This window comes from Pituophis catenifer, unplaced genomic scaffold (genome assembly GCF_029215685.1).
Source record: "Pituophis catenifer annectens isolate HBS135680 unplaced genomic scaffold, rPitCat1.0.hap2 SCAF_4, whole genome shotgun sequence".
Lineage (NCBI taxonomy): Eukaryota > Metazoa > Chordata > Lepidosauria > Squamata > Colubridae > Pituophis > Pituophis catenifer.
Window position 1 is genome coordinate 111,537,752 of NW_027256884.1, and position 144,179 is coordinate 111,681,930.

The 144,179-nt window shown below is 37.9% G+C and overlaps 3 protein-coding genes across 6 annotated transcripts; 1 reads left to right on the forward strand and 2 right to left on the reverse strand.

Annotated features, from left to right (window-relative positions):
• Positions 1-11,831: 11,831 nt before the first annotated feature.
• On the reverse strand, positions 11,832-21,232 carry FDX1 (ferredoxin 1). The gene is made up of 4 exons (XM_070943926.1): positions 20,983-21,232; positions 15,535-15,659; positions 13,161-13,290; positions 11,832-11,996 (listed from the first exon to the last, which is right to left on the reverse strand). Exons 1-4 carry the CDS (start codon positions 21,132-21,134, stop codon positions 11,882-11,884), a joined length of 522 nt encoding a protein of 173 aa, XP_070800027.1. The 5' UTR covers positions 21,135-21,232; the 3' UTR covers positions 11,832-11,881.
• A 9,377-nt stretch (positions 21,233-30,609) lies between these two features.
• On the forward strand, positions 30,610-70,777 carry RDX (radixin). 4 transcript variants are annotated; one of them, XM_070942854.1, is made up of 15 exons: positions 30,610-30,873; positions 37,183-37,250; positions 44,211-44,294; positions 48,204-48,299; positions 49,969-50,243; positions 51,708-51,791; positions 52,217-52,363; positions 52,665-52,761; positions 55,972-56,135; positions 58,552-58,682; positions 59,985-60,145; positions 60,961-61,053; positions 61,571-61,813; positions 63,413-63,573; positions 69,407-70,777. In XM_070942854.1, exons 2-15 carry the CDS (start codon positions 37,239-37,241, stop codon positions 69,471-69,473), a joined length of 1,815 nt encoding a protein of 604 aa, XP_070798955.1. In that variant the 5' UTR covers positions 30,610-30,873; positions 37,183-37,238; the 3' UTR covers positions 69,474-70,777. The 4 variants fall into 4 exon arrangements, with proteins under 4 accessions (XP_070798955.1, XP_070798954.1, XP_070798956.1 ...); XM_070942853.1 differs by having other exon boundaries at positions 37,186-37,250; XM_070942855.1 differs by lacking the exon at positions 69,407-70,777 and adding an exon at positions 66,810-66,858 and having other exon boundaries at positions 37,186-37,250.
• Positions 70,778-77,340: 6,563 nt separating this feature from the next.
• Positions 77,341-97,508, reverse strand: ZC3H12C (zinc finger CCCH-type containing 12C). The gene is made up of 5 exons (XM_070943927.1): positions 96,765-97,508; positions 84,047-84,186; positions 80,630-80,864; positions 80,088-80,194; positions 77,341-79,536 (listed from the first exon to the last, which is right to left on the reverse strand). Exons 1-5 carry the CDS (start codon positions 97,448-97,450, stop codon positions 78,146-78,148), a joined length of 2,559 nt encoding a protein of 852 aa, XP_070800028.1. The 5' UTR covers positions 97,451-97,508; the 3' UTR covers positions 77,341-78,145.
• Positions 97,509-144,179: the final 46,671 nt, after the last annotated feature.

Sequence of the window (144,179 nt, forward strand, 5' to 3'; positions counted from 1 at the left end):
GCAATTGGAAAAACCTGATGTGATGGAATGTAGTCTGGATTCCCAAGAGGAAGGGAGTGCATTTCAGAACAGCAAGAGACAATTCAGTTCAGATAGTTTGTGTGAGAGAAAAAGGCTGAAGACAAGCCGTCTTCCTAATACTTCCCACAGTATACATTATGGTTTATTGGGGGTGATAGTTCGCTATAGTTTGGCAAGATTTTGTCTATGGCTGAGGAACAATAAAGAAATCTGTTTGGAAGAATCACAATGTGTTTTTCTTGGTTTTTGAAGACTGACACCCGAAGAGCTACATATGCATGATGGTGGGTACTTCAATCTTTCAATGGAAATACACTGCTCAAAAAAATAAAGGGAACACAAGCAGAAGACATCCAAGATCTGAATGAATGAAATAGCCTTAATAGATACTTTGTTCATTACATACAGTAGTTTTGTGTTCCCTTTAGTTGTTTGAGCAGTGTATAAACTATGTAAAGAACAAAGTATTTAATAAGGCTATTTCATTCATTCAGATCTCGGATGTCTTCTGCTTGTGTTCCCTTTATTTTTTTGAGCAGTATAGAAAACAAGAGTCAAGATTCTCAAGAAAATTCTTAGGAAAGAAAATGTAGCAATTCATAGGCACAAGTAACCAGAATGAACTGGAAAGCTGAAAAAGTCATTAAAAAAATTGGAACGGATAGCAAAAATGAAACTTCCTGCCTTAAATGCCAACAAATAGAAGAACTTTATTACAGATTCTTCACAAACAAAGTATTGGAAACCATTTCATTATCAACACCTGATAAAATAGAACAGCTTGATATATTCTGCTGCTTATGTTATCACCCAAAGACCGAGGATATGAAATTAAGAAACAAAAGCAAATTAGGGAAGGTAATTGGAAAATGGAATGGAAAACTAATTTAGAATTGACAGTAAACAATCTGCAGGCAAACTTTAGAATTTTGAAAAATGTAAAACTTAGAAAAATTGAAAGAGGAACAAGTGAAGCTACAGCTATAAAAAACCCACAATATAAGATTGGAATCAAGGATCCAGAAGAATTGAAACAGAAGATTTGAGTCCCTTCTAGATAACTGGATTACAAAAAGTTTGGAAATGCTTGGTATCAGTCAAAATATCTAAGGGTTTATAGAAACAATAATAAAAGCATGGAAGACAAAATAAATACTTAATAATGATGGATTATGTCTACTAAGAATAAAAAGGAGAATGTTTCAATTTGGCAATGATGCTATTGACAGGCGTGCTAAGTAACGCAAAGCATGGCCATCAGTTTTGCACCCGTTTAAAAATAATCTTCCATTTTAAAACATAGGATGATTTAAAATTATACACTAAATCAAAAGCCATGTGGAAATCATTAGTAAACACTGTTCAGACACTTAGTAGTGATATTGCAATGCCAATTGGAGTTGATAAATGTGTGATAATTGAAGTACAGAAGGAGAAGGGCACTAACTACCAAGAAGATATTCAACTCATGAATTCCTAAGCAGAACAACCATCCAAAGTCTAGCACCTGAGTAAGTTTATAGATATTTGGGATATTTATCTTTTGTAGAGCCAGGTAAAAAGAAAAACATTGCAAGTAGTTAAGGAAAATCCTAGTCTAAATGATGGGAAAATAGGGCCAATCAACTCATGGGCAAACAGTGAGAAGGGAAAAAATAATAGGGCTTTAGTGATTATATAAACTCTTTTTTTACATTCCTGTAATCCTTTAATTCAGGTCAAGATGAAAAAGCAAAACAAAACTAAAAACTAAAAACAAAACTTTGGAAGAATCTCAGAAGGAAGAGTTATTTGGAGAAATGGAATCAAAACATGATGGATGGACAATAAAAAATGGAGATAAACATGAAATATGTGGATGCTGAGATAAATTAAGTGAATTTCTTTTTTTTTATATGAAAATAACCTCAAAATAGTGATATTTTGAAGAGAGGAGGGAGCACAAAAAGATACAAACTGATCAATATACTGTCTGTAATTGTATGGAATGATGAAGTTTTTATGTTTTATTTTTGTTTAAAAATAAAAAATTATTGGAAAAAAAACCTAAAAACAAAACTTTGGAAGAATCTCAGAAGGAAGAGTTATTTGGAGAAATGGAATCAAAACATGACTATAAAAAGCAATGGCTTGAAAGGAGTTTAGAAAATTGAAAAACCAAAAGAAAGAAAAATTGTTTAACAGCAGAACATGGCAGTAGCCAGCGAATGGTACATTAAAAGGAAATAAAAGGAATGTTTTTTTTATTGACCAAGAACAAAAGTATCAAAGGAAAACTAAGGGACTAGTTTGGATAATAAATGTCAATTGTGCTGAGTTAAGGTTGAAATAGCTGACCGTTATACTGTAACTAGAAGCAGGAAAATTACCCACACATAATGCAAAAAAAAAAAAAAGCAGGATTGAGTTGGGAAGACTGGAATTTACATAAAACATATGGATTCACAGTCAACAAGAATTACTGGAATTATGACATCACAAAGTCATTGAACATTTTATGGGAGTTTAAAATACAGATTGAACACACCAGGCATTATTCTCATTGAAAAACATCATACCAATAAAGGAGAATATTTGTTGCTCGGGGTTGAAGGGTCCTTAGTGCTCTCTGAGCTCGCTTGTTTTCTTGCAGACCTTACATTACACAAACTAGGTAATTCATCATCAGTGCTAGAAAAGAATCATGTTTGGTTTATTGATGCACCCATTCATTTCAAGAGGAACTGATGTTGAAAGAATTTAAAAAGATTACAAAATACTGCGATTTGGAAATAAGAGATTGCAAAACTTTGGAAGTACTATTAGAAGAGAATATATGTACTTCAGGGTTGAATTGTGGAGTTCTTGGTGCTCTCTGAGCTTGGTTGCTTGCTTGCAGACATTTTGTTATCAGTCTGATTAGCATCTTCAGTGCACCTTCAGCATCCTTAGTGAAAGTTTTATCTGGCCTGGTAATGAAGCGACCGTAAGCAGACAACCAAGCTCAGAGGGCACCAAGGATTCTAGTTTGGAAATAGTTGACATGAGTGTCAATTGCAGTTGGGGCACTGGGCACGATACCTCAAGGACTTAGAAATTGGATTGTTTCAATTTGGCACAACTAATGATTGCCCAGCTATAAACAGCAGCAGAGTTGGGCGACTCATATATAATTAGACATTAACTTCCCAATTCCTAAGCCCTTCGGCAGAGTTGGAATCATGAAGAGGTCATGGGCTGTGATGTACAATTAGTGGAAGTGGAATTAAATACAACCTTGAGATGTCAGCATGATGACACAAGAGAACATGAATTATGTTGTTGTATTATTTAGCTATTGCCTATCGATGGATAAGAGATTGCATTTCTGCAAAATGTGCCGAACGGTTGTGTTTCTCTTCTCTGCTTTGCTGAGAAATTGAAACTAGATTACTCTCCTCCTCCAGCTCCTTCTCTTAAATCAAATTTGGCAACTGTTGCAAGCGAATCTAACCCCCATCCCGTCAATCTTTTGTCAATCATCGACAAAAGAGCCATAGTGAACAAGAGATAGCAAGCAAGCAGGAACCACACAGAAAATGACAACAGAGAGCGTTTTGAATATTAACTGGATATGCAAATGAGCCAGGCTGTATGCTGTATGAAAAAAAATGTCTCTGTGATCACACAGCTTTCCATTGTTCCTACTTTCAGATTCTTTGTAATAAAAAATGAGATGAATTTTTAAGTCAGTATTAATAATAAAAATTGATTCGTGGCATTTTTTTTTCTTAGATGGAAGCTTTTGCAAAGAATGGGAGCCCTGCATGTCCCACAACTTTACTTTACTTTTATTTAATTTGTATACCGCCCTTCTCCCGAAGGACTCAGGGTGGTGAACAGCCAACAATAAAATACATACATACAAAATTTAAAAAACAAAACTAAAATCAAATTAAATAATTTGGCCCAGACAGATTAAAACCCCAATCAATTTAAAACAGATTTAAACTTTGAAAATTAAAAAATATTGAAAATATTAAAATATTAAAATTGTTTAAAAAGAGGGAGAAAGTTAGGCCAGGCCCGCCTGGTGAAATGAAAAGATCTTTAGAGCGCGGCGGAAGGTGCGCAGATCCGGGATCCTCCGTATCTCAGAGTTTAAAAAATCTTTAGGCTGGGATCCTAATTGTACCTATGAATGAGGTATGTAGGATCTTTGTAAAGCAGGATTGCACCCTCATGATAGCCTCTGGATCTATTGATCTGTGACTCACCTTATTCTCTTGCCATTTGCCATCATAGAAGCAACTGGTCCCCAGTGAGGATTGCTATGCTTTTTTTCTTACCTGGAAGGGAGAGACTGAAAGCGGTTGACTCCTTAGTGTTATGTGGGGATGAGGATAATAAACAGTTGGCTGACTAGATGGTTGGTGATGAGGAAAGAGAAAAAAGTAGAAATCCTTCTGCTCTAGAGGAAAAAAAAAAGTTTGCAAGAAAACTTCAAGATGCGGTTCCTTGTGCTAAAGTAAAAATTCCATTATTTTAGAGGCAGTATTTGCAGATAGGACCGCCGTCTGAAGCTCACCAACAAGGTTTAACAATGTCTTTTCTGAGGAATTCGTTTTAAACATTATTTTTCCCGATAGGGTCTGAAACGAAATTCCCTAGTTGGGAAATCTGATTCAATCCCAGTGTATTTTGGTGTGACTTTAGTTGATTTGTAATTCCCCAATGAGTAGTTCATCACACTTCCTAAATGTTATATACTGTTGACAGTTTTCCATATGGAGGTCTCCTCCTATTAGCATTTAAGTTGTTTAACCTCCTCCTGCTTTTGTTTATAATTTTTTGAATAAATAATGTTAAATAGCTGAAGATTCTAGAGTCTAAATGAAGGAGACGGTTAACTATGTAAATATTTTCCTGGTTTTCACTGATGTTATAAATAAAACTAAAACAAGTTGTAAGCTGCCTAGAGTTATTTGAGTAGGTGGCCTACAAATAAATGTAATACATAAATAACGAATTGCTCCCTATTCAGGTGAGAAAAGGGAGTACTGTAGGGACACTGCAGTAAAGGTGACAAGTTGGAAACAATCTTCCCTTAGTTTCAAACTTAAGCTCTGAACTTCAAAACTAAAAAGCAAGTGCCAGTAAAACTGAACCAGGAAGGAATTTCAGATTCAAAAGAACTGTTGCTTGGGTAGAAAGAGTTATAAATGTCTGCACAAGATTATACCATGGTTACTCTTTATTTTTTGTGCTGCTTCTACAATGATCTATTTCTCTTTGTAGCAATTGTGATAAAAGTTCATTGTATTTGCGCAGCTCAATGATTTGAAATTGTTACACTTTGGGCTCTTTATACAGTTGATTCCCCACCACCACCAGATATACTCCAAGTACATATTTTTCTATCCAGCAGATTTTTATGGAAGATTCCTTTAGAATGCTGGTTGCAATTTTATCAGCATTGTGTTCCTTATTTCAAAATCTTGCTTTTGCACGTAACTGCCCAGAGTTAAAATGACAGCTTATGTATTTTTAATTTTTTAAAAAATAAAGTGTATTTTATATCCTGTATTATTGATCTAACTTCCCAAAGGAAAGAGGGGTGGGGAAGTTAATTTCCCTAGTTACGTGCCTTAAACCTACAAAGTTCAAGAAGCAGTTTAACATTTCAGTTTTAGTATTCCCCTCACTCCATGTTTTGATTACAAATCAGGTCTTAGGCTGTGGAGATCTCTTGCAACAGGTTTAAGGGCGGAGGGACATGTCAGGTACCTCCAAAACAGATAAGTGGTGGCAATAAAAACAATCAAGCATCTACCCCCGTGTTTTTCAAATTTAGAAACCTAAGATGTGTGGAGTTCAACTCTCAGAATTGTGGCTTTATATTTTAAAAGTTGCTGAGGCTGAGAAACACTGAACTTACACTGAGGACAGAAGATGGTGTTAAGATGCGAAAAAAAAATCTTTAGGAATGAAAGGTTGAAAGCTCCCACTTTTTAATTCTTCTCATCTTCACAACTGTCACCAGAAATCTGGGTCAACTAATGGCCTATTTTTAGATATGTTTATCTCACTAGGTACAGTACCTCACTCTTCCATAAGGATTAGTAGCATATTCTGACTAACTTGATTTTGTCTCTTTTGGAGAGCTTTTCCAGGAGGAGTTTACTTATTTAGAAAAAAAGATTTCAAAGGAGGGGTTCTTACCTTTTGGGGAAACTGATCCCCTTTCACAATCTAATGGAACCCATGGACACCTTCTCAGAACAAATTATTCAAATGCATAAAATGCATAAATTGTGTAACAAAAGAAACTTATTATGTTCAAATGCAATTATCAAAATATTACTGGCATGTATGGATATTTAGAGAGGGATGCAGTGGCTCAGTGGCTAGGACACTGAGCTTGTCAATCGAAAGGTCGGTAGTTCAGCGGTTCGAATCCCTAGTGCCACATAACGGGGTAAGCTCCCGTTACTTGTCCCAGCTTCTGCCAACCTAGCAGTTCGAAAGCACGTAAAAAATGCAAGTAGAAAAACAGGGACCACCTTTGCTGGGAAGGCAACAGTGTTCCATGCACCTTTGGCATTTAGTCATGCCAGCCACATGACCATGGAGACGTCTTCAGACAGTGCTGGTTCTTCCGCTTTGAAACGGAGATGAGCACCACTCCCTAGAGTCAGGAACGACTAGCACATATGTGCGAGGGGAACCTTTACCTTTACCTTTTTTATGGATATTTAGGCACAAAAGAACCTTTGAACTAAAACTTGTATTGATCATTATTACTTGCATAGTTTTGGAGAAAAGGGTAGTGTACACAATAAAATGTATTCTGTTCCTACTTTTTAAGGGTATAATACTTTTACATAGTATTGAAATTAAACCCTATTTTTGCAGGCTGGAGGCCATAAATTACTTTGTTGCCTATGTTATTATTGAATGAAAATCTAAATTACAGCTAAATTTCAGTTAACAGTTAGTGAAAATAAAGTTGTAATTTTATATACCATCCAAGTTCACGGACACCCTGAAAATTATCCACAAACCCTCAGGTTAAAGACCCCCTGCACTAGCCGAAGTATAAAAAGCTGCAGAAGTCACTTCCATGACCCAGTGCAGGAAACCTCCCAATAATCCCTTTATTTTTATCTAGAAATCTGGCTTTATTAATTTTAGAAGGGAAATTTTCATTAAAACTTCCCCAAACTGCAGAGTTCCATAGTTTTGAGTTTCAGGACAGGCCGAACAGTTTCTGTATTTGGGGTTTTAGGCAGAAAGATTAAAAGTATCTTTTTATTTTCCTAGAATTGGGCTGAAGGGATATATTCTGGGTAAGAGGGTTAAGAACTTTTCAACTGGACAGACCAGAATGTCAGGAATCATAACTACCATTTCCTGGGGAACTCTTGCAAAAAGGGATAGGCCAGAAGGTATTTATGTTATCACCCCTTCCATTTCACAGTACTGTACATATAAAAAGAAATATTGGTGATACATATTAATATATTTTATTTTGCAGGAACAGCCCAGGATTTTGGAGACATTTTAAACACAAGAGAACTGTACTCCACCTGGAACTGAAGGCAGCTGGAAAGAAAAAAAAATTCTACTCCCTTTTGGAGGATTTATGCCCAATATGCCCCCCCCCAAAAAAAAGGCAGAAGAAAGGAAAATTGACAAAAGAGTATCTCAGTACTAAGTATAACAATTTTCCCCAGTCTAATATGCTGTATGTATTTTAGCCATTATTGTCTTCATTCCCTGCGGGATAATAAGAATTGTAGCCAGAAGCATTTAAAATGAAAGTTTAGATTATTTCAGTGTTTTGGTAGACTGTGGCAAAGTTCAACAGATTCTATAGCATGGAGCTATTGCTAAGAAATTGTTCTAGCAGTTATATACTTTTATTAATAATCTTGCCATTCTTGGTACACAACCCCATTTGATCTGACGAAGTTTCATTAGCAATACCCGTAGGTTTCAAGTGAACACCAAGATAGTTAGTTTCATGCAGTCCTTTCAAACAGAAATTCCCAGATGAGCTTTCCCTTTGCAAGAGATAAGCCAGCCAGAAACAAAATGAAAATCCCTGCATTCTGAGAACAGAAAGTAACTTTTTCTCTTTCCCAGCACACGATAATCTTCAAGATCTGAAATTCCTGGGATGAAAAAAATCTTGTTTTTTAAAAAACATGCTTTACAAACAAGAGATACATTTGATTCTTCTTTTAAAAAAGAAACTTCCCTTCTAAAGCAAGTTTTCCCCCTTGGTTGTAATTCGTGGAAATTGCAGCAAAATATTGCAGTTTGTGGAATGCTCTTCAGTGTGCCAACTAGCAAGGTACTAGAATAGGTTCATTGATAATGACTATGTTTGCACAATCCAATCAACCAACTGTATTTAACCAAGTGTTGTTGTTAACCTAATGGGATCACAGAACTGTTCTCAAAAGATCAAATTTATTACAGCCTATCCAGTTGTTAAGGTCTACAGAAGATGCCCTTTTGAATTGGATCCCATTGTCAAAGATTAATTTTTTAATTAATTAATTAATTAATTAATTAATTAATTAATTAATTAATTAAATTTGTATGCCGCCCCTCTCTGAAGTCTCAGGGCGGCTTTTCTGGCATACAAGAGAGGACCATCTCCTCTGCTGTTTCAGTATAAGCATTCCCTTTGGAGACACATTTGGTAAATCTCACTAATCTTTTCTTAGATGCTTTTAATATTTAACTGTAATCGTATTTTATTCATATATTAACTTCCGTTGACTGTTTTCAGTATACACCAAAGCAGAAGATAATCCTTAAATCTTTCTAATAAAAGAAGTCATATAATCCCTGCAAAATTGACCAAGAGTAATGTCCTGAATTTGTTTCTCAGCCAGATTTAACAGCTGATACACATTTTGGCATTTAAACCTGCTCAAGCTAATACTTTGTTTTTCCAAAATGAATCTGTGATCCTTCAAATTATGCACGTATTACAAACTACCAATTCAAAAGACAATCGTCAAAACAGGAAGCATCATTAATTTAAAAACACGAGAATCCCCCAAAACAGATATATAAAATGTGGTGCAGATTTAGCTGATAGAATAATTTTTTTAATCAGAAACAATATTTTTAAACACTAGATTTTAAAACAAACGTTTCTTCTGATTATTCAAATGGCATTTCTCCAAAGGATAGTGTATCCAGATATGGTCTCCCACTGTTCCCAGAATTAGATGCAATGGTCTTTGGCAATAGCCAGTGTCTAAAAAATTAATGAGTAACTCTTTAGGATCTAAACTATTGTCACAATACACAGAGCAAGCAGGTATTAGAATTGAAATGTTAATCATTTCTATCTCCCATCTCATGCAAGTAAAGTTATCAGTAATGGAAAAATGTTCTAAGTTGTCCTATGGACTCTTGAATCTTTGAGTGAATTTTTCTTCCACTTTAAATCTACAGTTGATAAAAGAAACATAAAACATGGCCAACAGTCCAGGAATGCAGCTTTGGCTTTTCTATTAAAGCCAGATGTACTAAGCTGTAGTAGAAGACACAATGGTGCTCTCAAATCTATTTTGCAAAAACTTCACAATTGAAAAATCAAAGCACATTCACAGAAAAAGTTAATGAGTGATGGCTTTCCTTTGCCAGTTAGACTCAGTACAGAAACTTTTTTGCTACGCCAATGTAATAAGGACGAACATAATATAACTTTGTGTAGGAAAGGATCATTGTATTTATATTTTATTGTTCAAATGTTATGCACCAAAATACATTTATTTCAAATATAGGAGACTAAGACTAGGGCTGGACCAGCTGTTAGCCCTGAAAGCTCTCCAGGTGATTCTGGACCAACCATTCTTTTGCAACCCAACCTATCTCCCATGAATATTATTATGGGGGAAAATAAAAGCCTGAAGGCTAAGAAGATATCCGTTGCTTTAACCATTTATATTTGTTTCAAGAAAACTCTTTCTTCTAGTCAAAGATGATTTCCTGACAATTGTTAATATTCAGAAAATGAAAGACATCTGCTCACAAAGAAGGAGCTTAGAAAACTAGATACAAAGTTTATTTTCAGATTCTGAAAAATGCTAAGTACTGCATCAGCAGTTTAAATAATCAATATTTATAAGATAGGTACAAAATTAATATTAAATGTTGACTCTACCTAGTTTTTCATACCAGCTATTTCAAGAAACATTTTTTAAAGAAAGCACAGATCACCTTGACAGTGAAGTTTGTTTACACTTGTCATTTCATAGCACTGTTGTTTTCAATGGTCGATGAAGATGAATCAAAATATCCAGTGTCCATGAAGATTTTTTTTCAACAAAATGTAAGACATTTACATAATATTAATTTCTTCCCTACTTTCCAAATGCATTTAAAGAACAGAGGACTGAAATCATACCTTCCTTCCTTCTTTCCTCCCCCGCTTTCTTCTGTTTCCAAAGGACTCATTGTAATCCATATGACTATTTAGCTCTTATAGACTGACAGAGGTCAGAGGTCCTTAGCTCATTTAATTTTCAATGGCTTGGTGCATACTGGAAATAACTTAATCATATTCTTTTATATAACATGCCATACGCTACAAATTAATATCCTATGTAGTCTGAAGGCCCATGGTTCAGCATATATGAAAAACTTCAAAAGATGGAAGACTCAAAAGATCTATGTAAGAAATACCATGGCTTTGATATTTCTATGTAAGAAATTTCCTACATGACTTTGGACCAGGGTATCCAAAGGAATGCCTTTGCATCTCCCAGTTGTCTACATTCTGAAATAATCTGAGCCCCTCATTCAGGTGTCTGAGCTGACAGATATGAGATGGGCAGTAACTGAGAAAAGCCCCTTCTCAGTTTCTGATGTTCTCGCACCAGAGAAGCTCACCTGAATGTTGCTATTTGTACCAGAACAGGGGTCTCCAACCTTGGCAACTTTAAGCCTGGCGGACAGCTGGGGAATTCTGGGAGTTGAAGTCCGCCAGGCTTAAAGTTGCCAAGGTTGGAGACCCCTGTACTAAAGGGCATTTTTATTTTAAAATTTTAATTGTGCTGTCTACTTTGTTGCCAGTTTTAATCTGTGGATAGAAGAGGAAGTGGGTTAGAAGTTGAACATTTTATTTAAAGCCCCATCACAATGGAATATAAGGCTCCTTCTTTTTTCTATTTTCTATTAGGGAGAATATTTCTATCATTTTGGGAATAAGACATCTGTTCATGAAATGAAGCGTACCACAAAACCAGAAATGCATATTTGTCCATGCAACTTCCTTAAAATATTATCGTATTTATGCAGGATTTCCAATTAAAAAAAACCTTTGGAAATGCTTCTGACATGTTGATCACAACATGGCATACAACTATGAATATGCAACTCCTATGAGATTCAATAGAATTTTGTACAATTACAAAATCTTATAATTAATTTGTGCCAAAACTGATCAGCTAATAGTGACTAATATCACTAGTGATATACTTTCTGCTAAATGTATTTTCTGTACTTCAGTATGAAAAATACAATTTAAAAGGTGACTTTTATTCTCAGCTACCGCAAACCAAGCATGTAATTACTTTGGGAAAACATGAATGCAGCAGCAGTAATGATGCATTATTAAATGAAAATAAAAGAAGCAATTTCCTTAAAAGGAAACCACCTGCTCTTTAACTGTATTTTATTATGTTTCTATCACTCCACGGGTCTCTTCTAAATATCTTCTTGTTTTATCCTCTCAAAATAAGGCTAACTGTAATTTTGTAAAAATCATACTTTAACATAGATAATCAAAGGATGAGTATTTCAATTTCTTTAAAAATTAGAAATAAGTAGTAAAATATTTTTAATATCATGAAGCATACCCTACAGCATTATTTTATGGGTTCTTGCTCATATCTATACACTGTCGGGCATCAGCAACAGCTTCAGGCACTCGGACAGTCATATTGTTCATATATTTCTTCAAGCAAATTTGACAGCCCAAACGTGATCTATAGAAGGGAAAAAGCATATTGTATGAATGACAATATTATAACATTCTACTACTGTAATATTACAATTATAGGTAATCCTCAACTTCAAACCATGCGCTTAGTGACTGTTCGAAGTTTCAATGGCACTGTAAAAATATATTGGTAGAGGATAAGAAGCTAAAATCTACTCAGTGTTATATGCAAGGACAAAAAACTGAAAAGACTATAGAGTATATATTTAGCTTTAAGCCAATCTTTCCCAACTTGGCACCCTCCAAGTGTACAGGTTTAAAGACCCAAAATTCTAAACAGTAATCACAATGGCTGGGAGCTGAAGCACCTGTATCTGGAAAGAGCCTTGACCGGAGAAGACTAATTTAGATAATTCAGTTTGTTTTACAGATTCACTTCTTTGCATATTTTTAGCTAGGAGAGAAAAGGTAAACTTTAAATTCCCTACATCCAATCTTTTTAACATATATTGTAATTAACTCTTTATTCTTTTAACTTTTTGATGCAAAAATGTTCAATCCTCTCCTGACTTGATAACTGATAATACTTTACAGATAAAAAGTAGATAGTAACATCAGCAAGGATAACAAACACACTAGCTACTGGGCACATTTGAAAATTTGAATTTTGAAAGTGGTAGAAAATATTCTACCGAAATGTCCATTAATGACAGGTACAGTGAGTATGTTCAATCACAAAGTGTTAATGAAGTTATGGTAATTCATACCGCATTTTACAGCACTCCCCCCTCCGCTCCCTATTATCCGAGGGCATCTTCGTTTTCTAAACAGGGAGCACATTTAAACAGAACTCTGGACTGCAGCCGTATACCATTCTCTACGAATGCTCATAAGCCTATATGCAGTGCAGGAATATTTTAATAAATAAAACAATACCGAATTTATGATTTTTATATTTTTAATTGTATACCACCCAGAATCACTTTGTCACTGAGATGGGTGGTCTCCAAATCTGATGTATAAATAAATAAATCTCTTTTAAAATCTAAAAAAAATATTAAAGAACAGATGGAAAAGGGAGCATGATATCTGTCAAGAGGAATTTCCATGGGCAGATAGATACTGCTTGTCCTTGATCTAAGCAGGACGTGATCAATTGAATAAAAACAGTGAAGATATTCTCAACAAATTAATGTTGATTTCATCTTACCTTTCTGTCAAGCCATAGGCAAGGTCCAGCATATCCATTTCTTCATCTGTAATTGCATCTAATTTTTCAAATACATGGTCTTCAAAGATTAAGTGACATGTAGAGCAGGCAAGTGTTCCTTCACATGCACCTAAAGTTAAATTAGGTACACATTTAATTCATTACCTTTCAACATCATTTTGTGTTCATCATTCAACATCAACAACATGATCCCATACATTAATGTGAGACAATCACCTCTGTACCAGAAACCTGGCAGTATATAAAGTGGGGAGAGTGAATGGAAGGACTGATGCTATCGCTTCCTGACAATTAACATTTCACAGCCATTATGGCAAACAATAAGTTTAAAGTGCTATGAAAGTTGCAACACAAATCAGGACAATTTTAATTCAACACATCTGAGGACATAAGGTTGAAGAAGGTAGTTACAATATTTGTACCATATAATTTAAAGATATAGTATGAAGCATCATAGGCATCATCAATTAGTAATGACAGAACAGGTTAATGTAGGCAGGAGATATATCTATGCCTATAATACAGATAACTACAGCTATAAAGTCAAAATAAAAAAGATACAACATGAGCAATAGTGTTGTAACAGCAATAGCATCTTTTAATTGAACAAGAATTATGCTAAAAATCAGAAGGATTTCATCAAGCAGGCAAATATTTAAAGCCTTAAATGTCAACGTATTATTTGTGTGCCTGCTATGCCCCCTAGTGATACAAAAAAGCTGAAACAGACCACATTTGCTTTTCTGGGCATTATCAATGTAATTGATCATTTGTTAAACAGGACTGAGAATTTTAAATGTGGATAATACTAAACTTTTCTATTTTACTTTCTGTATCTGGAATTTTAAAAAGTATGAGGTCTGTTTTAAGATGCCATATCATTGTTAACATATGTGTGTTAACATATGCAAATTAGTCTTTGAACTAATTTTTTGCTTTCTGGGAAATACCAAATTGGCTATCCCTCAATCCTGACATGTTTAGTTCTGTTAATCACAATTTATCTACCTTTTAAAATGTTTGCTGTTGTACTGCCTAAATGTTGCAAACTTCCATAACTCTCTGAAAAAGGCTGTATTAAAATATTTTTGAATAAACACATTTCAGAAAGTGATACTAGACTCAGTGCAATCCATTAGAGAATTCTTGGGCTTCAAAGAAACCAAAACCAGAAGCATCACATGTCTGAGGCCAAAGAAGGTGGCAGGTTAAATGGTATAGCAAAGATAGCAATATAAAGAGAAAAATCACTACATGTGAGTCACATATTTTATTTAAGTCATAATACAGTCTGTTTGCTTTTGGCTTAGGGTTACTTGTGGAATCCTTATGATTACATCTATAAATGTTTGCTGATGTGCTACAATTATTTTAAAATTTGCTCCCATGTCCTGTCCAAAAGTTATGATAAGAATATGGTTTAACACAATGTATAAATCCAGCTCAATGATCATTCAACGACCGTTCAAAATTATGATGATGCTGAACAAAGAGACTAAGAACAAATGCCCGAAGTTACTGCTATTGCAGCACCCCTGCAGTCATGTGACTTGCAATAATGACCTTTTAGCAGTCCATTTGCAACTATGACAGTTTGGCAAGCTTCCATGATCATCATTTGAAATCTTTTCTGTCAGTTTTTCCAGAAAGTCAATGGAAAAATGTCTGTTTTAGGGATGGAACTTTTTCAACCCTCTATTTGGGAGCAAAAGGGCTACCTGCCAGATTGATTTTATCCCACGTGGGGCAGAGTCCCTCCCCACTAAGCATTTTGGTTGCTCTCAAAGATGCTGGCTGAAAAAGTCCTTGGTGAGAGCCAAGTGGGATTTTGGCACACAGTGCTTACAGTATGGGTATTTGGAGCCAGCCTGTCAGACTGATTTTGCCTCACGTGAGTAAAATCCATCTGGCCACATGCAGCAGTTCTGTGCACAGAGGGGAGCTGCCTGCCCACCTTTGGCAGGGAGCTCTTTCACTCCATCCACTTAATTACCACAAAGGGGAGAGCCGGTATTATGATTGTTGAGCAAGTGGGCATCTTGCTTAAAGACTGCAACGACTTAAAACCAATATTGCAGACTCAGTTGTGGTTGTAAATCAAAGAGTACATGTAGAAGAATAAACTACAATTCACTAATAGTGACTGATGCCAGAACAAACACATAGCTGTGGAAGAGTTACGCAAACCAACAACATTATTCTTTTTTCCTAATTTTAGCAAAAAATAAAAAAACTTATACTAGTGCTTTTGTTTAGAAGTGGTTAACTTTGAATCACAAGTCACAGTTTCAAATCTTTTTTTTTTTTTAAATCAACTTAAATTTCTTATAGGAAAGGAAATATATTTACTTACCAAATCCATCTATGTCTAGATTATTATCTATCACAACATCTAGAAGTGAATCTCCAACCTTTCCTTTGGCTGTTAATTTATCACCGTCACGATTTATAAAGTGCACTGTAACTTTCTCTTCCGAGCTGAAAAAAAAATTCAGTACCTTATTGTTTTCTTTTAATCCAACTTTTTACAAAATTGTTTTTCAATACAGTAAATATTGGTTTACGGAGACTAAATATATTTATTTAGAAAACGTATATGGCTTCCTGTCTTATACACGATAATCCTAGATGACTCTCAATGACATTCAACAGAAACAAAATAAAATCTCCAAACAAATGCTATAATGGAACTGTCCTCAGTCTTAAACACCAATAACAATAAAGCCAACTCCAAAACCCAACTCAATTCAAATCTCATATAAGAGGAATTAGGGCGGGAGGAGAAAGAGGGAGGAGGGGAAATGAAGACAGCATCATACAATCAGGGAAAGGCTTTCAGAAACAACTTTGACTTCAACTACTTTCAAAACATCATCTTGATGAAGACGAAATTGTTTCAGAGAACCTTCCCCTGATTTTAGGATGCTATCCTTATTTCTTGTTGTCCCTGCCCCCACTATAATGTTTTTGTCTGGTACTGTTTGCTGTTGTTGCTGTCGTTTGTTAACTTCTTATGGGGTTTTATATGCTACTTTGAATGTTTGAATTCTTCTATTAAATTCTCTGTAAGCTGCTGAGAGTCTTTTTGATTATGGTTTAAAGGACCAATTTAAGGTGCTGGTTTTTAATCTTAAAGTCCTGTAAAGACTTGGTGTCTGTGTACTTGCAGGACCATTTTCCCAATCAAAATTAGCCTGCCTTGTATATTCATTCTTAAGAGAGGATGCTGTGGAACATTGATTAAAGACAAAATCACATTTATTCCTTATTATTCCTATGCAGTGTGTGTGTGTGTGTGTGTGTGTGTGTGTGTGTGTGTGTGTGTGTGTGTGTATGTAGAGCACTTAGCAATAGCACTTAGATTTATACACCGCTTCATAGTGCTTTAAAGCACTAAGCAGTTTACAGAGTCAGCATATTGCCCCAAACAATCTGACTTCTCGTTTTACCAACCTCAGAAGGATGGAAGGATGATTAACCTTGAGCCACTAAGGATCGAACTCCTGGCAGTGGTCAGAGTCAACCTGCAATATTGCATTCTAACCACTTCACACCGCGGCTGCTATACAATCTATGTCTATATAGATTCCTTGCTTGTGTAACTAAGATGGCAATCATAATTGCCAAGATGTCACTTCATAAGTCATCTCATCACAATAACAAGTATAATTTATGTTAGATACAGATTGGTACGCACTATGACCATTTAGAGTGGCAAAGAAATGCCAAGATTAATAAATCTGTATTTATTGTATAGGTGGATTAAGTTGAAGAAACAATAAGGCAAAATAACTAAAATGAAAGTATCACAACTTTGAACTTTGAACAGTTGAATTATTTCAATTCTGCTTCAATTCCTCTATCAGAAAAACCACTCAGCTCAGAAGTTAGAGACTGAGTATTTCCAAAGCACCTATAATCATGTATTTTTCATATTCATACCTTATAGCAATCAAAGGCCTTCAGTAGTTTATATAATATAAAAACCATTTAAAACATCCTTGGTACAAACTATTAAAAATAAAAACAGCATAAACCAGGCATAATACAAACAATACAAAACAGAAATTAGAGATGGGGGGGGGCTCTTTGAAACTTTTAATAATTTCTAGAACATCCATAAGGTTTTTTTTAGTAATTTTCAGAACATCAGTAAGGAGGGGGCTATAGCATGATCATTCCTGGGGGGGCTGTTCCACAGTATCTCTGGTGCCACTGAAAAGCTGCATGTTCTTCCTTCAGTTCTTTAAATCTCCTGAAAATGATCTCTAATCTCTAAGAAAAATGATCGCCTGTGGAATCATTTCTCTTCGTTTGAACCAACTTTGACCAGTACTGGTTGGATTTTCTTTCTGGATATGCTGGATTCAGGCTATTGAATGCCTGTTTAGGCAATTTTTTATTTATTTATTTTTTTGCTCATAGAATGTAGGAGAATAACTGACCACAATGACTCATCTTGAAAACGGTAACAAAGCTTGAAATTGAATGCTATTTGAATGAGAAATCTCAGGAATGAAGATTAAACCAGAAAATAAAAAAAGTTTAGGCGGCAATAGTGTTGTTCCCAAGAGTGCACAGGTACACCTACACTGTTAACTAGACTCAAGTTTTAATTTGAAGGATACTTTATTTTACTTAGCTTTCTGATCTCAAATATATTTAAGTGCATACAAATGCATATGCTGATAATGTTTAATTTATTATTTCAACGTATATATATATAGCCATCTCAAATTCATGACTCGGGACTGATAATCTCCCATCATCTTTCCAGTCATTATTAGTGGCAGAGGAGTAGCAGTCACTGGTTGATTGTCAAATTGTGTGAATAGTGTATCCCAGCAAAATGCCAGCAGTTGATTAAATAACTACCTAAGGGAACTAAAGCCCTCTGAGATGTCAGCCTTTGACTTTGTTTTCCTGTTTTGGTGCTTTAAATAATCAAATTATTTAATCAAAGAACTGCAGAAAAAACAATTGCTACCAACTTGCTTTCCATTGAGGACCTGTATACTGCACGAGTCAAAAAGGGGGCTAGACATAAACTGTTTCAACTCCTAGCCTCAAAACGACCCTATAGAGCACTGCACACCAGAAGAACTAGACCCAAGAACAGTTTTTTCCCAAATGCCATCACTCTGCTAAACAAATAATTCCCTCAACACTGTCAAACTATTTACTAAGTCTGCACTATTAATCTTCTCATCCTTCCCACTGTAGGAAGTTAACACCCACCCCTTTCCTGGAAGAGTGAAATATTTTAGGAAATATGAAAAAGGCAGAATATTATATTTCCCTGGATGAGAAATGGAGAAGCATATTTTACAGACAAAGCAGCTCCCACCTTCCTGCCCCCCACCCTTTGTCAATGGGCCATTAAGACCTGGGCCAGTCTATTCTACATAACAAAGGTCTACCTCCTTCAGGCAGAGCCAAAGTAGGAATTGCCAAAGATCCAACAAAGATAGGATTAGCCCTCTACACAATAGCAGCAGAAACTCACCACATGTGACCTGGGAAGCACATGTGACCATCAGCCAGCAAGGCTAGCTAAACCCCCCACCCCCTGGGAGTCTGACAACCAATCAGGATACTCTTTTGGGGCCCCAAGAAATGCAGAGCCAGAGAGAGCATAAAAACCCGAGGATTTACTGTATCTGCCCCTTTTCTGTTCAGTTCAGGAACTCAAGCCATGTGATCCTGTCCACCATTAAACCATCTTTCCAAGCAGTCTCCATGTTTCCAGTGTCTGTTTCCCCACTTGGAGCAGAACCTAGAAGGAGATTTCTTCCAACACCACCTCCCATCTCCTTTCACTTATGATTGTAATTTTGTTGCTTGTATCCTTATGATTTATATTGATATTGTTTCCTGATTGCTTATTTGTACCCTATGACTATCATTAAGTGTTGTACCTTATGATTCTTGATGAACATATATTTTCTTTTATGTACACTGAGAGCATATGCACCGACAAATTCCTTGGGTGTCCAATCACACTTGGCCAATAAAAAATTCTATTCTATTCTATTCTATTCTATTCTATTCTATTCTATTCTATTCTATTCTATTCTATTCTATTCTATTCTATTCTATTCTATTCCTATTCCTATTCCTATTCCTATTCCTATTCCTATTCCTAAACAACTATAACAGCAATAGAACCTAGACTTATATATCACTTGATAGTACTTTATAACCCTCTCTAAGCAGTTAAGAGTCAGCATTTTGCCCCCAACAATCTTGGGTCCTCATTTTACCAACCTCAGAAGAATGGAAGGCTGAGTCAACCTTGAGCCGGTCAGAATCGAACTAGTAATGAGCAGTTAGTTAGCCCGCAATACTGCATTCTAACTACTATGGCTCTTTTTAAGTCCAAGTAACCTGAATGAAGCAGAAATCTTGCACAAATACAAAATATGCACTACTGTATCAACATGGGTGGGATCCAATCTGCAGAACTTGTATTCTTTTCATGTGTATAGGACTGGAAGATATTCCAGAGCAGATCTGGAATGCTTAGAGAATGTTTTTCTCTACTTTGCAAAAAGAAAGTGCAACTGCCAGGGAGTGATTACACAACCATAGGAGTAATCTTGCAATACTGTAGTGGCAAGTTTTCACTTGATCTTCTCTTCCCTCATTTGAAGTCCAATTTCAGCAATCCAGTTTAAAAAAACAAGATGGATCTTGTGGCCACGTGAGCACAAGACTTCTAGGCTTGCTTCACATCGTGTGTGGGATTCATATTTGTTGATTGAATTGTGTTTACATTGAAAAACCATAATTACTAATAAAGGAGAATATTTGTAGCTCAGGGTTGACATGAGGGGTCCTTGGTGCTCTCGGAGCTTGCCTGTTTTCTTGCAGTAGCAGATACTAGATGATGTTACCTAGTTTGGGTAATGAAACATCTGCAAGAAAGCAAGCAAGCTCAGAGAGCACCAAGGCCCCATCAAACTATAGTTTGCTTTGCTTCACCTTTAACTCTCGAAAAATAAAGGCTAGCAGTGTTGCACAAGCAATTATTTTGTTTACATCATCCAACTTTCACATATGGAACAAGTAGGCATTTCCTAAGATGAAACTCTACACCTATGAAACTTTAGGCCATGTCACAGTTCATTGCAGCTTACTGACGAACAGAGTTAGTAGGTTTTCATATTATATGCTTATACACTTTGCTAAAGCCAAAGTCACAAACAGGCAGATCCTCTTCCAGATTAGACAAATTCAAATTCAAATCTTTATTGTCAGTGCACAACATAAGTACAATGAGATTGGTTGAGCTCCCTCAGTGCTCCCCCCCCAACACAATACAACTCACAGTGAAGACAGAAAATCCCTAACCCGATAAATCATATTAACAAAACACCCAGTCCTATTACACCAGTGTGAACATGTTACACTTTGCGCCGGCCCTTGTATGGTTAACAGAACCACGGTTTATCTGGCTCGAACAATGTATAAATTGACCTCAGGGGCCGCACTCGCACAACCCCGGGGTCACATTACACAAAGCCGTTGTCGCAGCCCAGGTACAACAATATTGCGTGGGTGACCGTGTCCAAAGTCACGGTCGGCATTTTCTGTGACCTCCGAGCTGGCCTAACCTAGCCCAGGTACTGCTTTACGCTTTTCTTCCACCAGCCAATCCCGGGATTTCCCCCTCATTTGGAGCTGTTAACCCCCTAGGAACGAGAGGAGAGGAGAGCGACCCCTGAGAGACACCCGTCGCCCCACTTCCAGCTCCGGTCGGGAAGGTTGACTTGGCGAAGAGAAAGGACGGAGCTCCTACCTGAGCCCCGTCGCCGCGTGGAAGGACCGGCAAGAGCCAAGGCGGGCTGCGTTATTCCAGTTACTGCCGTTCCGGAAAGGAGCCTCCAGGAGCCGCCAGCAAGAAGTCGGCGTGGCTCGAAAGAGAAGACGGAAACTGCCTGAGGTGGCCATGCTGTAACGGCAGGCGACGGCGAATCCCCAAAGCCAGCGGAAAAGGCAAGCGCGAGCGACTTCCGCTTATTACTTGCCGAAATCCAAAGGTCGGTCCGTTCATCCAACCGGAATGCACGGCTGCTATTCTCATAGGTGTTTACGCTGCCGACGTCAGAGGGGCCGCGAAATGCGCAAGATTCCCTCGCTTTGGGAGTCGGATTACGCGAATTACGGAAATGAAGCTTTCTGGGGCACCCATGCTAGGAAGAACGCGGGCAGAGCGAGCGCTTGGCTGGGAATCGCGCATGCTCTGCTTACCCGGCTGATCCTCGGCTCCCTTTTAGTTTAGTTAGGGATTTGGGGAATGTGTAACAGCGCAACAATGATTTGTTTTTATTAAGTATATTTAAACAAATGTCTAAAGTTGTAACTTAGGTACTAAATGGATTTTATATGTTTTTTTTTCTATTTCTAAAAGTGGTCTAAGTGTCATGATTAACAGATTTGTATTTCCGTTCGAGATCCATTACTTTGTAGTTTTGGATATTTGGACAACCTATCAATGCAGGGATTTTTTTTATTTTGTAATTTCAATTAAATTAGCATATGCAATTTTACACCAGTAGAGGGCAGAGCAAATCAAGGAAGGGAGCAACATAATGTGGGTTGTTAATGTGTAAGTAGATGCATAGTACTTAATGTCAAATGCTCCTGCTTCAACGTTTGTCATAAAAAGATACCTTTCCAACATTGCCCCAACAATCCCTTCTCCGTCAGTGAATTCACTATCACATGTCAGCATAAAATTACCTTATTTACTACCCTGATGTCTCCAAAAATGAAAGAGAGAAGATAGCAAGTTTAATCCTAGAGACCATATGAAAAGAAAAATTATCATGCAGAACATATATGTAAAAAGCTAAATTACAGTTACTAAGTGTGGACAGAGAAAGAATATTAGATTTGCACTTACCCAGGAACTTGTGTTAGTTATGGAAAAATAAATTCCATAACTAACACAAGTTCCTGGCTGTTTGTTTATATTCCGCCTTTATTATTTTTATAAATAACTCAAAGCGGCGAACATATCTGACACGGCACCCCTTTCTCCTCCTATTTTCCCCACAACAACCCTGCGAGGCAAGTTGCGCTGAGAGAGAGTCACCCAGCTGGCTTTCATGGCTAAGGCAGTAAGGTAGTCCTTGACTTTCGAGTCAATTGAGCCCAAAATTTATGTTGTTAAATGAGACATTTGTTAAGTGAGTTTTGCCTTATTTTACAATCTTTCTTGCCACAGTTAAGTGAAAGAGCCGCTTGGCTCTTTTGACGAATGCAGAAGGGGCTGAAAGGGAAGAAGCCGTCTGTTCTTCCTCGGATTGATTTCAGAAGCCACTACCATTGCCGGCTCCAAGGACCGGCTGCTGGGGGTGGTGGTGCCCGAGCTGCTGCTGGGGGTTGGTGGTGCCCGAGCTGGGCTGCTCTTCAGCCAGGCCAACGGGCTGTGGCAGGAGAGGCTCCCTGCACTGTCCATGCTGCTGCTGCTGCACAACCTGCTGCTATCCTGCTGCTGCTCTTGTGGCGCCTGCTGGCCAAGCTCTCACTGTGCCCTGGCCCCCACATGCCCTGCCTGCTGGCCCTGCTGCTGCTGGCACACTTCTCGTTTGTGGTGGACGCTGTACTGGCCACAGAGCGGCTGCCCATACTGCTGCTGGCTTCACGGGAGCTTTGCCCTCCTGGCCGGGCGGCTCCTGCCTGTCACGGGGTGAATCAGCCCAGACAGACTTTAGGAGAATAAGACTAGCCTGTACCACCCAATCGTGTGTGCGGGGGTGCATGTGTGTGACTGGTATCAGAAAAGAAGCTCCAAGTGTCGTCCTCCTTTCATCCCGAGTTGGAAGAATCACAGTGAGGGACTGCTGCCTCAGCTTTCACAGACAACCATCCACCAGAGCTGGAGTGCCATTGGGGTTGGAAGTTCGATCGCGTCCCGCAAGGGAACCTCCAGCCTTGGTAGATGGTTGTCTGCGAAAGCTGAGACGGAGCAGCCAGAGGAGGGAAGGAGAAAGCATGGACCTTCCTCGGCACAAAGCTTCACAATAGACAAAGCGCAAAAGAGCAGCACACGCATGTCAATGTGAGTGAGTTTGACACCCATGTTCTAAACACATGCAAATGACCAGCTGTTTGCAAGGAAAATAAATCCTTCCATTCCCCACCATCCAGTCAGAGCTGAAGAAGCTTTGTGGATGATAAATGAAACATCTTCAAAGAAAAACAAGAAAGTCCAGTTGCCTCTTGAAAAAGCAGCTTTGGGACAGGGATCACCAACCTTTCGGATCTCAGGGACCACTAAATTCATAATTTTAAATCCTGTGGACCACTAATATGATCTGCCTAATGACCGGCTGGGTGGGTGTGGCTAGGTCATGTGACTGGGTGGGCATGGCCAACTCAATGTCACTCATGTTGAGGGGCGCCTTGCCAGCCTCTACTCGCCCCTCCCCTCCCAGCCCCTCCTCCCCTGCCTGCCCGGGCTACTTAGGGCCCCAACAGGAAGCAGTTGTTGGAGCTAAGCAGCCACCAGAGAAAGAGCTGGCAAAATAGCTGGCTCAGTTCAAATTGGATCTAACTGAGGAGGAGACTCAGCAGAAGCACCTCATTGAGGACTACGAGCATAGGCTTTCCAAGCAGAGGGAAGACCTGCGGGAGTGCAAGGCCAAGTATTAGTGCCTGGAGGCTCAGCGGGCTGAGATGGCCAGCCAGTTCCAGGCCATGATGCAGTCCCACTGGAACAAGGTCCTCCGGCTCTTCGCCACCAGCGATACTTCCCTCCAGCCTTTGCCCAAAGCCCCGCACCAGGAGGCCGAAGCAGACCCCAAGTTGGAATTTCTGCCCCCTCTGACCCGCACAAAAAGACCCCGAAGGAGGAGACTCTCTGCAGTAACACAAATGTTCATTGCATGTACCCACCCAGGGGCCGTAGTTTGAGGACCCCTGATTTAGTGCAATATAAAAAGTGCAAATAATTTTTCTGTGGACCACCAAAATTTTCTCATGGACCACCAGTGGTCCACGGACCATCAGTTGGTGACCGCTGATCTGGATGACTGAGAATCACCATAGACATCCTTACATTGTTGATGAATGATTATGTTCTGCTTAATTGAGTTACTGTTACTAGCAGCACGTGTTCAAAAAGCAATTTGGTCCAAATCTGTTCCAAAGACAAAGAGTACTTGCTCATTCAAATTTGGAAAACAAACAGAACAGGTTATCTGGAAACAATCTTTTCCATTCTGATGCAAGCAAGTATTGTATTTAATTACATGAACATTTAGCAACAACTCCAGATGCTGTGCTGCAATGCCTATTATCCCTCACAATAAATCATGCTATCTAGGCTACTTAGAGGTGGAGTTCAGTAAAATTCATTACTGAATTATGGAAAGAATTTCCAATTTGCATCTATATACACAATTTATATGCAAGTTGTCTTTTACTTTGGAAGTGTATTATCCTTCCATTCTTTTCTAAATTAGTAGCTATTGTGACTACTACTATTATCATTCAAAGTGTAAGACCTCAGCCCAGAAGCAAAAAAACTTCTTTTCAAATAGAGATATCCAGAGAGATTGCTTGGCCATTCCAATGCATTTGTCATAATCAATGCAATTTAGGGCGAGCCTACAGACTAGATTAAAGAAATTGTGTGTCCCTTGCTTCTATCTGCAGTTTTCCTATTGACTTGGTGTAATAAAATCCTTGATACATATTCAAATAATAAAAGTAAAGAACTAATGAGTAGTAGGCTGGTATGTTTAGCTAACATATCTTAACTTTATTTGTGCAAGGAAGGTCCATTTATCAGTTCATTATTTTGCAACAATCTCTATTATGTATAGCATGATTACAAAAGCCTTTTCTCTGGCTATCTGACAGAACCATTGCATTTTGCTATGCAGATTTGGAATCAAGTTATGGCTTGGCTAAGCAAAGCTTTTAGTGCCACATTTCATACAATTTTACTCAGCAACTGCATAGGACAATTGTGGGGCATGCAGATCATGTTTAAGATGAACATCAATATGCCTAAGACACCTTCATGGGCAACTACTGAATAATACTTTATTTTTAGACTCTTTTAGATTGCATCTTGTTTACTCTGTCTTCCACAGACAAAGATAGACTGGGATGATAATATCTCAGAAGGCTAATAAGGGGATACATAAGAAACAGTCAAAAATATTTTGTGACTGACTATACTCCAACTGGCATTTACTTGGAAGCTGGAGCTCAGGTAAAAGTTAAGCACTAAAATATTAAATATATCCCCCAGTTCAAGAAATTCATATCTGAGAAATATCTTGTTCAATCTGTCAAAAATATCAATTTAAGGCAGTTTACTTCACAATTAACTGCCAAAGGAAAACCCACAAACATAAAACAAGGCCACCATTCTTCAACAACTACTATTTGGAGCTACAGGTAGTGTTCTTTATTGTCTGTAAAGCACTTCCTGTTGTTGTAAAACATTGCACTCACCCACCCATCCTTTCACATAATTGTGATATGGATACTTGACAACTGCACTTATGACCAGTTGCCAAGTGCCCACCATTTGCAATCTTCTCAAATGTTATTGTTAGCTAATGAACACCTCATTTTTCTTCTGTCCACTGCTGAGAGGAAGTAAACTACATTTTACTGAAGAATGCCTAACTCCAGACAAATGTGGGCATCCTCAACCAAGATATTTAAGCAGGCAAACAAATGAAGAAAGGCAAGGGAAAGTGAAAATAGATCAATCTAATTATTGATGTAGGTGGAGCCAAAATTGGCTGTGAGTTATCCATGTAACAGAACAATACAAATAAAATCGAAACAGAAACCAATAATACAAAGTAACTTGTCTTAAAACTGATGGCTTTGTGTGCGTATATATCCATATATTGCATTAAGCCAACAGTAGCAACAATTAAAAAATTGGGTAAGCCAGTCTTTCCCAATCTTGCCCTCACTAAATACAGTATATTAGCACTAGCAGTTGTACAATTCTCCAGCTTGTTAAGCCTAGTGGAAAAATTGTGTTAAGCCATAATGCAGACTTTTGGTTTGCACTTAGTGTAACATTTGATCTTAACCAGAGTGATTTGTAAGCCAGATAATTCCATGACTGAGTAAAAGCCAAGATTCATAAAAACTGTTATTTAGGTTAACACCTGAATCCAGCTCCTGACCTGCAAAGGCCTCATTAGGTTAATTTCTTCTCAACACAGCTGCAGGGCACCATGGCCTTGGCTTCCTATAAAGAATTTTATTTTAACTACATATCTTCTTCCCTCTATGCAATCCCCCCTCCCAATTTCCCACAGTAGGATTTTTGTGGCAGGCCTGAAGGCACAAAGGTAGAAAGATGGCTTCCAGGTCTGACATTAGAAATGGAAAGTGTTGTTTGGGTGCCCACTATACAATTCTTTTAATCAGGTAAAATGAATGTTTCATCCAGAAGCATCCATTGAAAGTCAAGACATATTGGCCTAAGGGCAGATGAAATCTCTCTCCCCCCCCCCCCCGCCCATCAACACTAATAAATTGGCATCTTTTTGTCAATTCTCACCCCTCCTCTTCAGAATTCCCCTAATTAGAAATCCCTATACCCAATGAGAGAAATCACGAAAGATTTTTTCGGAAGAAAGTAATTGATTAGAAACTAGAAATGATGTTTGCCAGAAACTCAGCATTATGAGCTAGAAAATATTGACCACTCTATTTCAGAAACAGAATGAGCTGTTCTGACATATCTACAGAAACTAATCCTCTGCTTATTTTTGTGTATATTTTGAGGAATACAGAAATCAAGGAAGGATTGTTCGATGCTCATAACAAGCTATTAAAATCATCTATTTTACAGAGAAAGGGACAAAACTGTGTTCTCTTTTGCATCAGTCATCCTATCTGCACATCTTAGCTTTACAAAATGTTCTACATTTCATAGCCAATGTTAGTTCATATAGTGAATGAAATTGTTGCTGCAGTTGTGCCACTTATTTCCTTATCTGCTACATTTCGAAAGCATTTATTGACTTTAGATTATTATGTTTATATGGTTGTAATTTTAAAGCCTTATGAAACAAGCAGTGCACGGTGTGTAGACATACAAGACAATTTATATTATCTACTATATCCACAATTGTAAATCTGTTATATTGATTTAAGAGATTTGTTTAGCCTGAGAGTAGATAAATATTATTTTAAATAGCAGGCTAGCCAAAGTTATATGACAAATGAATGGTACTTTTTGATACGTTGCATTACCTTGTAAACCTGTCTAGAAAATGATGATCTATAATAAACAAAAGACAAAATGTTCTTATTATTTTAAACTGAACAGGAGAATTACACCTATGCTTAAAAGTCCATATTGATTTAAGAGAAATTGAGAATAAACAGAAATCTGGGAACATTTACCAGATCAGTGATTTGAAAATATTGTAGTATCATTCCATTCCAAAAGAGTATATATTGTCAGGCGCAAAGAATCAGGACCATTCATAAAGTTGCAGCACAGATTCATTCAAGCCTATGTACAAGAATCTGGCCAACTAAAGTTCAGCAATAAATTGGTGCCAGAGGAGGGTCAACGGAATTCAGGAGGGATTGGACTTGGACTGTTTGTAGGAATGTAAAGTCTCTAAGCTGATGATACACTTAACTCTGCCCACAAGCAATGCCTGCTCTTCTACCTATATATAGTGAAATGAGGACTGCAAATATTTTTTTAAAAAAACCTTGTCTTCCTTGTATGTGGAAGAGACACTCACTAGTTTCCTTTTTTCTTTTTCTTTTAAAGATATCAGCCTGTCCCCAGGTGATAGATCAGAGATGAGATCTGTGTAGACAAGTCCTATTTGTTTATGGAATTCATAGCAGGAATATTATATATATAGTAAAAATACATTTGCTAATCTTAACTATCATTCAGAATATACACATATCATTGTCTTCCAATGCAAGCATAATTACTACTTTTATGTTTTTTTACCATCTTATTAATCAAATAAGATCAAAAGCCCAGAGGTGAGCAGAGTGCTTTTTCCTTTTCCTCCCTGCTTTCTGCAAAACACTAGCCCATAAATAAATAAATACAAATATCCCATTCTTAACTATTGAATCTCCCAATTTATTGTACAATTAGCCTCTAGAAATGTTTCTGTGGAGAAGTTAGAAATATATTGTCTGCATAGATTTAATTTACAGTTTGCTTAATCACATCATGGTCAAAAAGCCACAATGAGGTGGGTTTATATGCCAAGGTGAACTATGGTTTACAAATCATAATAGTACGATTCAAATAACATGCAATGCAACATTTTGCTTAATTGTAGTTTACTGAGCAATCCACAAGTGGCTGGATTTATGCAACATGATATCCACAAACCACAGCTAACAAGGGACAGTGGCTTAGATTTACAAAGCAAGTCAAAAATCAAACTAAGTGTATTTTAAAAAGACTCAGAGACCATATGCTATGTTTTTGGAAAGTATTAATGGATTATCAATGGGAGGCTATTGTAAAAATAATAAATCCGTTAAAAAGCTTTTGTCAAATTATTTCTGCCTAAACCCTCTAAATTCATTAAAACTCCCCCCATGGGGGTTAAAGGTAAGACAATGACTCAAATGGCAAACTGATGTCCTCCAATTGTTCTGAATGACAGTTCCCACAATTGCTTGCTAGTACAAATTCAAACAAGAGCTGATAGGACTTAAAGCCCCTCTCAAATCTAGAGGCCACTAAATCTCCTCCCGAAGTACAGTATTTAGTGTGCACCAGTAGGCATAAGAAGAAATTTTTAAATTTTTTTAAATGTTTTAAATGTTTTAATTGGTAGTGAGTTTTAATTGGGCCAAATTTATATATCTTTTAATTGTTTTTTAATATTTGTCCTGCATGTTTTTTAATTCTGGCTGTACACCGCCCTGAGTCCTCAGGGAGAAGGGCGGTATAGAAATTCAATAATAAATAAATAAATAAATAATGAAGATGTGACTAAGATTGCATCTTCAAAGAAAGAACACTTAGTCTCTATTCAAGGCCAGAGAAGTTGAGAAAGGAAACCACAGACAGTTTCCATCTTACCTACAATCCCAAAGTTTGAGACAGCAGCATTAGATAATTGTTCTTTAATAATATAGGCAATATTTCTAGATGGTAGAGCTAAATTACCTGATAGATCAAATCAGGGTACATAAAACTTCATCTGAATTTAGAGTGTTGCTGAAAATATCAGCAATATTCTAATAGGAAAAATATAGTCAATAGGACAGACTTGGTGCTAAAGTCTTGTTTCATCTTTCCTCAGGTTTAATACTTAATAGTAGTGAATTTTTAGAATATTTTGCACACAAACTAATATTTATTCAGGACAATAAATTATAAAAAAAAATTGTAAACCTCCAGCATAACACATAGCAGCCAATTTTGCACATATCTAAAAATATTTGTCAGAAAGCATACCTGTCTTTGATTAGCTATTCTGAATGGTACAATTGGGCAATTTGATTTTCATCTTTTGCTGTGTAACAGACTCTTAATTTGTGATAAGAGAAATTAGAAACCCAGGACCTCCCAAAAACAGTTAATGGGGGGGGGGGGGGAAAGACTACTAATAGCATCTAGACTAAATCGAAGAAAGAACAAGATAACCAAAGGAAGATTAGGAGGCAAGGCAACAGCACTGTTAAGGCAAAATATTTTGTTTCTGAAGGAGTGGTAAAAAGCAGTGTGTGTGTGTGTGTGTGTGTGTGTGTGTGTGTGAGAGAGAGAGAGAGAGAGAGAGAGAGAAAGAAAGCCCCAAAGTCATCTATTGAGTTTCCATGAATGAGAAACTAGTCTTTCCTCTCGCTCCATAATTACTGTTGGTTTTCGTACCAATGCAAAAATATTTGTTCCTACTGCAGCGATTTGTTTTGCGAATGGCCATTAACAGGATACAGGCCATTAATTAGAAACTATAATATACATAAAAGAGGTATAAGATTTCGTGCAAAAGCGTAGAAGACAACCAAGTCTCTGTTAAGGGAGACTTTACACTTCTTTTTCTTAAAACTCGCTCTAAAACGAACGGGACCGACGCCTTGGGTTGGCCAGCCATAAAATAAAGTCTCAAAAGGGAGCAAGGACTTTGAACCCATCGCATCCCCTGCTTTTTCAAAAAGGCTAACCAGAGACCGTTTACTGTCACCACCTACCACGTGACCCCGCATTTTATTCTGAAGCCGCTCGCGGCAGCCAAACGACCCCACCGCTTCGTCTCTCTCTCTCTCTCTCTCTCTCTCCCCCCCCCCCCCATCCCAACTTTCCAACTCCCGTTTCCACAGAGATACTTCGGAGGCGCAGCTTCATCCCGCCGAAGCACGCATGCCTCCGTCTCCGTCCGCGCATGCTCCGTAGCAAGACGGAGGCGCCAACCGCTGTGATAGGGAGAAAAAAAAAATCTCAAAGGGTGCCGCCATATTGCGGATCTGTCAGCGGACGCGGCGCTGCCGCAAATCTAGCGAGCCCCCTGAGGGAAACAGCTCGCCGCCGCGGCCCATCGGAGCGTCTCCGCAGCGCTACCGGGCAAGGCTGTGCAAACGACGTCTCCGGCCCGGTTGTCGTTTCCCCACTCAGGTTGACTCCCGTGTCAGTTGTCGAGACCTTCGGGAGCAAAGCATCCGACGAGAGCTGGCCGCCCCCGGCGCCTCAGTTCGGCAGGTGAGAGAGGCGAGTCAGGCGGGGAGAGAAGTTAGGCGCTCGTGTTTATCGTGGCGACCACTAGGCCGCTCTTCGCCTTGTCCCTACCGCCGGTATCCCTAAAACCCTCGCAACCTGGCGCTCTTCAGAAGTGGTGGACTAGGGCTGTCCTCACGCCAGCTTGCTTGAGGGAGGGAGCTGAGGTCCACAATCCGCTCTGGGGCAGGCAGCTTCCCGCCATGCAGGTCGCAGTGGGATGTGTAAAAAAGCGGTGCTCGCTGTCTCCGGTGATTTATGAAGGGCGGCGAGCGTTGCTTTTCCTTTGCCCACCGCGATTTCTCCTCCTCTTTAACCTGACAGCGAAGCATATTCCCAGCGCTCCCTTTCGCCGGATTTCCCTCCTCCCTCCCCCACTTCCCCTTCCCCGCATTTTCCCTTTAGCCCCTCAGGTAAAAAAAAAAGGTGTGTGTGTGGGATTAATATGTTCGCTGCAGATTTTGCATCACTTATCCATAAGGTTAGCTAGAATAAAGTACAGATATTCAAATCGTAGGGTTTCCCTTCGCCGGAGATGCCCGCGAATTTATTTTTTCTTGCGGATAGATGCGGGTGGGGTACCTGAAGTTAGAAGAAATGGGCTAAATATGAATCCTATCAGGCGAGGTTAGGTGGAATAAGTGCTCTGAGACATAGCAGGTTTTGCTCCCAAAAGAAGAGCTTCTGATTCTTAATCGTATATGTGCTTACTTGGGAGTATGTATTCACTATTACATCTAGTAAAGGCAGCAATAACGCTAGATAACTCTATTAGGAAGCAGATTGCATTAAGACTTGCTTCTCAGTAATTACTCAAGGAGTGAAGTTGCAAGATTTCTAGCACTGAAGTTTCTGTACAAGAAAGGGGTTGGGATATACAGTATCTACATCAAGCAATTTTATCTGTGTTTCCAAGGAAGATCTAGATATTGTTTAGATACTCTTTCTTTTTTTCATGCTGCTAGTAAAATCATAAGTGGTTAATGAAAAAGAAAAGGGAGCTAAAATATTTCCCTCATGTACCTTGACTAGTTGTAAATGGGGAGAAGTACATTAACATATTTATTAACAAATGTTGCAGAGTTCAAACATTCCGAGTTTATGATGCTCTCATTTCAAACTTGAAGGAAACATTTTAAAAATCTGAGATAATGCTTTCCATCTTACTAAAAGTGTTGTGACATTTTTTAAAACCAGTCTGAATGTGTTTCTTACCTGAAAGAGCCATGTTTTGCATTCAAAAAAGGACATTTGAACTTAGAACTTTTATGGAATGGTGAGAATGACATCAGTATATTTGGGGCAACCTATTTTGAACTTGAAACACTTGTATGTTTTTGAGTTTGAAATATTTCAGTTAAACTGTGTTGCACCCCTGTGGTCAACTCTGCCAAAGCTGTACTCAGTTTCCTATCATTCACTATATTAAGAGGCAGGGAGAAGTCTAGAAGATTTACTAACAAGAATATTGCAGAGAGAAATGTTTCTCCAGATTCTAATTGACTTCCTTTGCCTTATTTGGTTTTACTGGATTCGGTTATTTCAATCCAGAATTAAAAAGATGAAGAGTTTTGAATTTTAAAATAAAGGTATAGGCTTCCACTGATCAGTTGTGTTCAGCTCTAGGGGACGGTGCTTATCTCCTTTTCCTAGCCGAGGAAGCCAGCATTGTCAAGACACTTCTATGGTCATGTGGCCAGTATGATTATACACACACAGAACACTTACCTTACCACTGAAGTGGTACCTCTTTATCTACTTGCATTTGCATGCTTTCAAACTGTTAGATTGGCAGGAGCTGAGGCAAGAACAGGAACTTACCCTGTCACATGGTGTTTGGTCTCAAACGCCAACCTTCTGGTTGACAAGCCTAGTGTCTTAACTGCTAGGCCACCATGCCCCTAATTTTTATTCCATGGTAAAGTCTTAATTTTACCCCATAATAAAACATCAGGAGTACTACAATAATTAAGTCAGGTGTCCTAATTATATAACAGATACAGTTGTGAAAACTTTTATAGTTTTACAAAATTCTACATATACAAAATGTTAGTTCTTCATTTAGTTTAGCAATGAGCATCCACTTGCGGGTTTATGATAAAACCAGAAAAAATAATTTAATAAAAATTACCTTGTATGAAACTGTTCCAAAGTGATGGCCTGTTGTAGAAAACAAACAGTATTTTATTAATACCTGGTTTTAATATATTCAATTACATAATGAGTATAGACTGCTTGAAAAATTTGGTTGTAATACTCTTGTTCAAGTCCCATTGACCTACGTGTAATATTGGCAACTTTCATATATAATTGTAGTATTTTAAGTCCATAATTCTTTTGTGCTTTAAGAATAGAACAGCACCTGCAATGGATGACAATATAGTCTATGAAATGCATTTTAAAAAATATCTCTCCTGCATTATTTTTTGTAAAATAGTAGAAGGGGGAATTTCAGGTATGAAGACTGGGTTTAAACTTTCTCTTGCGTTCCCTTAACAAAAATCTATATTGCTTCCTATCTGTATTACTATTTTATTTCTTTGAGGGAAAGTGGGCAGGAGTGCAGATAGCAGCTTCAAGAGAGGTTATTTTTGAGGGGTGGACTTTATCACAGGAGGAATTACTTCTTCCCATGGCTGTTACTAAACGTAACATTTAGATAATGTTTAATTCACTAATTTATTCAATATACCTTTTCCTTAGCTCAAGAATCAATTGATTTCAATCAAATGTCTACTTTGGGAAAGTCACAAGGAGAAAATAAAAACAATACCCTTCACATTTGCTTCTGACAGTTTATATTCAAGGCATAGTCTTCCTAAATATGCTGATAGAATGTTTTTCTAGATCAGTTTTAAATCTGTCCTTTGATAATTAGTTTTAAGGTCTCAGCCCAATTCACCTCATAAGGTGGTTGTTACAGAGAAAATAGGTGAAGGAAGGAATATTAGGTATGTTTGCCATCTTGAGTTATTCATAAAAAAAGAATAGAATAAAAAAAAAGTTAATTATACAGTCTGTGAAGAAGTGATTCTTTTATAAATATTCTGAAAATCCTATTTCCTTTTGGGGTGAGATAGCTTTGTATTTTAATATTAATATGAATGAAGGATCTGTTGACTCTTTTATCATATCGATAAAATCTTGATATGTGCGGGTTACTTTCTTCATCTCCGAACCCGGATTTTTAGTATGTTGACTATAAACAATAATATAACAGATACTGTACCTGCCAGCATGTTTGTCTCTCCTAACTTTTCTAATATATATTTAAAATATTTAAAAATGAATATATGAACAATGCTGTAAAGCAAAGTATCAGCCTCCTGATACATGAAGAATGCATCTAAACTATCAGTAATGGCTATAACCCAATGCTTATTTTGGAAGGCTATTTTCCTTTCTAGAAAAAAAATCCAAGGAAAACTAGTGTTTATAGGGAATATCCTGAATGGTAGAAGGCAACTTCACCTCTTCATGTACATGCTTTGTAACTAACTATTCACCATTGCAAGATTTTTGTAACAATCAATATAATATGCTGTAGAAATTGATCTAATGACTCAAAAAAGGTTGTGGATATCTTCCCTGAACTAAAAAGCCTTTGAGCCTAATAATGAAGAAAAACTTTTTTTTATAAAAAATCACTAATACTGTATTAAAGGTAAGACAAACTCAATAGTATTGTAGTAAGGCAAATATGTTTACACAATTCTGTTCAATTTGTTTTAAGGCATGAAATTAAGAATTTTAGTTTATTATTGTAATTTTTTTTCACTGAGTTACACACAAAGATAGCAATTCAGGCCCTTTGTGAACAAAGTAAAATGTTTGAGATGATTTATCCTAAAATTAATCACTTTATATTTTTCATTGGATTTCATTTGTGATACTGAATAGATTATTCATCCAAATTTGTAAATATCTTGTTGATAATCCATGAGATTTTTAACCTGTTTTTTAAAAAATTCAGTTAATTCCCTTCCCCCTCTTCCAGTCACATTATAGATATATGGGCCATAATTTTAACCAGTTTTAGTCTCCCAAGGCCTGTTCTTGTCCCTGATTTTTAGGGATGTATGTTTAGAATCTCAGTTAATTACTATTTAAAAACCCTTATTCTAGCTATAGATTCACACTTTTAAAGTACTGTAAAAAACTGGATAAACAGATTATATATATTTTTAATTGTTTTTTAATATTTGTATTTCATGTTCTTAATTCTGGCTGTACACCGCCCTGAGTCCTCAGGGAGAAGGGCGGTATATAAATTGGAAATAAAATAAATAAATAAATAAATAAATTATTTTGCACAAGCTTTTTTTTCTTTAAAAACGTGACATACTAAATGTAACATTAATAGCATTTTGTGGTGTCTGAGAGAAATGAGTTACTAATTTCTGTTTTATATGGTTTATTATGATGTTGGAAAATGTGTCTCATTTTAGCATCTAAAAGATTGGTGTAGGTGTTATGGAATTTGAAATGTTAAGCTTTGTTTATAATTGACACTGAGGAATCCAAAGCATTTTCTAATTATGGCTTATAAGATACTAGTTTCAAAGAGCATTGGGAATAAAACATAAAGATTAACACATACTGGAAAATAAAATAAGTGCTACTCTGATTACATGAAGATCTACGTCTGGATAATGGCAATATATATTTAAAAATATCTTAATGTTTTCAGTAAATTTCATGTGACAGATAAAAGTACAAATGATGATCAAACAATTCTTTTTCATCTATATCAGGAGTGTCAAACTTGATTTCATTGAGGGCTGCATCAGGGCTGGGGGCCGGGTGGGTGTGGCTGAGGTGGGTGTGGCCAGCTCAACGGCACTTGTGTTGGGGGCACCGCTACCAGGCTCCATTTTCGGCTGCGACGGCCTCCTGCAGTGCTCTGCCAGTGAAAATGCACGGCCCTCCCGAGTTCCGTTTTCACTGGCAGAGGCACTGTGGGCCAGTCCTTCCCTGTTTCCAGGGCGGCCCCATGGGCCAGATCTAAGCACACTATGGGCCAAATGCGGCCCGCGGACCTTGAGTTTGACACCCCTGATCTATATAAATACTGATTTTTAAGAATAAGACATATTGCACTTTAAACTATTTTAATATAAAATCCAAAAGTATAACTAGAAGTTTATGCCATCCAAGTTGTTAAGTATATGAGCCAGCTGATCAACAAGTAGCATAACATATTTTTGACAAAAAATCATTATAATGTACTAGGCTTGAAAATGGTGGTCAAATAATTTTTTTGATTACAGATTAAGAATGTTTAGAGGATCTTCCCAATGGGTCTTAGAAGTTAATTGGGGAAGAATGGAATAGGAATAGGAATAGGAATAGAATAGAATAGAATAGAATAGAATAGAATAGAATAGAATAGAATAGAATAGAATAGAATAGAATAGAATAGAATAGAATAGAATTCTTTATTGGCCAAGTGTGATTGGACACACAAGGAATTTGTCTTTGATACATATGCTCTCCTACATAAAAAGGAAAAAGAAAAAAAAACACATTCATCAAGATTCATAAAATACAACACTTAGTGATAGTCATAGGTTACTAATAAGCAATCAAATCATACTAGGAAACAAACAGAACAATATAAGTCATAAAATTACAAGCAACGTTGTTATAGTCATAAGTGGGAGGAGATAGGTAATAGGAAGGATCTGTGAATTCAGATAAAAACTTGCAAGACAATTGAGGCCAAAATTTCGCAAAGTGAGTAAGTAATTTGCAACTGAGCTTTGTCCCATTTTACGAACTTTCTTGCCACAATTGTTAAGTAAGTCATGTTGATCACATGACCATGGGGATGCTGCAATTGTTGTAAGCGTGAAAAATCATCATAAGTCACTTTTTTCAGTGCTGTTTTAACTTTGAAAATTGGTTGGAGTACAAAGAAGGGGAAAGTTAGAAATTAAATATTTACTTCTATTTTAAGGGTTGGTTATTATAAACAATATAGTAGAGATTTTGTCCACTAATTTTTGTTTTATAGGAAGCTGAGAGAGAGGGGGGGGGGAAGAATATATGATCAAAATTCAATTGTAAGATCCAGCTTTTTATAATTAAAACTTCTAATTCAAAAAGTACTACATTATGAAGTCTGAATACGTTTACAGCTTATTCTTCCATTAAAACATAGGAACTAGATGAAGAATAGTATACATGTATATTCTTTTACTCAGGTGAACTATTGTAGTTTGGAAAATTACTGTATGAATATTTCACAATAGATTAATATAATACAAACTATATATAATTATTTTGTTTTAGCAGAAGAAAAGACAAGACTGAGTAAGAAAAAGAGAAGAAAAGAAAAGAAAAGAAAAATGCCGAAACCAGTAAGTAATCCATATGGAACCTTATTAGCATTTGATAGACTTTTAGTTGTTATAATCCCTAAGTTATCCCTAAGGAATAGAGTTTACAAAGTGAAGGAGTATCTACCTATTCCAGTATACCCAAAGTATCTATTTTCGTTTGATCCCAAATAATAGTGGTAAAGCCGCTAAAACAAAACAGAATAGAGTTTTCCTGTGTGCTTAGTGATTTCCTTTGTCTCATCCTCAAAAAAGCTATTTCTGTGATGGAATGTGCACCTAGAGAGGCAGTAAAGACAATTTGGCAACACAGAGCTTTCCCAGGGAGAAAGGAGTATATTTTAAAGAAAAGCACGAATTAAGAGACTGCAATCCTGAGCTGGATGTGGGAGAGGTAAGAGGTTCAGGATAGCCACACTGTTCTGACTTTCTGAGAAAGCCTAAATCACAATCTTAGTCCAAAAAAAACCCCCCTCTTTTATTGAGATGGCTGTGAATTATGGTCATTCACAGCCTGTGATGATTCACAAGCAGTCTAAGAAGATTCCGACAGATGTCTGCTCGAGTTGACACAGTCTTTCAGGGTAATGTTGATAAGCACTCACCTTTATCTTCCTTGAAATGCTGCCAGAGACCTAAATGTCAATTAGTTTTGCAAGGCCAAACGGAGCACATAGTCAAATGAACTTCTCAGAGCTTGAATTGACTATATGAACCAATTGTTTCCTGCAAAGGCTCACATCCGTTTGCTCCCCTTTTATGTCTTATGGGAGGGGCCAATCATCTCCAAGCCTTACTCCCGAGTCGCCCTTGTTTTTCTTAATTGTTCTTGCCTTCTGGCAGCTCTGCACATGCGCACACTGGGAACAGGCTCACACTGTTCTTCTGCCTTGCTGATGTCAGATTCCGGAGGCAGCACATAACTACTAGATGGCCCGGGTCCCCTCTCTGCCTCTGACGCAGAGCCCTCGTCCGAGCCTTCCCCAGACTTCAGGACTGGCCCATGTTCCTCCCCAACCTCCTCACTGTCCGAATCTGCTGCCCACTCTGTTGGCTGCTGGTGGACCACAACACTACCCTAAACTTTCTCAGAATCTATCTATTAGGGTAGAGAATTATAGCTTACGTTTGGTAAGATTCTGTCCATTAGGTGTAGGGATCGGATTTGATTAAATTTTGCTGTGTTATCTTTGGACTTGGGCCTGACAATTTTCTGAATATTTGTGGGATTTTTCTGAAAGCATTTAATACAGGTATTTTTTTGTAAATGATGGCTCTGCTTAGCAACTGTTCAAATTTGCAACAGTGCTGAAAAAGTAGCTTTGTGACAGTCTTTGAATTTATGACTGTCTCAACGTCGCTGTAATCACATAATTGTCATTTGGGTGCTTTGCAGCAGTCAACAGGCTTTTATGACTGTCACAGCCATTCTGCAGTCATATGATCACCATTTGCAAGCTTCACAGTCAGATTCTGACAATCAAAGTCAATTGAGATACTCGCAGTAAGTTTCTAGTTGTGGTCCAGTGACATCACACTTAACGATTATGGATGATTTGCTTAATGACCACAAGGGACTGAGCCAGTGGTGAAATCTAAAATTTGTTACTACCGGCTCTGTGGGTGTGGCTTGGTGGTGGGGGGTAATGTGACTGGGTGGGCGTGGCCAATTTTTTTATTTTAACTTTTAAAACCATTTTTTCTACAACCTTTTTTTCTTTAAAAAGCCTCTGACAATCAGGTAACTCAGCTTGGATAGTCAGAGGCATTTAAAAGAAAAAAAGCCTCTGCCGATCAGGCAACTCAGCTGGGATCCTCAGAGGCTTTTAAAAGCATTTTTTCTACAACCTCTTCAGAAAAAGCCTTTGAGGATCCCAGCTGAGCCGCGCGATCATCAGAGGCTTTTTTTTTTACTTTTAAAAGCATTTTTTTTGGTCAAAGAGGTGGTAGAAAAAATGCTTTTAAAAGTTAAAAAAAAGCCTCTGATGATTGTGCGGCTCAGCTGGGTATGGGGGGGGGGGCAGGGATTTTTGCTACCAGTTCTCCGAACCACCCGCCTCCATCACTACCGGATCTGGTGATCTGGTCCGAACCGGGAGCATTTCACCCCTGGACTGAGCTAAATCTGCCGTGGTCACTAGATGCTATGTTGCTTAACAACAGTTAGTAGTCCCATTTGTGGTTGATAAGTGAGCTTTACCTATAGTGTTACTATGTTTATGTGGGGGAACAGTAGTAGGCAGAGTTGAAACCTTGCCCTTCCTCGGGTAGTGATTTTGGAGTATGAAACTGTTTGGTTTTACAATCCCCAGCAGTCTTCAACAAGATTAAAAATATGGATTCTTGTTTGAAAATTGATTAATTTATGAAATATGTTGAAGTTTTTCCTATGGAATGGGAATCAAATTTTCCTCAAATAAATTTCAGTTTTCTTTATATGTTTTAAAACTTAATGAAAAACAGAATTCTAACTCTCCCATTTTTAGGATGATTTTTTTTCCTCTGTTGCACTGATTGTGGTAGAATTTGGAGCTTAGTTGAGGGGAGGAGTGAAAAGATTTCTATCTATAGGCGAGTAGCAATAAACATACCACTCTGATAAGTTTTTGTGTCATTTTTGGTTGCTTGCGCCTGACCTTAATTTTGCCAGACTAAAGCATCCACCACACAGCTACTACATATACACTACATATACAAGTTTTAGGGAGGATCTCCTTTCAGTTACTTCCTTCCCATCAGCAACTCAAGGCTAGCCAGCCTTTTTACTTCTTCCCCTCAACAAAACTCCAGATTCCACCACAGATTTGGATTTCTGATTTTTTTTCTTACTTGTATTTATCCTTCCAAATATTATGTCTGTTTTGAAGAACTAATCACTGTCGTGAATTATTCAATTATCTGTAGCTTCATTTTCTGTATTATTAAAAAAAACAATTAAACACTGTTGCTTAGATATATAATTCAATTCAAAATGAAGAAGTTCTGTGGCAGGAAAAAGACAGTTCTGTTTTGTTTATCCTGTTTAAATTCAAATACTGTACAAAAATAATAAACTAGAATATAGACTTGGTAATAAGTAACATAATATATTTTGCTGATAAAATCTAATATTTATGCATGGCTCTATAATGCAGAATTTTGTTTTTTGATTTAAAAATATATGTTAGAGCAAGGTTTTTAGCATTTTAAGAAGGCATTAGAATTTGCATCTTTCATGAGCATGGTGGATATGCAGCTGCATACTTGTCTCATTATTATTATTATTATTATTATTATTATTATTATTATTATTATTATTATTATTATTATTTCAATTTATATACCGCCCTTCTCCTATTGGACTCAGGGCGGTGCACAGCCAAGGATAAAAAACATACCAATACAAAATTTAAAATCAATTAAAAGAATTATACAGCTTTGGCCCACAATTTAAAACAATCCAATTTAAAACCCAATTTACACTTAAAAAGCTAAAAAGAGCTAAAAAAAGGGGGGGGGGTTTCATGCCAGCCCTGTTTGATGGAAAAGAAAAGTTTTTAGGGGATGGCGTAAGGCCCGGAGATCTGGTATCCTTCGTATCTCCGGGGGCAAATCGTTCCAGAGGGCAGGTGCTGCCACAGAGAAGGCCCTCCCCCTGGGGGTCGCCAGCCGACATTGCCTGGCTGACGGCACCCTGAGGAGTCCCTCTCTGTGGGAGTACTGGTCGGTGGGAGACTATCGGTGGCAGAAGGCGGTCTCACAAATACCCAGGTCCGATGCCATGGAGCGCTTTAAAGGTGGTGACCAACACCTTGAAGTGCACCCGGAAGACCACTGGAAGCCAATGCAGCTCGCGCAGGAGAGGCATCACATGGGAGCGCCCTCTTGCTCCCATAATCCCCCGCGCGGCCGCATTCTGCACCAGTTGGAGCCTCCGGGTGCTCCTCAAGGGAGCCCCATGTAGAGAGCATTGCAGTAGTCCAGGCGGGAAGTGACGAGCGCCTGAGTGACTGTGCGTAAGGAGTCCCGATCCAGAAAGGGCCGCAACTGGTGAATCAGGCGAACCTGATGAAAAGCCCCCCTGGCCACGGCCGTCATATGCTCTTCCAAAGACAGCCGTGTATCCAGGACGACGCCCAAGTTGCGAGCCCTGCATATAATGTGTGGTTTGCAGATTCAGAGGGTTAACTTTCATTTTCAGTATAATTTAGCATTAGAGCATTATCATCATTAGCCATTGTATTATACAAATAGTCCTTGACTTAAAACTACAACTGGGACTGTACGTAGTTGTGATTGTAAATCAAGGCACCATGGGACCAGACTCAATTTTTTTATTGTTTTTAATGTCAATTATTAAGTGAATCACATGGATGTAAGTCTGAATTCACTCTCCCAAATGGCCATTTTTTGCCAGAAACCAGCAAAAAACGTCACAAATTGTGGTTGTAAGATGCTGTAACTGGTCATAAATGTGAGCTGGTTGCAAAGTGACTGAGGGGGTTGTCATGACATTCTATGATTGGCAGAAGTGCTTTACAGGCTATAAAGCATCTGAGGCTGTCGTAGGTTTGAATTGTTGTTAAATAACTAGTTGTAATTCAAGGACTACCTGTGATGCATGTAGTTTGAATTAATTTTGCCCTGTACCAGTGCATTAATACATAGGCATTATATATAGAAAAATTAGTGGATTATAGTACAGACTTTAATCTTATGAAAAACTCACAACAGTATTGTCATTTCTCCTTTGATCCACAATTCTAATTTCTTTGGAGACTAGAGACAAAGTCGTGGATCCTGTAATAAATTAATTTAACAAATCTCATGGAAGGAAAATTTCTCATACTGTCTCTCTCACCCCTATAATCAACAATATTGTCTCAGAATGTATCCTTGGAGGTTGAAAAATCCTTCTGAATACTAAACAGTATGGGAATCATGTACAGGCAAATATGAAATATCTTTGTTTTGGAGGGATTATTTTTCCTCAGCAGCCTGTCTTATATTGCTCATGGATGCGACTCAGTATATTTCAAGGTGTGCCATAGTGCCTTGAGGTAGCAGGTGGGAAAATTTCTACAAATTTCCATAAGTTACATTGAGATTCAAGGCAAAGAGTGTTTTGTATTGACTTCCAGGACAGGTGCAATGATTCAACTATTAATTATTCCTAAACTTGGTTATTAGAATGTTATCTTAATTACTGTTTAGAGGCTCTTACAATCTTATTTAAATAACAAATTATAGCAACGTGTACAGAATTATAGGAACTCCAACCACTGGAACAAAAGAATTTCAAAAATACATACATACATACATACATACATACATACATACATACATACATACATGAAAATAATTTGTTTTAAGGAAATTATGTAAATTGTAGTCCAAACTTTCAGTGAAGCGCCTTCATCTTGCAGTGGATTGATTTTTCAATCAATGGACTAATTAGGATTGGTAAAGTTAGCATTTTAAAATTATGTTATAGGTGGTGATTTCAGTTTTATTTGGCATTTATAGAGTTAAGATTTGTTACTATGGTAGTTTTTATAAGAGGATTTCTCACAAGCTTGCTGACAAATACAGCATGTTACAGTTCTGAGTGCAAATGTCAGTCATTAGGAAGAGAATTATTCTGAAAGTAGAATGCTCCAGCTGAGAGTTTTCCATTCAGTATTAGTGTTCAGCCATTTCCTTACTGAATTTATTCAAAAAGATGAGTTATTTCTTTCTGCCCTCTCTCCTCCTAGTAAGGGCTGGGTTGACTTACAAGATGACTTACAAGATGAAAAAGAAAGAGAGAGACTCCATTGCATCCTGCTGGATGTGGATGCCAAGGGAAAAGTAATGATACCAGTAGTAAACTGACTGAATAAACCAACAGTCTTGAACATAATTTATCTGGGACTAAGAGCTCTGTGGAATATGATATGGAATAAACTGTATCGTTTTCCTTGTGCATGCAGCTCAGCTGAAAGCCATTTACCAACATAGACCCTTTTTGCAAATCAGAAGGGAAAAGTACCCCAAGGATTTCACACACACACCACCCCCGACCCTAGTTTCTATCCCATTTTACAATAAATATGCTGAGTAAATAGACATGGCAAGAGCCTATACATACTTAGCTGGTAGTAAGAGTCATTGAGCATAGTGGGACTTTCTGCACATTTTTGTATCTTGCCCCCTCCCCCCCCCCTTTGACCATATATGTATATTTAAGAGATTAGTCTGCGAGTAAGCAAAGTGTGTGTGAGACTGAAGCTGGAAGAATCAAGTAATTGTACACATTGAGTGCCTTATTTTTACAGTGATTTAATTAATTAGGTAAAATTTTTGTGTGTGTATGTACTGCATATTCACACATTGAGCAAACCAGGACTGGTTTCAGTGGCACTGGCAATAATAATTGAGAAAGTAGAGAAGTAAGACTTGCTTATTTATAAGTCTTTAAAAAGATAAAGGTAAAGGTTCCCCTCGCACATATGTGCTAGTCGTTCCCGACTCTAGGGGGTGATGCTCATCTTCATTTCAAAGCTGAAGAGCCAGCGCTGTCCGAAGACGTCTCCGTGGTCATGTGGGCCAGCATGACTAAACGCCAAAGGCGCACGGAACGCTGTTATCTTCCCACCAAAGGTGGTCCCTATTTTTCTACTTGCATTTTTTACATGCTTTCGAACTGCTAGGTTGGCAGAATTATAACCCTTTACTGATGTCTAAATATACTTCTTTTGGAGAAAGGTTAATTAACTTAAATTCAGCATGTTTTTGATAAATGTAATGTTTGTGTGTTTAATCATTGCCCAAAAGTTTTAGTTGCGATGAATAAAATATTACTATATAAGAAAAAATATTCTGATTTTTAATATTCTTTAGGGTTTTTTAGACACAGCAACTTTGCGAGAAGCTGACCATATCAATATCATTTGGGATTATATTAATGTTTAAATTAATATAGTAAAATGTATTTATATTACATATTTTTGTTCTCTGCAGATTAATGTAAGGGTTACCACCATGGATGCAGAGCTAGAGTTTGCCATTCAGCCGAACACAACAGGGAAACAGCTTTTTGATCAGGTATAAATGTTGAGTTTATGTATGTCTTCATCTTTTATTAACATTTTACATTTTGTATAAATGATAACATAGTATGTTTTTTGCAAAATATAATCTGTTAACACATCTTGGATTAATAGTCTGACTATAGAATATGGTTTTTACATTTAAAAAAATAAAGTAAAAAAATAAATTCTAAAAAAATCTGAACAACTACTATGAGATACAAGCAATATTTGTAAGTTCCTCCTTTCTTCTCATAGGTAAAAAAGATAGCATTGGTGCAAAGTTAAGTTGTTTAGGTAGCCCTAGTTAGCATTGGCATTCTATTGCAAAACATGATAACAAAGATAGAAAGATTTGATCTGTAGTTTTTCTTGTATTCATTCCAAAAAAGGCTATAATTGTGTAAAGTTCCCCATAAAAAAGGAACCTGTTCAAAGAATAACTTTATTCTGATTCATATTGTGGGAAGTTTATCAGAATACCTAGTTATGCCAGAAATAGAAGCAACATGCCTAGAATGCCAAAGGCTCGGAAATAATAGCAAGAGGAAGCTTCTATTTTTGTCTTATTTGTGGGTTTCTTATAAATGTACAATTTGTCACTTTGGGAAGCATGAACTGATTTTTTATTTGTTCCATAGAAGTGTGCTGGGGATGGGGGTGGGGGGAGATTAGCATCTCTCTCAATTAAATCAGCTTACCAGTGACCACATGCACAAAATTAGTCTGCAGCACATTATATACTTAACCTCTGTTTTAGCTGCTAGCAGGACACACTTAGATTCTAATAACTCAATAAAATAGTTGTCATTTCATAAAATTATCCCATATGAGAAGATTTTCTATAGTAAATCTGGTGTGTATTTAAACAAAGTCACGGCTGATGTTATTTAAAGGAAAATGGCTTGGCATTTTTTTCAATGACAACTGCATTTGCTCTGTAACTACCTGGCCATCTCAGATAGCCGGATAGCCGGATGTGAGTCCCTTTGTGTGAAGTGGGGCCATGGGGTGCAGATGGGTTTGCTGACCACGTACCTGGCTCCCTGCCACGTGGCAGCGACCCTGCCCGAGCTACTCGACGTCATTGCCGGGGTGGCGGTTGATACCCCCAGACTTATTGTCATGGGGGATTTCAACCTTCCATCCGCGGGTGAGGCGTCAGAGTCGGCTCGGGAGTTCATGGCTTCCATGACGGCCATGGACCTGACCCAGTTAGTTCAAGGCCCCACTCACATAGGGGGACACACTCTGGACTCGATTTTTGTCTCTGGTCAGTGGTTGAATGATCTTGGTAGAGGGGACCTAGATATTAAACCCTTGTCATGGACAGATCATTTGCTCCTCCCATTGGACTTTCCTACCGCCTTCCCCCGCCGCAGGGAGATGGAACCGACCAGATGGTTCCGTCCCAGGCGCCTGATGGACCATGAAAGGTTCCTGACGGAGCTTGGGCCGTTCCCTGAGACTCTAACACACGACTCGACTGAAGAGCTGGTGGCCGCCTGGGAAAGGGCGGCCGCTGGAGCTTTGGACCGCGTCGTGCCTTTGCGGCCTCTGACCCGATGCCGATCTCAATTGGCTCCTTGGTTCTCTGAGGAGCTGAGAGAGATGAAGCGTCGGAAAAGACGCCTAGAGAGCATTTGGAGGACTAGTCAATCCGATTCCGCCCGGACACTGGTGAGGTTTTATATCAAGACCTACCTAGTGGCGATAAAAGCGGCAAAATCTAACCATTTTTCCGCTCTTATCGCATCTGCAGAGAACCGCCCAGCCGCCTTGTTTAGGGTGACCCACTCCCTTCTTCGGGGGGGAGTGCAGGAAGATCCCTTGCAGGGTCGTGCTGAGGATTTTGTGCAATTCCTGCACGATAAAGTTGCTTGGATTCGGGATGGCTTGGACTCCGACTGGATGAGTCCACGGGAGGAGACGAGGGCAGGTCTTGAGAATGTTATCTGGGAGGAGTTTGATCCTGTGACTCCCGAGGATGTGGACAGGGTTCTGGGTAAGATTAGTATCGCCACGTGTTTATTGGACCTGTGTCCCTCCTGGTTGGTGCTGGCCTCCCGGGAGGTTATACAAGGCTGGCTCCAGGGGATTATAAATTCTTCTCTGAGTGAGGGTGCCTTTCCTGCCGCCTTGAAAGAGGTGGTAGTGAGGCCCCTCCTCAAGAAGCCTTCCCTGGACCCGGCTGAATTAGCCAACTATCGTCCAGTCTCCAACCTTCGTTTTGTGGCGAAGGTTGTTGAGAGCGTGGTGGCACGACAGCTTCCCCGGCACCTGGATGAAGCTATCTATCTAGACCCATACCAGTCGGGCTTCAGGCGGGGGTACAGCACAGAAACGGCATTGGTCGCGCTGGTGGATGATCTCTGGAGGGCTCGGGACAGGGGTTGCTCCTCTGTCCTAGTCCTATTAGACCTCTCAGCGGCTTTTGATACCATCGACCATGGTATCATGCTGCAGCGGTTGAGGGGGTTAGGAATAGGGGGCACCGTTCTGCGGTGGTTCTCCTCCTTCCTCTCCGACCGCTCGCAGTTTGTGTTGGCAGGGGGACAGAGGTCGACCTCGAGGCATCTCGCATGGGGAGTGCCACAAGGGTCGGTCCTCTCGCCCCTCCTGTTCAACATTTATGTGAAGCCGCTGGGTGAGATCATCCGTGGTTTTGGGGTGAAGTGTCATCTGTACGCTGATGATACTCAGCTGTACATCTCCACCCCAGACCACCCCAACGATGCCCTTGATGTGATGTCCCGCTGCCTGGAGGCCATGCGGGTCTGGATGGGGAGGAACAGGCTCAGACTCAACCCCTCCAAGACCGAGTGGCTGTGGCTTCCGGCGCCCCGATATAGTCAGCAGGTGCCATCGCTGACTATTGGGGGTGAATCTTTGCCCCCCACAGAGAGGGCTCGCAATCTGGGTGTCCTCCTGGACGCACGGCTGTCTTTAGAAGAGCATATGACGGCTGTGGCCAGGGGGGCCTTTTATCAGGTTCGCCTGATTCGCCAGTTGCAGCCCTTTCTGGACCGGGACGCCCTGCGCACGGTCACTCACGCCCTTGTTACCTCCCGGTTGGACTATTGTAATGCTCTCTACATGGGGCTCCCCTTGAAGAGCACTCGGAGGCTCCAACTGGTCCAGAATGCGGCTGTGCGGGTGGTTATGGGTGCAACTCGTTGCGCCCACGTGACACCCCTCCTGCGCGAGCTGCACTGGCTCCCAGTGGTCTTCCGGATGCGATTCAAGGTTCACCTTTAAAGCACTCCATGGCATAGGACCCGGGTACCTTCGAGACCGACTTCTGCCACCAACAGCCTCCCACCGACCAGTCCGCTCCCACAGAGAGGGTCTCCTCAGGGTGCGATCGGCCAAGTTATGTCGGCTGGTGACACCCAGGGGGAGGGCCTTCTCTGTGGGAGCCCCAGCCCTGTGGAATGAACTGCCCCCGGAAATACGTAAGATCTCCGACCTCCGGGTGTTTCGCTGCGCACTGAAGACCCTGTTGTTCCGCCAGGCCGGGCTATCAACATAATAATTTTAATTTGGGGTATTTTAAATTTCTGGGATTTTAATTGGAGCCTAATTATTTAATGATTTTAAATTTTAATCGTTTTGTTTTGTGTTTTTAAATAGGCTGTACACCGCCCTGAGTCCTTCGGGAGAAGGGCGGTATAGAAATAAAATTATTATTATTATTATTATCTTTATTTCAGTAGTCTCTTCTTTTTAATTGTAGTTTATAATGTTTCAAAGTTAATCTCTTTTGATAGGCTGATACAGATTGCTGTTTTTCTTGAGGAAATACATATTTATTTATTGTATTTGTATATCACTAAATCAAGGAAAGACTGCTAACAGTTAATGGCAGCAGCAAAACATCCATGGCAAGCTCATTCTTTGATATTGACATGGTTTTCTTTTTTAGGTAGTAAAAACAGTTGGCTTACGAGAAGTCTGGTTTTTTGGATTGCAGTATGTGGACAGCAAAGGGTACTCAACTTGGTTGAAATTAAACAAAAAGGTAATTTTTTACTTTAAACATTTAAAAACTTATATGTTTGGTGTAGCAAAAGTATCAAAGGTAGTATAGATACATTATGAAGATTGTGTTGAAAGTCAAGCCAGTGCTTATACTAGATGGGTGCCTAATGAATGAAAAAAGAGTAAACTGTAAAATATGTTTCTATAATATGTGTGAATCCATTTCTAAATTTCTTTTTTTCTATTTCATGTCAGTCTAGTTTTATAGAAAATAAAATTGATTTCTATCTAAATGATACGTTTCTCAAAGGCTGTGGCATATTCAGTTCTCTGATAGCACATAATATGGAATGTCATTGAAAGCAGATCATAAAATTGATATGTATATTCCTCCTGTTACATTTTTAAAAAATTCTTTCTCCTACTCCCAACTAATCATGGAGGATTGGAATGCTTTTGGTTAATATATACCTGATAAATATCCAGCATCTAAGGAGAGCTAAAGTTTCAATAAGTAGGATAAGTAGAATTGTTGGGCTCATCTGTGTGTTAGAACATAGAGATAATTCTTTTTATTTTCAAATACTGTAAGGCAAGTATTCCAGCTGACTAAACTTACTAGCTTTCATATTTCTTTGTGGGATGAGGCACTGAGAGACAGGCAAGAGAAGATTATTATACTTGCATCTCATGAATCATAAATCATTCCTCCTAGTAGTAAAGGAAGCTGGTAAGTGCGGATCAGATTGTGGCACAATGAGGCTACTTAGAAACAAGAGGATTGTACTGGTATGCTTCAGGAAACTCTTAATAATAACAGAATTATAAAAAGTATGTAAGAGAAAAAAAGTAAGGACGTACTATTCCTAACTTGAGAACATGATTGTCTGGATTAGAAAAACTAAAACATAATTAAATCAGGGATGGGACATTTTCTAGAACATTGAACAAGAGAATAATATGCCGTAACATTTTTCTGCCAGCATTACTTACTCTCCCTAAGGTAGTCTTAATTGGGCAATATTAACTACAGTTAGTCCTCAATTTATGACCATAATTTAGCCCAAAATTACTGTTGCCAAGGAAGACAGTTGTGAGTTTTGCCACATTTTTTTAGCTTTCTTGCCACAGTTGTTAAGTGAATCACTGCAGTTATTAAGTTGGTAACATGGTTGTTAAGTGAATCTGGCTTTCCCATTGACTTTGTTTGTCAGAAGGTCACAAAAAGTGTCCACATGACCCTGGGATACTGCAACTGTCATAAATATAAACCAGTTGCCAAGCATCCAAATTTTGATAATGGGATGCTGCAAAAGTCGTAAGTGTGAAAAATAGTCATGTCACTTTTTTCAGTGCTGTCACTAAACAAATGATTGTAAATCGAGAGCTACCTGTATAAATAGGGGCGTGCATAAGTGCACTAACGTGCCTATCATCCCTGTCATTGTATTTTTTCTTTTATTCTTGTTCTCGTTTTTATTCTTGTAATATGTTTTTGAAATACACAGAGAAAGTTCTCATGCTTCCCTAATTATTTAAGTCTCTGTGTAAATCACACGTCCTTCAATGCTGTACTTTTTAGATTAAATTGAAAAACATGACAAGTGGTGATAGATTACCTTTCCCAATATTTTAATGTTCTCTTCATCCTTTGAAATTTTATATTATAATACATATTTATGTTTTATAATTTATATATTTCATTATAGGTAACACAGCAAGATGTAAGGAAAGAAAATCCATTTCAGTTCAAATTTAGGGCAAAGTTTTTTCCTGAGGATGTTTCCGAAGAATTGATTCAAGAAATAACTCAGAGACTCTTTTTTCTGCAAATCAAAGAAGCCATCTTGAATGATGAAATCTATTGTCCACCTGAAACTGCAGTTCTTCTGGCTTCTTATGCTGTTCAAGCAAAATATGCTGATTACAACAAGGAAATACATAAACTAGGATATTTGGCCAACGACAGACTTCTTCCCCAGCGGTAAGAAATTTCTGGCTATATCAAAATTTAATTGGATCTAGAATATCTGTTTGATAATATGGCTTAAGTAATGTACACTATGAACAATGTAGTACATAATTTATTCAGAATTTGTGATTAAGCCAGTGTTATTAAATATGTATCTTCTCAGTGTTAAAGTAAAAAGGCTGCACATATAATAAATTGCTTGGAGATAATTAGAAGCTGAATATGGAAAAGCAAGGATACCTGGCAACAAAATATAGGTTAGACTGGTCATGATCAGCCAGTAACCAAATGTAGGTTAGACCGGTCTATTGGGTTCCCCATAGCTACCTATGGTTGTGAAAGTTCGAACTTAAAAAACAAATCAGGAGGAAAATTGTCTCGTTTGAGTTGTGCTGATGGAGAAAGCTGCTGAGTATTCCTTGGACAGCAAAGATGACCAGTAAGCAAGTACCAGAGCGTATAATACTAGATATGACACTAGAAGGCAAAATTGCGAAACTGTGTCTCACTTATTTTGACCATGTCATGCGGAGGAGTTCACTGAAGAAAGCAATTATGTTAGGAGGAGTTGGCAATAAAAAGAAACCAGGCTGTTAAAAAACATGGTGCCTGGACACCATCAAAGCTGGCATCATCCAGAGCATAGTACTCAAAGAATTAGTATAAGATTAGAAGATGTGGAGAGACCTGGTCCATAGAACCCCAAGAGTTAGACATGATTGAATGGATAACATGGTCATCAGATAATTGTTAAATGTGCATTCATCTCTTTATGTTTGTGTGAATATACAATATTCAACAGTATAAAAGATAAGTAAAATGTATGATTTTACTTAATATTTCATTTATAGAAGAGTTTAAATGCTGTAGTACAAATAATATCAAGCCAAAATGAGCTAGGACCAAATTTCGAGTACTATCTGTTTCCACAGCTAAATATTATTTGGGGTTTTTTTTTGGGGGGTGGGTGTTAAAATGATGCATTACATAGGATAAAACATAATAAATTTCATTGGTGTTGGGTGCTTCAGAAATCTCTTTACTAAAGCTGCCATTAAATTGCATTTCTAAAGTTGAATAAGATACCACTGACGATCAGTTTTTGGATAATTGTGCTGTTGTCTCTCCTCATCCAAAGAATTGCTTGATTCTGCTATTTGTTTAAAGAAAATAATTTTCATTTGGATTGTCTTTAACCCATCCTGATTGCTGTGAAGTTAGTGGAAAGTATAGGGCTTTCTAATATAGGAGGTTGGGATTTCTGGAAGTTTAACAAGATGCTTGATATTCTTTTGGTATACATGACTGTATCTTCTACATCTTTTGCTACGGGATATAGCGGAGAAGTCCAACTAGAATGATAGGGAGATTGTCTTTGCTGTCTTTCCGATCCTTTTGCAAACAGGCAAGTTTCTTTGTGAGAGGGGCAGCCTTACAGATACTTGAAATAAAAATAAATGCATTTTATTTTGATAGTGTTTTGGAGCAACATAAACTGACAAAAGAGCAGTGGGAAGAAAGAATACAAAATTGGCATGAAGAACACAGAGGGATGTTAAGGTAATTTCCATATTACCTTTGTATATCTTTTGAAAATTAATTTCCTTTGGTTTAATAGTAATTTTTCCTCCTACAAAATCTCTGTTACTTTTGAGTGTGTACATGAAATAGGTTATTCAGAGAGCTATTTTAATTTACTCCAGTACAAAATATTTAATTTTTAATAAGTGTTCCTGTTTATATTAAGTCAGCATATTCTTATGTTTTCAATCTGGCAATAATTAATGTTCACATCTTTGGGAATGATCCATACTGAAATAATTAGAATTTATTTCCTACTGAAGTTAGATAGAATTTGATAAATACAATATTTAAGTATTTTTCATCTATTGAGAATAAAGGAGCATAGTAGAAACTAATATTTGCTGGCCTATGATTATTATGAATTTTATTTGGTTTTAAATTATGTTTATTTTTATTGTTAGGGAAGATTCTATGATGGAATACCTCAAAATTGCACAAGATTTGGAAATGTATGGAGTCAACTATTTTGAAATTAAAAACAAAAAAGGAACTGAGTTATGGCTTGGTGTTGACGCTTTGGGTTTGAATATTTATGAACATGATGACAAGTAAGTAGCATAATACTATTCTGTTGATCTTGTAGTACAGCTTCAAGTATTATATTTTCAATAACTTTCTGATATATTTTTAAAATATGCCCCTTGAGAATACTGTAGTAGACAATATTTCTGACAGAAGTAGACTTCTGTCTATTACAGAAGCAAGATGGAGCAGAGAAAACTAATAAGGAAAAATCCTTTTGTTTTAAACAGATGCAGATGGGTTTTGTGTCTATCTTTTGAAGCCTAGACCTATGTCTGTTTCTGTGTTTCCTCCCCATAACTAAGATTCTTTCCTTCTTTTCTAAAGGTTGACTCCGAAGATAGGTTTTCCTTGGAGTGAGATAAGAAATATATCATTTAATGACAAAAAGTTTGTGATAAAGCCCATTGACAAAAAGGCCCCTGTAAGTAAATATGCTTGAGGTATAATCAGCACATCTGTTGTTCTTTTCCTTCTGTTTCTTAGATCTCCAAATGATGTCTTTTGTGACTTACAAAATTTATTTTGCTGTATTCATGATTTGTTTTTCAATTACTGTTTGGCTTATTTATAGTGCCAATGCCATTCTTTTTTTGTTATGTTGGAATTAATTCTATGTTGTTACCCTTTATTTCCTTCTGAATTAGAGTTTGTATTCACAAACTAATGCGTTAGAATGGTAAATACTCAAAAGTTATTGTGGGCTAGTAGAATAATGATAAGAATTGATAAGAAAGACAAAAGAAACCTGGATAGTAGACATTTAAATATTTGGAGGCAGCATAATAGAAGAAAAAGAAGAAAAAGAACTCAAAGAAAAATCACAAAATATAAAAGACCTGCAAACAGAAGTAGAACAACAACAAAGGAAGCAAAGATAGTACCAATATTAACAGGTCTCTTGGGTGCAATTCCAAAATATCTGGAGCACCCTTGAAACCCCATCAGCATTGGCAGAATCATCATCAGTTAATTGCAAAGGGCAATGCTTGGAAGAGTTTACATCCCGCAATGATACCTTTAATATTATTAAACAAAAACATCTGCCTAAACAGCAACATTGCCTAAATAACAACATCAGACTTAGGTTGTTCTACACCCACAACAGATGCAAAATCAGAGCTTTTCCATTATGGCCCATATTTTGTGAAATAGTCTTCCCACGTAGTGATTTAGCAACTCTTGGCAAGTTTCAGGAAGGTCTTGAAGACAAGACTCTTGCGTAAGTACTCAAAGCCTTTTTTAAAGGAATGTTTGGCTGGCATTGGAACTTTTTTCCATGCTTTGTTTATTTATTTGTTTATTTGTTTATTTGTTTATTTATTTATTTATTTATTTATTTATTTATTTATTTATTTATTTATTTATTTATTTATTTATTTATTTATTTATTTATTTATTTATTTATTTATTTATTTGATTTATATGCCACCCTTCTCCGGAGATTCAGGGCGGCTTACAATGCATTTAGCAATAGCCTTCATACTTTTGTATATACCTGCTTAGTAGGGCTTTCGGCCCCCCCAAGCGGTGTTCTTTTTTATACAAAGTCACCTTATTGCCCCCACAATCCGGGTCCTCATTTTACCTACCTCGAAAGGATGGAAGGCTGAGTCAACCTTGAGCCTGGTGAGATTTGAACTTGCAGTAATTGCAGGCAGCTGGTGCTACTTAATAGTACTTTAGTCTGCTGCGCCACCAAGGCTCTTCTATGTGTATATTTTATACACATATATTCCCAGTTGCAATGTATGGCTGTGAAAGTTGGACCATAAGAAAGGCTCAGTGCCAAAGAATTGAGGCCTTTGAACTATGGTGCTGGAGAAGATTCCTGCGAGTCCCTTGGACTGTAAGGCGATCAAACTGGTCATTCCTAAAAGAAATCAACCCAACTGCTCTTTAGAAGGCCAGATCCTGAAGATGAAACTGAAATACTTTGGCCACCTAATGAGAAGGAAGGACTCACTGGAGAAGAGCCTAATGCTGGAAAAGATTGAGGGCAAAAGAAGAAGGGGAGGACAGAGAATGAGGTGGCTGGATGGAGTCACTGAAGCAGTAGGCGTGAGTTTAAATGGACTCCAGAGGATGGTAGAGGACAAGGAGGCTTGGTGGAACGTTATCCATGGGGTCGCGATGGGTCGGACACGACTTCGCAACTAATAACAACAACAAATATTTTATATGACATTCTTGTAAATCAGAGTTAATCAGTTGACGCTTCAAATATTAATATTAATATTAAGTGTGCTAACCTCAAGCCATAATAAACATAGGATTGACTTAGGCCGAGTATATAAATCAGCTCAGTCAATCAATATGGTATTGGGAGTATAACAGTAACTTTGACATATATATGAAACATCTGATGCTCTTGGGAAGCTTTCCTAATCTGATAGCCTCCAAATGTGATTGATGTCAACTCTAATAATGACTAGTTAAGATATTTCTATTACCGTATTTTTCGGAGTATAAGACCTTAGTTTTTGGGGAGGAAAATAAGAAAAAAGCTGATTGGCGGGTGGATCAGCCTCCCGGAATACCCCCAATCAGCTGTTCCCAGAGGTGAATTTTAGCAACAGGTTCATTGGTTGTGAGCTCTGTGCCTTGCTTTTTTTTCAACCTCTAAAACTTCTGAAACTCTGTTTCAGAAAAAACTTTTTTTTCTGCCTCTGAAAACCTATGAAACAGCTTCAGAGCTTTTTTTTCCTTTCAGAGGCTTTTTTTTTATGAAGGTCTGGAGGCTTTTTTTCTGAAGCCTTTTCACATGCTTTTTTCAGCCTCTGAAACCTCCGTTTGAAACCTCCGTTTGAAAGGCTGGGCGGGGCTACATTTGGAGTATAAGACGCACCCAGATTTTCACCCTCTTTTTTAGGGGAAAAAGGTGCATCTTAAACTCCGAAAAATACGGTATTTGCATGTGTGTAATCAAAATTATGGCATACTCTGGTTTTAATTTGGTTTTCTGCCTAAAAAGAAATAACATACTTGTATATCAGCAGCTTGCTGTTGATTTGTGGAAATCAACAGTTGTGGAAAAAGTTCTGGGTGTCTGATGATAGTCAAGCACTCAGTTGTGTATGGGTGTGTGGGTGCATGGAATTTGTGGTTTTCTTGCCTTTCTTACCAACTACCTTATTTTTACCATAATTTTTCTGTTGTGACCTTTTGTAACATTTTTTTCTAAAATGCAATTAACTAGACCACCAATTAATGATTTAAAATTTAACTACAGTATAGATAACTTCATATTTTATTCTCAATAATAAACTTTTTCATTGCTGTAGCTTATTGTCTAAATGTTTTAACTGATGATCAATATCTAAGTATGTTATTATATTTTCCTTTTCTTTGTTCATAATTTTTTAAGTGCAAGTTGAATTTTATCCACCATTTTGTTACATAATGATTCCAGTTCTTTTTGAAACACTTTTCACTCATAATTTACTATGTTGCTGTAAATGTGTTTGTGTTTCTGAGTAATAACGTGCTAATTCTAGATCACTGATACGTTCTAGAACAGCTTTAACTAGTCCTGTTAGAGAGTAATTAGTGAAAGACTGGTGCTGAAATCTGATTTAAGCGAAAACTATTTTTATTATGTGACCATTTTGGTAACTTAAATATTTTTCATTAGGATTTTGTTTTTTATGCACCCCGTCTGAGAATTAATAAGCGGATATTGGCACTATGCATGGGAAACCATGAGCTATACATGAGAAGGAGAAAACCAGATACAATCGAAGTGCAACAAATGAAGGCCCAAGCTAGAGAAGAAAAACACCAAAAACAATTGGAGAGGTAGGATATTTGCAATTAATCTTGGAGATTAAGATTCTGGTAGCAAATTAGTTTGAAAATTAATTTCATGTCCTATCTTAGGGGACTGAAGGCTAAAACATATGAAGAACGGTTGCAGGAACTGGGTATGTCTAATTTAATGAAAAGAAGGACTAGGGGAGACATGATAGCAATGTTCCAATATCTTAAGGGTTGCCACAAAAAAGGGGGAGTCAAACTATTCTCCAAAGCACCTGAGGGTAGGACAAGAAGCAATGGGTGGAAACTAATCAAGAAGAGAAGCAACTGAGAACTAAGGAGAAATTTCCTGACAGTTAGAACAATTAATCAATGGAACAACTTGCCTGCAGAAGTTGTGAATGCTCCAACATTGGAAATTTTTAAGAAGATGTTGGATAACCATTTGAAGTGGTGTGGGGTTTCCTGCCTAAGCAGGGGGTTGGACTAGAACAGTGATGGCTAACCTTTTTGCCATCGCGTGCCAGGAGGGGGGGGGGCGGGGGAGGGTTGCGCGCGTGCGTGCCCACACCCATAATTCTATGCGCTCTGCCCTGCACATGCACGCACAACCCCCCCCCCCCCGGGCTCCTGCACGCGATGGCCTGGTAGGCCCGTTTTTCTTCCTTACCTGGCTCCTGATCCTCTCTATTTATCTGGGAAGGGTGAAAACAGCCTTTCCCACTCCCTTGGAGGCTCTCCAAAGGCCTGAAACGACCCATTTCCCAACTCCCGGTGGGACAGGAAGTTACGTTTTTTGCTGTCCCCAGCCTCCAGAGCCTCTCTAGGAGTCTCTAGGAGCCCCTCTAGGAGTCTCTAGGAGCCTCTCTAGGAGTCTCTGGAGGCTGGGGATAGCAAAAAAGTCACTTCCTGTCCCACTGGGAGTTGGGAAATGGGCCGTTTCAGGCCGTTGGAAAGCCTCCGAGGGAGTGGGAAAGGCTATTTTCGCCCTTCCCAGATAAATAGAGAGGATCAGGAGCCAGGTAAAGAAGAAAAACAGGCCTTCCTCCCCCCCCCAGGCCCTCCAGAGGCAGGAAACAGCCTGTTTCCCTACTTCTAGTGGGCCCAGAAGGCCTGAAAATCAGCTGGCCGGCAGGCGCAGGCGCCCCAGAGCTGAACTGGCGTGCCCACTGATATGGCTATGCGTGCCACCTGTGGCATGTGTGCCATAGGTTCGCCATCCCGAGACTAGAAGGTCCCTTCCAACTCTGCTATTCTATTCTATTCTATTCTATTCTATTCTATTCTATTCTATTCTATTCTATTCTATTCTATTCTATTCTATTCTATTCTATTCTATTCTATTCTATTCTATTCTATTCTATTCTATTCTTCTTCAGAAGAATTCCTTTTAAGAAAAGTATGACCACATGGGGAGACAGAATTATCTGAAAACAATGGTGAACAATACTTATTAAACAGAGCTTATTAATATAGTGTCTTAGATCTCTTATGCATTGTTTGTACCATTTTAAGCAATGTTATCAGATTGGGTACAATGCTGAGTGATTCTTGGTCCTCGAGGCAGCAGTGTTTATAGTGCTAGAGTTTACATTGTGTTAATGGCTCTAAAAATATGGTTCTCCAGCATTGTGGCCCAATTCCAAGAAAGTACAGTGAGAACAGTTTGCTTATTTTAATTAGACTTTACTGGAAGCCTAATACTTTTGGGAAAAACAAAGTACTTGTACTGACCTGTTTACCATATGTTCTCTTAGGTAACATCAGATTGTTATGTACTAGGTAGGCTGAATCTTAATATATATTGATCTGATATTAAGGGGAGTTACAGTAAGTTTCACTTTCATATTATCCTTAGCTACTACCATAAATTGCCAGATTGAGCAATTACAATGAAAAATTTTTGTTTTCCCGTGGGAGATAAGTGATTGTTATATTACACAAGCAACAGTACTATACAGTACAGTAATATTCTAGTCCATGTTCAAAATTTGAAGTTTCTTGTGCAGCACGGTAGAATCATGTGTTAATTGCATAGTAAACTCTTATTCAATAAAACGTCTACTCACTGTATTATCGTGATTGTCAGCTAAATGTTTTGTTGCATTTGGTAGCTGGCTGAAATGTTTTGGACTTGGATCTTATTTTTTAAAAAACAGCATAGGCCTGTCTGGTGTCATCCAGGCATTATAGGACCACAGGTCTGTAAATTCCTAGCTAGTATGGTTGAAGGTTATGGTTACCCACTATTGTGAGATATATCAGCCAAATATTATACATTTTAAATGCAACAATATGAGCGTTGTAAAACCTGTTCTTTTCTGCAAGTAGGATTTTATCAGTAGATCACTTAGCATATGTTAGAATAAATTTTGTGTGTTTGAGTAAATGGATTTATTTGGGGGGTGGGATGAATACTGTTTATTCACATGCTTTATTTTTATCTCATTTTCTTTAGAGCCCAACTAGAGAATGAAAAAAAGAAAAGGGAAATAGCCGAAAAAGAAAAGGAAAGAATAGAGCGTGAAAAAGAAGAATTGATAGAACGACTAAGACAGATCGAAGAACAGACAATGAAGGCCCAAAAAGGTGAAGACCTTTTATGTATTAATGACAAGACATTATGTTATGATTTGAAAAGCTGTTACATGTCTTCTAAAAACATTTATTATTCAAGTGAAGAAAATATTAGCCAATTTTATAAAATATTTATTCTCCTTTCTTACAATTTTTACCTGTTTTAATGGCTTGCCTTAAGACATTAGAAAGCAACAATCAATATCTGACAAACTAATAGTGTGCTGTGAGAAATAAACAGCATAATTAGTGGTGCTTAGCAACTTAGAGTACCCACCCACAGAAGACAAACCATACTTTGTAACTTATTGGCAAATTCTGGGTTTGTTCCAACCAGTTGAGGAATCAGTCTAAAGTACATATTTTGCATAAATCACATTGAAATGTTTGGAATAATCATTAAGAGCTAAATATCTAATATAGATGGGGAAAATTCCCCGTTCTTAAAATCTTGCCAAGGAATTTTGAATTTTTTTTTTTCATTTGCAAGTATGACCTGAGGACTTTAAAGTTAGATGAAGTATTTAAAATACCTTTACAATTCATTGAAGCATATCAAATCAGATATCTTGTCCATTTAGGCCAGGATTGTCCACTTTTGCTTGGCATTCCAGGATTTGGGCAAATGAGTTTTTCATTACTTAATACAGTTTATATTGTTGTTAACTGAAGGTGCAGGATGTTGTGCCTGAATTCTGTCTGTGTGCACAGCATAAACATTACAATAGAACAGTGGTTCTCAATCTGTGCTCCGCGAACCCCTGGGGGATTGTGACATCAGGGGGTCCACAAAGGCTTGAAGGAACATTATTTAAATCGAGTTAAGTCTTGGTGGTCTGTGGCCATAGTCCCTGGCCACAAAAGGTATTTAAAGGGGGTCCGTGGTGAAGAAAAGATTGACAAAATGTTTTTCACTTCCTGTAATACTGGGAGTGTTTGCCTTTCCAATGGAATATTCAGATATTTAGTGGATTTGGGTGCAAATGATTTGCAATCTAGGTAGTGAGGTAGACTTTCTTCTTCTAGTTCTGAAATTCTAATTAAAAACATGCCTATTCATTTCAAAAAATGCAAGTTCATTGGGTAAAGTTGAGAAAACATTGGAATTGGTTCTTTAATGTAAAACTGATGGGACTTCTAGTGGAAACAAATTCTCCTGATGACTTCATGCCATCTTAGGCAACTTTATTTTCTTGATTAAAACTCGCAGCAAGGCCAGCAGTAGTTTTTGTAGGCATCATTTAATTCTGTATTTCTAATCTGGACTGCTAAAATTTTATTTTTATTTCTTTGACATAATGAATATTTGTACAGAACTGGAAGAGCAAACAAGAAGAGCTCTAGAGCTAGATCAGGAACGAAAAAAAGCAAAAGAGGAAGCAGAGCGCTTGGAAAAAGAACGAAGAGCTGCTGAAGAGGCAAAAGCTGCTCTGGCAAAACAGGCAGCAGATCAAATGAAGAATCAGGAACAACTAGTAAGACTTCTCATACAAAGCTGTGTTAGATTGGGTTAGAATGTGTTGTCATTCTGCCATGTGGCACAGTGGTTAGAATGCAGTATTACAGGCTGACTTTGCCGACTGCCAGGAGTTCGATCCTGACCAGCTCAAGATTGATTCAGCCTTCCATCCTTCCGACGTGGGTAAATTGAGGACCCAAATTATTGGGGGCAATATGCTGACTCTTTAAACTGCTCAGAGAGGGCTGCAAAGCACTGTGAAGCTGTATATGAGTCTAAGTGCTGTTACTATTGCTATTGTCATAGGAAAGTTAAAATGGGAGAGGGAAGATCACCTTGGGGAATCTTGAGTGGACAATGCATTAAACTGGTGACAGGCAAGGGGTGCCACAGGAGCCAAAAAGCAGGCTGTTACAGGGAAAGATGCTCCAATGTGCAGCATTGTTATATATTTGCATGGCAAATATTTTGTGAGTCAGTGCAAGGGAAATTCCTTTTTAATTATCTTGGGCCTTTTACTTCACTATTTATGACTATATGCATTTGTGTCTTAGAAAATACAATTATCAGAATTATTTCTTTTTGTTTCTGGTATGTGCTCACATAGTGGCTCTCTGTATTTTAAACTATTTTTAAGGAAGTTGTTACTGGATTTGTGCTGGATTTTATTGTGTTACTTTGAATATAGTTTTGTCATTTACAATAAGTTGAATAAATAAGTTGAAGTTCACAAGTTGAATAAAATTATAATACCAAAATTATGAATGTTTTTGTATTTTAGATGATTTTATGAAGTTGTTCAGAAAATAAAAAACTCTTTTTGCTTCATAGGCAGCAGAACTTGCTGAATTTACTGCAAAGATTGCACTTTTGGAGGAAGCCAAGAAAAAGAAGGAAGAAGAAGCTTCAGAATGGCAACATAAAGTAATTCTTTTGTAAACTATTGCTAGGTTTTTTTTGATAGTAAAAGTTTATAAACTCTATGTTGGAGTCTCCAAATTTTTAACACCATTTGTCAAATTTGGTCTGCTGAAAAATGTATTTTTAAGTCTTCTGGAGCCTTATTTTGTATTAATACTATTCCATCCTCATCAGAAGAACAACACCACATTTATATTTGCCCATTTTCTTTTTCTCAGGTAGAATAAGTATGATTTGATACAGTATGTAGGTCTGTCTATCATTTATCCCCAAATAATTTTTAATTAGGCTTCTGTGAAGTGCCATTTTAAATCAGTAACTTGATTTTCAGCTATAGGCCACAAAAGCTATTTAGAATCTTCTAAAAATGTTTTTGCAGTGTTTGTAAATATATACATTGTTTTATATATATATAAACATCTTAAAGTGGCACAATCGAATTCCCTCCAACTTAATTAAAAACTTTTTCTCTGCCTCTGGTTTATGAGTATTAAAATTATTTTTATTTGCAACTTTTTAGGCTTTTTCAGCTCAAGAAGATCTGGAAAAGACCAAAGAAGAATTGAAAACTGTAATGTCAGCTCCGCCCCCACCTCCACCCCCACCAGTAATTCCTCCCACAGATAATGAACATGATGAACAAGATGAGAATAATGCTGAAGCTAGTGCTGAACTGGCTTCTGAAGGTATCATGAATCACAGAAGTGAGGAAGAACGTATTACAGAATCACAGAAGAATGAACGAGTAAAGAAACAACTTCAGGTAAACAAGCCTGATAAAAACCTGTCATATAAGCTGAAAACCAAGGACTTCTTAAGGATTGAGTTTAACCTCCTATCAGGAGCCTTTTCTTTACATTGATGTCCTTCTGGATATCTCCCCCTTAGAATATGATGACCCAATGGGGCATGAGATGTTCTTGGTCAACATGGGACACATAGTTGTGTTGATTTCAGTTCTCATACTCAGCAGCCAAGCGGGAACATGTAGAATGGCTCCAGGCTGTTGAAGTCTCCTGATTCTTCTATTCCCACAAACTCTGAAAATTAGATAATAGTTTTATTGATGCTGCTGAAATAGCCTATTGTGCTAAGCTTCCTTTCAATAATAGATGTAATAAGAGATAAAGGAAATGTTTGCTTTTTAAAAACATTAAAACTGGTAAAGTCAGATTCCTGACAATATTGTGCTAGGAATAAGCATTCTGAACTACAAAAATGTACATGATGTGCTCAGAAGTGGATCTTTGAAATGGGCAAATAAATTATTTTAATATAGTTCAACAGGTAAAGTAAGAACAAATAAAATCCCTCATCTTTCCAGCATGTATGTATTCTAATCGTTTAAACTATGGATTGGCAAGTTCTTGGCATGTAAATAACTAATCTCATTTATATCCCCCTTTTTAATACGTCATTTCTCCTTCCCCCAACTATATGAAGGAATAATTGTATAAATAAATTTTGGAAAATTATTTGAAAATAGTAACAAATATGGATACTATTAAAGCAAACATTGGAGTACAGTGCCAACTATTTTCAAACAAATACATTAGACCAGGGATGTCAAACGCAAGGCCCAAGGGCCAAATCTGGCCCATGGGGTGCTTAGATCTGGCCCGCAGGGCTGGCCTAGAAACAGCAAAGGACCAGCCTGCGGTGCCTCTGCCAGTGAAAATGGAGCTCCGTTTTCACTGGCAGAGAGCGGCAGGAGGCCATCATGGCTGAAAACGGAGCTCGGGAGCCCTTTTTCGCTGGCAGAGTGCTCAGGCCACCACAGACGCCCCTGACATTTTTTATTTTATTTTATTTTTATTTATATGCCGCCCTTCTCCGGAGACTCAGGGCGGCTTACAATGCGTTAAGCAATAGCCTTCATACTTTTGTATATTTTTTTATACAAAGTCAGCTTATTGCCCCCACAAACCGGGTCCTCATTTTACCTACCTTAGAAAGGATGGAAGGCTGAGTCAACCTTGAGCCATGACATGAGAACCTTGACATGAGTAATGTCAAGCTAGCCATGCTCACCCTAGCTATGCCCACCCCGGCCCCTTAGGTCAAACACAACTCTGATGCAGCCCTCAATGAAATTGAGTTTGACGCCCCTGCATTAGACTAAATGTATAAATGAGACATACTGTATTTTTAAAATACTGGTAACAAAATATGTTGTCATTTGTCTCTAAGACTACATATCTACTTTTAGCTTTCCATATAATGATACTCCCTTGCTTTTTCTATAAACTTTGTTTAATTAGGAGACTAAAATAAGTTAAGTCATGTGTAATAATAGATTGTTGAATTTGATGGGTAGAAATGTTATGGCGATATCTAACCCCTCAATACTTGTATTGAATAGGCTCTCAGTTCTGAATTGGCCCAAGCCAGAGATGAAACTAAGAAAACCCAGAATGATGTACTTCATGCTGAAAATGTTAAAGCAGGCCGTGATAAATACAAGACTCTTCGACAGATACGCCAAGGCAATACAAAACAGCGGATTGATGAGTTTGAAGCAATGTGAGAGCCATTTCTTTGCATGTATGTTCTCCATTACAGTTGAACCACCAGCAGAGAAATACAGGCCTTTCCACAGATGAAAGGATCACACCTCACCTTGCCAAAGCACTTATACCAGTTTGTGGTTAAAACATATTTCAAAAAAAAAAAAGTTCAACAATAAGGCAGTCTATCAGCTGTGGCTCTCTGGAGGTGATTGAGAAGGTTTCCATGATTTTATATTTTCATGCTTTCTCCTTTGAAGGAACAGCAATCTCATGGTAGCAAAGCTGTTAATTCAAATATTGATAATTTACCTTACAACTGACTTCAGTTTTTGGCATTTGTGCACTTTTGCTTGTTTGTTTTCATTTAGCAAATTGGTGAGGATTTTGATATTGCTAATTTTTAAGGGCTTCCCTTTGTAGGTTAGAATTCTTTGGTGTTTCATATCCTGTCATCATTGATGGTTTTCTTTGCCTGCCTGTTCACAAAGGTCTAGATGGTAGGTGGCTGTTCCAGCACTTTTTTCATTCATATATATGTTACATATGTATATATGAACATTACCTGTAGTCTTTTGCTTGTTAAATCTGTTATACCAAAAGTTTTTAGTTCTTCAAATAAAAGCAGGGAACATTCTTCAGTTTGTCCTCCCCTTGCATTCATTGGATGTTATTACAAATTGTAGTGTGGGAAACCTGGATCTTTCTGATAAGGGAGCATATGGAAACATCAGTCCCAAGAAGGGGACAGAAGCCTACCTCACTGTAATAAACATGATGACTTGTCCTTGAAACACCACATTGAAATGCTAACAGTGTGAAACTATGACCTGCATAGCTAAACACTACAAGAATCTAGGAGCCTTTATTCTTTAATATTTTGTTATATTACAGGTAGATTTATAGTATTCAAGAAGTGTTCAGCTGCCTTTTTGACAAGTTAAATTTTTAATCATGTATTTTTAATTTTAACCTGTCACTGGTATATTATCCAATAAGAGGTGTGAAATGTTTGGTTATGTTTTCTGAGTACCTTTGTACTAAATTAACATTGTTGCAAAACATTTAATGAAGTCAGTGCATAAAACAATGTTCTCTTCTGCTCAGTTATAGGGCCCATTTGCATATTCTTCCCGTTCCTTCCATGTTAATTCTGAGAATATCTATGCTTTGGGTTTTCAGAGAATGTAGTCACAGGAATTGTGGCAGAATTGTGGCAGAATGAGGTATGAGTAGATCTTTAGGCTGAAGTTCAACATGCACTCAAAGAATATTGAACGTGTGTGTTGGAATCAATATGAATCACTCTTACCTATGAAATGGATAATTAAAATTGGCACCTTGTGTTTGAATACCCTATTTGTGGAAGTGACACTGAAATTATTTACCATGTTTAGTGAACTTTAAGAGTTGGGAGAAAGAAGACCTGCTTTCTCTGAGGATGGTTCAGCTCTGTTATGTTTGGTATTATGCACTCAACTTTATACTTATCTATGAAAATTGCCATTTTATTAATCATTCATGCACAAGTTCCTTAGAACCCCACTGAATGTTAGGGGCTTTCCCCCTGAATCAAAAGGAAGATACTGTGAAAGTTACACACATACCCATTATTTTATGGAAGAATGATAGCTGAGCAATTTTGCATAGACTGGTGTGCAAATATTGTGCATGTGCTCAAACGTCTGGTTGCCCTGGATACTTCTGCTTCCACCTGCAGGATTGGGCAAATGCCTTGCATCTTTTCATGCAGTGAATTCTGAGATATGGATTTCTAAAGTGTTCAATACTTTTGCCATAACGGGTGGAATGTTGTGTGTGGTTCTTCCCTGAAATAGGTACACATGCATTGCCATGTTAATCTATTACTATGGAAGAAGGGGAAAGAGAAGTACCAGTGAAATTTGCTGTTCATAATCTACAGTGTATAGTTTAGTATTTAAATGGATCTAATCCATTTATAAAACTGTGAATATTTTTCTAGGAATTGACATCTGTAATGCGGCTTTTCACCATGTCTAAATTGGTGGTAATGGGTTGTCACCTGCTGTTGGGGGAACACACTAATTCATGTCGAGGCATTCAGGAAATACTTGGTGAAGATATTTTCTTATGCTTCCCCTCCTCCTCTCTTTAGCATCATGTTTTGTGTTGTAAAATTAAGCTATAGTTATCATCTATTATTTTGAATAACATTCATTGGCTAACAATAAAGAGAATACAGCTAATTTTTGTGAGGTTCATTGTGGTTATTTAATTTATCATTCCTGACAAAATTGTAATGTTCTTAGGTCTAAGAAAAAATTGCAAGAAAACATGTGATCAATTCACTTTGATAATACAATAAAATATGAGATTAAGGAGGGAGAGGGACATCGCATTGGATTGCAATGAAAAGTAATCATTTTGGAATGGACAAAAGGCTATTATAAATGTTTTAAAATTGTTTTCTTTCTGAGTTTCATGACCTAATCTAAGATGGTGTATGTAGATAAGTTTGAATTTGGGGCATGTTGGTATCTGATCCAGATTTGCCATATGGGAATGCATAAATAGGGTAAAATACCAATGTTTGAGCCAATTTAAAAGGAAATTTACTTCAATCTCAGTATTTACACCATAAAAGTAATTTCATTTTTAATTTCAAAGCTTCCTAGTTTTGTGAATCTGGCAATATCATAAAGGTTTTTTTCGTGGAAACTGATTTGTGCTTAGCAGTATAATCTGCTTAAAATAATTTGTATTACAAATTTTCTGCAATAAAAATTTTATAGACATTCCATGCAGATGAATTGACCTTATATTCCAATTTTGTAAATTTGCAGATAGGACAAATCACACTATGAAGATTTTGGATGATCTTAAGCAGGCAGGCTGAAATTAAGTCAGGATGATTATGAGGCTAAAATAGTTTGTGACATTTTTGTTAGGATTTCACAAAGAGGTTGTGCCTACATAGTAAACTTATTTTGGGTAGGCAAAGTCATAATATATTTATTGGATTTAAATCTGGTTCCAAAGATTAGCAATTCTTGGCCATTCACAACCATAAAAAAGATGAGCATCATAAAATGTCCATGGTATGATTTAAATCATTAAATTAAATCTACCCATGTCTAATAAAAATTGATAGAATCAGGCAAATTCCAAAATGATGGCCATTATATTTCTCAGTGGTATTGCTACAGATAACATCAGAGCTTCTCAGTGAACAAAGTTGCTTGGGTTCAGGCTCAGCTTGTTTCATTCTAGATCCTGACAGCCACCAAAGCCTGGATCCCGTTACTGCATATCCACAGCTGTGAGTATTAGATTTGGCAGTGGGTGGAGGGAGTTGGCTTTGCACATTGTGCAAACCCAGCCTATTTGCTACTGGATACAGTTCAAGGTTAATATTGCTTAATATCAGTTGGTCATTGAGAATCAATATGCAATTGTGGGATATAAATGTGATATGAATAAAAAAGATTTGTTTTGTGAACACAGTCATATAGAAGTTATCAAAGCAGTTTCCAGACTGCTCTCCATAATCCTTTAGGATTTGATTTGTTGACTATGCTGTTTAACATATATGCGACACTGTTAGAAGAAGTTGTATGGAGTTCAATGGTACCAGTGTGCTGATGGCGTCAAACCCCAACAAAATCTGAGGAAGCTATTTCAAAGCAATGCCTTATGACAGCAGAAAATTGGATTAAGGTGAAACAGCTTTAGAACTCTTCAACCTGTTGAAAGGCAGATCAGGGGAAAAAAGGGATTACAATTCCCTTGAAGATTCCTGACTCAAAACTTGATTATGTTCTTGTATTCAATCCAATTCTAGATATAGCCAGGATGTATCAGTACCAGTAAAACTAGTGTCTCTCCCCATCCCCACACACGTACATACTTTAGAGACAGTCCATCTCATTCAGAGTGACTCTATTTCTGGAATTACCAGACAAGTCAATTACATATTTTGATTTCATTGTGACTTTCAAATGATCCGAATTTAGGAAGAAATTATGTCCATGTCTCCACTCATTGTTATGATAAATTTATAGAAATACCATTTCAAAGGTCTTGTGAAACATCTTTTCTTATTGTCTAACTATTACATTTGGGGAGGGGGCCTATAATTTAATAATCTACAATTATTCCCTAACAATTATTCAAGGCTGATGGAACTTTGAGACTAACAAATTCTGTCTTTATTCTAAACCATGGATCATGCAGATCATATGAGTCTTCTAAACCTTTGCTACTGGCCATGTTCGATGGGCCTCTAAAGTATCTGGAGGGTGTAATATGGTGAATCCCCAACTTTAATTGCTCTTGCAAAACTAAATGACCATGCTTGTATGGGTTAGACTCTTTATTAGTTTATTAAATCTGCTTGGTTTCTTCTGTGTCTTTATGCAGGTTACAAAAGTATGATCTCTTGCAGTCCCTTAGGATATAAACTTATTAAGAAGCAACAGAAGATTCTGAGGTCTGCCTCTGTGCTTCTGTTATTTGGAAGTTTGCAATTTTTAAAACAAAAGTTGATGGGCTTTTTTGCAATTTTATTGATAGGACATTCTTCACTCAGTTCTCCAAATGAATTTTTCCAACAATTTAGAGAGAGCATATTTTAGAAATCATTGGTGTGACATTTCCTCAAAAGAAAGGAAGCTGAAATGTTTGTTTTCATTTCACGTATGAGATAATGTAGATAAATTCTGGAAGAAAATTGGACAGATCTGATACTCTGCATGAAGCTTGGCAAAAGTGGGCAAATAAGATACAGAAATTTCAAGTATATACCTGTCCATTCTTAATTTTTAAATAATGTATATTAAGTGATGTTACATCAGGATAAGAACAATTGATAATTTTTTGAGAAAAATTATCTTCACAAATTGTTTTAAGTTGTAGATCAATATAAATCTGTTTCATCCTTCCCGACACTTACTCATTATTCACTGCATGTTCCTTGCAATCTTTCTCTCAAAATTGGATGCTTTGATGGAAAAGTGAATAGAATGAAACAGATTTATACCAATGTACAAACTCTTGTTTAAAGAATTAAGAATTTCTGAACAATCTTTTCAATTATGCAGTGAGAAGAAAGGTAAAATACACACAGAGAGAACTAGGAATAAATTATCAATTTACCTTGTGGAGTGATGTAAACTATGTTACTCCAACGACCTTATATTTTGAATGACATTGTTGAAAATATTACTGGAATTGGGATGTTTTGTAACTAACCTAGATTTAGAGATAATCAGTGAAGTGACCATGTTTGCTAAGAGTTCAGAATTAACTGAAAAAAATTAGAAACCTTCAAACAGAAATGAGACCATTGACATGCATATGTAGTTCAGCATAAGCAAATGTAAAGCACATACTATAAATTGTTTGTGTGGAACTAACCACACTGATAATGATGGAGTTTATGTTTATGGTGTGGCAGTGATAGAAAGCCTTCAAAAGTGATTACGTTCATCCATTATATTTATATTCTTAAGCATGACTTACTGAACAGCTACAATTAGCAAGCTGCGTATAATAAGCCATAGTTTATAAATTGCTCATTGGGTCCACTATTTATTAAATGTTTACATTGCTTGACTCCCAACAACCCTGGTCAATTCATAAATAAAAACGAGAATAGAATAATAAAGATAAGTTTAAGTAAAATATGGCTCAGTACTATATGCAAACCTGATCATAGTATTGTTGTGTACAGTGAAAATAGCAAAGTTATACTGGGGGGAATTTAGGAAACGAACTGAAAAAAACCCAGGTCCAGTATCAAAGTACTTTTGCAGATATTTGTGATGCAATTAAATGTAGAGTATGATATGCAATTCTTTTATTTTCAGCACTGGAAGCAGTGTGTTACAGTCAACACTAATTGCTGGAGAACAGGAGATGCTATTGTGCTTCTAAAGGCATCTGGTTTCAAACATTAGGAACAATTCTAGAACAGATGTCCTTTGGCTTGATGCAACTCAGCTTCTCTAAGTTCTTACATTAAAGCACAAAAGAATATAAACACGATGATGACCTGGATTGTCAAAGTTCATATTGCAAGTATAAACTTTGTGCCTGTTGTTTCACATTTCTGCAAGGGACAGCAGCTTCTAATGCCAAATTGTCAATATACAGTACATCTTTCAAGTGAAAGATATGTACACCACTTCACAGAGTCACATTACCCCAGGCGTTTCCTCCATTAGAAACAGTAAACCTTAGTTGTTTTAATCAAGGGTCAGAAATCCAAATAAGTTGTAGACTGACAATGGAATAGAGATTTACATCTCATCGTCGTCTCTAAATAAAGTATGAATAGAGGTTTTGTTATTTGAATAAAAGCAAGTCAAAAGTCGTAAGTCAAAGAAAAAAAAAGTCAAACCAGAAACTTTTGTTATATTCTTATTTCTCTTTATTGCATAAGGGTCATATTATTTTTTTCTGTACAAATTAGGAATTTGTGTAACTTCAGTCTTTTAGCTATCCATCTGGCTGAGTATGAATATGCCAAGTTTTCCCTAGAGTTTTATTATTATTATTTTTTGCATTATTTAGGGCAAAATATTGAGCTATTTGTAGCAAATCAGCATCATTTTATGGTCTGCCTGGCATGACTCTCAACACACTAGAGAAATGGGGGTGAATCCCTGATTAAGAATCCCTGAAACATAGGTGGGTGCAGTGGGTCTTAACCCCAAAGTAAAAAAAAATAAGCCAGGATACAAAGTCCCAGAAGGCTACTGGGAGATCAGGTTTGACACCTTCAGTTTTCCATATGGATACAGCCATTCATCTCAGTTGATTTCAAGCCACAACCAGGTAACAATATACTGTTATATACTCTGCACCTCTATATTGAAAATATTAAAAATAAAACATTTTAAGAAAAATTGTCCAAGAAAACAAGGATTTGACATTCACATATTCAAAAATTCAGCAAGGCAAGGAAGATATGCAGTGGACCACGTCCGTTAAAGAAGCTTGACTGGTGGGGCCTGGGAAGAGAGCCTTCTCTGCCATTTTCCCACCCTTCGGAACATACTCCCCTCAGCGTTGAGACCAAACTCTCCTGGCCTTTCAGGCATGTCTGAAGACCTGGCTCTGCCAACTTGCTTTGGTTAGCACCCTGAAGCTCATCCTCCGCCTTTTAATTATTTTATTCTTGTTTTTAACTGCTTTTTATTGTAATATCTTCGGGAGAAGGGCGGTATAGAAATAAAATTATTAAATATCTACTGTATATATTGTTTGGTTTTCATGCCTATTTATACTGCCCAGTCACTCTATGAGGTAGATGGGCAGTGTATGAATGTGATGTATAAATAAACAGTTCTCAGTTGAACTTTTACTGATGCTTTCGCTTTCTTATATTTATGAATTCAGTAACACAGAGCGCCTCTGTGAGATGGGCAGTTAGAAAATAGATGATATATACATAAATATGACTGAAATAGCCTGAAAATATCTTGTCTCCTGATGTGCACCGATAAACAAATCCTGTATTCCACTAATACATGTTAGTGTGACCTCAAAAGTGACTTGTCTGTGTTTCTACTTTCCACAGGTCCGCCATTTTGTAACCCAATAACTTGACATAAGGACCACCCATTTTTTCTCCGTCCTTTTCTTGTGAAAGAGATGGTGGTGATGGTTCTTCTAGGCCTTTAAAACTTTTATCTCAAAGCAGAATTCATGCGTACCTCCTTTTTCATAAGGCCAAACACTGGTTACTGGATGTGGATAATCCCATCACGGAAAAAATATAATCAATGAAAAGATGAACATTTTTCCAGATTCCTCTTTCACCAGAGGTTGTGGGTGCTTCAACACTGGAGGCTTTTAAGAAAAGATTGTACAGTCATTTGTCTGAAATGGTATAGTGCAGTGATGGTAAACCTTTTTGGCACCAAGTGCCCAAACTGGAACGGGTGCGTGTACCGGAAGCCCGAAGACCAGGTGGTCTTCAGGTTTCTGGTGCTCTGGCATATGCAAAGACCAGCTGGTCTTTGCACACAACAGAAACCAGAAGAGCAGTTGGCAATGGCATGCCTACCCACAGAGAGGCTCTGTGTGTCACTTCTGGCACACGTGCCACAGGTTCACCATCACGGGTATAGTGTCTCCTGCTTCAGCAGGGGTTTGGACTAGAAGACCTCCAAGGTCCCTTCTAACTCTTATTCTGTTATCTTTCCTACAAATAATTCTGAAAGTGAATATTGTTATTTAATTTTTAAAAAAAAATTCTCTTGCAGCTAGAAATGTATGGTGAGCGTTGAGGATCATTAAAAGGTCTTAATAGTCAATGATGCAATTATGTAGTTTTAGGTACACTATTAATATTAATGTGTGCATTTAGGCATTCTCTAAAACTATGCTATAGTCGCCACGTGTTGTCAACAACTATGCCAATACCTCGATGCAAATGTATACCATAGGATCTACAGTCCATATAAATCCCTGCTTGCATAGGATACTCCATTTATTTAATGAATGTCTGTGTGATGAAGGTGAAGGCAGTTATATGAATTTTTATTGTGTGTATGAAACTCCCTTTGATTGAAAGCAATAGGTTGGTACATATGTACTGGCATCGCTGGATGTGTAGTTTTCTACATGGACTGCTTGATATTCCCCAACAATGGAAACACAAGAGCAGCAGCTATGACCTCCTCTTACCATACTTTCTCTTTGGCTCTAGCATAAATTTTGCCAGAGTGAAAGAGGACATGTTACTAGATAATAGTATCAGTGGCGAACAGGTTTCCCAAAATGTAGCATTTGGCAATAGGATAACATGCAACAATGGGACACCTAATTAAGACAATACCCACAGCGGCAAAACTGAAGCTCTCACACACAGAACAATGTCTCAGTCATCCAGGTTACGGTTGTCCCAAAGGGGCTTTTTCAAGTGGCAACTGGACTTGAAGAAGCTTGTTGGATGAGAAGCGAAACGTCTTACAGCAAAAACAAAGAAAGTCCAATTGCCTCTTGAAAAAGCACCTTTGGGACACACACAGATCTTAACTAACTTAATGGGCATTTAAAAAAAAAGATTAAATTGATAATGTTTACTGCTATTTAGTATTAGCACCATTTAAGCATCTAAACTCTCATTTCTGCACATATAGAATTCATCACAGTTTCAACTATGCTGAAATATATACTGAAATAAGATGTAGATAGCCACAAATTACAGAAATATGGACCATTTTATCATCAAGTGTAAGCTTTAAAGGTTTGTTCAATGGTTAAATACAATACCACCTACAGCTTGACTCTATAATGCATATCAATCTGCCTTGAACTTGGATCTTGAATGTATCAACCTTATTTTAAGTTTCAATTTTACTAATTTATGCTTTAAGAATTAAATTTTCCAGGCACAAATAACAAAATAACTGTTTTTCTTTATTATTTTATCAAGACATGTCAACAGATATGAATTAGCGGTATATTTAACATTTCAATATTAGGAAATATATCCACAAATACTACTGAATATTTTTTAAAAGGCCAGACTCTATTTTCTCTGCTAAAACGTGGTATTTGCATATAGGTGTTACAAGCTATTTGGGTGTGTATCACAAGAAAAGGGTAGGCACAGAATGGAAGTAAATAATTTGAGTAGCTCTTAGAGGAGGCAAGTAGAAAGTGGATTTGTTGTGAGAAGTAAGTTAAACCCAGTAGTGGGTTTCAAATCCCGTTGCTACTGGTTTGCTCGTGGACGCGCATGCACTTGCGATGCTTCTGCGCATGCGCAGAGATGTCTGGGTGGGTGGGCGGAGCCTCCTGCCATCAGTACCAGTTCGCCCGATCCAGGGCGAACCGGTAGCAACCCACCACTGGTTAAACTAGATAGAAGATAGGCAAGTGAGGGGATAATATTAAAGGAATAAAACCTGAAAATACACATACACACGAGAGAAAGGAAGAAAAGGGCAGAGTGAGATTAGAATAAAAAGGCATAGATCACAACATTTAATATTGTTCCATTTTAATGTATACTTAGCATATAATGGACACAACATCCAAAGCTAAGGAATATTTAAGTTTTATTGCTGATTTGCTGACAGTACCATAATGGACAGTATTCATGGATACTACAGAAACTACTAATAGTTCTAAAATCAAAAGCGGATACAGCAAAATCACTAGGACTTCAATCCTGCAGATACTAATTTCAGTCCCATAGATTTAAATGGATCTATAATGACTATGCCCAAGTTGAACAGTTTGAGGGGAAGAAAGAGCAGAGAATTTAGACAGCTTGAAAAAGATTATGAAATAAAGCTATGGGTTTGTCTACCCAAATCTTTGTAAACCTCATTAAGAATAGAAGCAACCATGATAAACATCTTGGTTTTGTTATTGCTGAGGTTTTTCACAATCATTCCGTTATTCCGCCTCCCTCTTGTTTTTTAGAGCTCCAACTCTACCCACCTCTATTTCAAGAACCTGGTATATTTTGGGTAAGATCACACCATTCTTTCAACTAAGAAAGTAGCTAAAGACTGGGGAGTATTGAATGGGCCATTTGCAAATTGCTGCTGTTGTAGTTTAGAATTGTAAAAGGAGAGAAACCCTCTGCATTGAAGTGAAAAATTCCTGCAAGCAAGGCAGAAGAAATAATGTAAAGGAAAGCCTTCTCTATACCACGAAGCATCAATATTGTGTTTTATTTTCCGTAGTATTATCAGATTTAAAATGACATTCTAATGCATAGCAGCTGCAAAAAGAAGCGGCTGCAATTATGTTTTCTCATAAAAAATATTTTTTGATACGCCCGGGAATTTAGGAATAAAAGGTGAGCTATAACAATACAATGATACTTTCCTAAAACTAGTAATATTTGTGTCTCATATCTAAGAAAACATATTAATTTTAAAAAGATTAGAGGTTTCAAAAATGTTAATGTGACACACACAAAGCCTCTGAAAACGTCAGTTTATCTTTAAAAAGTATTTGTACAAATGTAGGTATTTGTACAAAATATAACACTATGAACTCCTATGTATCAGTAGATTACACATACTGAAATGGTTCCCATTATTGATATCCATCAGCTAACTGCCAAGCAATAACATAGTTATATTTTCATTTTGTCCAGGACAACTTCTGTAATTGTGGAACAAAGTGTAAATTGTAGAACATTCAAAGCTAAAAATTTACCCAATAAAATTACATTTAAACTTTACAATCATAATTGCCTGGATCCAAAATTGATATGCATGAATGCACCAATCATGCATGCTTTTTTAATTTGCTCACTGAAAAGACTCTTTTTGAGATCATGTAAATACTCCTCCTGTTAATGGAAGTGCATACAGTTGGTGGGTGTATTTCTGAATTTCATCAAGCATTTGATACAAAATAGATCAAATTTACTATAATTACTCTCTTTTTTATTCCAGCACAACACAGCATTTCTGAAAACCTAAAATATATTCTAGAAGAACCAGTTTCAGGAGGTGAACAATAACAGCAACCTCTGAATATCTGGTGTATCATGACAAAAAGAGTTGAACTAAAGGATTAAAGCTGTCAACAGTAAATCATTGGGTTGAATGTTAGATATCCCGTCTTTCTTCCAGGAGCTCAGGGAGGTGAACAATTCATTTCTGCCTCCCAATTTTTCCCCCAGCAAGAGCAAGCCTGTTCAGCAGATCGGATTTAAGAGTGAGTGACTGATCCTTGAGTTTTTTTGGACCATACGAGGCCTTAGGTAGTTAACAGTGGATTTTCATCTGGCTTTCCTGCTTCTACACCCTGACCACATAAGATATGCAGGTAACAGGTAACCAAACATTCCTGGATTTTCTAAATGTTAGAACTTAAAAGAATACTCTTTACTCAAATAGCTTATTAAAGACCTGTGCAGCACAAAAAGGAACAACAATGAGCTTAATAAATTCAACCGTTTCTAAGATGGCAGAATTACACTTAGCCCAAACCAAGTATTCATACTAAAGAATGATAGAATGAGGGCAGAAAATGGATTATTTCACACTCTGGCTCTTTCTGTAAAATGCAGTACACAGTAGAGCCAGTTATGTTAAGTTATTGCAGTGCACAACCGAGACATTAATGTGGCGTGGGGTGGGATGGAGGAGAAACCTGCTTTTAATTGTAACTAGAGAAGACCATATCAACTCTGAAGAGGAGTATCAAAGCAGAGCTGCCATGAGCTCCAAATTCAGTTAAACCAGCACATTTCTCTTCAATGCGTTTAAATTCTGCATTACCCGGGTCCAGCAATTGCACATTTTAACACTAACACTCAATGTACAATCATATCCTTTTTTCAAGAAAGGATGCTGCAGTCAATCCTAAGTATGATTCCATATATATCAACTGAAAATAAATATAAAACGCTTCTATTCCAGAAGTCATGTTTCTGCATTTCGCCCTCACCAGCCGCAACAATCCAGTTATATTTTAAGGATGCATGAATACTTGTTATCAAATCTTTGAAGTTACATGTGAATAATAAGCCCACTGCAACAAGTCAGTTCTATATCATAGGAAAGAGGATCTGCATACCCATGCAAAATGTACAATCTCTCCAATAAAATATATTCTGCAAAAGCAAGTTTCTGTAAAAACAAGGAAGTTGAGGACAAAATAAAGAAATATTGAAAGAGGTTTTTCTTCAGGAGACATGGACAAAATATAAGTTGAACCTAACAGAAGCGATATCCTCTTTGATTATACAATAGTGAACACTGTAGAAGAATAATTCCTGAATTAAAGTTGCTGAACATGGTTCAGATTACTGGATACCTCTAAAAGTATAATGCTTTGCAGAAGCATTTACTGTGTATCAACATCCTACTTCTTACAACACACGGTGTTGCATAAGTAGTGAAAATGTATTCAAAAGGTGCTTGGACATCTTTTTAGGCAGCATTTTATCATTATTTTTAGCTACTCAGTTTTATGATAAATAGTCAAGGGGGTATTAAAACAAAACAAAAAAAGTTTAGGTTTGAACTAATTTTTTTTTAAAAAAAATAAGAGATAAAATGTTGCCCAAAGTCTAAAATCACTTTCACACAATTCAATGTTCTTTTTAAAAGTTAGATCTATAAATTAAATAGTTCTAATAGTTAAAGATACAATTTGTATCAACAGCGTAGGTACTTTCTGGTTCTACAGCATCTTCAAGTTGCAGTCCTCTACCCAGTTATCAGCAATGATTATATAAACTTGGGAATCATCACAGTGTGAAGCTCTAAAGGGACTTCTAGTATATGAGCAGTCAATCACGATGTTTACTGTATCAGGCACTGTGAGATCTACTGTTATTCTATTTATGTAAAATTACATTTTACAAGAGCTAGAAAAGTTCAAAACTTAAAACCAGAAATCTCCCATACTAATACTAGAAGAGATGACAGTGTCTACTTCTAAAGCTATGTTGTTCATGGCAAGAATTGGGCCTATATAATGCAACAGGCCAGACAAAGCTAATTCTATACAGTATTTCACAAAAAGAATGTGCTGTTTTCATCTATAATTACCATTACTATAGTGCAGTTAATATGTTGCATATCCTGAACACAATGTTAAAACCTTCTCAATAAATAGCATGAAAATACACAATCTTATATACAAAAATTGCATTGAGAACACAATTTGTTTCTTTAAAAACAGTTATTTTATGAAATACCTGTGCATTAAGTAAAGGAACAAGGGATACACTTTTCAATGCCATTTCTGATTAATGGAAATGTACATTGGCTGCACAAGACTGCTGCCTAAACGGATATATTTGTGGTCAAAGTTGTGACAGTCAGGAACTGGATAAGCTCAATAATTTCAGAACCTGCACATAAAGTTTTTTTCATCTGCATAATAAATAAAAACAGATTTCTCTCCTACTGATTGCTTCTGCTTACACCAAAATTAACAGTAATCAACAAATAAATTAAATCCATAGCCAAACAAATTAAAAAGTGCCATACTATAAAGTACTAATATATTGTTACCCATTTCAATGTAAAAACTGGTAACTTATACATTAAAAAAATTCAGTGCTGTAAAAGACTGTTGTTTTCTATAAATAAAATGATTATATACAAAGAAAAATCACACAATAAAATTAAATAACTTAATTATGAAAAAATAGATCCTAATAAGCTTGACTTGGAAAAAAAAGTTGGCTGGGCACATAAAATCCTCTTCAGTTTTCTGCTGTTTTGAAAAAAATGCTTTGCACTTGAAGGATAAAACACCCAATAATTTAATAAATATGTAACAAATATTAAAAAGTGCTGCATATAAAACCCACATGCACTAGGGATTCTTACTTGAGACATCATAGTTGTTAATATATTCAGCTGGAGAGACATTCCAGCCATTATTATTATTTTTTTTTTTATAAAACTGAGTATTTAAAATAAATCCTGTTACTTCTGGGGTTGTACACACAGGTTCCATGGCACAGTATTTCACATATATGGATTACTATATAACCTCCTTGCTGAGAAGGAGATCACAAATGCTATTGTAGCAAACCTCCCTCAGCGATACAGCTGAAACTGAACTAATAGACACCATAAAGATGCATCATCAATATCATGTCATCAATAACCTAGCTGAGACTTCTCCACTAAAATGGCTGCAGCAAGCTGCTGAGCATCTGCCATGTGAGGATTCCTTTTCATAACAATCCTCACCAGATCAGGCGGGAAAATGTTGCACAGGTTGATGTAGACTTTCTCTCGACTGTCTTGGTACCTTGGAAGATCTTGAGGCATTCCACAGTAAGGTATCTGCCAAGGCTGATCGGGTTGCTCAGGTAAGCTTTGGAAAGCAAACTGCTCGTAACATGGCGGGGTGGGATTGCTGGGTAAAGAGTAAGTTTGACGATAGCCATATGTATCCATCCCATAGCCTGGCCTATCCCAACTACCGAGTCCATCTTGAGCGGAGTATGTTTTTCTTTTTCTCAATGGAGAATTATCATACAAACGTGAGTCTGATACACTGTCCAGTCTTGTGGATGCAAGAGCTCTCCCCAGAGGCATGCTTTTTGAATGCTGTGAACTCTGAGAAGCAGGGTAGTCAATAGGGCAAGTAGAACGGCTTCCCAAGTTTGGGTGCTGAAAGTGCATGGCCATGTATGGAGCGGGAGGCTTCGGATGATGCTTTGGTTCTTCATGACTATAACTCTGCACTCTGGTTAGCGTATCGTGGTAACTCTGTAAGAAGGATTGTGAGTTCAGATGGCTATGCATATGTTGACATTTTAAATTCTCTTCCAGTTGAGGGTCAGGAGAACTCACATAGGATCGATCGTTGTAGCCCATGTAGGAATCGCCACTGCCGCAACTCGTACTCCCTTCACTACTACAATCAGAAGCCACCGAACTAATTCTGTAATCTGTGTCCAAAGAGAAACGTCGTTCGGGACTTCGGGGACCAGAGATACTTAAGTTTGAATATGCACTGAGCATAGAGTAATAACCTACATCCACAGGAGAATCACATTTGGGATACTGCTCATAAGGCATTGGCGTTCCATGGTTTTTGGTTGTCATTATTACTGGAGAATACGGTCCCTGTGGTCTTTGATCCTGAGGTGGGAAATGAACTCCAGATGGAAGGCCATTGGTTAAAGGTGCAGTACTTTGGGGTTTTGCAGCAGCAGAACTTGGTATACTAACTAAAGAAGGTACAGACCTGGTTCCCAATTTATTTTTGGTGGGAAGCTTTTCTTCCAAGTCTTGGTAGACTTGAGTCCTTATGCTAGGATCCGATTGCCTCTTTGGAGTAGTTCGCTTGAGATCTGTAGTGTTATCTGTCTTAGTACTACAAGGAACGCTGTTGCTTTTCACTAGTCCTCCTTCACTAGCAGCTTTGGCAGATGTGCTCCTAGACATGGCACGAAGTTCATCAGCTACTGATCTCTGAGGTTGATTTCCTCTTTCTGGGTGGTAATATTTGCATTTGTGTCCATAAGTGCATTTCTTCCCTATATGAATTTATAATTGAAGATGTAAGCATACAAAGAAAAAAACACAAAATAATGTAATTCTCTAGCAATGTTAAAAAAGTACTATACATACTCATGCAACAAGGACCATTAACTATTATGCAATGAAATTAAATAAATTACCAGTAATTGGACAGTGTGTTTATATAACACCTTAACCCATCCTGTGATTAGCCCTGGCCTATCATGCTGTTTGAATATAGACCAAGATTATACAATAATTGGGAACAACTATATAGAAACCAGGATTATTTACCTAAACATTTGCCTGCTATATTATCCAAAGTTTAACTGGGGTTTGATAGAGAAGATAGGGAAGCCTCATCTGCAGGATCTCTGCTGTTCTGGATCTTTTTTCCCCATTCACTACTTAGGAGGGATGAAATGAGGTCACAAAGGCATTCCTCATTGAACTTCTTATATAATGAACATTTCAAAATAGATACATTTCATTTCATTTATGGAGAGACAAATAAACAACCAAACTTCATTTTTAGAAACACATTTGATGTGTAATTAAATAATATTACCATATGGACAGGGTTGCTTCTTATGTTCTGGTACAACAGGTTTCTTCCTCAGAAAGTTCTCCAGACTTGGGCCATGTCGGCCGAGAGGATCGTCTGGAGGCATGAATCTAAATAATAATAATAAAATAATGAAAGGAACAATGCATTTGCTGTGCCATATTTCAGATCCGTTTTAGAGCTGCTTCTAAAAAAGCCTACTAATATCAAACTTACATTTTATAGCTACGATAATTTAAACACAACTGCCTGTGAGATGCTAAGAAAGTAAATAGTGAAAATAATGTATTTGCATGTAGTGCAGACAGCGGCCTGATTTACACACCAATCTACATTGGTGGGTGTCCTAACTTCCTTATTTCCATTCATTTAAGATCATATCCAGCATAGCTGTTCTGTAAGGATATCTTTGCATACAGGTAGTCCTTGCCTTATGACCATTCATTTAACAACCAAAGTTACAATGGTGCTGAATAAAGTGATTTATGACAAGTTTTTGCCAAGAGTCATTTTATAGACATAGACCATTAAAAATTATAACTTACTTGTCATTGACAAATGAATACATCAGGAGTCGTTCATCAATAAATTTCTTCCATTCTGGCTTTTCATTAGCTAGATCTCTGTAGTTATCATTAGATACAATTATACCATCTGACTCAAAAGCCAACTTCACTATGAATCTGTCGTCATAGCATACCACCCTTCTCCCTTGAACTCGCCGTGATGGAGTGAACACCAGAATTTTCTCTTTTTCCAATTTACGCAATATTTCTTGATCTAGAATATTGAAATTGAAAAAGGAAACACAAAACAGAACACTGAAATTCACTTAAATCGGGTTACCTAGCTTTACCCTACTAAGTCTTTAAAACACACACATGTACAAATGCATGCACCTACCTGCCTGCCTACTAGAGATAGATAGATAGATAGATAGATAGAGAGAGAGAGAGAGAGAGAGAGAGAGAGAGAGAGAGAGAGAGAGAGAGAGGGGAGAGGGAGAGAGAGAGAGAGCGAGGGAGGGAGGGAGAGGGAGAGGGAGAGGAACAGAGGGAGAGGGAGAGAGACAGAGAGAGAGAATGAATGAGAATGAGAATATGACACATTCAAATGACTTGGCTTAATAAAAGCAAATATTATTCTAATAAAAGAAGGTAGTTACAATTTCAGCAACACAAAAAATGTAAGATGCCTTTACTCATGACCTCAGCAATTATGCTTAGGAACAGATGTTACTACATTTAATTCCAATAATCTGCAGTTAATACCTGTACTAAATTAAAAGAATGGAATGTTATGTTTTCTATACATTAAGAATACGTTTGGTTATTAAACACATATTTATAATGCTATATTATATTTCCAATATCTGTAAACATAATTTGAGCAGTTTCTGCTAAAGATATATTCAACCGAGGGCATAGTAAAAGGCAAATTCTTGATCAGCCCTTAGATACCAAGAATGAAAAAGAAAAGTTTCCAATATCTTCTGAACTATTTGAATATCAACTTGATATCACAGACATAGCCTTGTAATTCAATTTGAGATGATGCAAGCTGAAATATATTCATAGTTACTAATTCAAGATTTAGAAAAAGGGCCTTTCTTAATAATGAAGTAGTTGCTGATAGGTTTTGGAACCTGCAGAAACGTATTCAAATATTCATTTTTGTCCAAAACTGTAACAGCTTTTATAACATTTAATTATATTTCACATTTTATTTGAGGATATAAATCTTTCCCAATTAGGTTACAAGCAACATCTGAATATATTTATGACATAACAGCAAATTAAGTCATCAAGCCGTATACTTTAATCAAATATTGTCTAGCTAAACATTTTTCCTGCTTAGATTATTAATAGATGGGTGACAAGTTACAGAGTCAGCATCAACTCTGAATCTAATTTTTTCATTTAATACAAGATTAAACTCTAAGAGACCCTTTTATTTATAAAACTCCAATAAAAAGTTAGGGCAATAGATCTGATATGTAGTAACAAATCTTAGATCAAGTGTCTCTAAGATATAGGTGTTATTTACATATGAACACAAGGTATCAAGTATTAAAAGATATTGAATGCAGGCATTCATAATAATTAATATGATCAACTAAAACATGGGCATCTTATGGGCAAATGATGAAATATTTCATACAGGTAAACCTTGCTTAAAGACTGCCTTTTGTCATCAACAATTTGTCATCAATTCAACCCAATGAAAACCTTTTCAATTTTCTCCTTCTTCTTAAAGAGTGTATCTTCCTTCATATTCTTTTGGGATTCAATTCTTATTCATTATTTCTTTATGATTAAACCACTTATCCATCTGTCACTCACTTTTGTATTCACATTCAACATCCATTTAAGCTTGGTTTTTTTTATATTTCCTTGTTTTATTATACATAATTAAGTGCTCCAGTCACATTGCACTCAATTTATTTCTGTCTCTCCTGACATACATACCCAGTTCTCAGTCCCATATCACATTCCTTCCTCACAACCAGGGTGGATTGATTTATATTCGATTTAAATCATAATTTTTAAAGAGCAACTGTCATCTCTGCTACTCCTTTGACCCACTGTTGACTCACCGATAGTCCCAGTGTTGCAGAATATACAGCCTCATGCTACATAACTAAGCTCCATTTCATGCTGAATAAACTAAATTATTTATGTATCTTAAATAGAAAACTATCTTACGATAGATTTTTACCCCAAAAGTTTTTTATTAAAATAAATTCGATAAAAATAAAAAAATCTGATTTAAATAAAAAAAAATCTGATTTAAATAAAAAAAATCTGATTTTTTTGATTTTTTTTTTTAAAAATCATTGATTTTTATCCACCCTGCTCACAACAGAATACGTACTATCCACTGCATATTATTTAAAGAGGCATCAGGAATTTGCAAAGTTTGATTTAAATCGATCTAAAAACATTGCTTCAGAGTATAAATTGCAATACAAGCATCTGCTGGGTTTCCATTTTTCATATATTGAAATGCAACTATATCAACATGTATTAAATATATGCATTTTGAAAACAAATATATTATACTAAATATGTATTTTAGGTGCATCCAAAAGTGCTTGGACTTAGGCATGAAGATGAAATAGTATTGAAGTGGGAACCAAAGTACCTGAAAACAAGACAAGAAATAACAAGTAGAATACCATTAAACAGAGATAAAACCTAGAACTAAAGAGAAATTTCCTGACAGTGAGAATAGTTAATCAATGGAACAATTTGACTTCAGAAGCTGTAGGTGCTCGGTCACTCAAAGTTTTTAAGAAGAGATTGGACAACCATTTGTCTAGAATGGTATAGGGCAGTGATGGCTAACCTTTTTGCCATCGTGTGCCAAAAGCGAGGGAGTGCGGGGTGGTCGTGTGTGTGCGTGCCCACACCCATAATTCTATGCACCCTGCCCCCCCGCGCATATGTGCATGACCCCCCCCCATGGTCCCCCCGCTTTTGGCATGTGATGGCACGGTGGGCCCAGTAGGCCCATTTTTCACCTTCCCCAGGCTCCAGAGGCTTTCTAGGAGCCTGGGGAGGGTGAAAACAGCCTTCCCCACCACCCCCGGAGGCCCTCCAGAGGCCGGAAACAGCCCATTTGCCGACTTCCGGTGGGCCCAGAAGGCCCAAAGAATCAGCTGGCCAGCATGCGCACACGTGCTGGAGCTGAGCTAGGGCAACGCTCATGTGCCAAATAATATGGCTCCGTGTGCCACCTGCGGCACGTGTGCCATAGGTTCACCATCACGGGTATAGGGTCTCCTGCTTTGTAGGAAGTTGGATTAGAAGATCTCCAAGGCCTTATACAGCCCTGTTATTCCATGTTCTAAAATATTTTGATTAAAGCAGTCCTTAAAATATTTACTCACATAGAATAAGCAAGATCAAAATTGTCATAGATTTTACAAATGAAACTGCTGAATGCTGATCAAAATATACCTGTAATGAGTGCATCTGGTCGAGACTGTTCTTTTCTCCATGCTGGGACAAACACTGTGACATCTTTGTGTCCTCTTTCCAAAAACCAGTCCACGGCCAGTTTTATCCCACGACAAGAGAATACTTCTTTGTTTCCATGGCTGAAACAGATGTGCTAAAATTACTAATCTACATTACTGTAACTACCACTGTTTCATATATATATGTATGAATGGAATCTACTTGCATCCTGCCCTCATAAGCACAAAGCACTCCAAAGTAATTAACGAAAGCTAAGTGTGGCATTTAAAAATTCTCATAAAATAATAAATTGCCTATATACAAGAAGCTTAATTTAGAAACTGAACTTTTCAATTAAAAATGCCTATAGAAATAAAAAATATTTTAATATGTAAATTTGTATGTGGCATTACTTTGACCAGTGTTCCTCCAAATCAGTTATGTTTAAGTATTAGGAATACATTTTACGCATTGCAATATTTTCTGAACAACATGGGTACGTATTTAATTTCTGTGTAATTTATATGCAATACATCTCTTGATAGCTAGATCAAAATAAGCTACTTAGCAATAGGTAAAATATGGCACTCAAATAAATCAAGACCACATGATTTTGATGTTTGACAACAAAACACATTTATCTCTCTCATATAAAAATTGGAACATAACTGTTTATTTCATAACAGTTAATAGTATTTCAGACAAGAACTTTGAACAAAGTATAGTTATGATTATAATTTATAACTGTTACATAAAGGACACAAAGATTTCAGTTTATCATCATGGCTGAGATATACCTCAAGAAAACAGACACAGAGAATGAAAATATTAACCTTAATGTGAATGTGGGTAAATATCTATAGGAGCATTGCATGACAGTTGAGAATTTTTTCTTCTGGATAAACTTTTCTTTCTTTTGATGAGTTGGTTTAATGGAGGTTTGTACTTTCTCTAGGCGAAAATTGATACTTTAAAACTCTATATGTATTATATTACTCTCTGCAATTCTATCCATACTTTTTTTTCTGTATTTTTTAATAATTTTCAATAAAAAATTTAAAAAAAGAAAAGAAAACAGAGACAGTAACATGGTACTGAGAAGGCACATATAACGTCTCCTTGGTTTATTTTCTAAATAGCCAGCTTTTTTTAACCTGTAATTTTCTCACTCGTAGTTGTATAAAATCATTCTTTATAGTTGGGTATTTTTTTATCTTTTTTTTTTTTTTTACAAATTTTTATTGAAAATTATTAAAAATTACAGAAAAAATATAGCAATATGGATAGAATTGTAGAGAGTAATATAATACATATAGAGTTTTAAAGCATCTATTTTCATCTAGAAAGTACGCGCACTTCTCGGATATTTTTTTTATCAACACTCTCTACAGCAACATGGAAAAAAACCCAGAAGACAGAGAGTAGCTCCAAGTATATTCAATATTTCTTCCATTCGTCATGAAGAATCAGATTTTCAGGGTTGTTTATTTCATCAGCTGCCATTAGTCAGCAACTGCACTGCTTAGAGAAGAAGGTCAGAAGGGGGATTTCAACACAGCTGAAACCAAAGACCCCCCCCCCCCTCTTTTTTTTTTTTTGGACTAATGGATAAACAACTAGAAAAAAAGTCACAAAACTTTGCTTTTTATTAATGACAACTCCAGCAAGGCTATTATATGTTCAAAACTGGGAAGGCTTGACACTACCTACAACAGAGGAATCTTTCCAAAACGGGTACTTTGTGGAGGAAAAAAAAAAGTTTCTGGTTACACCATACCACCAAATTGTCACCACTGTAAATTCAAAAAGGAAAGCTGCAAAATATCCTGGGGACAATGTCCCAATATTGCCCTTGAGTTCTAAAAACAATAATTCCCAAATAACAACTGGTTGTAAGATTACAAAAAAGCTGGAAGCAGATTTAATTAACTCCTGTGGAGCTTTACCAGGAGGTGAGCTGGATAAAAAATAAATTAGTATGTACAATGCAAACCATATTGTAAATTTGCAATTTGCAATGCAATTTGCAATGTATCATTGATCAAATTAGTTTTGCCCACCCCTACAACTGGATGCAAACACTGTGGTATTTTAAGACTCCTTCTTATATATTTGAACCAGTGGTGGGTTTCAAATTTTTTTACTACCGGTTCTGTGGGTGTGGCTTGGTGGGCGTGGCATGGTTTGGTGGGCATGGCTTGGTGGGCGTTGCAGGGGAAGGATACTGTAAAATCTCCATTCCCACCCCACTCCAGGGAAAGGATACTATAAAATCTCCATTCCCTCCCCAATCCAGGAGAAGATTACTGCAAAATCCCCATTTCCTTCCGATCAGATGGGATTTGGGGGACAGAGAATAGATGGGGGCAGGGCCAGTCAGAATTTTTACTACCGGTTCTCCAAACTACTCAAAATTTCCACTACCGGTTCTCCAGAACTGGTCAGAACCTGCTGAAACCCACCTCTGATTTGAACTCAATAGTGATCATACAACAAAATGGAAAAGAAAAAGGAATAGTTCAAGTTTTGAAGAGCACCAGTCTTCAGTAACTGGACTTGATTATACTGCATATATTTCCAATGGATATGTATTAAAATCTGAAGTGCAGGATATGAATGATAGGCATTCTAATTTACAATTGCTATCCTCCAATTTTTCAACTATTTTGACCATGGTTCAAGAGCAAGTTACTATCATCCCAAGGATTGAAATATTCAATAAGCTTGATAAGCTGCTCACCTCTGCATTTAGTGGTTGCACTGCAGGCTGATTTAATTGTTAAGAGTTTTATTCACATTTTCTGCACTCAGTATCTCAATGACAGATACAGATAATTCCTTAATTTAGGAATTAAAGAAGGAACTCAGGAAGAGTGTAAAATAATGAATCCCCTTCCCGTATCATCTGATTGATTTTGGAATGTTAGTACTTGAACTGTCAAATTAAATGACTGTGCCTTTCCAAATTAATGGATATATTATTCTTTTACAGGAGACATGGAATAATGAAGACTCCCCTACCCTTTAATAGAAATACAAATCATTACCTCAATATGTTCTCCCAGGAAATGAAGAAAGATTGTATGTGTGTTTGTTTCTTTAGCATTAGAAATATTAGAATTGCCTCTTTGGAAATATGCAATGCCAGTATTATATTTTAATAGCTTTGTTATAAATTCATGTATATATGGTACATTCCTTTATGCACTCATTCCTTGATTAATGAAGCAGGGTATAGGTTAAAAAAATCATTCCTATCATTTCCATAGGCTATAGCCAATTGCTCATGTGATAGTGGCAGGGGACTGTAATGCAAGAATTAGATTTAATAAGCTTTATGTGAAACTTAAAAGCTTTCCCCCCTGATTTTATAACATTGCATCCCCTACCATTGCTTCAATCGAAAGGCCATTTTGCAAACCTGCAAGACTGTGTATGATGCAATCTTTGAACAGTTTAGATTGAACAACACTTTGGATACAAGCTAGCCAGCAGTGTATACACATTCGGCAGCCTTCCTTGAAATAATAGGTTGCATTTATCAAGGATCCTGGTCTCACATCTGCTAAAATTGTACAATTGTTATGTGTTCTGCTAATGACAACTTTCCAGCTGTTCTCCGTTTTAAGAATATCAGGGAATAGATCACACTTGGGAATTAATGCTGCTCGTAAAATGGATTCTGAAATAGGTTCCAATTTGGATTAAATGGCCATTTCACAGTAGGACCATTTAGTGAAAGGCCTATTGAGCTCTAAAGAAGCTGCACAGGTCCATTCTACTATTATGAAGATGTGGATGGAACTATTCTAGCAAATTATAATAAATTACTCCTACTGGTAATTGGTAAGAAACAGTCTTCTACACCTTAGTGGTTTGTTTCCCCTTTATTTCTTCTGACAAATTTGTCAGCAAATGGAAAGGTTGGGTCTTACATAAGTTGAATCATTGTGATAACTCTCTGGAGTTATTCTAGGTTATGATCAAGCCAGACCGAAGATAAGACAGAGAAGAACAGATATAGAAAGCCAGGAAGTTCAGTCCTGTATGCCAACAGGGGTGTATCTGGGGTGCTCAATCCATTAACTTAAGTCTAGCTAGCTATATGAGACTGTAATATTCAAATAAGATGGGATATATTAGCATGATTTTATGTTTTGGCTACCCAGTTGTCTTGGTAGGTAGATAAAAAGAAAATTCTATAATGAATTTTCACTGAAATCACTGCTCATTTTCTTCTATACCGGTGTTTCTTAAACTTCTTTCTCTCAGGATTCCTTTCCACTGAAAAATTATGGAGGACCCCATGACTTGTAATCATTCATTTAGCAATCGTTCAAAGTTCCAACGACACTGAAAAAAGCGACTTACAAGCAATCCTCACATCACCATCATAGCATCCAGTGTCAAATGATCAAAATTTGGGTGCTTGGCAACCAACACCTGTTTATGATGGTTGCAGTATCCTAGGAGTCATGCAATCACCATTTGCAACCTTCCCAGCCAGCTACCAACGAGCAAAGCCAATGGGGAAAGCTGCATTTGCTTAAGAACTGCATCGTTTGCTTAACAACCATGGCAAAAAAGGTCATAAAATCAGATGCAATTCTCTTAACTGCCTTGCTTAGCAATGGAAATTCTGGCCCCAATTGTGTCCATACACCAAGGACTACCTGTTGATCAAATTTATCAAAATTAAAAATTAAAGTTGATGCATTCGCTGCAAGTTCTCATGTTTAATGGGATTTTCATACTGTATTACATTTCAAAATACGCTTCCAAATAGTGTTGATTTTGAGAACTCCTGAGGCGGCCTTGGGGGAGCCCCAGGAATCCAAGTCTGTTCCATGCTACTTCTTTTATCAGGATATTCGGCCGCCGTTCTTAATTTAACACCCAGAACAGCAAATTATCCATGCGATCAAAATCTATTTTATCTCCATCTATTGTCTGACAGAAATGATAGTCTCTCTGAATGCCGCTAAATATTATATTTGTAAGAGTATAGAACCATAGCATTTTATATCTATTGATTATTTTATTATTCTGAATTTTATTTTATTGTTGGTTATAATTGTTGCAAAAGTAGTCGATTGTTAGTATTTTTAACATAAACATGTCTGTTTGTACACCTTTTAGTCAGTCTTCACTCTTGGCAATTGCCTGGCAAATCTCTGCACTTTTTCTTGGCAACATCTGCAGAAATGATTTGCATTTGTCTTCTTCCTGGAGCTGGCAGAATGTCACTGGTTCAAAGTCATCCAGTTGGCTTTGTGTCTAAATTAGACACGATTTCTAGAATTAGAAATCAAATATCCTGGCTTTTAGCCTGGTGCCTTAACTGGACCAAAATGGATCTCTAGTATAAACATTAGCTTTATTATATTAGGGTGATAGATTTCTTTTCACTCTTGTAATTTATATTATTATGAATTTTTGGGATTGAATGCTGATAATTCTGTTATACTACCACACTCAAGGTCACCCAGCTGACTTTGCCTAAGGCAGGACTAGAACTCACAATCACCTAGTTTTTAACCTGATTCCTTAACCACTAAACCAAACAGTCTCTCACATCCTACTATGCCTTTTATTTTATGATTTAATGCTCACTGACTGAAATAAAGTTCTTCTCTATACCTCAAGAAATCATTCATAAAACCCCTAGAAGCAAAATACAATTATTTTTAGAGGCCCATTAAAAAATGGACATAGAAAACCCATATAGTATTCAGATTCTCAATGTTTTTTTTAAAGAAAAAAAAACTTAATGGCACAACATCGAATCTTTATAACTGCTTTCCAAAAGTAATTTATCATTGCTAATTTATTTTTTCTGACAATTTATTTTATTTTATTTATTTATTTTTGCTGAATAATTTTTCTTCTTCATTTTTATAGGGAAGCAGACCCTTTGTTCAATCTCATCTTCCTCAGACAAAAATGGGATTCTCTAAAGCATCGCACAGTAGCAACAGAAAATTACCATATTTCTGATCTATATTAAACCATTTGGGTTTATCAGTCTAACAGAATTTATTCAAGTGCAGTCTTGATGTCTTAGGAAATACTAGGTTAAATAGAAGCAAAGTTCTATTTCTCAATTACAGAATATCTAATCTTCATCTTTTTTCAGGGACCTGTCTGAAAGCAGTCTTTCTCTTGAGCAACAGGTCTCTCTACTTAACCAGACCAGCTGATGCGTCTGCTATAAACAATTTTCATTATTTGCAAACTACCATACTTTTTGGAGTATAAGATGCACTTCCCCCCCCTCTAAAAGAGGCTGGAATTGTTGGTGCATCTTATACACCAAATACAGCCATTTTTGGCCTCCCGAAACCCTGCCCCGCGAGTCCCATTTTCACCAAACCAGGCCCATTTTTTTGCAAAAACAGGGCACGCAGAGGGTTTGGGAGGCCGGCAGAGTGCTCCTGGGGACTGTGGAGGACAACAATGTGACACGTGGGGAGTTTGGGAGGCCAAAAACAGGCCTGTTTTTCACAAAAATGGGATGCGCAGAGGGTTGGGGAGGCCTGCAGAGAGCTCCTGCAGAGGGGGCCGGGAGGACAAAAACTTTTTTTTTCTTGTTTACCTCTTCGAAATCTTGGTGCATCTTATACTCTAGTGCGTCTTATAGTCTGAAAAATATGGTAAGTTGATTAGATTCACTTTAATTTGGACTCCAATATTGGACAAGTTCCTTCCCTTCCTTCTATACCAAACAGAGTGAAAATGGAGCCAATTTAAGTTTCTTTCTAATGGTATCTTCCTTTACCAAACTAAAATTATGTGTTGCCAATGGTCACATTTCCTTCTCCAATGTCATCTCTGTGCACCTCTATAGCAATATTCCCTCACCTAATCAGGTATCCGGTTAGGCATGTCAGGTCTTTTAATACATCTCACAGGAGCTTCACCTTCTTACATATTGACTGAGCATTCACTGATACCAGACTGAGGCCAAGCTGTCCAGCAAACTGTCATCTTCCTAGTCCCAAGAAAGAGGTGTTTACCTTATTGGAGTCCCATTTTCTCCTTTTACAAAGGAAATTGGAATATTGGCAATTCTTTTCAATTTCAGTTAATTCTCAATTCAGAAAATGATTCTTTTTTTTTTTAAAGAATCCGATTTTAAATCATACAATGGCATATGAAGCTTGTGACTTGAATAAAAGCATCGGCATTTGTTTTTACTGGAAAAACTATCCATGTAGACACATAGTGTATTAAGTTGTCAACATTAGATTCCTGCAAATAGGCAGCTAGAAAAACCAGTGAGAAGAAAGCTTTGTTCCATTAAAGTACAAAATGTAGTGTTCATCCAATTATCTGCAAAAGGATTTCAAGCTAAACCTTTTTCCTTGCAGGATCATTATAGGGCTTATTAACAAATGCTTGCTGTTCCCAGAAAATGAGATAGAAGGTAGACTTTTTAAAATTCCTCCTACATAACTTTATTTAAAAGTGTAAGCTTAATGCTACGCTTTAGACAGAATGTCCTTATCGTGTATGCCACGTCCCCAGATCCAAAACTCTCTGGAGAAAAAAATGCTGATACAAAACTTAAGATTTCCAGAGCAAATCCACCCCACAAAATTCAATGTTGTAACAGTGACATTCAGATTGGTTTACAGCATTACTATCCTGGCAATTCCTGGTTTGGGGCTGGGAAGGATACAAAGAGTTTACTTTAAAGCACTGTATGTTGCGTTTGCTCAGACTGAGCTGCCATGACTGAGACTATGTTTGACATTGTCTGAAGGTTGCATTATTGTTTTCTTGCCAGATGCATGAGAATTAAAATCATTTAAAAGGCTGTTTTTAATTAAGATACCTATGGGCAGGCACATCTGCCTCCTAGAGGAGGATTTGTAAGTGGCAGATTTATTAAACTGAAGAGTTGAATTTTGTGCTTTGAGGTGGGTGGAATGGAGTATTACCTATCAAAGTGATCACAGCCATTGGAGGATTGATTACTAGAAAAAGAAGGAATGTACAACTGATGCTCCAGCAGGAACAGGGAGAACTGGGAATACAGATTAGTAAATAGAGTATCTGCTAAAAGGGTTGGAGAATTGGAAAAAAGGAGCGACATTGGATGTCTAAAACAGGGGTGTCCAACTCGATTTCACTGAGGGCCGCATTAGGGTTGTGTTTGACCTTGGGGGGCTGGGGTCGGCATGGCCAGCTCGACATAACTCCTGTCGGGGGCGCCTATGGTGGCTTGATAGCTCTGCAGGCAAAAATAGGCTCCCAAGCTCCATTTTCAGCTGCGACGATCTCCTGCAACCCTCTGCCAGCGAAAATGGAGCAGAGGCACCACAGGTCAGCTCTTCGCTGTTTCCAGGGCGGCCCTGCAGGCCAGATCTAAGCAACCCGTGGGCCAGATCCGCCCCCCAGGCCTTGAGTTTGACACCCCTGATCTAGAAGATGCCTGGAAAAAGAGGGGATTTTGCCTTTTCTTCTCTTTCTCAATACCTTATAAAAAAAGCTTGGCTTAGAAAAATGAAGAAAAGCCAAGTTGTCTAGAGAAGGCATTAACAAATGTGATTAAATTAAGCAATTTATGGCTAAAGGAGGGGAGTTAAGGAACTTCAAAGAAGCTCTGTAAATAAATGTATATTAGATTGTTAAACTAGGCATGTAATTAAGGCATGCACAGACACAATAGAGATAATTACATATTTCAAATACGAACAAATTATTTACTTTGTTTACAGTACAGCAATAAATATTACTTTAGTTGGAAGAACATTCTGTTTGGATTAGTTTCTGTTCCTTTTCTACTTCCAAGAGTTTGCAACAGTTGTTCTGCCCACAGTTTCAACCATTCTGGAAATGTTTCAAGCTTGCAATGAAATGTTTTGAACTGGACGGAGAGGTATTTTCAAGCTCAAAATGCTTCCAGAATGACTGTCACACTTCATTTCAAACTTGAGAGAGTTTCAAATTTTAAAAAGTTTGCAGTCCACTGTTAGCATTATATTTGTTGTATGTTCCATTTGAGGGGAAAGGTTGGTTTATTTCATTATTATTTGAAATTTCAATTATATTTACTGCTTATTGTTTGCTAATAGGAGTTTTAACAAGATAATATATTATCATGCATATTTGCTGAATGATTCAACAACAAGCCCATTTAACAGTTTGATCCTATCATGGAGGTGGGTTGGTTAAGCATCTTACTGTAGTTCTATTGACTGATTATATGCCATCAAGTTGGGGTTGACTCATAGTAACCAAATAAATGTGGCAATCAATTTTTACACTGGTCCTTTATGTCTTCCAATGATGCATCTATTGTCACTATAACAAGTCCATCCACTTTGCTTCTGGTCTTCCTATTCTTTGTTTCTTCCACCTTTCACAGTATCAGAATTTTTATGTGAGAGCTAGGTCTTCACATAATGGGTCTGAAGTAATGAAATTGAGCCTTGAGTGAGAACTCTGGGCTAATTGCTCAGTGATCTCACTTAGTTTATTTTTGTGGTTATCCATGGTATTCTCAGAAGTCTTCTCCAACACCAAAGTTCAAAAGTGTCAATATCTTTCTATTCAGCTTTTTCACCCCAACTTTTACTTTCATGAAATGCCACATGCACAATTCTGATATTTGTAGATATATACACATCATCTTTTCCAAGACCTTCATTACTTATCTTCCAGATACTAATCTTAGGCATATTTGACTGCTTATTCCTTTATCCTATCTTTTATAATTGATCCTAAAACATAGAAGTTATGTCCCATTTCAATAGTTTCACTGTCAGTTCTAACAATGGTTGTTATACTAGTTGTCATCAGTTGTTCTTTATATTTTTTCATTGTGTTCCTTTTTTTCTCTCTCTTGAAGTCTGTAGATCCTTTGCAATTTTCACTATCAGAATAGTGCCATTGGAATAGCACAGGTTATGGAGGCTTCTTTGTCCAATTTTAAATCACTCTCATCTTCTTCCAATCCAGCTTGCCTTAATATATATTTTGGCACATAAGTTGAATAAAAAAGGGGAGTGTGTACAGCTTTGTCTCATTCCTTTGCCAACTTGGAACTATATTTCACCATGTACTGTCTGTACTATGACTTCCTGACCTGCATATAGATTTCACATGAGGATGACATATTCTGGGTTTCCCATTTTTCTACAGCTTGACACAATCAACACAATCTATAATCAATGAAACATATACTGATTTATTTTTGGTATTCTTTGGCTTTTTCAATTATGCAGCATGTATCAACAATAACGTCTTATCTTTCTCAGCCTTTTCTAAAGCCAACTTGAATATCTAGCATCTCCTTTTCCATGTTGTTAGTTGTGAAGTCGTGTCCGACCCATCGCAACCCCATGGACAACGTCCCTCCAGGCTTTTCCATATAGGGCTTTAATTTGTGTTGGATGATTCTAAGCATTATTTTGCTAGCACGTGAAATTAAGGATTATTGCATGCCAATTTGCATACTCTATTAAATCTCCTTTATTTGATATTAGAATGCAGACTGATCTTTTCCAATCTAGTGGCACTGTGTTGTTCTGCAGATTTGTTGGCATACATTGGCTAGAAAATTTACTGATTTTTTTCTGCTGCTTCTCATATATCAGTAGGTATTCCATCAGTTTCTATAGCTTTCTGACTTGGTAGTGACCAGATTGCTGATCTAATTTTTTGTTCTAGTGCAAGAGGTTTTTTTGTAAATAGGGGTTGTCTTCTAACTAGCTTATCATTATCAGTGTTCATTTTACAATGTACTGTAGCTGTCAAATTCGCTTTGAAGCATTATTTTTTACCCTATTAGTTTCCAAAGATGGTGAGCCAGGTTGCTTATCTCACTTTGTTCAGGTATAAACACTGACCACAATGGTCCTGCTTCCTACACAGTTCCCTATAATATATTCAGCTATGTATTTATTCAGTTGAGCAAGACTGAGAAGGCGCAACTGCTTACAGAAGGTCCCTGTAAATGAAAGTTCCTAAGGGTAAGAAGCTGGAGCAAGTTTGCCTTGATGTTATCAGAATAGCTGAAGCTCTAGGAGTTGGCGGTCTCATAGATATACAGACCCAAAACCACATAAGGCTTTTAAGGTGATAACTATCATCTTAAAGTGTGTCTGGAAGTCAAATGGCAGGTAGTTGAAGGATGTTACTTGAATGGCTATATTCTAGAACAGGGGTCGCCAGCCTTGGCAACTTTAAGACTTGTGGACTTCAACTCCCAGAGTTCCTCAGCCAGCTTTGCTTTGGGAGTTGAAGTCCACAAGTCTTAAAGTTGCCAAGGTTGGAGACTAGTTGAACTTTCTGGATAATTTTCAAAGACAGCTTTGTAAAGCAAGTTGCAATAATCCAAACTGGCATAAATAGTTAAATTTTAAATTATGAATGAATTGCATTCTTTTTTGTTTAGAACATTATGACTAGGGTTTCAGAAGAATATAGGTTACTAATTCAAAGACCAAAGATGTAAAGGGTCTGCTGCATGTAATTTCCAACTATTGTTTGGAAGAATCCCATATTGACACACTGCAGATGAAGTCTGCTCCTTATCTGGGATCAGCTGCCCCATCAAAACAAGAAGTGCATATAAACAAGCAATTATGGTTTTAAGGTGCTGGCCCAGAAATCAGTAGACTATGAGTTCTGGTCCCGATTTAGGCATGAAAAACCAGTTGGGTGACTTTGAGCAGCCATATTCTTTCAACCCAGATCCCTTCACAGGGGTGATGTTGTAGGGAAAATTGGAGGAGGAAGAAAGACTGAGCTGTTTGACGCACTGAGTTGTATATGAAAAAAGTGGGTTTTAAAAAAAACTCAAATAGGGTTTGTTTTGAATAATGATTTAAATTTTGCATAATGTCTGAAATGGACCAATGGACTATAGGTTAAAATGACAATGCTATGAAATATAAATCTGTATTTTCTGTAAGCAATCATTTCCCCCCAATATATAAATTAACGTGCACTTCCCTATGTCAGTAAAATAAATTGGTCAGAATATTTAGTATAGAATAACTAGTTTCAAAAAGCACATTAAAATACAATGTGAGTGGAAAAAACCAAACTGCAACTTTGGAAGCATTTGGGGTTGAGGGGTTAAGGATGCTGCATATCCTCTCCTTTTCTCCCACAAGAAAATATCTGCCTAGTGGATGCTGCTGTGGATATTTTTGATCCTTAACACTCTGTATCAGAGTTGCTGAGGAATTCACATCATGTTTCTATAGTATTGCTCTTGGGATGCTGAATTTTCAAAAGTAGTCTTCAAATTGTGATACCTTTTATCCAAGTAAATGAGCCTTGGTGGAGCAGCGGACTAAAGCGCTGTTAAGTAGCACTTAGCTGCCAGCTGCCTGCAATTACTGCGAGTTCAAATCTCACCAGGCTCAAGGTTGACTCAGCCTTCCATCCTTCCGAGGTAGGTAAAATGAGGACCCGGATTGTGGGGGCAATAAGATGACTTTGTATAAAAAAGAACACCGCTTTGGGGGGGCCCGAAAGCCCTACTAAGCAGGTATATACAAAAGTATGAAGGCTATTGCTTAACGCATTGTAAGCCGCCCTGAGTCTCTGGAGAAGGGCGGCACATAAATCGAACAAATAAATAAATAAATATTGACTTACTCCATTCAATGATAGAAACCTGATTCAGTGGGCCATAAATACAATTGTGTGTACAAAATAATATAATAATATGTAAAAACAACACTGTACTGCAACATACCTCATTGCCACATTGCTGCCATCAATAACTATTGGTCTCAGGTTGTCACCATCCACAAGCACATCCTCCTGAAGGGGAGAGTCAGATCTCTGAGAGTCAACAGAAGATGCTTCTCGCATTACACTAGTGTTAATAGAACTTACACTCTGATCTGCCTCAGTTTTATTTCCAAGTTTGACCAGCTCCCCCAATATATCATTGATTAAAGCATCAGTACCAAGTTTATTCAGCACAAGTTGAACTTGCTCTTCTGAGTAACCTAACTTAAGTGCAAAGTCAAGTTTGGTTTGATATTCTTTCACCATATCAGGAGGCTTTTTAATTTGTTTAGTTCCTATCTGAACTTCCTCTAACTTAATGTCTTGTAAAATTTCATTGCGCTTTAGTATATGTGGTTCTAAAGATGGATACGTCTGTCTGTGATCCTTAGATAAGGAGCATGGTTCTGTTCTAATTTTAGTTGCTTTTCCCAATTCATTATCAGAATTTGTATTTTTCTTAGAATCACAACTGAAGGTTCCGGTTTCTTCAGACAGTTCTTTCTTAGGATCCTCCTTTCTAGAATTAATTTTATCCATAGTTGGCTTTTCTATCATTGACCAAGGTGCTATTGCACTTATTTGAGTCTCTGATGTATCCTCATAGAGGTGCCCAAGGTCATGCTTCAAGTGATCCTTCAAGCCCATGAAGCTGCTGCTGCATGTGGTTGACTCCACTTTGTTGGTTTTTCTGTGTACAAAGTATCCTGTAGTCCTAAAAAATAAAGGACAAAGTTAAAACTGATTTTTAAAATGTACTTCGCAATTTTCATTTATTTTTTTCTTTTTAATATTGGATCCAAATATTCTTTTGATCACCTCATTATGAAATGCCTGACATGCCCTGCATGCAAATATGACTTTGAGAAGCTTCTGAAATGAATATGTATTCAAAGTACAAAGCAATTTATGAGACAAAGCAGAAAGGAAAAAAAATAGAAACATTTCCTCTAATCCAGGGGTGTCAAACTCGATTTCATTGAGGGCCGCATCAGGGTTGTGTTTAACCTTGGGGAACAGGTGGGCATGGCCAGCTCGACTTCACTCATGTTGGGGGCGCCTGTGGTGGCCCGAGGGCTCTGCCAGTGAAAACAGAGCTTTGGTGGCTGCAACGGCTTCCTGCAACCCTCTGCCACCGAAAATGGAACTCGGGAGGGCCACAAGCTCCGTTTTCGCTGGCAGAGGGTTGCAGGAGGCTGTCGCAGCCACCCAAGCTCCATTTTCGCTGGCAGAGGCACCACAGACCGGTCCTTCGCTGTTTCCAGGGTAGCCCCGCGGGCCAGATCGAAGCACCTCGCGGGCCGGATTCAGCCTCTGGGCCTTGAGTTTGACAGCCCTGCTCTAATCTATAAGTAGGAACAAGCACAAAGGAATCCCCTCCAACATGATTTTTCTAAATTAGTTTCCATATACATAAAACAATACTGTGTATAGGGAAAATGGGTATATCTAGCATAAAAGGATGGAGGGAACTGAGAACATTACAGATTACTGGATTGGGAGTTAAAATAGAAAGACCTATTTCAGGCAACCCTTTCCCCCACAACATGTGTCCAACATTATCACATCTAATGACAACAGCCATGGCATAGGGTATCCCCAGAAGCCTAAATCTGTGGATTTTGTCCCCCCTCTCAAAAAACATTTAAAAAATAGTCCTAGATTACTTGTAGTATCATACTTTTACATACATGGTTTTTCCGAAGCCCGAGTAACAGCAAAAGTTTTAATTTTGCAGCTTGAACTCTTCAGTCTGGAAATACTGGTATCTTTAATGTGTAATGTTAGAAATTTAAACTGTCTGAATTGTTCATCGTGTAGGAAAATTGATTGTGTAATTATCAGTAAAGCTGGTCAAAAGTTCATAATTTATTCTCATTAATCTATTTTTCTCCAATATTTTTCTTTTCTTTGCCCAGCTGTTAAAAATTTCTTATTTATTTGTAATTAGATTTGTCCCTGATGTATATTACTATAAAACTTAACTGGATTATATAGCTCATTTTAGTCTCTTTTCAGAAAGTCTGCTTGTTTTCTTTAACTACTCCATTTTATTTCAAGGATGCTGGACTACAATAATATCAGTGTTGACAATGAAGACAGAAAAAGGCTTAAGTTTATTAACATAACCTTTTAATTCATTCAAACAATGCTATAGGCCAAATATATGGTTAATTCAGAAAGTAAAACTAAACAACATGATGATTTTCTAACTGCTGCAATTCACTCAAAGTCCATTGTCGCTGATAAATTACAACGGTATAAAAGAATACAGTGTAAACCAACACTTTGGCAGCCTTCATAAACTACAACCAAAATGTACCTTAGAAAAAGAAACAGAGATGGAAAACTATGTTGCTTAGCAACTAGCTTTCCGTTGCTAGGATGCACTCCTTTAACAAGCTATCATGAATGCTAGCAGAGTGCAGGAATAATTTGGTATGAACAAAGCCTATAAAAAAAGAAGGAGACTTAAGTGCGTCTGGTATATCCTTGGAGAACAATGCAGCTGCCAAATGAATCTGGAAGCTCCGACATCATTGTTCCATAAACCCTGCAAGCTGCTCTGATTGAAGGAAATTATTTAACAGGCAACACTTTTAAACTGAACTAAAAAGTTCAAATTGGCTCCTGTATTGCAGTAGTTAATAGTTAATACATCGAGGTAATGGACCGTTCTCCAAGTGCATGCATTATGTCGGGGTACTGCCTTGTACTGAAATATTTATTTTCTCGAAGCAACAACCATAAATTTCAATTGGATTTCGGTAAGACTGGGCTTCACTTACACACTGTCATACAACACAGACGTAATCAGATTGCAGTTTCTTGTCTAATTTAGAGCTGAAATTTAAAAAAGGAAGTTGGAAAGGTCCACTTACGTTCGAAATTATTTTAGCTAAAGAATATATAACATGTGAAAATTATAAATAAATCGAATTTACAAAATTGGCCACTTCTAACAAAATATCATGAGAAGAAATTCCACAGTTATGAGTTAAACACGGGCACACTGAATATAAACTAAGGCACAGTAGATGGTATCTGACAAGAGAACTTTCTTGTAAAAATGCTTACATTCTAATCACAAGCATTATGTGGAAATCCACTACAATGGATACTGACAGTTTACCTAAAAATAAAAAATGAGGAAAAGCATAAAACGACGAATGTAATTATTTTTTCGTTTAAAACACCACAAACCCCATATGGTTACTTGAAAAAAGTTCCATCGATTCAGTGAGATTTACTAAAGAATAAATGCACAGAAGACTGCATCCTTAAGACAGTTTTTCTTAGAATCCTCTATAACATCCCAAAAACACTCCCATATTTCAAATCTATGGATTTTATCGCTTCATGGAACATGGCAACATTGACTTCATTTCTGATTAAAGTTATGTTCCACCACACCAGGATTTCAACACAGTACTGTTTCCTCTACTCACCCACCCGGAAACAATCCCATTATGGTACAGATAGGGTTGAAAAAGATTGACTGTCCCAAAGTCACCCAGTGAACTTCCATAGTTGGAATGCACTTGAACTTGAGTTTTCTTGGTTCTTCTTTAGCACTTTAATAATTGTGCTTATTGGTTCTTATGAAATATTTAGAGTTGCAGTTAAATGTAGAAGACTTTGGAGATAACATCTGCTGCACTGTATGGTACAAATAAACTAGAGGCAGATCAATTTTCTTTAAGTAACAAATAAATGCAGTGGAAACAGCTACTCGAATTTCGCAATGGAAAATCATACCTTTTAAATAATGTATTGAAAGGGGTCTTACTAAAGTATGATGAAATCCAAACAAGAATTTACATGAGTTCCGCTTATTATTTTTATCCAACACACATAGATCATATCATCTATGAAAATTTCTGCCTTGAGGCAAAAAAATTATTAATATGATTGCCAGCATTTTACAGCATTTGGATTGTAAGCCAAATTTTGCAACTGTTTTCAATAGCAAGACTAACATGAATATATCTTGAATAAGATGCTTCATGGCCAATAGATCTGAATTTTCAATAAGATGACAATTAGAATAGAAGACAAGTAACGTAAATATTGAAACACTGTAAGTTATCAATCAAAATAATGAATACAGTATGTAACATGTATCTCCTAGAGGACTTTTAAGTATTTAATTACTCATGTATTTCAGAGAATACTGAAGACAACAGTCCCATGCTAACAAAGGAAAGATGTCCACTTGAACAGATTGGTTAATGCTCTGGGGCAACAGATGTCTACTGGAACCGCGGGAGATCAGCAACTGGTGGCCTGCCCATCTTCTGAAAACTTTCAATAGACTTATGCATATGTTCACACAATAGGGCATGTGGTAGAAATGCAAACCTCTTTTTAACCCATTCAGCACCTCCCTTTCTTTCCAACTGATCCCTTTTTCCCCCCTACTTTTATCTTGATACTTGAGCACAAATTATAGAATGCAAGTCAAAATTCTCAGAATTAGCATAGCACAAGCTATAAGCTTCAGCACTCTCAGAACATTAATGTCAAAATATCCTTTGACTTTAGTGGAGTTGGATTGTGTCCTTTGTAACAGATTAGGAAATCATACTAACTTTTAATTCATCCCTTAAAACACTGATCTGACATCTTTCCCAGCTTTTCAGCCATTTGTTCGTTCTGACCTAAATTTGTTAGTTATTTAATCTCAGGCTGCTAAACGCTATTCAAAATTACATCACTTGTTGTGAGATTTGCACTATTATCCATTTCTGTAACATTTCTTTACGTAAATGTACAAGATTTAAATAAGACTTTTCAAAATATTGTTTGAAGTTATAAGTTTTTACAAAGTTTCTTTCCATTGATGCTGCACTTTTAAATTCAAACTGCAAAAGAGTAAATTGCTAAATCTGAAAATTACCCCATGCTTCATCGCTTGCCTAAAGACAAATGCTTACCTTCTGGCCAGCACAAATATAACAAGCACAAGCGTTTTGCAGCAGTTCCAAAAGTACTCTTTAATACAACTTCAGCTTCAAACTTCCAGGCAGGCAAACAGAACAATGAATGGTTGGCCAGATGGAATAGGTTTTTGCTTAACCTATTACTGAACAGAAGAACTACCAATCACAGTGCAGGAAAGGCTCACAATTAGTTGGCCAGGCAGATGCACGGCAAACTCTCTATCCTACGTCAGGTTTGTAGATTTCTAAGAGAAGCAAGCTGATGTCATTCTTAGGTCTGCCCCTGGCAGCATGTGTAATAATAAGGGGTGTGCTACAACAATAGCCCATACAAAAGAGACTAGCAGGCAGCTGCTGTATGAGAGCCAGAGTCATTAGAGAACAGCCTGCCAACAAGAAACACCTGGCCTAAGCAGACTTCAGCTTTTCCTCATTGTTTCTAATTCATGAAACAAAGAAAAGGAATTATTTCTGAGTGGTAAAAGTTGCAAGGAGTGTTCAAAACCAAAAAAACAACAAAAAACAAAATACCATCTCACCCCAAAACAAACAAAAAAACCCCATAGCCTTGTCACAAATAGCATTCACTTCAACTGAAAAGAATGGTGCTGGAGAGGTGGCATACTTTTTACCTGCATTCTCTTCCAGGTTTAAACTGGAAAATCAAACGGGGGCAATTAAAAGAAGTATAGAAAGGCATCCACACAATTTGCCAAAGTGCCCTTTGTTACCTTTGTTAATGTGTTTGAATAGTTTCTTTAAAAATCATCATTTCTGTCTATGTATCACAACCTCTATCGAACAAATTACATTTCGGTAGAATAAAACGAGACAGTGTCAGTTGACTTTTTTTTGGGAAATATGTTTATTCAGAAGTTTCTAATAGCATCTGAAAGGAAACAGAAGTCAGCCATGGTTTGAGGAATGGAAAGAGTTGTGATAATATGAACACTTTTGAAAGAAGTATATATGTTTCCAATGACATTATTGGCTACCATTTCACTGCTTATTGCTTTAAGAAGAGTTTGAGCCTGTTTTTCAATCCTAACAAAATTCAAAGCATGGCATTTAATCTTAACTATAGTCAAATCTGGTAGCCCAAATTCAGAAGAACCCCATAGATTTAATATGAAAACTTATCTTACTGGATTGGGGAAAAAAATCAAATGCAATAACTAAAATTTCTCTACTATTCTGAAAACTGACCTTGTAGAGAAATAACCATTTGTCTCTTGTAAATAAAATCAGCATAGTAAGCATAACAATGTACTAGAGAATATGAACAGTTATTAATTGGAGCACTAGTTTTTCTAGATATCCATAACTGGAATCCATAATCCTGACATACATGTGCTTTTGCTGATATGATTCTAACAACAAATGATGATGCACCATTGCATCTAATTTTTCGGAGAATGGCATTAAGCAAACTGATGTGGATAGAAATCAACCATCCAAAAATATATTTAAAATGTTTTATTTTCAGGCTTTTGCTGATATTTTAAGGGTTCACAAACAGGGCCTCATCACCTCCCCAATTTCTGCTACTGTAAACACAAAGAAAGAATGGAAACTACCTCAAACCACAGCAGGACGCCTGATCTCCAGCACTGGATTAAGCTGCTTTGCAAACAGTGAATAAAGGCAGCGATCTGAAAAAGCTAATCAGTCCCTGCTGTGATATTTAGACTGCCACAGTTACCAGTATTGGATAATGTTAAGCATATTAAAAATATCTATCAGTGAAATGCAGGATCAAAATCTGTTTTAGGGCGCTGCAAATTGTACCTGGCAGAATTTACATGATGATGTAGAAGCACTTTTCAAATAACTCCAGAACTGTTTATTTTGGTAGGGATGGGATGGGTAATATGCTTGTAATCTTCATCTAATACAAACATTTCTTGATCTGTACTGTAAATAGTATATGCAAACACATATCCACAAATGCTAAAATAGCGTAGAAACCCCAAATCCAAATGCTTTCTACAATCCTAATAAAACTAATGATCATAATATTTAAAATGTAAAAGCTAACACACTAAACTCAGATTGCGCCTGCAAAATAATTGCCACCATTCTGCCCTTTGAAAACAAGCTATTTCACAATGCAGACTGTATTGCCCTCCTGGTACCCTCCTGGTTTCTTAGAACAATTCCGTTTCATAATGTGGGAGTGGAAACTAAGAAGACATTTCCTTGATTTTCCACTTTTCATTATCTTGGGAGGACAGAATCTGAAGTCACCCAAGATGGCTAAAGGACAGATCTGACAGATAACTCAGGAACAACCTACATGGAACTTTATTGGTTAACATCACCCTGGGAACTGTATTCAGAAATCTTCTGTCACCCAATACAGGACCTGCAAGCATTGTGTTGTTGAAGCAGCTATCACCTGCCAACAAGCGGCAGCCCTAAAGAAGAGTATAGTACAGAAGTTTAACCTCAAGAAGATAAGATGTATCTTATCACTGGCACTAAGGTCTGCTCCTACAAAATGTGTTAAAATGGATGTACTAACCAAAGGCGGAAAAAGTCACAGTCTTTAACTCCTGATCAAGCAGTGGCCTTCAGCTACAACTTTGCCAATAAGGCACAGAATAAACTGTGGAGTGTCAGTATCCACCTCAGTATAAATTTTACAGCTGACAATATTAATGACATGTAAAACAGATATTTGTCTTCCTTTTAAAACAGCATTTTGAAATGCCTATTTGCCTTCTTTAAACAAAAGGAGCTAGCTTATTTATGTTTAAGTTTCTAAAAAGCATCAGATCAAAATTCAGTTTGCTATTTCTTGTTCACATAAGTCTAGTATTTATTTATTTAGTATATTATGTAGGTTTACTTTTATACCATTCTCTGAAATATTCTAAATTAATGATAGAAAAAGTTAGACATTGTGAAAGTTATTGGAATTGGACAAGGTTATTTTTTTTAAAATATCATTCATGCATCATGTAAAGTATTTGTTTTGAATGTTAAACTAATATTCTAGACTCCATTCAGTTAAGTAACAAAGACAGTAAAATATATTGGCAGAAAGTAATGTACATTTCTTGTGACACTGATGACAATGAGCACTGACATTACAAGAAAAGACATTGATCAGAAATAAAAAATAAATTTCAGTTCTCCATTAAAATTTTCAGATCCAGGAACTTAAGCAGTCTTAACTATTATCCACTGCTATTTTTAAAACACAGTGATGACATTTAAACAGTTGCTTCAGGTCATGGAAAAGTGGCCTGAAGATATAATTTCTACAATTTTCGGGCTTTTGCCTTGAGGGAGACCAGATTTTCCTGGCAGAAACCAGAAAAATCTAATAGAATTCATTACTGAATACTGATATTTCACTTAAGATTTTTTAAAAAAAAAATTCAATGGTTATAACTAAGTCCCAAGTAATATAGTACTTGAGAATGCTACTCAATCTATTAAATAGAATCTCTTGCTGATTACTTCTCTTCAACATGTTTTAATGAGATGGTGATGTTTCCTCACTATCATATTAGGTTCCATATAATTCTGAAACTCAGACTTAGATTGTTTATTCAGTGTCATGTAATCTGTTAAAATTACTCACAACTGTCAGACACCTTTAACAAAAAGCATTTTGGCTATAGGAACTAGAAGTAAACAAGATGAATAAAAATCAATTATTTAAAAAAAAACAATTTTTGATGCTCAGGTGTAGTTAAAATATTCTTAAATGTTTCATAAAAATAAATATAATTTCTAATTAAATTGTTCTGCTTGCTATTATGAAAGCAGGGTACTACACTCTGTTTAGAAGTTCAAGTACAAAAATCAATGAGAATGGAACACATTCTATCCCTCTGTTAATAACGCTTTTTTGGCAGATTTGGTAGTACTCACGTATAAAACAGGCATGATTTGTGTGTAAAAGCAAAATGCAAATAATGCATATATAAACACAAGACCTGATTGCCAAATAAAGTATACTTGTTCCTCTTTTGAAAATGTCAAAAGAAGCATGATCAATCATGAAGGATTGTCCTCCTCACTGATATACTTTTTCCCTTGTACCTTTTCCAGTCTTTTTCTTAGAGATTTCTCAAGAAGCTTATTAATTAAAAAAATTAATTAAAAAAAAAAGAGCCTTGGTGGCGCAGCAGACTAAAGCACTGTTAAGTAACACCAGCTGCCTTCCATCCTTTCAAGGTAGGTAAAATGAGGACCCGGTTTGTGGGGGCAATAAGCTGACTTTGTATAAAAAAGAACACTGCTTAGGGGGCCCCCGAAAGCCCTACTAAGCAGATATATACAAAAGTATGAAGGCTATTGCTTAACGCATTGTAAGCAGCCCTGAGTCTCCGGAAAAGGGTGGCATATAAATCGAACCAATCAATCAATCAATCAATCAATCAATCAATCAATCAATCAATCAATCAATCAATAAATAATTCTTGAGTTTGAACAAAACTTATTCATTATAATTTAATAGAGATAAATAAAACAGGGAGATATTCGTCTTAATGCCCATTTTCTTCAATCCAATTTGTACAATTGAATTAATTTCTCTTACATAGGTGGATGGTTCCCTAACAAGATCATCTTAAATGTCTCCAAATGATGGATACCTTTTCATATATCTGATAGCAGTGCTCCATCTCTACATATTTACATAGTATGCCAGTAAAAGACACAGAAAGAAACTCCTTCAGGTCAATGTATAGATAGCATTTTAATAAAAAGGGGGAAATTATACCAAGATTAATGCAAAGCACTATTTTTAATATCTCTATCTATTTTTGTATGATTGAAACTCGCTGACTAATTGGCAGGGTGCCAAAATATTCTTCATGCAAAACAGTAAATGTTGCTGGGAAATGGTTGAACGAAGGGATTAAGGAAGTACTTAGAAATATGCAAATAATTTAGAGGAAAAATTGTTATCTGGGGATGTGGAACAACAATTCCACTGCATGTGTTTATCAATCTACCAAAGGAGAAAGCATTTTCCTTCCTAATAAAAAAGATACACCAGGAAATCCATGCACTGCTAATGATTTATAAGTAGTAAAAGCTGTCCCAGAACCAACAGAATTTCTTCTTTTCTTGAACATTTGCAGCATTACCCATGTGTATATATATATACACTGCCCATCTTTCTCAGAGAAGGCTTCTGGGCGGTGATTGCTCAATTAAATGCAATGCTCAAAACCAGACAATGCAAAATACCTCTACAGTAATTGCTTCAATTAATTCTCTGATAAGTATTCCATGGAACACATCTGTGAATTGTTTGGATTCCCAACATTACAAACTGGCCTATTTAGATAGCAGTTTATTAACAAAATGCAAACAAATAAATGCCCTGACAACGTCAATGTTATTAATATGGAGTTATACACACATATTAAATATCTGACAGTCTCTTAAAACCTATGTCCCTAGCACTGAAAAATGCGAAAAGAAATGTTTTTTTTAATTTCCATGAAGTCTATTCTTTGGATGGTATAAAACAAGTATTATCTTCCTACAGCATAATTCATTTACAATTATGAAGCAATCTGGAACTGAAAAAACAAACTTTCTAAAGATTCTGAATAAAGAGGAAGACAGATGTAGGCATTGTCTACTCAATATTTTAAATTTTTCAATTACTAACTGGGTTGAAGTTGCCTTTTTTATTAAAAAAAGTATATAAATTGATTTAAAATATAAGTTTTATTTTCTTTAAAAATAAGGTATTTTAAAACTTCATTAAAAGACTATCAGAAAGAAATAAGATTTCTAATATAATAGAAAGTGTGATGATGATTTTTCTTTTGGTGTCAAAAATATATTCCAAACTCCCAGAACGATTAATTGAACTCAAGTTGACATAATTCCTAATGGCACCGTACATTTTTAAATTGTTTAATTGCAGCTAGTCGACTAATAAAGTAAAAAAGTAATATTTCAAATACAACACAATCTAAAATATTTATTAAAACCAGAAAAAGGGAGACACTGAATAACATACAGATAAAACAATATACAATGTACAATAGAATAGAAATAAATGCTTGGTATTAAGAATGTAATTCCATTTTTTAAAAATCAAAATTAATTTAAAAAAACCTCTAACGAGTTTAATAAGTAAAATGAAAACTCTTTCTCCTTCCCTCCTCCCCCATTCTCTCCTCCCCCCCACACACACTGAAGAATATATATTCCAGCTTTATCATAAGGAATTTTTACTAGAAATAATTATGCAAAGTGTCTTTAATTTAAGCATTGCCCTTTCATAAATGGAAATCAGTTTGTGGTAGTGGTGCAGGTTCTAGCCCCGTGATGGCGAACCTATGACATGCATGCCAGAGGTGGCGTGCAGCGCCCTTTCTGATGGCACATGAGCTGTCGCCCCAGTTCAGCTGTGCCTCTCATGCATATGCGCCTCCTGCCAGCCAGCTGGTCTTCGGGTCTCTGCTGCGCATGCGCAGGGCGCATGCAGGGGGCTGCATGTGTATGCGTGGGGGTGGGGGCACGTACGTATGCACGGGAACCGCCGCACATTGCATTTTGGGGGTTTCGGTGTGTGTGCCCGCACCCACTTTGGCCACTCGGTCCGGAAAGGGTTAGCCATCACTATGGCTATATATGTGGCATGTTTAGCCTATACACCAGGAGACTGAGAGTCTACACCAGCTGAGTGATCTTGGGCCAGTTATTCTTTCTCAGTCTAACCCACCTCACAGGGTTATTATAGTGGGGAAAATAGGAGGCAGGAATATTAGGGTTCACCACCTTGAGGTGAGCAAACAGAGCGGGGGGCGAAATAAAATTATCAAAATATCAACATCGTCATCATCACCCTTTTCTTACTCTATAACCTATTTCCTTTCTACATACCTTCTCTTCAGGGGTGAAATGCTCCCGGTTCGGACCGGATCGCCCAATCCAGTAGCAATGGCAGCGGGTGGTTCGGAGAACCAGTAGCAAAAATCCCTGCGCCCCCCCACCCCCCACCATGCCCAGCTGAGCCAAAAGATCTTCAGAGGCTTTTTTAAAAACTTTTCAAAGCATTTTTTCTACAACCTCTTCTGACGAAAAAATGCTTTTAAAAGTAAAAAAAAAAAAGCCTCTGATGATCAGGGGGCTCAGCTGGGATAGTCAGAGGCTTTTCAAAGCATTTTTTTCTGCAACCTCTTGGCCGAAGAGGTGGTAAAAAAATGCTTTGAAAAGTCTCTTGACGATCCCAGCTGAGCCACCCGATCATCAGAGGCTTTTTTTTTTTTTTACTTTTAAAAGCTGAGTTGCTTGATTGGCAGAGAGATATTTTTTAAAATGCCTCTCTGACGATCCCAGCTGAGTTTCCTGATCTGCAGAGAGGTATTTTTAAAAATGCCTCTCTGATGATCCCAGCTTAGTTTCCTGATCTGTAGAGAGGTATTTTTTAAAATGCTTCTCTGACGATCCCAGCTGAGTTTCCTGATTGGCAGAGAGATATTTTTTAAAATGCCTCTCTAACGATCCCAGCTGAGTTTCCTGATCGGCAGAGGCTTTTCAAAGCATTAGAAAAAAAGCTTTGAAAAGTTTAAAAAAAAAAAAAAGTTGGCCAGGCCCACCCAGTCACATTACCCCCCCAGCAAGCCACGCCCACAGAACAGGTAGTAACAAATTTTACATTTCACTCCTGCTTCTCTTGCATCTACATATTATGTGCCAGTACAGATGACTTATCAGGGCTACATAACTGAAGTATGGGTATTTGTCATGTGGAAGAAATAGGTCAGGGCTTTGCTATCTCCATTATAGACTAGCACAAAGACGGGAAAAAAACCTTTTTTGGGGGGGGTCCTGAGATGCAGAGAAGTCAGAAATGAGAGCATGAGATCCCGTACAATCTCTGCTCAATGAAAGAAACAGAATCGGTAGGAAAGAGTAATCAATAGCTTTAATATAAAATGAATTAGGTACACAGGTATTGACTTATGACCACAATTGAGCTCAAAATTTCTGTTGCTAAGTGAGACATTTGTTAAGTGAGGTTTACCCCATTTTACAACCTTTCTTGCCGTAATTGTTAAGCGAAACACTGCAGTTGTTAAATTAATAACACAATTGCTAACTAAATCTGGCTTCTCCATTGATTTTGCTTGTATAAAAAGGTCACAAAAGACGATCATGTGATCCCAGGACATTGCAACTCATAAATACGAGTCAGTTGCCAAGCATCTGAATTTTGATCACGTGACCATGGGGATGCTGCAATGGTCGCAAGTGTGAAAAATGGTCATAAGTTACTTTTTTTAGTGCCGTTGTAACTTTGAATAGTCACTAAATGAATTATTGTCAATTAAGGACTACCAGTATCTGTATCTATGCTTTGGCAGATCTGCAATATTAATATCACGTATCTACATTTTCAGTTTGTGATCTATTTAATAACTTGAGATCACCTATTTCAAAGTTCATGTTTAACAGCTAATGTAAAATATTGAATCCAGGCACAATGTCACCAAATTCAAAATTAATTCTTATTGACGATATTGGTCTGATTATTGTTCAGGCATGGAACAAAATGAACATTTTCCGTGGACAAAAATAGATGAAAGCCTCATGATATTTATCAAGTAAATCTTCCCTGAGATAATAAGTTATGCAGCTGCATAATTATTTTAAGAACTAGATATTAACAAATCTAATTTTGTACATAACAAATTATGTACAAAAATGCACGCAGAATTAAACAGTCTAAAAAAATAAAGAAAAATACATTCCTAGAAAAGCAGCTTTCTTTCAGGAGACCTAACAATACAACCTAACAATTTACCAGCCCTCCCCACTGCTTTTTCAGTTCTATGCAGGGAACTGGATTTTCTATTACTTCAGTTTTCATCAACAAGCCCTGAGGCCAAATTGTAACTTACCCTTATGATAATCCTCTGTGGAGAAAAGTGAAAAACACTGTTCTTCTTTATACTCATCGAACTTAAATTTATAAAGGGTTAGCAAGTTAATAATGCAAATCTTTAAATAATTTGTTTTTGTTTACTAGCATCTCTGAGAAAACACTTCACAGAAAGAGACAGTTAAGTCTTATGAGAAGGCATCTTCTCTTGGTTACATTTTTCTTTGGCAAATGAGGCCTAGAACCAAGAACCCTGATCCCACTTGCAAAAAACTGAGTAACAAAAATAAGACTGCTATTGCTACTGTAAAATTGCTACCATATGTATTAACTCTTTAATCTACTAAATCTATAAAACCTTATTCAACCAAATCAAAATTTGTTTAAATTATCATTTGCCTATTTTTAATACTTTACATGAAACAAAGTAAAATATAATTTAACTATGCAGATTTACACATGAAATTCTATACTCAAAGTGACTTAAAGCTCAATAAAGACTTTTTTTTCCTAACTAACTTCTAATGCTTGCATTAAAATGGCTCAAACCTATGTATGATTTGGTGTGACACACTCCAAAAATGTTAAGAAGTACAATTTGATGTTTCAAAATTCCTAGGATTTTTAATGGTATCTTCATGAATATTTTATTTTATGCCCTCTAGCTAGCTAAAATCTATGTACATATATTCAATACATACAGCAATCATAACTTCAGTGAGTAGTTTACTAGCTCTTATTTATAAGATAATGTTTACAGCCCAATTCTATCTTGTTTGCTAATATCTGGACTACAGTCTAAGCAAGCATGAAACAAACTGCAGCCTTAGATTTCAACTACCGGTAATCTTTTTTATTACTTTTACATGTCTACAAAGACAGCCATACAAAAATCTATCTTTTGGTTTCTAATACATTTCTGCATGACTTCAAACACAATCATTTGGATTAGGCTATGTAATCAATGTTTAGTTCAAGGCAATATGAGTTAATCATTGTAATTGCTAACTTTATTAATTGACTGATTGATTGATTGGTTCGATTTATATGCTGCCCTTCTCCGAAGACTCAGGGCGGCTTACAATGTGTTAAGCAATAGCCTTCATACTTTTGTATATACCTGCTTAGTAGGGCTTTCGGCCCCCCCAAGCGGTGTTCTTTTTTATACAAAGTCAGCTTATTGCCCCCACAATCCGGGTCCTCATTTTACCTACCTCAAAAGGATGGAAGGCTGAATATGCATGACTGTTCAGAAATTAAACAGAAACCAAAATGAGAAATAATTTAAATTAATGAATTTCTAAGACTGTTCAGAAAGCTGCATTTTGAAAGAAGTTTACCAAAACTAATTTTTTGTTTGCTGACTTCCTCTGAGATTTGTTTGGGATCAGTTAAGTCAGGGGTGAAATGCTCCCGGTTCGGACCGGATCAGGCGATCCGGTAGCGATTGTGGCAGGTGGTTCGGAGAACCGGTAGCAATGGTAGTGCAGGGCTCCACCCACCCACCCGGGTGTCGTTACTTCCTGGTTTTAATGTGCTTTTTACCCTCTGCACATGCGCGGCGTGCGCTCTTCCGAACCTGTAAGGAAGTAAGTAGATTTCACCCCTGAGTTAAGTCCTTTCCAGTGACTGAACATTTGTTAATTTTTTAATCAAGCATTTATTCAGAGTTCCTAGCGTATCTTTCTGGTATAGATATATAGGTCAGTGTTAAAATTTCAAATAGCTGTTGAGGCATACCTGAAAATTTTATGTATGTATTTGTGCATGTGTATATACAACATACACATTATCAATTTTTTTCTAGCAATGGAAACACGGTGGATTTGATTTAAATCGAGTTGATTTAAATCACAATTTAAATCATGATTTAAATCACTAGTAAAAAGGCTTGATTTAAATCAATTCGATTTAAATCATAATTTTTAAAGAGCAACTGTCATCTCTGCTACTCCTTTGACCCACTGTTGACTCACCGATAGTCCCAGTGTTGCAGAATATACAGCCTCATGCTACATAACTAAGCTCCATTTCATGCTGAATAAACTAAATTATTTATGTATCTTAAATAGAAAACTATCTTATGTTAGATTTTTACCCCAAAAGTTTTTTATTAAAATAAATTCGATAAAAATCAAAAAAATCCGATTTAAATCAAAAAAATCCGATTTAAATCAAAAAAATCTAATTTTTTTTTATTTTTTAAAAAAATCATTGATTTTTATCCATCCTGAATGGAAATTACTCAGATTTAAGTAAAGCCTTAAATAAGGCATGTAAAGTAAAACATGTTCTAATAGTTGCTATAGCTAAAATAACTATGAATGAGAAATTACAATAAATGACAATTGATTAGTTTTTTCCATAGTCACCAATTTCTATTAAAGAAAATATTCTAACGTACAAAAGCTCAATCAATTCATGCAGGTTCACAAAATATATTCTGTATTACCATCATACCATCAAAAATTAACAATAAATTCTTGCAGATTTTCTCTGGCAATTGTTCTTTTTGCTCATAAATAAAAAGATAAAAATCACATATTTTAGAACAGAATGAAACTATACACAAAAATAATACAGTAGTATCTCTAAAGTGTTTTTTTCTCTTTGAATCTGCCATTTAGATGTAACTCATATTTCCTACAGATTATATGAGATGTATGTATAAGAAATATGCCTTGTCTATGAAAAAATGTATTCAATGCAATGATACGCAATGAAAAGTGTTCACTTATTATTTTTGTGTATGTATGAAAATACTATTAAACTAAATATAATTCCTCAAAAGCAAAAAGAAATATACAATTGGTTGTGCATTTAAAGAATCCTGATAAACAGAACTGTCAAGTCATCCTTCCTGACTCAGTCCAGTGAATCACTCACTTATTGCAAAGAAAATACAGGTAGTCCTTGACTTATGACCACAACAGAGTCAAAAATTTGTTGCTAGGTGAGTTTTGCCCCATTTATACCTTTTCTTACCATAGTTGTTAAATGAATCACTGCAATTGTGAATCACTGCAATTGTTAAGTTAGTAACATGGTTGTTAAGTGAATCTGGCTTCCCCATTGATTTTGCTTGTCAAAAGGTTACAAAAGGTGATCACATGCCCTGGGACACTGCAACTATTATAGGTATGAGTCAGTTGTCAAGCATCCAAATTTTGATTACAAGACCATGAGGATGCTGCAATGGTTGAAAGTGAGAAAAACGGTCATAAGGTCACTTTTTTCAGTGTCGTTGTAACTTCGGTCACTAAATGAATCTTTGTAAATTGAGGACTACCCGTACAACATTTTCCCCTTCACCAGCATTACTATGCTATCTTTACATATTGATGATGCACCTAGGGATCTTTTTAGTGGTGGTAATGGGAATCTTTATTCCTTCCACATCAAGTAGAACAAGTTTCACCTAGGATACACTACATTGATTCCATATTGGTAATTCATTTTTGGAAATTCTATTATGTTGAATAGATTTATTATGTTCTATTATGATTTATTATGATCTATTATGTTCATAGATCAGTGGTTCTCAATCTGTGGTCCATGAACCCCTGGGGTTCCACAATGTTGTCACAGGGGCTTCAGGAAAACTTGAAGAAATGTTAGATTTAAATCTGGAGTTTATTATTTATTTATTTATTTATTTTTATATGCCACCCTTCTCCGGAGACTCAGGGCGGCTTACAATGCGTTAAGAAATAGCCTTCATACTTTTGTATATTTTATACAAAGTCAGCTTATTGCTGACAACCGGGTCCTCATTTTACCCACCTTAGAAAGGATGGAAGGCTGAGTCGACCTTGAGCCTGGTGAGAATTGAACTCACAGTAATTGCAGGCAGCTGGATGTTAAATGCTGCCTTAGTAGGAGGCATTAGCCTCCTACGCCACTCAGAGTTATGTCTTGGAGGACCGTGGCCATGATCTGCGGCCACAAAAGGTATTTAAAGGGAGTCCGTAGTGAAGAAAAGGTTGAGAACCACTGTCATAGACAATATAACAATACATGGATTATTAATTACCTTATGGAAAAACCTGTCTTGTATATTAATTTTCCCCTAAAAGCAGGCCATTAGGGATGCGGTGGCTCAGTGGCTAAAACGCTGAGCTTGTCGATCGAAAGGTCGGCAGTTCAGCGGTTCGAATCCCTAGTGCCACGTAACGGGGTGAACTCTCATTACTTGTCCCAGCTTCTGCCAACCTAGCAGTTTGAAAGCATGTAAAAAATGCAAATAGAAAAAATAAGGACCACCTTTGGTGGAAAGGTAACAGCGTTCCGTGCGCCTTTGGCGTTTAGTCATGCCGGCCACATAACCACGTCTTCGGATAGAGCTGACTATTCAGCTTTGAAACGGAAATGAACACCACCCCCTAGAGTCAGGAACGACTAGCATATATGTGCGAGGGGAAAATTTGCCTTTTTAAAAGCAGGCCACAAACAGGAGGAAATTAGGCATTTGATAAAACTCTGCTGAATGTGAAGATGATACAGGAATTAAATCAGGGGTGAAATGCTCCTGGTTCGGACCGGATCACCTGATCCGGTAGCGATGGAGGCAGGTGGTTCGGAGAACCTATAGCAAAAATCCTTGCCCCCCATTGCCCAGCTGAGCTGCGCAATCATAGGCTTTTTTTTTATTTTTAAAAGCATTTTTTCTACAACCTTTTTGGATGATTGCGCGGCTCAGCTGGGATCATCAGAGGCTTTTAAAAGCATTTTTCCTACAACCTCTTCGGCTGAAGAGGTTATAGAAAAAATGTTTTTAAAAGGAAAAAAAGCCTCTGCTGATCAGGCAAGTCAGCTGGGATCGTCAGAGGCTTTAAAGCATTTTTTTTTACAACCTCTTCAGCCGAAGAGGTTGTAGAAAAAATGGTTTTAAAAGTTAAAAAAAAAAAAGTTGGCCATGCCCAATCAGTCATATTACCCCCACCCCCACCAAGCCATGCCCACAGAACCGGTAGTAACAAATTTTACATTTCACCACTGAATTAAATCATTCAATTTTGCAACCACAACAAGAAGGCAATTTTATAGGAAATAAAAAGGTTAAAAAAAACCCTTCAGAACCACTACCTATGCAAAGTATAACTCCCAAAGCACACTGTTGCAAACAAACCACTTCTTCTCCAAGTCTAAAGTAGCATCTCTGAAAGACTGGAGGCAAGGATTTTGAAGGCTTTATCTCATACAAGTAGTCTTTGGGAACATACACAGCTGCTTCATTTTTCTGGTAGCTCCAGTGGGAGTAGAACCTGTCTTTGCACATGCATATAGAAACAACAGGAAAAAATGAGTAGCACACTAAGCTTTCTGGAGGATGCAACTGCTATAATACTATGAGGAAGCAAGTTCCAATTGTACCAATGTATCCCAGAAAATGTTCTTTGGATTGCTTTCTACAATTATATTATGAATCTGCTTCATTATCACACAGAACAGTAAGAGAGATAAATGGGTAGAAGGTAGAAGAAATCACATTCCCCCTTTTGCTTTAGACAAAAGATTTATGCCTATTTTATCCATAGTAACTTAAAAAGCATATTGTAAACAATGCTAAAGATCAGAGACACAAGGCAAAGAAGGTAAACATAAAAAAGATGGAACAGGATACTATTTCAGAGATTAATGTTGCTATACAACAGGGGTGTCAAACTCAAGGCCCAGAGGCCAGATCCGGCCCGCGAGCTGTTTAGATCTGGCCTGTGGGGCTGCCCTAGAAACAGCAAAGTACTGGCCTGTGGTGCCTTTTCTAGTGAAAACGGAGCTCAGGAGGGCTGCGCGTGGCCCTCCCAGGGTCTGTTTTTGGCTGCGACGGCCTCCTGCTTCTGTCTGCCAGTGAAAATGGAGCTCAGGAAGGGTGGTAGGAGGCCGTCATGGCTGAAAACGGAGCTTGGGAGCCTGTTTTCACTGGCAGAGCGCTCAGGCCACTGCAGATGCCCCCGACACAAGTGACGTTAAGCTGGCCATGCCCACCCTGGCCACACCCACCCCAGCACCCAAAGTCAAACACAGGAAGTATGATGTGGCCAACATCATACTTCCCCAAACTAAGTATTGCTACTTAAACATGCAACAGCTGGTCTGTAAATACTTAACAGTAAAAAAGACATTCAGGCAAATTTAGTAGCTTAAACATGTCAAGAGAGCACAAATGGTCTATAGATCAATCTACTATATAGATTCTCTGTTATCTGTTTTGATTACAACAAATCGTCTAACTAATACGCTGCTGTTTAAACTAACTGATTTTTTTAGAGCATTGTGTCTCTGGTTTCTGTATGAATTTATCAGAAATGTTTATAATATTAAAATTGACCACTGCTTTTCTGCTACAGTTGTTAAGCAAATCACTGAAGTTAAGTGAATCATATTAAGTTAAGGAAATCTGACTTTCTTCATTGACTTTGCTTGTCAGAAGCAAAGTAAGTTGAGGACACATAATTTGTGTTCTGAAATCAAAGCTCTAAACAATCTCCACTCTCCGTTCCACTTTGCTGTTTGGACATCAGTGGGGTTGATGTCTCCTGGGAGGGGGAAGAATCAATCATATTTGAGTCATAATTTGTTTCCAATTCGTTGGAAAAGCATTAATTGACTGGCTTCACATACTTCACTAAGACTTAAACAAAAGTTTATAAAGCATTCACTTTGCCTGAGTTTATCCAACATGCTAAACCAAAACCAAAACCAATCAAACCAGATAATGGTTACAACACACTTTGTTAATATTTCTTAACTTTCACAGGATCAAAGCCATGGTATAATAGTGGGCAGCATGTTGCATCAATGAACCTTGAAAAAAAAACACCCTACCAAGATCCAAATTCTTCCTTAGTTATAGGTCCGCAGGATGGCCTTGAGCAAAGTACTTGCTGAAATTATTTTCTATTTACTTGCATTTTGGCACAAGAATGTCTATAATGATTACATATTATCAAAATTATCATGTATACTGCATACTATTAGATATATTATGGGCTAGTTCACACCACAATATAAAGTGAAAGATCCATTACTGTACATAATATATGTGAACACCTTCCTCTTAAATTCACAACAATTCTATGAGGTAGGTGGGTGACTACTATAGACCTAACCAGTGAATTGCTCTCTTTTTTTTAATTTAATATTTTCATTTAACTTTCTTAACTTACACAATTGACAGTTAAAAGAAAAAGAAACCAAAACAAAAATAGAGGGGAAAAAATTAGAAGAGGGACCTCATACAAAGACTACAAACTACGAAACGAAAAAGAGATGAAAAATAATCTGCCTTATAATTTATATTATAAATTATAATATAATTTATAGTTTATATAGAGACAGACTACTACAGAATATGGAACAAATGGTATAATTGGCTTAACACTATCAATAAAGAAAAATAAATACAAGAAGAACAAAAATACAAATATGTATATAAATAATTTTTTATAGGTATATAATATGAATGGAAAAATGTAAAACAGTAAAGATATAATCAAAATATATAGATCTTTATAGGGGGAAAAGACAGGGAGAGAAAAAAAGAAGAGAAGGAAAGGAGGAAGGAAAAAAAAGGAGTATTAGATTAAGAAAAGTATAAAGTATCAGATGGAAAACCACTATGAAACTATGCTTAAAAAGGATAAGCTATTTATATGTCGTAGGTTGTGTAAATGTCTAATTTGTGTTTTAATAAAATTTATAATTTTTTTAATAAATATAATTTATATTTATCAATAGTCTTTGGTTTACTAATAGAATGAACCTCATAAGGCAAGAAGAGATTTAAACCTGGGTTTCCCCAAACTAATGCTATTTATATGTAGCCATAACATTGTACAATAAAAAACAAAATGATCACAAAAATACAGAAATAATTTCAGAAATAATCTTTTAAAACTGCCCAACCCTTTTAGAACATATTAAAAACAAAACCAATGTAATACGACATATGGATGACTGATCTGAACTGAATGCTAGTCTTTCCAAGTGTTTTCCCAAGTGTTTTCCCAAGTGTCAGATGTGCAGATTTCTTGTGAAAGGCTGTTGCACTGCCAAGAAGCACAATGAACTTGCTTTCCCCTGGATTTCGAGCCGGGGAAATCCCCTGGATGGCTCAGCATACATCCTGGTTTCTTACCTGGACTACACCTTGGTCCAGGGAATGTAGTTCTTTTGTCATACATAGTGCAACATACAGGGAACCAATATTTAATTTGTACCTGAACGCATGTTCCAAGAAAAAAAAAAATCAACATGTAATTTATTTCCCAGTGAGACCAGTAGGTTCATAAAGGAATCCCGGGGAGCTTTATTCTAAAGCAAACTAAACATTTCTTCCTCTCCAACAGGCTGCCTACCAAGTAAGTTTCGTTAAAATATAAAATATTTATATTTATGCAAGCAGGATAAACTGTAAACCTTTGGATCACGCTGAGCTACAACTTCCACCAACATAGAAGTTCCCTCCAAGGCAAATCTTTTAAATCTAAAAACTCCAAGGCAAGAATCCGGGCGAGGAACCAAGACGCGCAATCTTGAAGAAATTCAATGAGAAACAGGACCGGGGCGGGGAGGATCAGGAAGAGAAAGCCGCTCGAGACCTTCATGCGGTCGGAGGCTCGGCTGGAAAACCGTAAAGCGGCTTTTCGGGGGCCAAGGAAAAACCGGGGGGGGGGGGACGGGGACGACACGCTTTCAAGCCCAAGCGGGGTCGTTTTTTTTCCTCGGGGTGGGGACGACTTTTTCAAGCGGGTTTGGCGCCCTCGACTCCGCGCTTGAGCTCCGGAGAGACGGTCTCTCACCTTCCATAGGTTCAAAGCGAAGCGGCTGGGTCCCTTCTTGCCTTCTCCCTCTTCCTCCTCCTCCTCCTCTCGCCAGAGGTACCTCGCGGCCTTTCGGCGGCTGGGAAGCTCAGCAACGCGACCTCGAGGACTCCTCCCCGCCAGGCCGGGCCTGCAAAACACCCGGCCGGTTGCCCCGCAGAGGGGCGGGAGCACAGGCATAACGTTACACGGGAGGCCGAGGCAGCCCGGTCCCGCCTCCTCTTCGCCGGGGAATATCCGAGGGTCTCGCCTTGACTCTCGCTCCGGCTCCGCCCCCCCGACCGCTCCGGGCCCGGTGAGGGAAGCAGCCGGCCTCCCTCACGCCCGTCCCCGCCGTCTTGGGAGCGGCCCCGGAGAGGCCGCGGCGGCCTTTAGTGTCCAGGCGCCTCCCCCTCGCGGCCATCTGCCGGGAGGGGCAGAAGCAGAGGCGGGCCGCGAAGGCGAGGGAGTCGAGTCAGCCGCTGGGAGGTGGAGGTGCGGCTTGGCAGGTCCTGGGTGCGGCGGGATCTGGGATCCGCTCCTGTCGTGGCTGTCTTAACCTGCCCCGGTTTTCGCCATTCCGATTCAGGGGGATGGGGGGGACCCGAGGTAGGAAAAAGTCTGGCCTGTGGCGCCTTTGGGGCACTCTGCACTTGCTCAAGGGCACTTCGGAAGGGCGAGGCTGAGAGCCCCGGTGGCCGATTCCCTGCTTGCCACACATTCGCACAATACATTACTGCGTTACTATTACTATTAATCTTCTCGACGTTCCTATCACCCATCTCCTCCCACTTACTATTCCATGACTGTAACTTGTTGCTGTATTCTTATGATTTATATTGTTTCCTAGTATGATTCGATTGCTTATTTGTACTCTATGACTATCATTAAGTGTTGTACCTTATGATTCTTGACGGATTTTCTTTTTATGTTCTTTTTATTTAACCAATTTCGTTGTATACATGATGTACAATGACAATAAAGGGTATACTAATACTAATACTATACTACACTACACTACACTACCCTATCCTATCCTATCCTATTCTATCCTATATACACTGAGAGCATATGCACCGAAGACAAATTCCTTGTGTGTCCAATCACACATGGCCAATAAAGAATTCTATTCTATACGGAAGGCGCAGAGAAATGGCAGTCCAGCGTGTAAGAAGCAGGAACAAGGGCTGCCTTAGGAAATCCGCAGCAGGGATGGATGTCTGAAGGGGTAAAAAACCAATGCTAACCCTTGAACCCAAACCTGTAACTTGCCAAGGCTCTTAAAAACTTTGCACTATTACTTTGGTCAGACACACAAATACAAAGTTGCAGAGCCAGCCAGTTTCCCTATTATTGCAACCATACTAGTATATTTTTAGATGTGAAAATGGGAAGTAATTAACCACAAATGCTGATTTTTGCAGAATTTTACACCATAAGCATAAATCTAATTCTTGGTTTCAAAATACGATGACGATTTTATGACATGTTGACAGATGACACATTAATGCCATTGGTAATCAGCATTTATGCAACTATATTTGTATAAAGGTTGTTTGTACCCTCCTTCAGTGGACAGAACTCTCTTCCCTGTGCAGTTTAAAAAAACTTGGCTCAAGAGTGGTCTCCACTCGGGGAATTTTCCCATACCCATCCTCATATCCACTCTCATCCTTTCCCCAACTTGCCCATTAATAAGGAAGCAACTCTTAAAATGCAATCCCTTTGTGTGAAGCAAATAGCCCTTCACATTGCTCTGATCCTATCACAAATTCTGCCATTCTGTTCCAACTTTTGATTTCATTTAGGCACCCCAACTTTTGCAGATTGCAATTATCATGCCTGAACTACCGGTATTAGCCAATTTACTCATCAACTAGCATCCCCCTTTCCTCATTTCTCAGCAATCTTGGACAATCTAGGATAATTTGGGCTGCAAAATGCCAGATAACCACTAGAAGGCAATAAATATAAACACATGCTCTTTGTAATACTTCTATTAATATTAAAGCACTGTTTTTTCAAACTTGGCAACTTTTTAAGATCCTTCAGCTCCCAGAATTTCCTAGCCAGCATGCTGCAAGTTAAAGGCCACACATCTTCAAATTGCCAAGTTTGAAAAACAGTGTTCTGCTGTAAATTCTGCATTCCATAATCCATCTCTAGCACATTCCATGTAACATTGCTTGCAGTTCCCATCTTCCTTCCCTGCATTAGCCTCACCAGGAAGCCACTTTCTCTCAATCTGAGTGTCTGATCTCCAGCTTGCAAAACAGCTTAGTCACAACAGCTTCTCTGCTTCCTTGGCGCTTTCTTTCTCTCTTCTTAGCAATTCCCCTGTGCATTTTGGTCTGCTTGTATGTTTCTTCCCCATCATCACCTCTTGCACTTTTCTTACCTGGTGATCTTTGTCTTCATTATCTTGCATCATTTGCTTCTTACTGGAGTTATCCAGTGTCTGGATTAAAAAGCATCCAGGAAGGAGCCTGACAAAAATTAGGGAGAGATGGGAACTAACAATGGTAGATTTCTTTCTATCTCTTGCTCCTCTTTTTTTTTCCTTCTAATTCTTGTCTTGCACTTGGTTTGAAAAAGCCAGCAGGAATCTCTTAACAAGCTGATTCCTATGGGTTCTGGAGCTGGTTCCTTCTTTCAAACATCCTGTCAGCACTTCAACCTGCATTTACTCTAGTGCTGACATAAGAAGGAGAAGAGGGGGCAGCTGGCAAGAGGACGCTTGACTTCTCACCTACTTATTTTCCCTGAAGATAATATCCCCTAGGAGATGAGATGGGAGGGGGGGACATTCCTGGGAGCTGAAGTAGTAGATATGGGGAGAATGATTTGGAAGAGGGCCAATGAGATGCAGAGAATTGGAGAACGGAAAGGGAAGGTTTGGGGTCAGGAAGTCAGAGTTGGCTATGCCACAATTGGGGACAGGTTGTCGTGCTTAATAAAATGAAAGATTTCTTCAAAGACTATTTGTTTGGAAATGCAATTTATTTTATTTGAGACGACATCAAAACCTGACACATCCTTCATGTCTTAAATCCTTATAGGCATCTGAAATACTCTCCTGTAAATCTTGCTTTGAGGCATGCGGGGTTTTTTTCCCCTTCCACTTAACTACTGATAAATGGGTGAGATTTCCTTTTCCCAGGGAAAAAAAATTATGCTCAAGAAACTATTGTGCTCTTTCAGTGGCAAAACATCCTATTGCTGTAGGGAGGTTGAGAAAAGAATCACAGTCAAATCATGTGATTACTATTCTGTTTCAGAACAATATTGACAAAAGTGAACACAGGTTGACTTCTGTAAGACAAAACTCAAAGGCATTTCCCAGAAAGAACGTATATGGCTTGCTGTGTATCTTACTATATAATTTAATTGTTCAACACCATTGTAAATGGCTACAATAATTATCATTCTTTATGCTTCAGTATTTCATTTCCCTTTGGTATAACTGCTCACAATTGCCACAGACAAGCCAACTGTGTACATATTTGATTCTCTTCATTTACAACTCATGCATCTGATGAAACAGACTGCAGTAAGGAATTTTAACCTTTCTCTCTTTACTTTTTATTCATTGCTTTTTAACATATTCTTTTGTTTATTAGTGAACCTTTTGTACATACGAACTGTTCAAATAAATGGTTTAAATAAATTCATGTTCTTCTATATCTTTATAGATGAACAAGCACAAAGAGCTATAGACTTTACAATTATAACCTGTGCTTGAATTAAGGATGGGGAAAGGATGGTTGCAGAATGTGGATTAAATCATCAAAGTACTACAATTTATATTCAACAGAGCAAATAACAAGAAATTTGAAGAAATTTAATTTCTTGTATTTAAAAAAATACAAGATGTGTATTAAAACAATAACAAGCATAAAACAATATAAACCATTGAAATAAACATAAAAGACGAACAAAATATGTTGCTGGATTTCTGTTTTCCCCACATCCTTTATTAGGAGTAGTAAAGCAGTACTGGTATATCACAAAAAAGGTGCTACTAATCACTAGGACTATGTGTATTGTAGTTTATAATTGGAAATCCGATGCTATTTTTGTATAACACATGGCTAAAAAAACTTATTTTAATCCATTAGTAGCAGTGCTGCTGATATACCATATGGACAAAAAGAAAACCATGGGATGTGGGAGTAAGAAGGATGTGGGAGTAAATTACATTATAGATTAATGCATGATTTTTTTTAAAAGTATTAAAAATAAGTCCCACTTGCATGACTTGCCAAGATACATTGCTGTAAATTAGTAAAATATGGTTTATATTTATATGGAAGTCTAGCTACTTCTAGTTTCTTAAAACCAGCCCTAGTTTTCCTTCTTTTCCTCTTTTTTTCTTACACTTTCATTCTTTTTCTCTCCTGAGCCTTTTCTTTTTTTCAAATCTGTTTTTTATTTGTTTATCCCTTAGCTTTGTATTTTTTTTTTTTATTTATAATTCTACATTCCTTATTTACAGAAATCATTTCAAAATTTAGAATGAAATCCACTGGGAACCATCTCAAATAAGGCAGGCTCTGAGTCTCTCTAACCAAATATGTTTAAACCAGATATGTTTATCGATAAAAGAGAATATTTGTAGCTCAGGGTTGAACTCTGGGTTCCTTGGTGCTCTCTGAGCTTGATGGTTTTCTTGCAGATGTTTCATTACCAAACTAGGTAACATCATCAGTACTAGAAGGGAGTGGAGTTTGCTCTTATTTTCATATACTAGTGGATTGTCAATGTTGATCAGTTGCTTCACAAACAGTGTTTTGATTGGTGCCAGGTCTCCACAGCCTCAGGCAGAGAAGGGCTATTCTGCACCCCTCCCTCAAATTTTTTTTAAAATACAGAGTTTCCCAGCATTCCTTTAGGAACCTCCAACATGCAAACTGTGATTACTCATCCTAAAATGAATCCTCTTTACCTGGAGCTTCAAAATTTTCTGTTTGCTGGGAAGGTGTGTAGCTAAAAATCAGTCTACATTTAGTCTACATCTAGGGATATTTCTTCATAACCAAACAAAAGTGTATTTTCTGTGCAGGTCACACCCCTTGCTTGCTGGATCTCGATGTCACAAAGCAAAACCCACATTTTGTAATTAACCCCCGCACCCCGTTTTGGCTGGCAGAGTCCTGCAGGAGGCTGAGTGCTGTCATGCCCATCCTGGCCACGCCCCCAACCACGCCTATCCTGGCCACGTCCCCAACCCTCCGAGATCAAACACAACCTTGATGTGGCTCTCAATTGAGTTTGACAACCCTGCTTTAGAGTAATGGGGAACACACTTTGTGTCTCTGTAAGCACAATTGCAGCCAATGACTGCTTTTTTTCTTTAACAATTACCAAGCAAGAGCACAGACCAGGTTAACAAGAAACAACTCTTCATTAATTTTAATGAGTCGTTGCCTTATTTTGTAATGAATCAAAACAAAATAAATAGATGTTAGAATTAAACTAGGCAATTATAAGTCCATTACAAAGCTTGTTCTGGACATTGGCCAATATCTGTTGATCAGCAGCATGGTGGACTATTTATTCCTAAGAAGGAGATTAAAAGGGGTACACATTTTCTTGGATTTCACACTGATCCAATTAAATATTTAAGAATAACTTCTAAATTTTGCAACCAACACATTAATTGATCTTTAGGGCGAGAGATATAAACAGTGGGACCTGATCTTATGTTCAGCACAAGTATCAAGATGAAAATACATGTGTCTGGGTAATTTACATTTTCTTCTACAGTTGTCTTTAAAAGATCTTACATGTAATTTAAATATTTTCTATACCAAGCATTTTTACTCATTAAAACAATTACCTTTTATCTCCTGGTAATCTTTGACATACAACTATTCATTTAGTGACTGTTTGAAGTTACATCAGCACTGAAAAAAGTGACTTATGACCAGTTGCAGGATTTCCATGTGATGAAAATTTTTGGCACTTGGCAACTAGCATTTATTTATGATTGTTGCAGTGTATTGGGGAGTCATATGATCACCATTTCACCATTTCATTAAGTGATAATGTGTGACTTAATATCATTAAATGTTGTACCTTATGATTCTTGATGAACGTATCTTTTTTTTCATGTACTCCGAGAGCGTATGCACCAAGACAAATTCCTTGTGTGTCCAATCACACTTGGCCAATAAAAATTCTATTCTATTCTATTCATTTGTGACCTCCTCAGCCGGCTTCTGACAAGCAAAGTCAGTGGGGGAAGCTGAATGATTCACTTACCAACCAGGGCAAAAAAGGTTGTAAACTCGGACAAGTGACTCCCTTAACAACCAACAACTTGCTTAAGTAATAGAAATTCTGGTTCCAATTTATAGATGTAAGTCGAAGACTACCTATATATTAAATATTCTGAATATTGGCCAGTAACATGATAGTTTTGAATCTGCAGGGGATTAGAATGAGATCCCAAATAAAAGTTTAATTTCTGCTTAATAAATCTTGTCACTAAAAAGACAGCACAGCCTGAACATACTATTAAGTCTTGTGGAACAAGTTTAATCTGACTTTTTATACATGGCATTCTTTCAAAATTTGGAAATAATTATACTATCAGAACAGCTTTGATCTGCCTAGGTATATAGCTCACCTATAATTACTCCCTCTTACATATCAACGATACTACCATTAAGCAATAAAACACCATTTTGAAATGTCTGAGGAAAGAGTTGGAAAAACAGCTCAAATCATGATATGAATAGGAAGTACATTTTAGAATAATGAAGGTATTTGGTTGTCATGGATAAGTAACAGTGATTTGAATTTAGATAGAGGAATATGCAAAGTAACGCATTTTACTTCACTGAAGTATATAATTTAAAAAAGTAAAGTTTCCTTCAAGTTGAGGTTGACTTCCATGGATACATATATGCAGTTTCCTTGTTTTCATATAGACTCATGGAATTTAATAAATAAATAAAGTTTGAAATAGAAATCATTGCAAGCATTCAGCAGCTACTATATACATACATAAATATATGTATTTATACATATATGTGTACAAATGTAGAGTGTACAAATGTAGAGCTTTCTAAATTGCCTTCAGAGGTAACGCTGCATAAATCATATTGCAATGGTGTAAACAGAGCAAAGTTGCCCCTATTTAAAAGTGTCTAAGCCACAAGTCAGCAATCCTGGACTATCTATTCTTAGTACATATATCTTGATGTTCTTGAGTTTCAGTTGATTAAGGATTAGTTCTTATATCATCAATGTCTATTTAAGAGTTAGGCATGTTGAAGAAATTTCTGGACAATAATCAGAAGAAAAGATTTACTTGTCCTGCTAAGGTTGCAGCATCTCTATCTACTTAGAGATAGACTAAAAACTTAGGGATTTTTCATCCCTAAGAAACAAAAAGGACTTTGCATGATAATAGATTTTTTAACAATGTAACCAGTGGTGGGTTGCTCCCGGTTCTCACCGGTTCTATAGAACCGGTAGTAAAACCGGCGGGAGGCTCTGCCCACTGACCCCGACGTCATCAGAATGCTTCTGCGCATGCACAGAAGAGTGCGGGTGTGTGCGCGGCCCCGTTGCAAACTGGTAGTAAAGGTAAGTAGAACCCACCCCTGAGTGTAACAATTAAGGATCACTATCCACTGTTTCTTATTTCTATCCTACTGGACCTCTTTCAAGGGTTCACCTTTTTTATTAAATTGCACTGGAAACGTGTACAATTTGAGCAGAAGAAGGGCCCTGAATGTTTAACAGCCTTTGATAGGGCATGTTTGAATATACAGCGATGTCCTTTGAATTGGTTAATTGGTCCCAATCATCTCCAGATTCATGAATGAAATATTTTCCTGATATTTTGGACAAATATATAATGGTGTACTTAGTTTAAACAATGATTCTTTTTCTTGCTTAGCTGGAGTCCAACATAGGCCAAATTTGAGTGATTTTTACCTACCAGGAATAATCCTCACAGTTGATTCAAGACAGTTCACAGTTCACAATCCATTTTGTCACAAAGAATGTTGTTCTAATAATGAAGAGTCAATTTAAAAGGTTGTAAATTACATTTAAAAATTATAAATGTATGCTCGCTTGCTATGCCTTCCCCTGCAACGCCCACATTTCCGATATCTCTTGAATCCCACTTAGATTTGTTTGAAAAGTAGGCAAGAACCTGGAGGAGTTGGAAATGCTTTAATACTAAATGCATTAATGCTCAAGAGACTTCTCAAGGCTAGTGAATAAGCATCCAGAACTGAGTAATGAAGGCACACCTGACATTTTAAAGATTTCAGTGTGCATGTTTTCAATTTATAGAATGTTGCCTTTAAAATTTCATATTCTAAAAAATTGACAGCTTGAGCCTTTGCACTTAGCACTATACAGAGATGCCTATTGTTGCAGTATATAAATGGCTGATGACGGGGTAAGTGTTGTGGCCTATCAGCTGCCAGCCCCTTCGGCAGCCAAATTAGATGAGGAGGCGGTATGGGAGTCAGGGCCAGCATCAAGGCAATCTGAGAGCTCCGAGGGGGAAGAGGGAATGGAGCTGTCAGAGATAGAGACAGAGGCGGAGCCTGGGCCATCCATCACCCCTCAGATGGAGAGTCAACAGCTCCCAGGTCTGGAGGTGGCTGATGAGGAAGAGGAGAAACAGCTGGGTCCAATGCCTGATACATGGATGTGTAGAAGGCAGAGAAGAGGAGAGCAGTGGAAATCTATGGGCTGGTACTTGGGATGGAAGAGCCACCGCTGCTAGTGAAGCCCCACTCTAGCTCTGGGGATAAAAGGCAGGGGGCAGAAATGAATAGGTGTGGCAGACAACTATTCATCTCTGTGATGGCCCACCACTGATAGGCTGCACTTCCGAATACTGTCTGAAAATTATCAGAATTCTTGGAATCTGCAGTGCCTTCTAAGCGTGTGTGTGTGTGTGTCTGCTGCTAGAAGAAAGTGAGCGTACCTTCCTTTGCAAGTGTGGGAAGAGAGAGAGAGAGAAAGAGACTCCTGGTATGTTGATTCAGTTCAGGGGGAAAGGGAGTGAGCGTTACTTTCCTCAGGACTTAGAGACTTTGTAGCTTGCTGTGAGAGAGCAGCTGTTGGTGCTCCTAATAAAGGGAATGTTTCATTAACTACAAAGGGCTTGTGGTGTTTGGGAGCCGAGTCAGAACAGTAAGGAGGAGGAAGAAGATGAAAATGAAATTTGAAGGACAGTGAAGAAAGATGCACAAAACTTAAGTATACCATGAAGGCTTCCTGAGTATTGGAGAGACCAAACTGGTCTACAAGAAAGATCAAATGAAGAATAGAAAAGAGACAGGGTAAGGCAAAGGATTACATGGTCAGTACATAAAAATAATAGCAGGAGGCAGATGACAATAAGATCTGGCATGGCTAAGAGCAGTGGTGGTATTTAGCTGGTTCTATCCGGTTCTGGCGAACTGGTAGCGGTGGCTGTGGGAAGCTCTGCCTACCCGCCCAGATGTCATTACATCCTGTTTTTGATGCTCTGTGCATGTGCAGAAGACCTTCATGCATGCTCACATTTGCAAACCGGTAGTGAAGTTAAGTGAATACCACCCCTAGCTGAGAGTGGGAAAATGGAACAAAGAGACAGAGAGACTAATTCTGGCTGCACAAGACTAAGCCTTAAGGATAAGTGCCTATCATCCAGAATTGAGAAGATAGCAACAGAGTTACCCAGATGGCACTCAGGCTTTTTGAGAAGATTGCATAGACTGACTACAAACAACAGCATGACAACAATGGCGCAGTGGAATATTTTGCAAGAAATACCATTTGCCTGCAATCAAGAACTCACGGGACTAAAGTGCTCTGGAGTTTTAGAATTAGACAAGCCACATAACATTTCAGACTTAATTACAAAGAATTACAAAAAAAGTCTGGATGGTGGATCTCACAGTACCAGGAGACAGCAGAATAGAAGAGAAAGAACTGGAAAAAAGTAAAAAATAAAAAATACAAACAGAAGTAGAATGACTTTGGCAAAAGAAAACAAAGATAGTACCAAGAGTAATAAGCTCTTGGGTGCAATTTTAAAACATCTGGAGCACTACTTGAACACCATCGGCATTGACAAAATTGTTACCAGTCATTTGCAAAAGACAGCTTTATTTAGAGCAGCTTACATCCTGTGATGATACTTGTAACACCATCAAATAATCAACTATCCCAGGCTCTTAGGAAAGATAAGTAGATGCCAAAATGCCAAATCCAATCTAAGCTTCTGACTGTGCAACCAAACATAATACATTTGGCACCAGACAAGCTACCGTAGAGAGTATACTTAGCAATTGGGACACCACCACTAAGAAGATCTTCTCTGCAGTAGTCATTTACTTTCTGTGGAACCTCCAATATCTTTGTTTGAATTAAGTTTCAATGTAATGTTAATACTGAAGTCTGAATTAGTGCCATCAATTTTCATCTGCCCCAATGCAACATGCATGTATAGCATCTAACACTGAAACAAAGGGACAGTTCATACCAGATGGGATAATGGGAATTTTAATCCTGGGCCGAAGTAGACTATATATATATTTAAATATTTGTTATGGAACTAGTTTGGACGAGAAGGAAACATCATGCTTTTTATTATTTATCTATCTACAGTATCTCTCTCTGTGTCTCTGTCTCTGTCTCTGTCTCTGTCTCTGTCTCTGTCTCTGTCTCTGTCTCTGTCTCTGTCTCTGTCTCTGTCTCTGTCTCTGTCTCTGTCTCTGTCTCTCTCTCTCTCTCTCTCTCTCTCTCCATCCTGGATTTTTTTCCCCAACATGGTGTTGAGGCCAAACATTTGGGCTAGAATTCCAGGGTTTGGTAATTATTATCCTGTTTTCCCCAAAATAAGACATCCCCTGATAATAAGCCCAATCGGGCTTTTGAGCACATGGCAATAAGGCCAAGCGCTTGTTTCAGGGTTCAAAAAAATATAAGACAGGGTCTTATTTTGGGGGGAACACGGTAGCATATGAGGAAAGATTGAGGAAGATAGTTGTTGAAGGTGTTGAAGTTTGAGAGCTGACTTCTGTGACATTTTGGAAAGTCTTTGTGGCTTTTTGTCATAGGATGACATGAGAATTGTCAGCTTCAAAGGCTGGCAGAGAGAAATCTCCTAATGGAAAGATCAGCAAGCCAAGGAGAAGATTGAGCAACCTGCTAAGTCTGATGATGGGTTCCAGAGATGAAGAGACAACCGAGTTTCTGCAGCAGGTCAAGGGTGTTATGTCAGAAGTATGGTCACCCAGGTTTTGGATATGGCATCAGCCAAGGCAAGCAAAGAGACAATGTAGTTGGTTATCATCTAGGAGACTCTGTTGGCTTCCAGAGGTACTTTTCTATAGATAACCAGACATTGGACTGTAGGATCATATGGGATTGCTTCTTGTCCAGCATCCTTCCTGCTTCACAATGGCTTCCATGTGTGAGCTGCTTGACTTCGTGGCTGACTTGGCAGTGGAATTCCCCAGGCATATGATCCTGGAGGACTTCAACTTGCCTTTATTGGGCCTGCGGTAGAAGGTGGCTTAGAAGTTCATGACCGTCATGATAACCATGGACCTGGCCAGAATTACAGGGGGGTCACATATTAGGTCTGGATGGGGGTGTTGTGATACGGCATTGGGAGATACTGTTATCAGTTGCATATCATGCATGGATCACTCCCTGCTGTTGGCTTTGGAGTTCTCTCCTTGCTACAGGAGTTCCTGAAGCTCTGGTGCATCTTTTGACTCAGGCTTTAATCAGTTCTTAGAATGAAGAAGAGATAATGGCCTTGAATTGGATTATGGCTATGTAGATGGATCTTGGATGGCCTCCTGGTTTTCAGAAAGACCTCAAGAGATGAAGAGACCTCACTGACTATCGGGGGCGAGTCTTTGGCCCCCGCAGAGAGGGCGCACAATCTGGGTGTCCTCCTGGATATGCAGCTGTCTTTAGAGGAACATCTGACGGCGGTAGCCAGGGGGACCTTTTGTCAGGATCCGCCAGTTGCGGCCCTTTCTTGATCGGGATTCCCTGTGCACAATCACTCATGCCCTCATCACCTCGCGCCTGGACTACTGCAACACTCTCTACATGGGGCTCCCTTTGAGGAGCACCTGGAGGCTCCAACTGGTCCAGAATGCGGCCGCACGGGTAATTACGGGAGCTGCCTGGCACTCCCACATAACACCGCTCCTGCGTGAGCTGCACTGGCTCCCATTGGTCTTCCAGGTGCACTTCAAGGTGTTGGTCACCATCTTTAAAGCGCTCCATGGCATAGGACCTAATTATCTTCGAGACCGCCTGCTGCTACCGATGACCTCCCACCGACCTGTGTGCTCCCACAGAGAGGGCCTCCTCGGGGTGCCATCAGCCAAACAATGTAGGCTGGTGACCTCCAGGGGGAGGGTCTTCTCTGTGGGGGCACCTAACCTCTGGAATCAGCTGCCCCCAGAGATAAGGAGAATTCAAGACCTCGGTGCCTTCCGCCGTGCCCTTAAAACTTTCTTTTTCCAGCAAGCCAGGCTGGCTTAACATAACATTTTTAAAAAACATTTTTAACTGGTTTGTCATTTTAAATTGGGGCCAAATTAATATATATCCTTTTAATTGTTTTTAATGTTTGTATTGTATGTTTTTAGCTGGCTGTACACCGCCCTGAGTCCCTCGGGAGAAGGTGCGGTATATAAATTTGAAATAAAATAAAATAAAATAAATAAATGAAGCATTATAAAGAGATACCTAGAGTGCTGGAAGAAGACAAATAATGAATCTGACCAAGAACAGGTGAGAGTTTGTGTTAAGATCTATCCTATGGCTGTAAGGATAGTGAAATGTACACATTTCTCCACTCTTAGTGCATCTTTTTGGACTGTTGCCTTCTGGCAGAAGATACAGAACAATTAAAACTCGGACCACACATTTTCTGAATAGTTTTTATCCCAGAGCTATAATTGCCCTCAACAATGAACTAAAGGGCCACCATCAGTGAGCTGTTGGACAGCACTACTTGGTCTGTTGTGTGGATGTTGGGTGGTTTAAGGGTGGAGAATTGTGGTGGGTGGGAGTGTTTGGGGATTGTTATGTGTGTCGGACCTGGTCTTTAGGAGTTAAGTGAATTTCATTGTATGGCTATACTGTGTATACACATACAATGACAATAAAGTTATTTATTTATTTATTTTATCCACAGAGAGCTGCCCAGAACTCTGTTTCAGTTGACTTGGTCCCTTCTGTGTAAGGGGTAATGGGAACCCTTGAAGGGCCACTGTGAGGGTTATGCAAGCCATCTGCCAAGTAACGTTGTTCAGATCTTCTCAGAGTTAAGACTAGGGTTATGCTGGTCCTATAGATGTAAATGTAGCTAGGTTTTGTCCAGTTATCTGGGCTGAGTTCAATCCAAATACTCTTGAGGGAATGGATCTTCCTTTAGCAAAGTATCTCATAGTCTGTTCACTCGGCTTTTGCATTAATAATTCTTACTTTTTTCTTCACAAGTTCCTCTAAGACTGCCTGGAGACATTAATAAATTGGTTCTTGGATGCAGCGGTTTGTCTTTTACAAAGAACTAGAGCCTATATATGTTTCTAGAGCTATAAGACTCATTTTTCTTTTGCTAAAGATTTGGGAGCCTATTTGAAACTATTATTAAGAGGCTTAGAATTACAAACATTGGTATAAATAGTCATAACAGCATTTCTTAATAATACTATTACAAGTTCTGAATATAACACATGGATTTTGAACGAGAAAAGCTTCTGGGAAATAGGCACGGCAAATTATATTATGAAAAAGGTTGGTAAATGTGTATGTACATGCACACAATGTCTTCTTCAGGGGTGAAATCCAGCAGGCTCTGGAGAACCAGTAGCGGAAAATTTGAGTAGTTTGGAGAATCAGCAAATACCATCTCTATCTGTTCCCAGAGTGGGGTGGGAATGGAGATTATGCAATATCCTTCCCCTGCCACGCCCACCAAGCCACGCCCACCAAGCCACACCACACCACGCCCACCAAGCCACGCCCACAGAACTGGTAGTAAAAAAATTTGGATTTCACCACTGGTCTTTGTTTAACATCAAAGCTATTTTTCTAAAAACCAAAGCAACTCCAACTATATGTGGACCTTCATTGTCTATATACACATATAATGTCCACTTAGTCTGCAGGTATAAATTCATTTTATTCAAGCAGTCTGCCAAGGGAGTAAAATTTCAGTCACATGATTGTAATGTCTGATGTTTCCATCAAGTAAAGTCAATGGGTAAGACAGAAATCGCTGTCGTGTAAGGTCCTAGTTTAACTACCCGCATAGTCCTCACTTAACTAAATCAAATGGAACTGCTAGAACTGCTGTCACTACATGACATGGTCAATTGACATTGTGATGGTGCCAAATAGTGCAGAAGAAAAAATATGAAACAGAATAAAACAGGATTTAACAGGCAAAACTCCCTTCCTTCTCCTTCCTTCCTTCCTTCCTTCCTTCCTTCCTTCCTTCCTTCCTTCCTTCCTTCCTTCCTTCCCCTCCCCTCCCCTCCCCTCCCCTCCCTTCCCTTCCCTCTTTTTCTGAAAACTGTAGAGAGAGATCATGCCTGAGGGCACAGTGATGCTATTGTGGAGTGGATGAAATGTTCTTTTTATGATAAAAATTATGTCCCTGAGTAGAATTCTGTTCCTGGTTCTTTTTGAGCCTCTGTGAGAAACAAGTCTTAAAACTAGCAAATTAAGGACCTCTTACAAAGGGCTGTAATGATTTTCTTTCAAGAGTGCAGGGGAGGACTGCACAAAGCTGATTATTCATTTTAAACTCTCTCCATTTTTAAAGTGGAAATTTCACTTGGTAAATCATACAAGTATTATGGTATTTTGTATTCCATTCAGATTTGAAGAAAATACATCAGCACTTCAATAAGTAGCTATAATTTTGTGCTGGCATTTTATACATGAGTCAGATTTAATCACCTTGCCTGAATTCAAAAGGAAGAATCAGCAGCAGAAAGAAAAATAATACAGTAAAAAAGCACATATACATTCCAGAATTCTCTGGTGGAAATAAATATTTTCACAAATAAATAATCAATTGGCTGAAAATATGGAGTCTTTAAGAAATACCATGTTTTCCCCGAAAATGTGACTTACCCCGAAAACAAGCCCTAGCCCAATTTTCATGCCTGTGCCTAATATAAGCCCTACCCCCAAAATAAGGCCTAGTTAAGCCCCACCCACTCATGATTATAAGAGGTGGGGTGAGGCGCATGCGTAAAAATCAAGCTATGACAGGGGTGGTGTGGTGGAGCTGACCCATGTGCCCCACACCTGCTTACCTTAGGACCACCGCAGCCAGGCCTCCCATGCCCTGACACCTGTAGCGCCACTGCCTGACTTGTGCAGCTGCTTGCAACCAGATGTCATGTGGTGCATTGCAGGATGTGGCTGGTGCCACCGCTTGTGGCACAATGCCATGTGGCTCATCGCACTGGTGCCGCCACTTATGGGACGCCATGTGGCTCATGCTGTGTCACTGGTTGTGACAGGAGGCCGCATGTTGTATCATGCTGCTGCTGCTGCTGACGCATGCAGCAACACAATGCATCACAATGACATGAGCGGTGACACCGGTGCGATGAGCCACGCAGGATCTGGCCTGTGATGAGCCACCTGGCGAGTGGTCACAGAATAAGTCAGGCAGCGGCATGACAGGTGTCTGAACATGAGAGGCCTGGCTGTGTTGGTCCTAAGGTAAATGGGTAAGATATCCCTTGAAAATAAGACCTGGTGCTTATTTTGGGGCCCAAAAGAAAATAAGACCAGGTCTTATTTTCAGGGAAACACAGTAGTGAGAGTTTGAAGATTTTCATGTTGATTGTAAAGATTTAGAATAAACTCCCAAAACATCTTGCAAAGATTCAGATTGAACTCCCAAAACATCTGGCAGAAAAATCAAGATGGCAGCTACAAGAGAATCATAGCCCTGCCCCCCTTTTTATACACTACATATTGTATGTGACACAGTTATGGCCACAATTGCCTCTTGACTTCCTCATTAACACAGTTAGTATCCACCTAATAGTTTCTATTCTCAAAACATCTCTGTTAGAGTAAAAGTGAAACCGAGACTCAGAGTTATTACAGAAGTACCGGTGGCTGGTCTATTATATGGCACTAAAAATAATTTGATCTGTTTGGTTTTGACTCAGTGTATTGTGGATCACAATCATTGTGCTTTGTGCATTATGGAAAATCTGTCAATGTAGTGTTTATTCAATAAATTAGTTAAACAAATGGCTTTGTGTGATGGGTGAACCCACATTTGATTCCTGGTGATGGGAAGAAGAAGAAATGGCTACCTCTATAAAAAACAGACTTTTTCTATCAAGGGAAAGCAGAGCAGAAGGGAATGAAGAAGAAATCCTTATTTATTTTATGGGTTATGAAAATCTTTAATGGTCAATAGGATAGAAAAGAATATATTTTCTGTATCAAGCTACCCTCAGATTCCTCCAAGATTACTGGTGCTTTGGTTGTCTCCGGTTTGGTTGTTTCCTTACAGATGTTTCATTATCCAACATTATCCATCATCAGTGTTAGAAAGGGATTGAGCTTTTCTCTCTGCTTGTAATCTAATGGCTTGTCCTATCAGCAGTGGTGGTATTCAGCTGGTTCTATCTGGTTTGGGTAAACAGGTAGTGGCAGCTGCGGGAGGCTCTGCCCAGTCACCCGAACGCCATCACGTCCCGTTTTTGATGCTCTGCACATGCGCGCGCTTGCATTTGCGAACCGGTAACGAAAGTAAGTGAATACCACCCCTGCCTATCAGTGTTAGTGGGAGTGGTCTTGGTGGTTTCTTGATTAGGCTGTTGTTTATTGTTATATTGTTTCTCTAAGTTGTTAGTTACTTGAGTGGGATATTGCTTATTTCTTGATTGTTAGTTTGATGTTAATCTTGGTGTTAAACTCTGCTCATATGGATGATGAATGCTGGTGAGGGAATGTTTTGGTGTTTTTTTTTTTTTTGGCTTTTTTATTGTCTCTTGAATGGTATGTAGATGTTGTGTATATCTATGTGCCTGTTGATGGCCGATTTGTCTGAGCGCCAGGCTTTCAGGAATTCTCTAGCGTCTTTGCATTTAGCTTGCTCTAAGATGGTCACAATTTCCCATTTGAAACTATGTGTAAGTCTGTCCACACATTGGGAAATTAAGGAGTTTTCATCATACCTTTTTTTTTTTTCAATTTTTTATTGAAAATTATTAAAAAATACAGAAAAAAGTATAATAATATGGATAGAATTGCAGAGAGTAATATAATACATATAGAGTTTTAAAGTATCAATTTTCGCCTGGAGAAAGTACAAACTTCCATTAAGCTAACTCATCAAAAGAAAGGAAGGTTTAACCAGAAAAAAAATTCTCAATCGTCATGCAGTACTCCTGGAAGTATTTACCCACGTTCACATTAAGGTTAATATTTTCGTTCTTCTTAAGATTTCTTTTTTTGCAGCCAAGCATACCATCTGTCCCAGCTCCTATATAACCCCGATTCTTGTCTATCTCGCAAAAGTCCAGTAAGCTTGTCTGCTTCTGCACAGTCCATGATCTTTGCAATTAACGTAGCCTCCGATGGGATATTTTTAGATTTCCATTCTTGCGCGAACGAGATCCTGGCTGCAATGATGATGTGGAGAGCGAGATACCAATTAGATTTGTTTAAATTCTCTGGTTTCATGCCTAGTAAAAACGTTTCCGGGTTCAAATCTATTCTACATCCTATGATTTCTAAAATCCATTTTTGAATTCTAACCCAATATTCTTTTGCTCGGGGACAGGTCCACCAACTATGAAAGTAAGTTCCCATAGCGGCGTTGCATTTCCAGCAAACCGGAGAGGTCCCCGGGAACATCTTCGATAATCTAGCCGGGGGCAGGTGCCATCTATATAGCATTTTGTATATATTTTCCTTATAGGAAACTGACATTGTTAATTTTAAGGTTGTCCCCCAGAGTTTTCATCATACCTTTTGACTGCTAGCTGGTGTTCATGGATGTGCTCTTCAAGTCTTCTGGTTGTTTGTCCTATATAGTGGCCGGCACAGCCTTTACACTGTATGTTGTAGATGACTTATTTTTTCTTCTTTTTGGGTTGTGGGTCTTTAAAATGTCTTGGGGGACTTTAGTTGGTTTGAGCCCTACAGTGATGCCATTTGGTTGTAATAGTCTATTGGTGGTTTCTAACATGTTTTTGTATGTGACAATGTTATTCTTTTCATAGCAATGCTGTCTGTTTTGTATAGCAAGGATTACACATACCTTGGAATAATCTTGGTGTAACGGGCTGTGAGAATAACCTTGAGAAAGAAGAGGAAGAGAGACAGTCTAGGCCAGGGGTGTCAAACTCTATTTCATTGAGGGCCGCATCAGGGTTTGACCTGTGTTTGACCTCGGGGGCTGGGTGGGCATGGGTGGAGTAGGTGTGGACAGCTAGACATCACTCGTGTCGGGGGCACCCCTCCCAGGCTCTGTTTTTGGCTGTGACAGCCTCCTGCAGTGCTCTGCCAGTGAAAATGGAGCTCAGGTGGGCTGCATTCCGAGCTCCGTTTTCACTGGCAGAGCGCTATAGGAGGCCGTCACAGCCAAAAACAGAGCTTGAGAGAGCCGTGCACGGCCCTCCTGAGCTCTGTTTTTGCTGGCAGACGCACTGTGGGCCAGTCCTTCGCTGCTTCCATGGCAGCCCTGTGGGACCAGATCTAAGCACCCCGCAGGCCGGATCCGGCCCACAGGCCTTGAGTTTGACACCCCTGGTCAAGGCAGTGGTCAGATAACAGAAATCTCAGCCCACAGAAGGAATGGGGGTGGAGAAAATGTCTTAGACAGGACCCTCCTTAATTCTTCCTTGGTGTGCGGGGGGGGGGGCACACATTCAGGCTTGCACAATCCTAATATTGTAACCCTATAATAAAAGTTTTTCTTTTATATTCTTGATTTTGGTGTTTGAGTTCTACCTCATAGGGTTGATCTTTGCTGAAGGACATGTACAGGTACTCTTCGATTTACACCCACAATTGGCACCAGTATTTCACTTGCTAAGTAAGGATTTTTTTTTTAATTAAAAAAGCAAGGTAGTTTTTTTTGCCATAGGTTGATAAGCAAATTGCTGCAGTTCTTAAGTGAACCACATCGTCATTAAGTGAATCCAACTTCCCCTGTTGATTTTGCTTGCCGGCTGGGAAGGCCCCATATGGTGTTCCCATGCTGACTGCCAAGTACTTAAATTTTAATCATGGTGATGCTGCAAAGGTTGTAAATGCAAAGACTAGTCATAAGTCTTTTTTCCCAGTGCTGTTGTAACTTTGAATGGTCGCTCAATGAACGGTTGTAAATCGAGGACGACTTGTGTGTTTCTTTATTATTTCTCCACTTTATTGGTTTATTTTTTTTTTCTTTTTTTACATTCGTACTTTCCCCCTTTTCTATCACCCACAGCACCAATAGGAGAGGTGGTGAATTTTCAATGCACTCAAATCTCATATTAAAGATGCACAAGTGCTGAATCTCATTATAGTTGTGTGGTTGCCCCGCCTCCATGCCCTGCTGCAAAGTAGACTTCCCCTGTTAGTCCTACAGCACAATCCATTTTGCTGGCTCTTGCTAATCATTCCCTATGAGTTTGTAGGATGGCGCCCTCTACTGGAAAGCGATGGCTTTTCTACATTAGACACTAAAAAAATACTAGGCTCCAATTCAGCTTAGCAAAGTCTAACACAAACTGGGGTGTGTGTGTGTGTGCTGACATGAAAGTCACTAACCTCAACAGGAAAGAACACAAATATTTCCAGCCTGACATGTTTCCAAATCAAATCAGTTTGACTGTGCTTCAAATTACTGTGGAGTAAATTACTAAACGGATGCAAAGCTGCGCTAAGAGCAAGAATATTTGTGAAGTGAGGACCTTTCTTTTTTAAAAAAAAAAAAAATCTTCCACACCGTGAGTGCAGTTTTGGATGCCCAGTGAGATACTGGTAGTACTACGGCAAAGAGCTCAGCCACGTTTTAAATTCCTGTCAGGTTTAAGTGTGGCTTCGTTTTTCTTTTTATGCCTTCAAGTTAGTGTTGATTCCTAGTGTTGGTCATCACCTTTAAAACGCTCCATGGCACAGGACCCGGGTACCTTCGAGACCGACTTCTGCCACCAATAGCCTCCCACCGGCCAGTTCGCTCCCACAGAGAGGGTCTCCTCAGGGTGCCATCAGCCAAGTTATGTCGGCTGGCGACACCCAGGGGGAGGGCCTTCTCTGTGGGAGCCCCAGCCCTGTGGAATGAACTGCCCCCGGAAATACGTAAGATCTCCGACCTCCGGGTGTTTCGCTGCGCACTGAAGACCTTGTTGTTGCGCCAGGCCGAGCTATCAATATAATAATTTTAAATTATTATTTTAAAAGATGGCCTAACTCCCATCTTTTAAATTTCTTAAATTTTTTAATTTGTGATTTTATAAATTGGGTGTTTTAATCTGTGTTTCGGCCGAAATATTTAATAATTTTAAGGGATTTTTTAAATATTTGTATTATTTGTATTTTATCTTGGCTGTTCACCGCCCTGAGTCCTTCGGGAGTAGGGCGGTATAGAAATTTGATTAATAAATAAATAATAAATAAATAAATAAATAAATTGGGGTATTTTAAATTTTTTGGGGTTTTAAATCGGCCAAATTTATTTAATTATTTTAATTTTTAATCATTGTTGTGTCTTGTGCTTTTAAATTGGCTGTACACCGCCCGGAATCCTTCGGGAGAAGGGCGGTATAGAAATAAAATTATTATTATTATTATTATTATTATTATTATTATTATTATTATTATTATTATTATTATTATTTAGTGACTGTCTAGGCCCGTGATGGCGGACCTATGGCACGTGTGCTGGAAGTGGCACGCAGAGTCATCTTTCTGGCTACGCCAGCCATCGCCCGTTACTCTTTGAGGTTCCAGGCTCACATGCATGCCGGCCAGCTGGTTTTTGCACGCGTGAGAGGGCCGGAAACCGGAAGAGCAGCTCCCAGGTGCGCATGCGTGCACTGGGAAACTGAGTTTCCAGTTTCCAGCATGCCAGCTAGTCTTTATGCGCGCATGCGTGCCAGAAACCAGAAGACCAGGTGACCGGCGTACATGCGCACGCCGGAAACCGGAAGCTCAGCTTCTCTTCTGAGCATCTCAACTGCTCTTCCAGTTTCTGGCGCTCCCATGTGTGCGCACCGGGGAGCTGCTCTTCCGATTTCCAGCTCTCCTGCATGTGTGCGCACTCCTGTTTTGGCACTCGGTGCCGAAAACGTTCACCAACACTGGTCTAGACTAATCCCTGTGGGTTTTTTTTCATGCTGGTAAGTGCATTCCTCAAAAGAATTCCAACAGCAGAGTTTGCAAAAGAAGCCTTGAGCGTTTGGTTGACTGCAATAAGCCACTGCAGTGACATCATTATCTATGTTCTTAAAAAGTAAAGAACTTCAGAAATGCCATCAAGAGAAACTTGAGAGCATCCCAAGAATAAGTTAGGGGAAAGGGGAAGATGGAACAGAAGCTTCTTTCAAACAAGAAGAATGCTTCTAAGAAATTGTAAGGCATATTATGGTAGCTGTGGTGGCGCAGTGGTTAGAATGCAGTATTGCAGGCTAACTCTGCTCACACTCCCAGTTTGACCCTGAGGCTCAAGATTGACTCAGCCTTCCATCCTTCCAAGGTGGGTAAAATAACAGCTTAGATTATTGGGGACAATATGCTAAGAAGTCTGTAAACTTCTTAGAGAGGACTATGAAGCGATATATAAGTCTGAGTACTATTGCTATTTAACATATGACCACAATTGGTACAAGACTTTCTGTTCTAAGCAAGGCAGTTGTTAAATGAGTCATGTCTGATTTTATTACAGGCATTATCACAGTTGTTAAGTGAATCACTGCTTAAATGAATCACACAATCACTAAGGAAATCCAGCTTCCTCCATTGACTTTGCTCGTCAGAAGCTGGCTAGGGAGGTTACACATCGGCAATCACAATAAAAAATACATTCTGGTTGCCAAGTGCCTGAATTTTGATCACATGACGATGCTGTGACAGTTGTAAGTGCCAAAGACTCAAGTGACTTAAGTCTTTTTTTTTTTTTAGTGAAGTTGTAACTTTGAACAGTCTCTAAACAAATAGTTTAGGATTACCTGTGCAGCATATAAAAACTCTTAAGAGGCTAACCTTTGTGCATGCTGATTTTATGCCTGGTGTATCCTAGGACGGATCTCCTTTTTGTTGTTTTGTAGCAGATGGCAGCATCTGCTTGTCCTTAGCTGATCTTGAAAATAATTGGCTTGGAGGCAGGCAGTGCCTAAATAAATAAATATAAATAAATAAATATAAATAAATATAAATAAATAAATATAAATAAATATAAATAAATAAGCAAGCAAGCAAGCAGGATTTCAGGCTAGAACCTGAATAGGAGAAAATCAAGAAATGGGCTAGAGCAGTGGTGGGGTTCAACTGGTGTAACAACCGATTCGCTGAGCGTGCACTTTGCGTGCGCATAGTGCATTTAAAAACAGCTCTAAAACTTACCTTCTACTGCAGCCCCAGTGAGTAAAACAGCTGAGGCGTGGCAATCCACTCTGCTGCATCTATTAGCTGGGTTTCAAACAAAGGAAAGAAATGGTCAGTATAGTGCAGGGGCAGGTGGGCAGGCCTAGCTGATCGTTGGAGCAAACTGGTTCACTCTCAGCTGATCGTTGGAGCTACCGGTTCCCTTGAACTGGTCCGAAGCGGCTGAATCCCACCCCTGGGCTAGAGAGGTTAGAACAGAGCAGTATTACTCAATTTTAGCAACTTTAAGAACTCACTGGCTAGGGAATTCTGGGAGTTGAAGTCCACACCTCTTAAAGTTGCCAAGGTGAGACACACTATGCTAGAGGTTAGGTTGGAAAGTTAAAGGCTAACCAGGCTTAGGACCTGGTTATCTACGGGACCGCCTGCTATCACCAATAGCCTCCCACCGGCCAGTACGCTCCCATAGAGAGGGGCTCCTCCGGGTGCCGTCGGCCAAACAATGTCGACTGGCGGCCCCTAGGGGGAGAGCCTTCTCTGAGGGGGCACCGACGATCTGGAACGAGCTCCCCCCGGAGATACGGAGGATCCCGGATCTGCGCACCTTCCGTCGCGCGCTTAAAACGTTTTTATTTCATCGAGCTGGCCTGGCCTAAATCTTTCCCCCTTTTAAATATAAATTTTAAATACAAATTTTAATCTGTTTAATTATGGGGTATTTTAAAATTCAGCCAAATTATTTAATTTGTTTTTAATCTATTTTAAATTTTGTATCTCTGTGTTTTATCTTCTGGCTGTTCACCGCCCTGAGTCCTTCGGGAGAAGGGCGGTATAGAAATTTAATAAAATAAATAAATAAATAATAAAGGAAAAATAAAAGAGAACAATTCTGAAGAAGACATAACAAGCTACTTCTGTATAGTTGCAAGATTATATGGGTGTACTCATAGGGAAAGCTCTGCTATTTCTGGCTCCAGATGCCATTAGATGCGTTGTTGCTCCTGCCAGCTATCTTAGTTAGTTGGAGTCAGCAAACCACCGGAAAGTATTTGCACTTGCATGGTGCCATGCGCTTCCCTTGGCCGTTCTGTATGGCAAGTATAAAGCTTTCCATTCATGGAAAGACTCTGTCCCTGTGGCTCAGGAGAGGTGGAGACTGTGGGTCACATGCTCCTTAGGTGTTCCTTTTATATGGAGATTAGGAAAAAACATATTCTGCCAATAACTGCTAGGTATCCTGGCCGTTCCAGCACTACCTGTCTTCAGTGGCTGCTTAAGGATGAACAGTCCATAACTACAGCACAGGTAGCCAGATTCTGCGCAGCAGCACTGGGGATTTGTCTCAAATACATGTCTTCTCCACCATAGCGATGTATATAACAATTGAGGCTAACCCTTTGCGCTACTGAGTCATTTCCCGTTTAGTGTTGAACCTACAACAGGCCACACAGTTTAGGGATTGCAACTATCGTATAGTCAGACCATGTATAATTGACACTGGATTTTATTATTGATTTTAGTTGTTATTTATTATTTTATAATAGAATTCTTAAGTGTATATATACTGAGTGCTTTTATTTGTTCTGGACTAAGACTGTAATAATAAATTGTATTGTATTGATTATATAGGTGTGTGCCAGGGGTGGATTCTACTTACCTTTACTACTGGTTCGCAACGGGATCGCGCACCTTCCTTCTGCGCAGATTGCTTCTGATGGCGTCAGGGTCAGTGGGCGGAGCCTCCCTCCAGTTTTACTACCGGTTCGATAGAATCGATCCGAACCGGGGGCAACCCACCACTGGTGTGTGCCCATGTAGTCACCAGAAGCTGAACTTGAGTGGATGAATTTGTTATATTTTCAGGCCAGCTTTGGTTCAGCATGAATAGCAACAGTTAAAAAGTTTCTCCTTCACCCCTAACCAGGCTACTAAAAAGAATGCCTGGAACTGGGGAAGGGAGGGAAAACACCATTGCGACTTCCTTGGTGACTCCAAAATTTCCTGTTTCTGCTCTTTGTATTCAGTTCCAAAGGACAGACTTTAGAATTTTGATGATAAAAGAAGTAAATTCCATAGTTCATCTGGATTCTGCAGTGGCTTTAGAAAATTTCAGGGCTTTTTTTATTTTTCCATTTTGTGGGAATATGCCAAATGTACTCGGAAATTTCAAAATGTGGTTCAAATGA

Bases quoted from the DNA above. Each gene is read 5' to 3' on its own strand.
- FDX1 (XM_070943926.1), bottom strand. From the start codon at position 21,134: ATGGCCACCTCAGGCAGTTTCCGTCTTCTCTTTCGAGCCACGCCGACT. The intron at 13,291-15,534 runs GTAAGTAAATAT...ATTTAACTTTAG, and splicing joins TCTAGACATAGATGGATTTG to GTGCATGTGAAGGAACACTT. The intron at 11,997-13,160 runs GTAAGATGAAAT...TCCCTTCTATAG, and splicing joins GCCTATGGCTTGACAGAAAG to ATCACGTTTGGGCTGTCAAA.
- RDX (XM_070942854.1), top strand. The intron at 52,364-52,664 runs GTAAGTAGCATA...TCTTTTCTAAAG, and splicing joins ATTTATGAACATGATGACAA to GTTGACTCCGAAGATAGGTT. The intron at 61,814-63,412 runs GTAAACAAGCCT...TGTATTGAATAG, and splicing joins GAGTAAAGAAACAACTTCAG to GCTCTCAGTTCTGAATTGGC.
- ZC3H12C (XM_070943927.1), bottom strand. From the start codon at position 97,450: ATGGGCTTGAAGGATCACTTGAAGCATGACCTTGGGCACCTCTATGAG. The intron at 84,187-96,764 runs GTATGTTGCAGT...CATCTGTTTCAG, and splicing joins GGCAGCAATGTGGCAATGAG to CCATGGAAACAAAGAAGTAT. The intron at 80,195-80,629 runs GTAAGTTATAAT...ATTATTATTTAG, and splicing joins TATTCATTTGTCAATGACAA to ATTCATGCCTCCAGACGATC.